This window comes from Accipiter gentilis, chromosome 34, assembly GCF_929443795.1.
Source record: "Accipiter gentilis chromosome 34, bAccGen1.1, whole genome shotgun sequence".
Lineage (NCBI taxonomy): Eukaryota > Metazoa > Chordata > Aves > Accipitriformes > Accipitridae > Astur > Astur gentilis.
Genome location: NC_064913.1, coordinates 5,040,427 through 5,183,977, shown reverse-complemented (window position 1 = coordinate 5,183,977; position 143,551 = coordinate 5,040,427). Strand labels below are relative to the sequence as shown.

The 143,551-nt window shown below is 44.1% G+C and overlaps 2 protein-coding genes and 1 long non-coding RNA gene across 7 annotated transcripts; all 3 read left to right on the top strand.

The window, feature by feature from the left end:
• Positions 1 to 27,824: 27,824 nt before the first annotated feature.
• Positions 27,825 to 66,069, top strand: NAP1L1 (nucleosome assembly protein 1 like 1). Of its 2 annotated transcripts, none has more exons than XM_049792069.1 (15): positions 27,825 to 27,973; positions 42,170 to 42,204; positions 42,898 to 42,986; positions 45,563 to 45,665; positions 48,896 to 49,037; positions 49,497 to 49,577; positions 49,839 to 49,964; positions 50,466 to 50,537; positions 51,198 to 51,337; positions 53,157 to 53,302; positions 53,392 to 53,411; positions 54,657 to 54,779; positions 56,423 to 56,455; positions 56,864 to 56,914; positions 59,845 to 66,069. In XM_049792069.1, the coding sequence occupies exons 2-15, from the start codon at positions 42,188 to 42,190 to the stop codon at positions 59,878 to 59,880; spliced, it is 1,179 nt and encodes a 392-aa protein (XP_049648026.1). In that variant the 5' UTR covers positions 27,825 to 27,973; positions 42,170 to 42,187; the 3' UTR covers positions 59,881 to 66,069. The 2 variants fall into 2 exon arrangements, with proteins under 2 accessions (XP_049648026.1, XP_049648025.1); XM_049792068.1 differs by having other exon boundaries at positions 27,826 to 27,973; positions 49,836 to 49,964.
• A 2,101-nt stretch (positions 66,070 to 68,170) lies between these two features.
• PHLDA1 (pleckstrin homology like domain family A member 1) lies at positions 68,171 to 91,883 on the top strand. Of its 4 annotated transcripts, XR_007504615.1 has the most exons (4): positions 68,415 to 68,981; positions 70,061 to 70,308; positions 74,192 to 74,300; positions 75,196 to 75,586. XR_007504615.1 is itself a non-coding variant. In XM_049792083.1 (2 exons), the coding sequence occupies exon 1, from the start codon at positions 68,533 to 68,535 to the stop codon at positions 68,974 to 68,976; it is 444 nt and encodes a 147-aa protein (XP_049648040.1). In that variant the 5' UTR covers positions 68,171 to 68,532; the 3' UTR covers positions 68,977 to 68,981; positions 70,061 to 73,769. The 4 variants fall into 4 exon arrangements, 1 of the variants encoding a protein (XP_049648040.1); XR_007504616.1 differs by lacking the exons at positions 74,192 to 74,300; positions 75,196 to 75,586 and adding an exon at positions 91,861 to 91,883; XR_007504614.1 differs by having other exon boundaries at positions 74,192 to 75,591.
• A 5,073-nt stretch (positions 91,884 to 96,956) lies between these two features.
• Positions 96,957 to 103,342, top strand: LOC126034413 (uncharacterized). The gene is made up of 3 exons (XR_007504618.1): positions 96,957 to 97,116; positions 100,139 to 100,258; positions 102,106 to 103,342. It is a non-coding gene; the product is annotated as an uncharacterized LOC126034413 (long non-coding RNA).
• The last annotated feature ends 40,209 nt before the right edge of the window (positions 103,343 to 143,551 follow it).

Below are 143,551 nucleotides of genomic sequence, written 5' to 3'. Positions count from 1 at the left end.
ATACCTGCTCCTTTTCCACTCTAGAGCCAGCCCGCGTGGCGGGCGCCGACGTCGGGGTCTGGATGATGCAAGGGTTGTCCTTGAAGGCAGGAGGGGCAGATCCCAGCCAGGACCGAGCTGGATCTCCAGATCCAATCCGCTGCAGTAGCAGGGAGCTGTGCCAGAAACTGGCCACACTCCACCCCAAAAGCAGGTGGGAGCTTTGCTCTGCCACTCCCTTTTATGTTCAATCTTGATGTACTGATAACCTGTAATATTGATCATATTAATAATTCATAGTACCAAACTATTATAGGACCTTAAGGTAGCCACTGTCTCATATTTCCCTGCCTCTGGAAATACCTCCCCTGGGACCATTTGGAGGCATCACGCTGCCAGCACATAGTCACTCTGAGGTTGGCCGCTGTCCCCAAGTGGTGTTGTTCCTCCTCCTCTGCAGTTTCCAGCTGATGAGCTCTGAGTTTATCCTCTTATTAATCCCCTGGTACCTGGTTCTCCACCTTGCGCTGCTGGATGCAGTTTGATTCCTGCTACTTCAGTCCTTTGGGTCATCCGATTACCACCACCCCCCCCCCCCCCCCCCAACATCTCCCCCCGGCCCAACAAAACCTCACGGGTTTGTGTCAACACCAAATTTAATTGACACCCTCATATACCGAGGTCATTATTGAAGGGCTGACCCCAGAACGGACGTTTTCTTTAGATCAGACATAATAAAAAAGATACCCAAGCTGTTGGATTCTTTTTCCCAAGCTGTAGCTTAAAAGTATTCTAGTGCTTAGATAGTCACTGGCAAATTATGCCTTGTCACACTGAAAGGATCAGTTTATGAATTGTTCTTTTTAAAAACCAAGTCTGTATAAAGGAGCTCAGGATTATGTAGAAGGATTATACTGGTAGAATTCTATATTTTGTTGCACATATTAATGCATCAGACAGGTATTTTCCTAAAGAAATCTTCCTGTATTGCAGTATGACAGAAAAGCATTGTAGCCCAGATTACCAATACCTCGCCAATCATCTCAATATATTGAGATCATCATTATTTACCATTCAGACTCCATGGCAACACTGAATGTAAATATATTTACTAATATTCTTACAAATGGAGATTAAGACTTTGCACATTCCAGCTGTGAACCTGCTGGGAGGTGAAGCAGGGACTCCATCTGCTCTTATGTTTAAGTTGGCTGAAAAAATCAAACACCAGTTTAAAGGAATATCGCATTAAAGAAAAGGCATTTTATTCTTCCAAAAAAAATCCAAGTTATTGGTCAGCTTCTTGTACTCTCCCAGTCCGTTTGGAGCCGCTGCTGCCGGCCAAGATAATAGCATCGATCTCCCTGGTTTTGCTGCAATTGCTTCTTTGTCCAAGCGTATTAATTGCCAATATCAGTTGCGTACCATCGGATTTCTGTCCTGCAATGCCACACCTTCCCTGCGGTGCCAGGCACTGTCAGGCTGTCGGCTGCTCACAGCAGCAAAGGCGGCCCCGCAGAAATGCTGAATTAGCACAGGGTGGCGGGATGCGCTGAGAGCACTGGGAACAAACACACATCCATCATCCTACAGGTCCAGCAAGGAGAGACGGGCTTGCAGTTTTCTGGTTTATGTATTCTGCCCGTGGTGCTTACTAACAGCAGCATCACATTAAGAGATTTTATAAAACCTTCCAGCCCACCAGCGTTATGTGGGTTTTGGGTCCTCGGCGGAGGTGACGGCAGGCTGTGCTTTTAATGAGTTTCCCTGCGACCTCTGTCAGGAGCCGGTAGTTTCTTGCACTAGGGAAACGTTAGAGGAATCCAGAAGAGAAATTAGCTGCTAGCAAGAAAAAATTGGCATAAGAAAATGAGGCTCAGCAAGGAAAGAGAACAAATGTACGCTACTCTTCGCCTTCCCAACAGCTCTGTGCCGTGTTAACCCTTGCAGTCTCAGATGAGTCACTCCCGATGCATAAGGGTATAAAGGCGCTCGCAACGAGGTTCTGGGTTCTGTCTCTTCCAATCTGAGTGTTTGCATTACAAAGCAAATGCTTGGTTCTGCAATTTGAGCTGTACCTGTGTACTTCCTAAAAGCAATTTAAGAACCAAATTTAAGAACCATCAAACGGGCCCTGCCAGTCCCCAGGAGGCAATGATATTTAAGCATGTAAAGGAAAGATAGTTGCTTCCTCATCAAATTGCAGGGACAGAATTAGAAGTTCCGGATATTTGTCTTGACTAACAAAATCAAGAATTAAGCCTAACGTATCCGGTCCTGACTTCAGGAAAACTGATTTGTCTTGCAGGCACTAGGAAGGTAATGAAGCATGAAGTTGTCACGCATCGGGCCATTCGCTTTTCTCATTCTCTTCTGTGAATATATGAGCCGGATTAGGAAGAATGAAAATTATTGCTCACAGATTTGCCCTGTCCTTTGGAAAGCTGCATCCGGCTGCTCCTTGCTTCTTCCCCTCTAAGCACTGTTAGCAGCGGTCTGTGTGATTCAGAAGCTGCAAGTGAGGAACAATCTGCAGCCAACGTATTTATGCTGCTGCAAAGAGGACACCTGGAAAGACTGACACAGATTCAGATATCAGTGGCTCCCATAATTCTTTCTTGGCAGGAAGGATGGACAAATGACCTAAGAGGTCTTTTTCATCTGGAATATCTATGAACCTGAAAAGGGTGCTGAATCGATTTCCTAAAATAGCACTTTCATCACCCGACTGTGTTTCTTAAACTGATGCATCAAGACCAGAGCATTTCTATGCTCACTCAACTTCATTATTTGTCCCCATGAACTCCTCTGGAGTTGCCAGCATTTGAAAAAAACCCCTGAAGGTGAATGATGACAGAGCTGGAGACCTGGGGCCCATTGATTGATCAATCTCCTCCACCTAATATGATTAAAATATTTGCTCGGATACATGCTGCGTATCACTGTCCTATATTACTGTTTCTATTATGAATATAAACAACTGACTGACGGATGGCAAAGCGAATTACTGCAGGCTTTTGATAAACATGAAGAAGGTACTCGTTTATGCAAATATAACTAGGGGCTGTAATTTTACCAGCCTTTGAGAAACAGCTTCCCGCACCCCTTCAAGCCTCTTTGCCTGTGCAGGGAAGTCTCCCTGTTATGGGTGGCAGGGAGGAACACCCATCCCTAATTTCAGAGACGGGATGCAGGGACCTTCCTTCCCTCCGTCTTCTCGGGGCGGAATATCACCATGTCCTCTTGGTACGGAGAAGAAATTCAGATCGTTTCTTATATTTCAGAGGGATGGAACCCCACAGAGGACAGTCTGGCTGGTTTCCTCCAGCATTTCTTGGGCTGGACCACAGAGGTTGGGGGCTTTACTGGGCACATCCACTGCAAGCAGCGGAGCAAGGCGCAGTCGTGGTGGGCTAGTGCCAGGCTGGGCTGCTGTGTCACCACGTGCAGTCTCACGTCTGGTGGCTTCCCGGGGAGGTGACTGGGCCAGCAAGTTGCCTGCAGCCTGCTCAGCATCGTGGCGGGCACGGCTGAGAAGTTCCCGGTTCTGGATCTCAGTGCTTTCTGAGCTTTCACTCGGCTGCACGCCGGGGTCGTGCCTCTTGTCTTGCCCCGCTCCACCGGCAACACCATGTTTCCGACCTCCCAGAGGTGCTACCTTGATGGGTCTTTGTGAAAAGCAGGAATTACAGCAGCAGGAGCATCAGAATAAATAGCAAGACAAGATAATTTCCAGGCCTTGTTGTGAGAAAGAAAAAAACAGTAGGAAAAGGGGCAGAAACACGCCGCTGCTGGGAGTGATAGGACAACAGGACCTCTTCAGCACAGCACCTTTCCAAAAATGGGACTAAGGCTGGGGTGAGGAAGACCAAGCTCTCCAGTCTTGGCCAGCCGTAATTGTCTCTGGACTCACAGTCCCGTTCAAGCAGAAGTATCTGTTGTCCTCGGGATTTATCTCCCAACCCACAGCCTCACACACCAGACCCAGCGCCCTGTGGGATCCGTGATGAGCTGCAGAGAGCGGAGCTCCATCCTCAAAGCAGCTCGGCGAGAAGGCTCCTTCCTTGTGCTGTGGCCTCTCTCGTGAACTTAATAATGACTTACACAGCAGGTCTGATGTGTTAAGATGAGCCCACGTGTTCATCGCATGGCCCGGCACAGTGTCGTCGCCGCGGGTGGAAAAGAAGACGGCGGCATGGCAGGGAAGCAGGAGATCAGGTCGGAGAGCCGGCTAACCAGTAAGCACAGCTGGGGCGACCACAGAAAGAGAAGAAGGGCAGCCACATCGCTGGAGTGAGGTTTAGATAATTTTGCTTGCCTAAAGTCTTTTCAGCATTGATGAGGAAATCCCACACAGTTCATCTATGGAGAAAAGGCCTTTTATCCAACTGTGTTTTTATACAAATTAATCAATAAATGGTGTTTGAATGGTAACGTTTCTAAATTCCTAAACTGGTAGCATGCCTGCAGTGTGATGTTAGCAGAGCCATTTAAGTGATTTGCAGCCTTGTACTCAGCCCAAAACCCATCTGTCATCCTGTCTGTAATTTAGTCTTGCTCGGAAGATGAAACATCTTTTCAAAATTCATCACGGTTAGTGAAATGGAAATAGCTACATTTCTATTCAGCCTCTTTTAATATTTTTCTTTGGCTTCCCCCCCCCCCCCCCCCCTATTCTGAGAGCATAATAACCAGTAGGAAAAGCTATTTCAACAAGGATCTCTTGATTCTTTGGTGCTTGGTTAGAACAGACCTCTGCTATTCCTTTCCCTTTACCCTCTTGTGACCAGATGAGGAATATGATTTTACAATGGTTTTCTAAAAATTTAGGGTTTCACTTCAGCACTTCCAGCCTTGCCCTGGAGACACTTAGGTGGAAATGATTTCTACTGAACAGTTCTTTGTAATTGAAGAGAAAAAAAAAGGTCGCTCTGCTTATTCAAGGAGGAAAATGACCTTCTATCTGCAATGGAGCACAGGATCCTTCCTTTGACCTTGCTCCTGGGAATGCTGCAAAATAATAATAGGATAATCCTATCCATATGCCCACGTGCTTGTTACCAGCCTGAGTGGGACTCTGCATATTCAGCAGGGCTTTGCAGCTAGAAGTGGGCACTGATTTTGCTAGGTTGGGGGAGAAAAGTACTCCTCCCCTCCTCCCACCTATCTGTCTTTACCTGCCATTTTCTAGCTAAGCTCTGCGAAGTTGTGTGCTTGATTCTCCTTCCCTGAAAGCCCTCTCTCCACCATCCATCACCCGGTCCCACACTAACACCATCCCTCTGTCTCCCTCCTCACGCAGTCGCCTCCTGCAAGCTCCATCCCTGCACTTTTTTTTTCTCTCTGATGCAGCATTGGAAAGTCTCGATGCCAAGTGTTTGTCAAGGTTGTCCAACCAGCCTGGAGTACAACTAGACACGGAACTTTGTTCTGCTGTCCTCAAGGTCCTGCTTTTTTTATCAGGCTTTTCTCCCTGTTTGGGTACAATGTTTGAAATCGAAATGTTAGCTCCACCTCAGCTTCACTATTACACGAACCAAGTGGAAATCTGCTGATCAAAACTCCCGTGTACTTCAACCAGGCTAGGATTTCAGCCGGCTGTCTCTTTGAAATACATCTTTCAGTACTGGATCCTTGCCTCACACACTGCTGGGGAAGTCAGTCCTTGGGTAAGGTCACCGGCAGCTTCCAACCCACCTATTTTATTGTGTTTCTGAAATCATATTCTGACAATGCACTGGTGTACGAAGACAACCTCGGGTCTTCAACCAGCATCCTGCAGCAAACCCTTGACGCAGAGCGTATCACTGGAGTGAGTGAGGACACCCTACACAGCGCAATCCCACATCAGAGTAATATATAAATGCAAGCCTATATATTAAAGAGTGTAGCATTTTTTTGAAGGTGTCTTTCACAGTCTGCCACTCTAAATATACAGAAACACACTGCCAGCAGTGGAAGAAGACGGATGCCCATCCATGCCTGCCAATGCTGGTGTAGGGTTCGTGCAGCACACAGCCACCTCCGCTAGCCCTCAGCTTTCACGTCGGTCGTGCAGCGAGCGGGAGATGCATTCTGTGTGCCAGGGCAAGCTGGCGGGACTTTGCTACATTCCACTTAGCTCTGTAGCCGAGATGGTTTGGAAAGATCTGGGTCAGGTTCAAAGGAAAAGCAATTTAGCAGGCAAAGCACCAGTTTTTTTCAGAATGCGCTTGTAAGGATGAGGCACGGTGTGCAGCCAGGAGAAGCTCTCACCCCGTCCGCAGCAGAGCACACGGACCCTGCAAAGGGCAAAGCTCCTTTTCGTCCTGCAGCCTGTCCTGCTGCGACACAGGGGCTCTGACCCACGGAGTGCTACGAAAGAACCGAAGAGAGCAAGAGAAGGGGATGTAGAGACCAAATGCTTTCTCCAGCACTACCAATACCTTACTGGGTAGCCCTGGGCCTGTTGCCGTACCTCTCTTGATTATTTTTTTTTTTCCTGTTGGTAAAAATGAGGCTGGTGGTACAAACTTCCTCGCCGGGTCCTTTGGTCAGTCGTGCAGCTGCATTAGTCGAGTATTCTCATCTTGGATGCCACGTTTGCATACCTGGTTCCTATGGCTCCTCTCTACTTCTGGCCTGCCCTCCTTGGTCCTATTTCCTTTGCATCCAGGAAAATCACAAGCATCTGCTACCCAGCGTCAGCAGCTTGCGCAGATTATGCAGCTTCTGAGAGCGTTGGCCTATTTTATTTTGTCAATATGAAGACAGAGGCTGTGTTTACCAGCTGAGCTGCTGCAATATCCTCTGAGATGCTTGGAGGAAAACCTGTATATCTCATGCTTTTGTACTCTGCCAGACACAAAGACAAAGAGGGAAGAGCAAATTCCAGGAAGAAAGGGTACATCGTGAGCTAAAACTTAGTTTGCCTGCTATAGGAGGTCTGCATCTTAACCTTGTAATGACACAAAGAAAGAAATAATGAGCTTGGGGTGCTTTGTATGATAAAGCTGTATTAGAACAGGGCACTTCAAAATAGCACAGGAAAAAGGGGGCCAAGACAGTGCTGCATGAGTCTGGTGGTCTGGGGGGGGATAATGAAAAAGTGAGGATATATGAATCGGGATCCTGATTTTGCAGGTGAGGTCCAACTCTTATTTTGCAGGTGAGGTCCAGCTCTTGGAAAGAAAGATGAGGGACCCTAGAGAGTGCTGTGACACCTGGCTGATTCATCTATGCATGGAATGAGTCAAAGATAAAACACCTATTTATCCAGAAGGCCAAACTATCTTTTTCCTTTTTTTCTCTTTTCCTGGGGGAAATACAGGGTAATTTTGTTGGTAACACCAGAATTATCTGCAGATTCACTGGTCTGAATGGGCTCAGCATCTTCCCCTGTGTAAGATGAGGGCTGCAGCACTGAACAGACTAGTCTGCAGTGTGGGAAAGGTAAGAGTTTGCTTGCCAGAAGATGATAATAGCAGCAAAAAGAAGATTTTCAGAATTCAGGTCCATGGGTGACTGGTTGCACATACAAAAATTTTCATAAAAAGGCTTTTAGTTCCCAAGTTGTACTCATTTCTGGACAGCGCAGATTATCACACTTTGCCTTTCATATTTGCTTGCTTGCCAGGTTATATTAGCTGTTAAAAAGACCTTGCCTCTAAGGCTTTCTGTGCCCACTATGCTGCTGCCCAAAATGGCAATACTCTTGCCTGTTCCTGAAAATGTCAAAATGTATTTTTCTCCTACGGGATAGAAGTAAGTTCTGAAAAACAGACATTTAAATACTCAGCTAAAATGAGCATTTTCATCATATTGACCAAACCAGACTTCAATCTTCTATTCCTACTTTTATCTTCGTTTTTGCATATTGTATTTTTGTATGTAGCATCCATAGGCACAGCCCCAAAATATTAAAAGGAGATAGTAGCTGAAGACAGCATTGTGACCATTACTTGCTCTTAACACCAGTTTACATTTGATTTTCATGGAAATTTATTAGTAGTGAGGCAATCATTTAGACCATCTTCTGAAGGATCATTCCTAATAATTTATGTTCTACTGTTCTGGCCAGCCAACCTTCGAAGTGCATCCAGCTTTTAAAAGTTGGATTAAGCAGTTAGGCAAGACAAACATGAAGGTGATTCATACCACCTCATTTTAGCCATCCCACCAAAAAAAGACACTCCCCCTAAACCCTGCAATCTCTTCTTCAGTGAAACAGTTTGGGGGATTGGACAAAACTCACTAAAAAACCCAGTCGCAGAATATCTGAAAATAATTTGCTGAGCTGCTGAGCATGGTGTTTATCCTCTCGTCTGTCTTGAATTTGTTTGCACTCACTGCCATGATTTATATCAGAAATTTGCTATCGGAACACGCATCTGAGCCGCATCACATGGGTTACACTGGCGACATCCTGCCAGCTGTGTCATTGTGTCTCACATCACAAACTGCAGATGTGTAACGGAGCAAGATGCATCTTTAACGCAGCAAGGATTACACTAAGCCACAACATAGATTCCATATGCAGTATGCTACGTTAAAAAGAAACAATAAAAAAAGAGGGACTATTTCTAAAAACTAAACTGGCTCTTTCTTTGCAGAAATGTTGGAACAGCATCAAATATTCCAGCCGAGTATGTGCAGGCTGATATTCCTGTGCCCCTCAGTGTGCTCCTCTACAAGTTGCAGACTGAGCATTTCATTTTTTTCATTCTCACCTACAGATGCCCTGGGCTCAATTCCTGTACACATGCAGAATAAGAAACGACAGCACTGGTTCGGACAGTTTCGTCCTTCGGAAAACCAAACTGCTGGGGAGAAAACAAAATTCCATCATTTTCATAGCTGCTCCGTAACGACATCAGGTGTCAGCCCCGCGGGCTGTGGGGCAGAGCAGAGGGGTTTGGTGAACTCCTGCTGCCCAAGCACGCGGGAAGCAGTCTAGCCACTGCAACATGGACCTTGGCACAGATTAATTTGTCCTGCTGAGAAGCATACATTATATATAATGCCAAGACATGGCGAAAATGAATGGCTCTGAATGCCTTCTCACTTTGGAAACCCATTGTCACATCTCAGGTTGCAAAATTCAGTCTCAGGGTGGAGCTTCAGGATGGATTAGTACTTTCTTGCCCTCCTCCCCAGTTTGCCTCTTTGGGACTGCTGCTCAGAGAGTTTGCAAGAGGAACTTTAGTTTGAGATGCACTACAGAAATGTCAGATTACGCGGCAACTCCCCTGCCAGAAGATATTCTTCTCCCCCCTGCCTGCAGGAATACTTCAAGCCCGGTAACTCGCTGTTGTTGGCAGTGTTGGTAGACCAAGAGAATAATGTTCAAAAGCAAGAGGTACCCTCTAACCTGTGACCTTTCCTATCAAGTTAACATACAGTAGCGGTGCAAAATGCAGCAGCCTGCAGATAAACGGAGACTCTGAGTTTCCAGTGCTGTCAGTCTGGCACTTTTTCTGAGCTCTGAATTCTCCTGAAAATGTAAATGGGGGTGGTGAGGAGGAGAGCTAAAGGCAAAAATGGTATCTTTGCTTCCCATCAAAATGCTAAAATTACATCCTTTTTGGTAAGAACTTCCATTCAAGAGTAATTTCAACTATGAGAGACAAGTACATTGTTGCTAATGGAATAATTTATCTTTTTTTTTTCTCTTTTATCAGGAAAGAAAATAAACCGGCAAAGAAATTCTAGGATAATATAAAACCATTTAATTAAAATATAGCATTCCATATAAGTTTGTTAGGTTTTTTTTCTCTTGTGCTTGAGATGCTTCTAGCCAAAACTCTGGCAAGTTATAAATAAACAGATCAAGGTATTGCAAACATTTTTTCTTCTCTTCGGGAGCGGATATAGAACCAACAATCTAAAAGGGAACAGTGACAGAATGATCTCTAGCTGCTGCAAGGACTGCCTGCTCAAAGTTGGAATTATGGGATTTTTATGCATCATCTGACCTTGGTCATTGAATGAATGAAATGAAGCAAAAAGGCAAGATACAGTTTTCTTGCTTAAAATAATTAATAATTTATAGCAACAGCATGCAATGTGTGATAGTGTAAAAGCACAAGAAGAGGCATATGATGCCTGCGGGTGGTGAGAGGAGATGGGTTCTTACCTGGTTGCCCTCATTCTGCTGGTGCTTCCACTGTGTCTGAGCCTTGTCTGGATAAGGACTGCAGAACCAGGCTTGCATCTGCTTTGGAGTCCTTGGCTGAGATGAAGCGATTCACCTTCCTTCTTCTCTCTGCCAGAGAGGGTTTTTCCTAACGTTCACACAGGACCAGACCTTTGCTAGGCCTGCTGAGAAACCTCAGCCATTACAACCTACGTGAAGAAAAGGTGGAAGAAAGGAAATGTCATTATTCCCTTTACAGGGAGGAGGAACAAAAGCCCAGAAGATGCAGAGCATGCAGAATTAAATCTCAACCTGTTGAGTCCCAGCCCATTGCTGAAATATCTGCCCAGTCTTTCTCTCTGCAAAAGCTCTGGCTGTTACTCTTAACTTTAAGACCCCACGACTAAACTCTGCCAAAACATTTATGGAGTGTCTGCGTGTGTGAGCATGTGTCTGCCATTGAGCAGGGAGAAGAGGAAGGGGAAAGAGGAAAGAGTATGAGACAGAGCAGGAATTCAGAATAAAATACTGATACCTGTCACTGCCATCAATAGTAGAGTTACAATATTAGCATTGTGCATTACCTTTTTTCTTGTGATAAGGCAACTGAAGGAGGATGTATAAACAAGTGGTATTGATCACTGAGCTCAAGGACCTTGGTTTCTTGTAGACTCCTTGCAGCTGTGAGCGCTCACTGAAGGCTATCTCAAAACTGGGCCATTGATAAGCTCTCTCTTCTACCTGGAGTGTTTTGTTACCTGATAAGAGAGAGGTGCTTCTTCCTGTGGTCTCGCTTATGTGCCCATGTGTCTGGTTTACAGGAGCTGTGTTCTCTGTTCTCCACTTCTCCCTCGACGTAGCTAAAATCCACCAGCGGCTTACGATGCCGAGTGGGAGGAATGGCACAGGCAAGAGACAGACTGGTAGGCAGGCAGACAAAAAAGCATGAGCTCATAATTACAACTTCCTTCAGAGAAGAAGGCAAGATTGTCTGGATTTTTCTCCCAGTGTTTGAGATCCTGCAAACGAAGATTTAAAATAATTCACATGAATTTTGCATCTAAGGAATGGCATAGCATATTTTCACATAGCCCCTTTCTTCTCTCCTTAGCATCTCTTACCTGAAAATAGTGGTGCTAAATGGCACTAAGGAGGGAAAACCTTACCCAGACAAGTTGCTTGACTGCTAAAAATCCATTCTACCCACACACCATCTCTGTGAAAAGTTCAGCATCATCTGAAACTCACATGAATCAGGGAAAAACACACTTTTCCTCCCTTCCTTCCTTGCCTCCTTCCTCTCTTTCTTTCTCTCTCTCGTTCTTCCTCTTTCTTTCTTTTTCTTTTCCTTCCTTCCTTCCATCTTTCTTTCTTTCTTTCTGACCAATGTATTAGAAACTATGAGGGCGAAATGAATTAAAAGCAAAAATCTTTATTGCTTAGGGCTATTTGTTGCTTCTCCAGAGAATTATTACTAAACCAACTCACATAAGTACAGGCCACTTGCAATGTGGATCCCAGCACTGGAAGTGCTTTCCCATGTGGATATGTAGAAAAAGGAGCACAAACAAAACCTGGAAGTCCAGGAAATTTCCCTGTTCTTAATGTTCAGAAAACATAGTTATGGCCAATCACGCAATAGAGCTTTATTTAATTCCATTGACTGGGAATAAAAGAGAATTGAAGAAACATGACTGAATAGCAAAAGCAGTGCCCTGTGAGAGTTAAAAGGAAGGACCTGCTCAGTGTGATGACATTCTGACTTTAAGGACTAAGCACCCATTTTATTTCAGCTGCTCCAGAGTTTTTCTTTCATAGCTCTATTGCAAGCAAATCCTTATTCTTGTTTGTTTTTTTTTTCTCTCCTGAGCTGCAGTAAGTTCAACAATATTCTTAGAGGGATTCTGAATCCCTTATTTTTCCCATGAAAGGATGCTCCTCTAAGCAGAAGTAGCTATCATGTTTTCTTCCCACCACCCTTGCTCCTGTCATCAGCTATTTAATTCAAATCTGAGTTATTTAAGGGATTTAGGAGGTTGGCTTTCTAAACCCTGCTTAAATCAAATTAAATTAAAAACACATTCTTAATAGTATCTAAATTCAAAATGAGGGCAGCTCATCTTCTCCTGCTCCAAAAAACCAAAAAGCAAGTTATCAAGTTCTGGTTTTGCCTGGAGCTCAAGCCTTTCACTGTGTCCCTGATGTGCCTGGGAGGGGATCCACTCCAGACTGACCCTCGAACATCTCTGTGGCTTTGGGTCGAGAGATTTTCAGCCCATAAACACCCCTTCCCATAAAGCCATGTTACTCTGGGGAGCAGAAGGAGAGTTTTGGCATGTGAGCATCCTCCCCTGAGTAGCTCTGCTGCTGAGTTGGGAGTGCAAATAAAAGATTTCCACGTTGATGATCCCTCCTGCATCAGGAAAAATAAACACCTTGGGGGGGGGGGTGGGGGGGTGGTGTGTGTCCCCTCCCTGCCAGTACCTGCTGCATCAAAGCCTAATGGCTCAAGGAACTTCATATACAATGTGTTTCTCTCCTAGAAAATTTGGACCTAATTTACCTTTGCTCGTCAGCAGATGACTGATGAGTTTTTTAGGGCCTCTGATCAGTAGCCATTTGTACTCTCTAAGCAGCCTGATTTTAAGCTAGTAGAGACAGGGTATGTACTTTATCTTATGACAATGTTTTGGCTAGTTGTATTTCAGGTTGACTGGCCCACCAAAACTATAAACCACAGGGCTCTTTTAGGGGGGTTATAATTACATGGAGGGGTTTAGTTAGCAAGAGGAAAGGGAGTGTGCCCTTCCTCCTCTTTATTTGGAATCTGTGGAAACTATTGATTTGGGGGGAGGTATAAAAAGCAGATAATTCTTTTTTGAAAAAGTCTCACATTTATTTGATCAGCTCTAGTTCACCTTCAATACAGATAACACCTGCCTCCAAGTCCCTGCAGAAACATTAATTTTCCCCTAATCTTTGAATAAAAAATGAGAGACACCTTATCCAACAATCAGAATGGATAACTGTTAAACAAAATTCCATACCTCCTTTAGAGCCTTTTGCAAGTTTTTATAGGATTTTTGTCCTAGCTCCTCACATTTTTGTTAGTACTATTATTGCTAAGGAAAAAGAAACAATAGCAATAATAGTAATAGCAATGTTAATAATAATAATAATGATAATGATAATAAAAATTATGATGTCTAGCACCTTTCAGTCTAGAAATCTAGATTTCAGTTTTCTCTTTTTATTTTCACTCATTTTCCATTCTGACTTTTCTTCTATTTTTTTCCTCTTTCATGAATCTACTATCCCATTCATCTTCCTTTCCTAGCTCTTTCTTGCCTCATTCCACTTTGGCCTTGTAGCTCACACACTGGCCATTTAGTTGCTGTTCCTGATCTTTGCTTCTCACGCTAGAAAGAACAGCTCTTTGGTTCCTCTGGAACCTACCAAAGATCACTGCTCATCTCACATGCAAAGATGAGTGAAACTTTGATGATAACAAAGCCTGAGTTAATATCTTCTTGGATCTGTTGACTTAGAGGATACATTACATTCCAGCAGACTTTGCCAACTGGATAACTGTGTACATTTCAATAAAACCATTAATCACATACTTCTAATTCTTTGTTGCACAGAACCATTGCCCTGTTGAATATGCAGAAAGAGCACTGACTTAGGCAGGAGTATGGAAAAAGAAAAGGAAAGGCAAAAATTCTTTAATATGCTAAAAATACTATAAAGCATTTCAATGCACACAGGAGAACGATGTATTGTTCCTAGGTGTACTAGAACTTGGTGGGACTTTGGGAAAAGGATGTTGAACCAGATGGCAAAGATATATTTTAAAGTATCTTGAAAAGAAGAATCTGTTGTTTTCAGAATACAACAGATTTGATTCAATATTTGGTTGAACTGACAGTGTCTGAAGATTAATCTCTGAAGTTTCCTTCTCATCCAGCTGTGACTCTTGCAAAATGTCTGAAACACTCATGAGAAAAATATGACTAAAGCTGATACCACTTCCCTGTTGTTTTATTAACGTTTGAGGTTATTGTCTTTATCTGCTACTCTTTTTTTGGCTCCCATTGCAGAAAAACAAGAAATGTCTTTCTTATGCCGTGAATTTTTAAATTCTCACAAAGATGGGATCTTTCAAAATAGAAGGCCCCATTGTATGAGGCCAGTGTAGGCAAAATTGGTCTTGAAGCTGGGTCAGCCCAGAATGCAGTCTGTGCTAGGTGTTCTTCAGTCTCCTCTCTTTCACTTTGTATGAATTACCAGGAAGAAAGAGGACCGATTTATCTAATATTCTCTGGGAAAACCCTCCTCATTAGTATTAGCTATAGGAAGGCCATGTCAGATCCCCAAAGACTTTCCCAACAGAAATCAATGAAATATGTACATTTCCAATAAAAGCAAAGATTTTTGAGAATTCACACTTTCCAGTGAACAGCTGTTTCATTGGAAAATTCCTGGCCAGCTGTAGCATTATGGAAAGACAAGGTCATCCTGACTTGGTGTTGTCATCTCCTGTTCCTTGGAGGATTAATATGGATCAGTAATAACTGCAGCAGTCAGAGCAATTAATAATTGAAAAGGTTCTAATGAGCACATTGATGATGTCAGCAGAGTCAGAAATTTCTTACTCAAAATATTTTTGCCTCTTTTTGATCCTTTTTACACCATGTGCTGAGCAAAAACATGAGTTTTTCTGCTTGTAAGCCCTGATCATCCTTTAATAAATGGAATTATGTTTGATAATACTATGACTGCAAGTAGGTGCCTGGCCATTAAAATCCTGCCTGAATTTCCCCAGTTTTCCTGCAACCTGTGCTTCTCCTTTGAAGTTCCATGAAGTTCATTAATTTAGGGACCTGAGACCATCCTTATTCTGTACATTAGTTTATCCATGAAATATGCTGGTCATGAAAGAGGGGTGACTACAGATTCCCTGGACATGGCTTTCTTCTTCCTTCAGCTTCAGGCTGAGCAATCCGACCTGGTTGGGCCCTTTACAATGCTTGCATGGCCTCTAGTGACATCCACCAGGAACCGAGAAAAATGTTACTCTCTAGGTTCATCTGCTATCTTAATCTTTGACCTAAAGTCAGCTTGAGCTGTAATCCAGGAAATCCTTGCTAGATGCTTAGGCTGATGCTCTTTATGGTCTTCCTCTGCTGTGGGCTCTGGGCTGGATGCTGTCTTAATGAAATGACTGTGCTGCGTAGGGGAGCTCCTACCTCTCACATCGACTCTGGGAACAGAAAAAAACTGCACTGAGAGTGGTCTGTGGTTGGTTAAGTGCAGGATAAGGAATGATAGGGCGAAAGAGGAACAAGAAAAAAAGTAGGTTGTCTCATTTTCCCAGCTGCCTCATCCTTTCCCTTTGGAAAACCCTTCCAGCACTAGAGATACCTTAAATCAGAGTTTGCCTTTTTTATTTTTCACCACTGTACTTTTCATTTATGGCTCCGGCAAAATGCCACCTGTGCTTGACAGGGATTATTCTGAATGCAAAGCACAGATTAAATGCAAGGTCGAGAGCCCTGAAAAGTGTTCTAAAAGCATGCCGTAATCATGAATTTAAGAAAGGGATACACAGCCTGCAAGCCTAAAATTTTCCCCTAAAATTACACAGTGGCCATTAATAGCGACCCATCTACTTGAGGAACTTCTGAAGCACACCAGGCTCCCGTGGAAAGGAGGAGGGAACTGAAAGAGAAGCAGTGTCAAGCTGCAGTTTGCAGGGCTGCAAGCAGAAATTTTTGTTTCCAACAGGAAGAAACCAATTTGTCAAGATAAGAAATAGTACAGAATAATACATAATGTCTCTTGGTGGAGAGGAATATTGGAGCAGAGTAGTAAGTGGTATTTCCTACCCATGAAGGCAAATGCATCAAAATAGCCAATGTGGGAGAGAACTGGGAAGGACGGTGAGTGTGTGGTTGATGGCATGCCATCCCTTAGTAGGGTGCAGTGCATTCCTGCTCCAAGTGACCCACTTAACGGTCATATACTCCCAGCAAACACGAGTAATGCAGACAAGGCAGACGCAATACACATGCTCATACTAAAGAAGAAAAGAACTTCAATTATACTGTTCCAGGGCAATAATCCCATTAAACAAAGGCTGCATACAGATGTGCCACTGACGGAGAAGCTGTACACTAACAGGATGAAAAATCAAAGCAGGGAGCAATTCTAGGTATCACTGAAAGATGCCGAGCTGTTCAGTTCAGGCTCTATACAGGAGTGCTTCCAAGGACCAGAGCAAAGGCGTGTAACTCTGTCCCTTGCCGATGCACGCTCTGCCTGCTGCGTGCCCTGACCTCTGATAAAGCAAATATAAAGCTCCCGTTTAAAATTATTGGTCTCTTACACCTGTGCCACATGTGTGTACCTGTGTCAGTGGCAGCACGTTGCCTAAGTGGGAGAGTGCAACCCTGAACTCCCAAACCCATGGAGGAGCCTAAACCCTGGAGGATTTTTTAATCCTTTTCCAATTGCTGTGCAGGACTTTCAATACCTGCTTTTTCCACAGATTCCCTGGAGTGTACAGACACATACTCCAACACTTCAGCCAGCCTTGACAGTATCCCTCCAAGCCCAAAGCAACAAGAGAACAACCTTTCACAGTCAACAAGCCAGCTTTGTTATTCTTGCTGAGTAATGCACAAAGACTAAGCCTACAATCACCTATCACTGCCCCTGCTTCAAAAATTTTTTCCAGAACACTCTGAAAGCAAAAAAAAAAAAAAGAAAAGATACACAGTGATAAGTAAGCTACAGGGAGCAAAGAATGTGTTTATACACATAGACGATGCAAGCAGTTAATTAGCTGCAGCCAGTGAATCAACAATCAGGATGCCAAGTACATTTTTATTTCCTGAGAAGCTGGTCTCCCATCTTAGTTATGTCTAAGGTGCCTTTTATTAAGGTGCCGAAGTTCAAACAAAGTAGTTATTGTTTTCGTGGTTTGTAAAACTTTACATCTTTCCTTACAGAACCCTCAGGTCCCGCAGATGCACTTCGTTGTACCTTCCCAGCCACCACTTAGCAGATGTTTTCAGTTCCTTGGTAGGAATATGGAAACAAACACGGGTAACGCTAGCGAGGCAGCCTGACCTGAAATACCAATTCTCAATCACAGCTACTGAGTGCAGGAACTGAAGGCTAAACGCTGCGTTTGGAGCCAGGCGTGGGGACTGCACTGAGCTGCCCACAGGGAAACGGCGCGGGAGCGAGACTCGAGCCGGATTCAGGCCAGGAACGCCACCGCGGGCGGTGACACTCGGAGCGAAGAGTTCGGAAGGGCAACAGGTCAGGATTGCCCGGTTTGGTCCTGGTCAAGGAGCCAGCAGGGCTGGGGTCAGAGGGGTTATTTAGGAGCAGGAACGTGGGCAGAAGGAACAGCAGTGTGGCTGGTATATTCAGCATCTAATGAGATCCTACGAGACTGAACAGCATCCAGGTGGCTGGCTACTGCCGCCTGCCTCGTGGGATTTGGGAGGAATAGCTGTAAATTTAGATATTTTTGGAGTAAGTAATAGCAGACTCAATTTAATGAAGCAGGATTCCTCCAGTTCATTGAATGTCATAAGCATATATTTGCAAAGCAGTATTTCATCAACTCATATTGTCATTTAAAAAAACCCTAGGGCTCTGAGCATGCTAGACGTTCATAAATATTTGGAGCAGTGCTCACCTATGAATTTAGATCCCATTTACAAATGACTTAATTATTGTATCACTATCCCTCTAATACAAATAATTCCGCTTTAATGTTATAAACTGTTCTGTAATGTGTGAGGTATTCTAAATACTATGATATTCTAATGCAGATAGTCACATGTGAATATCTAATAAGGAACAATGTAAAAAAAAAAAAAGCTTTACTGTTAGATTGCATGATAAAATGTAGCAGTTTATAGTAGTAAAGGTTTATATTAGTATTTTATAGTACCTAATATATTGATATATGAAATGCCACTACTTGGATAGTTACAGATAGTTTAAAAATAATGTTAGCCTAAATGTAACACTAGTTAGGTAGAGAAATCACAAGAGCTCCGAGGTACAATTTACTTCACAAACAGACAAAACTTCTCTAGAACTTTATGAATTCTGGAATTTACTGAAGAGTTGTCATAAAATTTATTTTTATAACCCTGAATTTACATAGGACATCTCACTTTTATAGAATGAATTTCATTATGCCTGTCCCTTCCTAAATTGAAGGTAGGAATCATTTTTAACTACATCTGTATTGTCAGTGATGGCTGGTGTTTATAAATTATTTATATTGAAATCATATTATTTTTTATTGTGCATTAGCAGTGAATTCATGACTGGCTGATCATCTATTAAGAAATAATGAGAGAATTGGTACTTGGGCCTTTGACACCAGGGGAAAATTTCTTTCAGAATCCCTTCAGGGATTTTGCAGAAAGCCACTTTTTACCACCTCTGAGCTCCTTGATATTTTATCTACTATTAATTATTTCTCTGGAGCTGAAGAAAAGCTATTCCAAGGTGATGTTTTTTTCAAGGATTTGTTTATGTAACACAAGCACATTTGGATTAACAAGTCTGCTTTCTGTCTTTTCTCTCTGCGTAGCTTCACTGTTGGATCAGATTACCTCTTCACCTGTGTGGCGTCCTTTTCGGATGAACCCCCCGTGCTTAAATGCTGCTTTATAACCGGTTATTTCTAGCTCACCACAGATTTGTTCACCCAAGGGGCACACACTCACTATAGCAGCGCTAGGCTATCATCTAGACCATTCAGGAATCTTGACCGTCTGTCTTGTTCTTCCAGCATTTGCAATAATGCTGAGAACTGTGGCTTCCTGGCACAGCAAATTAATGAGAAAAGGTATCCTGAGGACAAGGACCACATCTGCCCCAATACAGCAGAGCCGTGCTGATGGAAAGGAGCAACACAGCTGATAAGATTTGCACATCTGCTCACACCTGGAATTTTGCAGCCACCAGCAAGTCCCAGCAAGTAATTCCAGAGCATCTGAGGAAGAAGGGACCCAGGCGGGCACCGAGGACAGCCAGGTGACCTTGGGAGGAGATGTCACCCTTACAGCCCCAAACCCAGGCAAAACAACCAGATCTTAGGTATACTCTGCATTTCAGACCCAGACACCACTGTGGAAAACAGAAAGGAAAACCAGCACTAAACATGCAAAATGAATATACTGGGCAATTTGTGTTCCAGGTGCTCTGGGGCACCACCAGCTTTGGCAGGTACGAGCTGCCCCGACTACTTCTGCTGTTCGTCTTCCGTTTCTTCACTTCAGGTGTTCAAAATAGTGCTAGAGAATTGAGGTGGATTCAGTAAATGTGCACACTTACCTTTCAGCTCATCCTCTCGGTCTTGTATTGTCAGTAGACAGAAAGAGGTATTTCTAGGGCACAAGTCATCCCACCTTCAAGCAGACAATTAAAACAGCCCAGGTGAATTACACTGTACAAGAGTTTATCTTTCTCCACTCTTAAGACAACACAGGAAAGTTGAGATATTGAAGCTGAGAACATCTGAATAGGTGGAATTAATTCTACCCCTTATTTTTAAAGGCTTTGGTTACTTCACGTAGCAAATCCCACAGCTCTCACCAATCTTCCTCTCCTTTGCTCTTCTCCCATCCTTTGCAACTTCCCTTTATTTTTTCTGCCTAGTTTCTGCCCTTCATCCTTTTTTAGCTAATGTAGCAATACCACAGAGTTCTTAAGAATGGCAGGTCTGCTTATTGCAGTGGGAGACACAGAAAGATGAAAAGCAAAAGCATCAAAAAAAAAGCAACGAAACAAAATGACAAGCAGAAACTCCAAAGCAGTTTTATCAGTACCCTCAGCTTTTAAATACTGTTATATTTCATAAGAAAACTGCCTAAATTGGGCTACAGATATGATTTGAAATGCATAGAGTTTATAAGACTAAATGATGCAGAAGCAGTCTGCTCTTCTGCAGAACACTAAAATGCTGTATTTATAACCAGGAGCCAGCATGGCTTTATAGAAAGAGACCTAATAAACAGCAGAGAATATAGCCAACTTTCAGTTCCCCAAGTATGAAGGCTTTCTTTCCCCATGCAAACCTGTCATGCAAATCATGGAGAACAATTTTGATTTGCCTTCTACCTGAACATTTTGGAATTAATCAGACAGACATGTGAGTGTTGTGTATGTTAGACATGCTGTGCTACTGTTCCGGTGGTTTTAAATTGATAGTATTACATTGCATTTTTCATTATGAAAAATTTAGCTGAGGCTTCTTTCACAGCTTTTCAATCTTAAATCCTTGAACATCAAATGTCAACAAGGCTTTTATGTAAATATCACAGAATCACAGAATACTTGAGGCTGAAAGGCACCTCTGGTGATCATCTAGTCCAAACCCCTGCTCAAAGCAGGAACAGCTAGAGCAGGTTGCCGAGGGCCGTATCCAATTGGGGTTTGAATATCTCCAAGGATTCAAACTGGCAACATGTGCCACTGTTTAATCACTCCCAGAATGAAGAAGGTTTTTCATATGTTTAAATGGAATCTCCCATATTTCAGTTTGTGCCCTTTGCCCCATGTCTTTTCAATGGGCACTGCTGAGAAGAGTCTGGCTTCGTCTTCTTTCCTACCCCCGAGAATGTGTTCACAAACATTGACAAAAATTGCCCTGAGCCTTCTCTTCTTGCGACTAAACAGTCCTGGTTCTCTCAGCCTTTCCTCGTATGAGAGATGCCCCAGTCCCTTAATCAGCTCCATGGCTCTTTTCCAGACTCGATGTGTATGTCCATATCTCTTACTGGGGAGCCCAGGACTGGACCCAGCACTCCAGATACGTCTCACCAGGGTGGAGCAGAGGGGAAGGATCACCTCCCTAGACCTGATGCAACCCAGGCGGCTGTTGGCACATTGCTGGCTCGTGTTCCACTCGGTGTTCGCTGGGACCCCCAGGTCCTTTTCTGCAAAGCCGTTTTCTAGCCTATCGTTCCCCAGCGTGTCCTGGTGCCTGGAGTTGTTCTTCCTCAGAGGCAGGACTTTAAATCTCCCTTTGTTGAATTTCATGAGACTCCTGTCAGCCCATTTCTCCAGCCTCTCCAGGCAGTGCAACCATCTGGTATATCAGCCAGTCCTCCCAGTTTTGTATCAAGTTTTGCAAACTTGCTGAGGGTACATGCTGTCCTACCATCCAGGTCATTAATGAAGATGTTAAAGAGTACTGGCCCCAGTGTTGACCCTTGGTGTACACCGCCGGCGGCTGGCCTCCAGCTGGACTTTGTGCTGCTGATCACAACCCTGTGAGCCCAGCCATACGCTAGTTTTCAGTCCACCTCACTGCCCATCTATTTAGTCATCAGTTTGTCTATGAGGATGTTACGGGAGACAGTGTTGAAAGTGTGCTTTCAACATAAGTAAAAATAAACATCCTCCAAGCCAGCCATTTCATTGTAGAAGGCTCCTGGGAGGGTGAGGCACAATCTCCCCTTTGTAAATTCACGCTGACTACTTCCATTCACCTTCTTGTCTTGCACGTGCTTCTAAATGGTTCCCAGGATGATTTGCTCCATCACCTGCCTGGGGATCAAGGTGAGGCTGACCAGCCTATAGTTCCCTGCATCTTACTTCTTGCCCTTCCTGAAGATAAGAGTGATATTTGCTTTCTCCCAGTCCTCAGTAACCTCCCCTGATTGCCAAGACCCTTCAAAGACAATTGAGAGTGGCCTCACAATGACATCAGCTGCTCCCTCAGCACTCATGGCTGCATCCCATCAGGTCCCATGGACTTCTGTGCGTCTGGTTGGTTTAAATGTTCCCTAACTTGATGCTCCTCCACCAAGGATAAGTCTTCCTTGCTCCAAACTTCCCCCCTGTTTTCAGGGACCTGGAATTCCTGAAGGTAAATCTTACGCATGAAAACTGAGGTGAAGAAGGCATTGAGTATCTTGGCCATTTCTGTGGGGTTTTTGTTACAGTTTCCTGGTCCTATTCAGCACTGGGCCCTTCCTGCTAAGATACTTGCAGAAGCCTTTCTGGTGGCCCTTCACATCCCTTTACAAGTTCAGATCCTGGTAGGCTTTGGCTTTTCTAATGCTATTCCTGCATGCTCAGTGTCTCTGTATTCCTCACAGGTCACCTGTCTCTACTCCCATCTCCTCTTATGCTTCCTTTATATGTCAGAGTTTTGTCAGGAGCTCCTTGTCCATCCACACAGACCTCCTGCCACCTTTGTTTGACTTTCTGCAAATCAGGATGGATGGCTCTTGAGCTTGGAGGAGGTGGTCCTTGAAAAATTAGCAAACTTGCCTGGACTCCTCTTCTCTGCAAGTCCATCTCCATTGGGATTCCTCTAAGTAGGTCCCTGAGCAGGCCAAAGGCTGCTGCCCTGCCATTCAAGGTTATGAACCTGATTTTGCCTTGCTCTATCCCCTCAGTATCCTGAACTCCACCATTTTGCAGTCACTGCACCCAAGGTTGCTCCCAAAGGTTGTTTCACGCCCCTGACCAGTTCTTCCTTGGTTATAAGTACGAGGGCCAGCAGAGTGCCTCCCATCACCGGCTCCTTGATCATCTGTGCTGGAAAGGAACCATCAACGCACTCCAGAAGTGCGTTAGTGTGCAGGCATTTCAGAGGCACACGGTTGGGCTGATTTCCCAGGAAGTGTGAGAGCTTCCCTCATTTTTATTTTATCATGTGAAGTGACCAATAATACTAGAAACGAGGACTCTTCTGTACATAGTTTTACTGTCATGTTAGAGTTAGATACATTAGGAGCTACGGGAGGAGCGCAGGCACTACAAGAGATACAGCTTCTTCTGTTTAATGTCTTTTTTCTTATGACTTAACTGATTTATATGCATTATAAAAAGATTTGTTCTAATGTAGTAATTTAATAATTCATCAGTTTCCAGATACAGCTTCTTTAAAAAGTCTATTCTACAGTGATATTTCAGTTAGCACAGTTGCTTTTTTGCCGATAGAATTATTTCACAGTAAGTGCAGTATTTAAAAAAACCCACCAACCTGCAGTGAATTCTAGCCCCCAGCAATGACCTTAAAGAACATTAAGTGTGACAAACTTGAGATTTTAACTTCTGTACTACCTCTAAAGTACTTGTACGTCCATTTCTTCACTGACTTCAATACACCTGTATCGTTTACTTTTTTCCCCAGTTTATCACTCCAAACTGTATTCTTATTTTCTTCATCTCTCCCCTAGGTTGTTTCGGGTTTTGTTTTGTTTTGTTTTTTTCTGTTACTTTTGGTTTATACCTTCTGTATCTATGAGCAATCCCTATAATGTAAGAGTCATGATTTAGTCCCTGGAGAGTTAAAAATACTAAGAAATGAAAGATGTTGACGGTTTACTATGTCAAAAAGTGTATAATCACATTTCAGCATGTCACTTTTTCCAAACCATGTCATTTTTCTCTGTCTTTTATTACAGTATCTCAAAGGTTACACACACTGTATTTCTTTAGTTTGCTGTTAACCCTGTCTGCAAATGTGTTCCCTGAGGGAAAATTTGCTCTCCTTTCACAAAAGCAGAAGCAAGTGCAAACAGAAATCAGTGAGAGGTGTTCATTCAGCTCTACACGGGGATTTGCATGATTCGCCATGTGATAGTTCAGCAGAACTTTCTATGCTGTCTGTGGCACTCTTTATAAACTATGACTTGCTTTCTGGAATGATATACTCTCCTTTGGAAAACAAGTAGTTCCTCAAAAAGTAAACAGTATGTGGAAGAGCTAACAACAGCTCTTCACTATATCTTTCATTGGCTAGCCATGTAATTTGGAATAATCATTCAGTAAGAGTTGAAAGAATTGCTTTTTGCCACAAGAAAGCAATTCACTCTTTTAAAAAAGGAATACGCTGGATTCACTGTTTTCATTGTGTACTGGTAAACCTAGTACTTCCGCACAGGATTTCATCGCGGTATGAAACTGTGCTGAGTAAAAGGCATCTCTTTGTGGCACTTGGGGAACCTTGGGGTTTTTGCTCTGTAAATAGTTCAGTGAGGGTGTTCTCATTTTCGGTGACTGATGATAACTTCCATGGTGATTGTAACTCAGCCAGCTACCGCAGACAAGGAGCACTCATATCATCCCTCGCTGTAACTCAGTGCTCACATGAGGAGCACTGCCAACAGATTTCAGGAAAGGGTAACCTTGGGCAATCAGTACTTTGGAAAACAATTGGGGGTGAGCTGATCTGAATTCAGCTATGGTCAGAACATGTGGTCATAGCTTTTCATATGTTGCAGGTTTGCAGTGCTGAGCAGGTCCTGAGTCCTGCAAAACTGAGCCTTTGGTAGGTGCCAAGCGTGCCTAGTACTCTGAAGGAGTGTCTAGGAGTTCGTGTAATCAGATCCAGGTCCATACTAAGGAAGCTTTGCCTTTTTCTGTTAGTACAAAAGGGACTGAAAGCAGCTTAAATGTTCAATGAATTGCCTGCCACAGAGGAGTTCTTGATCTGAAGTAAGCATACCAAGCTCCATGACCAGCACATCTTCCTAAGCTAAAGCACTGCCGCTTTAGCTTAGCTCTAGCCTGCCTAAATGCAGCTCAAGCACACAGGATCCATGCGGTGCTTAGGAAGATTGAGCATGGAGGTGAGTGCCAAACTCACTTGTTGCAACAAGCTGTTACAGAAATGCTGGCTTAGCCTTCTGCAACAGCTTCAGTGCTTGACCTTCTTCAGGCTGGTGCTCCGTCCCTGAGTGTCCTCATGGCCTCTGTCTGGAGATAGCCCCTGCCTGAGCCTCCCTCTGCAGCCAACGTGCGAGTCAGCGATACAAGCTGTGGGGGGAAGGACTCAAAAGTGAGCACAGCTGATAAAGGCCTATGCACTCCAGGGAGAGGTCAGATTCCCTGGTATTGAATAGCTCCATGAGCAAGACACTCGGCTAGCACGCAAGGCACACAGTTCAAACTCTTCGTCCTCTGATTTGGAGCAGCAATTTGACCTCAAATCACTCTCCCCAGGAAACCTGTCCTAGCTTCTATGCTGCAGGGCAGTTCTCCTAGTGTCTCTTACCAAAGCTCTTCCAGCTTGGAGAAGCTGGAAGTTCTATGCATTCAGTAACCATACCTGCACGTTTCTTACACACGTTTTAAGGCTCTTAAAAAAGCTTCAGGATGTAGCATTTTGAAAATTAACACTCGTTTATGAGGAAAATATACCTGTGCCAGTATCTAGTCCATTCTCAGGTGATTTGATTCTCATTATTCAAAAAATGGTTTTAGTTTGACTTCCTGTGCGATGCCAAGGCAGTACTCCAACTATACAGCCATATTGAAAATACAAGTTGCAAAGCATGCTCTAAAGCATGGGAAACACACAGGAAGATGAAAATTCAAAGCAAGGAAAAATATACGGGCCATTAAAACTCAAGTACAGGTTTAATTTCAACTCAAGACTAACTTTATTCTTCAGTGTTGTTTTCACAACTGTAGAAATGTCAGGAGAAGTTGAACCGTTTTGACAGCAAAACAACCCAAACTAGAATGCTTGCATGTGTGTGCAATTCAGGTATTGTAAGAAATGGGCTTGTCTTTTCCTCTTTCCATACACATGTGATGGCAGGAGCCATGTGGAAGCAGAAGTGTGTCCGTATGTCCTCCTACTTAGCTGTTCACAGAAACTGCTTCTTATAGAAAAATTTTTCCGTAACCGTTGATCTTCAAAACCTGCTAATTAGCCGTAGTATAAGGACTTGGGTTTTATTTTGTCTCATGAGAAGGGGTTGACTTACCTGACTAATGCAAAACCCCTAAAAGACATCTGTGAATTTTGGATGAAAAGGCATTTCCCTCCAGTGTAGAGGTACGTTTCCAGCTTAGACCTGTCCCTACTCCTTGGCCCCTGCTGTTGACTAGCTTACTCTCCGCTCCACACTGCTGGCTTCCGCACATCTCATTTCTTCCCTACATCGCTCTTCTCCCTCGTAGAGGTCACTGGGTCTCACCTCAGGGTTCTGCATGTCATGAGGTGGCAGGTCTTGGAAAGACAAGCAAGGCTAGCTGCCGCCTGGCGAGTGACTTCTCTACTGGCGATTCCCACTTTAGCGGATTGAATAAAGAGAACGCCTGCAATAATAGCATATAATTGGTGTTGCAATAAATACCAACTGATTGCTCGTTTTTATCAAATGCCTGCTGTACACCTCTGCTCTCTTCATATTCCCAAGCACCGGACACCTTGGATAAATAAAAAATTAGCTTCTAGTACAACCTTAAAATCCGGGGGCTACAGGTACTATCATTTCAGAATCACGTAACATCTCCATCCCTGTTTCTCCCTAATTCTTATCACTTGGACTATGCTGTGCAACCTTTTGCCTGGATCTTCCCTTTGCCTCCTTACACTTTCAGTTTCTAGCTATTTTAAATTGCATGTTATAAAAAAGGCCACCTCCCAAAATTCAGTGTGCTGGGGAATAGGGCATCTGTAGGTTGCCTCCATAAACTTCTGTCTTGCAGATGGGATTTCTTTACCACAAAGACATCTGCTTTTGGGGGCTGAGATTTTACTGCCGTATGCTGGAACAAAACTGGTGTGGCACCGTACAGCGTAGAATAGGATCCTTTATTTTTCGCTCCTACTTAACGCAGATTGTGTTGCAGATGCTAGGCAGATCCACCACTTCTTTTGCTTTCTGTTGTCATTTCCATTATTTAAATACCTACATTTAGACTGCAGATTGCTTTAGACAAGTAGACGCAAGGATTTAGTAAAATGTAAAGAATACAGGTCAAATATACGGTGATATATATCCTCAGCAAACAGCTCTTATGCCACCACACCGTGTGTCTGTCCACCCCATCTGCCTAGAATTATATATGGGATCATCGGCTCATTTCAGCCAAGAGGAGCTCAAAGTCTCCAAGACATTTACGTTTCTGTGCGTTTAGCGCAGATCACAGATGTCTTCTCCCTGCCATCACTCGCTCCCTGCCATCGCTCAAGACCATGCACGTGGGAGAGAGACCCTCGCCAGGAGTCGGTTTTAGGAAAGGCTTCCCTTGGCGCTTGCGGCCAGGCGTGAGAGGCGTTTGTAGGAACCCGGGCTGCTCAGGTCTCTGGCAGGCAAAAAGCACGGCAAGTTAGAACGGGAGAGTTGAAGCTGTTGCTGCCTCTGGCCGCGCACCCCGGCCAAGGCATCGAAACTGATGAGACAGCGTTTGGGCCACCATGGTTTGGAAACCTGGTCTTTTCAGGTCAAGCTGGTGCCGGCTGCGGTTTTGTGGCGCCTGTAGCCTGCGTGGACGGGGTTTACCTGTTGGAGTGACTTCTACTTTGGCTCGGGTGCCCTCGGAAACCCCTCCCGGGTCAGATTCAAAGCCTCACTGAAGCGCTCGGGGGAGGGTGGGCAGCATCCCACCCGGCCTCCACGGCGGGTCCAACCCTCCCGCCGGGTCCTTTCCACGCCACGCTGGAATCGGCCCGCGGATACGTGAGAGGAAACACGGACACACGAACACGACACACGTCCCGGGCCTTCCCTCAGCGCCTACCCACCGCCGGGCCCAACGGCCGGCGCGTCCCTGAGGCGGTCGGTCGGTCTGTCCGTCGGTCTGTCAGTCAGTCAGTCAGTCAGTCAGTCGGTCGGTCGGCGGGAGGAGGCGGGAGGCCGCGCCCGCGCGTTGCCAGGAGACCCGCGGCGCGCGCGGGGGGGAGGGGGAGGGAGGAGGAGGAGGGTGAAAGGGGGGGGGGTGGGGGAGGTTTACGTGGTGACGTTAATTCTATATGAGCGCCAGCGGCGGGAGCTCGGGTCTTTTTACCGCCAGCCGCGCCGCGCCTCCTCCTCCTCCTCCTCCTCCTCCTCCTCGCTCCTGAGTCACCGCCAGCCCCGGCCCGCGCAGGTACCGGGCTGAGGGGGTGTGTGTGTGTGTGGAATGGGGGGGTACGGAAGCGGGTGGGGGGGGGCGCTCGGCCCCCCGCTCCCACGCAGGGGGAGGCCGCGGGTGCCGGCGTGGCCTAGCGCGGCCGCCGAGGGTGTGTGTGGGGGCCGGCGGCGCCCCGAGGCCCGTGAGGTGGAGGCGCCGGTTGCTCGGCCGGCCCGTCGGCGGGGAACGCTCCCTTTTCGCTTCTTCCCTTCTCCCGCGCGTCTCTCTCTCTCTCTCTCTCTCTCTCTCTCCGCCGCCCCCCGCGGAAGGGCCGGGCCGGGTTTAGGCTAGGCCAGGCCGGGGAGGGCCGCGGGGCTCGGTCCGGCGCTGAGGGGAGGCGGGTCTGGCCGGCAACACGTGGGGACGGAGCGGGGCCGGAGGGCGGCGAGGCCGGGAAGCGGTACGGGGAGGAGCGGCTGGCGGGCGGGCTGTGTCTGTCTGTCTTGTCCGCCCGTCCGTGAGGGAGGCGGGAGGGGGCCGGGTGGCGGGGAGGCCGGGGGGGGGGTGGATGGGCACATGGCGGAGGGGTGGGCGGTGAGGGGGGGGTGGTATGGCAGCGCGCTGTGGCCTTGTGCTGGCTCCCGCGCCTTGTTCTGGCTGCGGCGAGGCTGTGCTGCTGGCTGCTGGCAGGGGGACCCAGAGCTCCAGCCAGGGGACGGGCAGCTCTTGCTTCCTGCCTCAGGAAAGAGCGCTTTGAGGGGGGGTTGGTGGGGTTTTTTGGTTGGTTTTTTTTTGGTTTTTTTTTGTTTTTTTTTTTGGAGTTCAACATGTCGCTTCTCTGGGTGCCTGAACGACGCCTTCGCTCTCCGCCTGACTGGAGGTGCCTTCATCGCCCACAGTAGTGGGTACAAGAGGTGCATGGGTCTGTCAGCAAGGAAGGTTAAGAAACTACCTGAAAGATCTAGTAACTACAGCTGGGAGTATTGGCTCGTGTTTAGCGTTCCTATAGACCTAGCTACATATAAAACAGATTCCATCTACTCCATATTGGATGTTCAGGAGACTCACACACTGCCAGTACCTGTGAGGCTTTGAATATCTAATACAAAACCTTCCCTGTTTGCTTGCAGAAGGGAACACAAGCCTTTTTTCAAGTGGCTGTGGCATAGTAATAATACATCAGCATCTTCCACAGTTTATTTCTGAGCACATTGCAGTTGTGTGTGTGTCCGTTTGTGTTTGAAGCCCTACAGTGACAAACTGACATTTCATGTTCTGACCCCTTTGAGGGAGGCAAGAGAAGTGGGCAGTGGGGGTGCAAGGTATGACAAATGCATTCCTCGGCTCACCGTCTCTTTCAGGGTTTTAATGTTGTGCTGCTGGATATTATATTAATCAGGCAGGAGACAGTGCCTGATTATTTTCATTGAAATAAAACTTGAGAACAGAGCTAAGGCTGTGTACAGCTCTAGGTGGTGTAGCTTGTTAGTAGCTTGTTAGTAGCTTGTTAGTAGCTTGTTAGTAGCTTGTTAGTAGCTTGTTAGTAGCTTGTTAGTAGCTTGTTAGTAGCTTGTTAGTAGCTTGTTAGTAGCTTTCCTGTTGTGACCATTTTATAATGGTATACTCTTTAGAGAATGAGAAAAGCACTGTACTTGGATTGAAGCAAGCTGAATAGCTTCCAGTCTCTTGTAGATCCAGAAATTACCTTAGTTGTTAGGGCAGAATAGAATTTGAAATCTACATACATTAAAATTTGAGTGATTTGGATGCCTCTGTACCAGCCAAAAGTTTAGGCCACTCAGGCTTCAGGTAGGTATCTGAAACGTTGATATAAGTGCTTAGAATAGGCCATTGATACATGAACTTCTGTTTTTTGTGGCCCACTTACTCCTGTGAGAGTGGTATGTATTAGCAATCTCCCTTCCCTTCACTTTTTCTGTGTTTTGTGACAGGTCTTGCATATCATGTTTTGTGGTTTCTGAGGACGGAAGATTGTAGAATGAGGGTCTTGTGCACAGGTGGTAGATTTGTCTTTTTTCAGAGTCCCTGGTCCTTCTCTGACATTCACAGGACTGGGAAGTGAGTGTTGGGGCTGCTGGAAGTGCGCAGAAGTAGTGTGCTGCATCTGTGCAGCCAGCCTTGTGTCACAGGAAGCACCAAAAGCGCTGGATCTGCTGTAGTGCTGTGTGTGTACAGCACAGTAATGCTCTTGCCACCCTTGTGCTTCATTTAGCCCCTACCTCACTCAAAACCTGTTCGTGGGAGCAGGCAGGGGACTCATAGTGAACCGCTTCCTGAGCACCCTGGAAATGGGTGGTCTGGGTTTGAGCTTCTTGTATAACTGACAATGAACATGCGTGCACAAGTAAAACTGAAAGCAAGGCATTGTGGCATGTATGTTATGAAGCTTAGTAAACAGGGTTTTCACAGCCCTGAGTGAGACCCGAGTTTTCCAGGCTGAGACTGTGTCCTTTAGTACAGAACTCCAGATCATCAAGGAAACTTTGGCTTACTGTACTGTTAGTCACATTGTATAAATCTGTTTATTCACTTAGCTCCTAAAAATTGAAGTAGTTGTAACATGGAGAACTTAACTCATTGTGGCAGAGATTGTATTCATTGGGGGGAAAAAAATAGCTTGAGGATTTGAATTTCAGTAGTAAAAAAATCTCAGGGGAAATAAGACAAGCGTCTTCTATTTTGGATTTTTCATTGAATCCTTTGGTGAAAGACAGTTTATTCCAGTAGACCAATGGGTGTAATCAATGAATGTGTCTATAGTATCTACACCTTTTTGTTAATATGGTTGTAACCCAGTTCATCCTCAGGTTCTTGTGACACAGCTGCAAGCATGCTGTATCTCAGACTAAAGGTCTGAGTCTTATTTCTTTGTGAAACTTCACGAATCGGACACATTGCAGAAAATGGAGATGCAGGTGTTTTTTAAATGCCTATTCGTGTTTCTGCATTTGTGTGTACATTCAGTGGAACTTCAGTGGAACTTCAGCTCTGGGTTTTTCCATGAAATGATAGTGCCTTGGTATTTGTGTGGTACTAGTAGGCAGAAGACAGTACTTTGCAGACAGAAACAAGACTTTTTAATGCCGCTTGTATGTTACTAGAGCTGAGGAGTCTTCTGAGTTAGCTTCTGGTCTGGGCAAGTGCATTCCATCTAACTTGTCATTAGGAAGGCAGCTAGTAAATAGTAGAGCAGAACAGTACAAGTGGTGTTTAATCCAAGGAACGGTTGTGATGATGGGTTTAATGCTTTTAGGTCAGTTTTCATTTGTAAATTAATGTGAGCTCAAAAGTGATTATAATTACAGTTAATTCAGTCTAGCTGATCCTCACTCAGCTCAGAGGTTACTGCAGTTCCTCATCACCTAATGTTGTTAATCTGGAGAGTAGGCCTGGTGTCATAATGTTTTTGTCTAGAAAACCAGACATGCCTGGAAGGCATCGCAGAAGTTGCTTGGGGATTCATTTGATGGCCCTCTGAAAAATTAAGCTATTTAGAAACAATACATGAGGTTTTTGAGGACCTCCTACACTCAACAAAGTTAATGCAAAGGGAAAAATCTTAATTATTAATATGGCCTCGTGTTTAGTGATAACTTTGACCTTAGGTTTTCAGGAAGACTACATGTGTTGCAGACTAAAACTTCAGTTGCATTAAAAAAAAGACGACTTTGCTAATTTACTTTTCATATTTTGTATTTAGTTTTAAAATATAAATAATTTAAGATTTGATGTAATTTATGTTCTCCCTTAAAGATTAATCTTTTAAATGAACTTATGTATTACCAAAACACAATCTGCATCTTAACTACTGTCAAAGGTTAGACTGGAGATCTTTTCTAGATGGAAAGCTGTTTAGATTTTAGTATTGGAAAATACAGATGCATTTGGGGGCTGGATGTGTGCTTAAATGTACTTCTGCATAGACATAATTTACAATGGTGATGTTTCAGTTCAAAGCTTAACTTGTGGTAATGACTAGGCAGCTGCACATCAGCTGTTTCACCCAGTCTTTGTAGACTTTAGAACAAAATACTACCAGTTTGTCCTTGGTAGCTCATGATGATCAAAAGGTGATAGCAACTTTTTAGATATGAAAACTTCAGTTTCTGGACATAGCTGTAGCCATGGAGTGTTCAGTTGCTGATTTGACATTTATCCTTTAAATACCACCACCACCCCCCAAATCACAACCAAACCAAACAGCAAAGAAACCCTCACCCAGAACCTGAAACATACTAGAATTATTCTCATTTTTGAGTGTTAGACATTCTGATTAAGAGATTTGACTAAGCAGATGCCTGGAATCTGGAATGGGAAAAACACCTAGGCTTCTAAGACCCAGGTTAGAATCATAAATGCTTGTTGTCTTTTCTGACTATCTGCAGTAAGATTGGTTCAGTCTACTACTTTAGATGTTGTTTAATATGCGGTGTTTCAAAGGAAGGAGGGACAGTTCTTTCACATTTTGTGTGGGATGACTTGCCTGTCAGGGAAAGTTTTCCTTTTAGTTCTGGCTGTAGTTGAAAACCTGGCTTAAGTATTGAAAGGTTAAGTTGGAGGAACACAGGAGGAGTCATGAAATAAAACAATTGTTTACATCCAAACCAATTTTTAATCAGTTCTTTTTGAACTTGCTTTTAGGTATTTTTCTGTCACTTCTCATTGTTCACATCTCAAATACCATTAATCTCAGATTTTAACTGCTTCTGTTCCTCAGGTATTCATGTTGCTAGGCCCTGAACTGGTTTATTTCCTCTCTTCCCCAATGTTCAGCAATGAATACAGTATTTTTATTAAAGATACATTACTGAAGTATATAGTGATCATATTTTGCGTTGTGTGTTTTGGCCATCATGTGTTCGTTTCAGATCTTGACTACTTCTGCATGTTGAGTAGAAGTCTTCAGTGGGTTGCATGCAATTATATCTGTGTCTTTGAACAGCAGTTTTTAGACCTTTTGAAATCTAAATTAGTTTGCTTCTTTCAATATATGTTACTTTAGATTTTAGTACTATTTATTCTGCCCTGCTTGGATCACCCTTCTAAGGAGTTCTTAATTCTGTGATACTTCAGTTTTGGAAATTACTCATCTTGACCTGGGATGGTTAAGTATGAGCTGGTATAAGTGCTTTATTGTGTTCCTTGTATGTGCAAGGTAGCATCATCAGAAACATGCTTGCTATTTTTGTGAGATCTTCATGACATGGCTTCTTGATTCTTTTATCACCTTCTTCACTCTTATGGAGGTATCAGGTACTTCTACTGGTGCCAAAAGCATGATTGAGTGAAATTCACAAGAAAATGTTTGTGAAGATCACTTTGTAAATAAGGCTCAAGTTCCTTGGCTCAAGTTTTTCTCAATAGGTGTAGTATATGTTTACAAGTGCTTTTTAATCTCTGCACCTGTAGTCATTTGAAAGTGACATACTGAAACCATAACCATGTGTATACTTCTGTTGGGTCTTACTACCACTTGTAATGTCTCACCCCAACAGCCTCCAAAATGTGTCAAAGTTAGATTGTTGTTTTGTTCTTTTTTAGTGAATGCTAGCTTGTTAGTTGCAAACTGGATGTTCTAAGGTTTGCAGTTTAGTAATCGCTTTGTTTCCATGGAAAAAATATTGAACTAAAGCTAACAAAAAAGTTGCTAAATATATTTTAGGAATTTCAGTGGCTTCTTGGGGAGTGAATGAATTTACATTGTTACATTTATCAGATGTTCCAGCAAAAAACATGCTTTTGAAACCTGTACTCGTTTTTCAGTGTTCTTTAATTTTTCTTTTCAGATAAGTATGTTTAGATGATTTTTAAGTCACATTGGATAAAAACTTTTAATGCTGCAGTGTGAGTCTTGCAGATAGCAGTGTAACTGGCAGTATGGTTGTGTTTGATTATGTGACAATCTCAGCAGTCAACTGACGCTCTCCCTTCCTTTGTTTGATGTTGTGGAATGCAAAAGTTGGTCTTTTAAACTGCTAAAATGCAGCCTGCTACCTGACACGGTTTTTATATTACTTTGACACTTTTTAAAAAACCTGAATACTTGTACCAACATGAACTGTGTAGACAAATACTCTCCTAAGAAGTTTTGAATATCTTTTTGTATATGAAGATTTTGATTTCAGCCCTTCAGGATGGCTGCTGTTTTCCCATTATCAGTGATGGAAAGGAGAAACTGCAACAAACTATACTGATTAGTTTGTTTAAAAAGAAAATAAAAAAATCCTTGTTTAGGTTTTTCCAATTGAATTTAAACTTCTATATTACTTCTCTGATAATGAAAGATTGTTTTAAATAGAAATTGGTAGGTTTTCTGCTACAGAATCTTGGCATCCAGAACAAAGGCCACATTGTGTGTTAATTACCCTATTTTTAGAACATGATCAGGGAGCTCAGATCAGTAGCAGTGACAAACATGCAGATATAATTCAGTCCTGATTATAAATTGTAATTCTGTAGTTCATTTCCTTCTCCGTATGGAGACTGTCTTTTTTTGCTGCAAGAGTAAACAGGGACTACCTAAAATTCAATAAAAGTGCTACAAAAATAGAGGAGTTCAGTATTGACTAAATCTTCATTTCCTGATTTAAAAATCAGTTAAGGGGAAAGCTCTAAAAAGTGTTTCCACGTGAATGAAAGCAAACCCTGCAGTTACTAGTAACTGAGTTCTATATATGATCACTCTGTTTTGTTTTGAAGAATTTAAATTTTTCCCATCATGTAACTGGTGTTCTTATGCAAGTTGTAGACCACTTTAAAGTTGAAATGTGGAAAATCTGGGTTTTCATGCCATAACATGTATTGTACAGAGGCCTGCAAGCACTAGTGAAATAGTTGCATTGGCAAATGGCTGAAGTTGGTGTTTATACCTCAGGAATTACTGGGAAAAGCAAAATATACCACTTGAAGGGGAGAGAGCAGACAGTTTCAATTAGTTGTGTTGTGTTGTTTCAGCATTATTGTGATTTAGTGTTTTTATTCTCTACAGCCAGATTCTGAATTTTGCCATGTTATCACAAGGTAAGATGTTGTAGCATACAGTTGCACAGTAACTTCAAACTTGCCTAACCCTACTCATGAGTTGCTAGAAAAGGTACTTGCCTGTGGCAGCCTTCATCTCTTGACCCTGTTGTTACTCATGCAACTGCAGGTCTAGCCCTGTCCAAAGGAATACCTAGCACTTTTTTTTTAACTTTACAGCTGTTCAGACATTGCTGATGAAAAGAAGGGGGTATGCATAGCTAAGAAAGAACCACGATAAGCTTTTCCAGCAGCATTTGCCCGTTGCATTGGCTTTAGCTGACTGGAAGATTGTTCAGCAGCAAAGCCTGGTGTTCCCTTTATGAAGGGGACGTATTTCCCTTGTGGTGATGTGAGCGCTTCCTGTCTTGGTCAATTTAGCACTTGCGTGTAGCTAGAAGTTCTGAGTATGTTTTGTGAAACACCACTACTCATCTGAATTTTTTAATATTTCTCTGCTTGGTCCAGAAGACCTTACTCAAGCTTCTGCTAAAGATTCCCATATATCGCCATGCCAGTTAGTATTTCCGCTGTTGACTGTGCCTGTCTTTTGGACATAGTGGATGAGTTGATGCTTGCACAATAAATTGCAACAAAACAGAAGGATTTGAGTTACTGCAAGGGTCCAATGGCACCTTCTTGTTAGTGTACTGAGGAATGTGGATTCCTTGCTTCCATTGACCATTAGCTCCTTAGTCTCTTTATCAGACCTTGATAGCCTTTATATTAGTACTATCTCATACACTTGCTTTCTGTGCTTGTATTTGGGCAGACAGTCTTAATTATCTACTCGAGATTCAAAAATTTAAATTAGTCCATTTTTTGCTCTTCTACATTAACATTCAGAAATCTTTTGTTAACAGAAGGACTTTGAGGCACTAATAAAAGGAAATTCTCTCTGGAGAGTTCAGTGTCTGATAATGTCTTTCATCGAATAGATGTGGTATCTTGATGTTCTGGCATAGGACTACCCTGCTCACTTAATTGAGATTGGTTTGGGGTTTTTTTTGACCTTCAGCTTTCCTAAGAAGGCATATTTTTCCATAATATGAATGATACAATCTGTTTGTAACATTGCTTATCTGCCATGTTAATGATAGGCGCAATATCCCCTTGTTTCAGGACTAATTTCCATGCTAATGATAGTAGATGTTTCATGAATTTGATCACACAAGTAAAAAGGAAACACTTGGTCTTCTCCTTGATTCCCTTTTGAAATGGCATTTTTTAATCTGATACATGATTCAATTACTTTTTTTTGAAGAGGAGCTACATGCTCTTGTAGTTACTACTGAACTGTGTGATCCTTTCTCATGTAACAATTTTCCTACCTGGTGGTTGGTACTATAGCTTCTACTAACAGTTGTGAAATGATTGATATGTTTTTTTAGGTCTTAGTACCAAAAAATTTGAAGTGTGTAACTCTGTGCCATGTACGGTGCACTTTTTAAACAATTAACCCAGTTCTGACATGTAAATGAAACTGCACACGCAGAGCATGTGAGTTCTTTAAAGTTACAAACCTCTCCTAGTGGTTTTGAGCAAACAATCCCAAACAATTATTTTGAACAGCTACAGTCAAAGAGCATCTTTTGATGGACCTACACTACTACTTGAATTTGTGTTTTCTTTTTTGGTGCTGATTATGTAAAGAAAAATGTTACAAGTTGCCCCTCCTGGAATGCTAGGCAAGAACATCAGTTTGAAGTAACTTTCAGTGAATATATTGCTCTCGAGTTTCCCAGTCTGTAGTGAGAGCTGAACTTGGCTGGTATGATGTCATTTGTCTGGCACCTTTGGTTTCTGCATGCATTGCAAATAGTTTACAGGACTTAATCCTGATATTTTTTTTATACAACTAGCTGTCCTCCAGCTGGATCTCTCTTTTCTTCACTGACATCTGACTTAGTCCACTTAGTTTATTACCTTACATTGCAGCTTCTTAATCCCACCTAGAGCTCATTTGGTTTAGGTATTTTCTGTTAATGTATTGCTCTCAGTTGCCCAAGGCTTGCCAGAGACCTAAAGAGGCTGATATGCTATTCTATGGACAGGATGACTTATTTGCAGTGCTCTGAATTATTGACTACTAAGGAAATTAGTTTGGGCAAAAGGGTAGACTTCTTTTAAAGATGTGAGTAAATAAGGCTTGGCTGTAGCTTGGGTTGAATATCCTCAAAAAGCCCATTTGTGTCCCTTGAACTACTTGAGAAATTTCTTTTACTTGCTATTGCAAGCTAATTGTGTGAGCAATTTCCCTAGAGGAGGGGAAATGGTGTTTCCTGAAAGGGAGGGAGTGGGTACCCTCTTTGGTACGGTATCCACAGAGATGCTGAACAGCTGAGATCTGTTGGTGGCCTGCCAGCCTTAGGGCTTGTGCGAAAAAAAAAAAAACTGTTTTGCTGGAGGAACTGTGTCTCAGGAATGTCTTGCCTTCTTGGCTGACTCCTAATTCACCTCGCTGTGACCTGTCTTCCTGAGGCTGAGTGGATGTCAGGGTAATCTAATACTGTCATGCTTACTTGGGACGTGTAAAGCTGACCTTCAAAAAAGAAAGGCTTCTCACCAGAGCGTTTGTGTCCTAGCTGTAACATGGCTGGTGCTGCTGTGCAAACTCAGATTGGTTTCTGTGTGGATAAAGGCAGACTGGGGAAGAAAGGAAAGTCTGGGTAGGGCTGAATATTTACAGTTTGTGTTTCTGTCTTCACTTGAGCAAAATTACTTAGTGAAGAGACAATAACCCCTGAAAATTGAAAGCTTACTAATGGGTAACTTGAGGATGAACACATGACAGTATCATTATTAGTTTCTGCATGTATCAAGCTACATTTCTTAAAAACCATGATGGATTAAAGAGGTGAAGTGTCCTTTAAACATCATGAAAATAGCAAATTTTCATACTGTTTTGAGTAGATTGAAGTTTTTAAGGGAGTTCTGCTAATTTTTAGTAGTTCTGCAGGATGCATTCAAAACTGTGCCTAAGCTTGTCCTGGATTACCAGTCTCCTAACCTTTCCATTTCGAAAAAGAACATGATTCTTGTGATGGCAGCAGGCTTGTGGTCAAGCTTCAGCTACCTGTATAAAAGAGGTTTTAAACTTCAGCCTCTAGAAAACTTTCACTGTAGCTTGCTTTTCTGTGCTTTTGCTTCCTTTTTGTAGTATGAACTTCCTATACGTTCTCTTTAAAGCCCTGCAAAGATAAGAGAACTATTTCTTTTCCTCTGCATATTTTTACAGTGAGCAGCAAAACATTTTAAGTGAAGCCTCTGGGCACCTCTGTATTTGACCATAATGCAATGCTACTGGCTGTAGCTGTTCGTAAGTAACAGGGAAATAAAATATTTTGTGAATAAGGAGGTTATTTGCCTGCTGGCTTTTGAACAGGGGAGGAGGCTATCCTTTATTTGTACTCATAAGCCTTTTCTTGCAGTCAGGAGGCCTAGATTTTCAGTAGTATCTCAGTCCAAAGCAATCACCTAGACACTGAGGCTTGAAGTAACACACCAGCTGTAGCCAGGTTTGTTATAATGCCGCACTGACAACTGGTATCTCCCAGGGACTACTTTGGGTGATAGAAGTGAATGCTTCTTGCTGCCCATGTGCCAAGGAGCAGCAGCTGTTCACAATCCTAAACGCATCTATGAAACAAACTGGGAAGGGTGGCTGAATCTTTCTTGTGGAAAGCTGAGTGGTGTGAGTACTACATACAAAGATTTAGTTTTGGGGATATACTGCAAAATAAATACTGCAATGATGTATTTTAGTGTTACTGATTGTGGTACATACTGTATCTGAAGCTCTGGATATGAGACTGGGACCTTCTATTAGGCATTGTGTAAAAATAGCGGAGGCTGTTTGCTCTTAAGGAATGCATTTTCTCAGTGCTTTTCTGCCTCTACCTTTTTTTTTTTACCAGTAGAACTGTGTTGCAGAGAAGCTTATGGTTAAGTAAATGACAATAAACTGAATGTGATGCAACTATATATTCATGCTAGTGGATTGCACAGATTAGTCTAAATGTCTGCCAATGTAGTTCTGTTGGCATAGTGCCTTGTAGCCTCCTCATACAAGAACTGTTGTCTAGAGCTGGCAGATGACAGTGTCATGACAAACAGTAGTATCTCCTCAGTTTGCAGAAGAACTCTTCCAACTGCAAATGTTCTGATACTGAGTTGTATAAAAAGTGGAGGGAAGATCAAAGGATGAGACATGAAAAAGACTGATGCAAGGAGAATAGGAAAAATGGGATGAGGCAAATAGGAACACACTGGAGGGAGGCTCTGAAGTTGACAGCTGCTTGATACAGTCTATTTTAATTTAAAAAAAAATCTTTAAAGAGTGTTATTCAAAGTCTTTGAGTAAACTGGGCCATAGTTGGAAAACATACAGTGCTTGCATGGACTCTTTAAAAGCCAGGAAGCAGAGAGTGAGTAACTGTCCCTTGCAATGAGGAGAGAGGCAGGCAGATGCTGGACTTCCACAGGGGGCTGTAATGAGATAAATACCTTCAGCAGAGTCGTATGTGATCTTGGAAAGAGGGGTGAACAGTGAAAGGTTGAAGATTGCTGATGACAAATAGTCGTTCAGAATGGTGAAAACAAGGGTCTGCTGAGGAATTCAAGAACAGAGATTGCTGGTGAAACATTCTCTGCCACACTGTTGCCCAGTGTAGAAAAATCTGACTTAGTTATGATCTCTGATCTGAATGCTGCAACTCACAAACAGGAATTTAGCACTTTGCTGCTTGAGTGATAACATCAGCTTACCTGCATGGTTTCAGGGAAGATGAGGGCTAGTTTATGAAATAAAAATTTATTATGACATTGTCAAATACCTGTACTTCCTGAGCCAGCTTTTTTTCTGAATATGATTGAAAGCTAGAAGAGTTTGTGGGGGAATTCTTGCCATGTCATTGCTTTTTTTTCTTTTTTTTTTTAAGCATCTACTAATGGCCAGTGTTGGAGGTGGGATGGATACTTAAAGTTTTTAGGCATGACTTGGTCATAGCCAATCTCATGTCCTCATTTAGAAAAAAAAATATTTAAATGAACTGTAGACGTTGGTCTCTTCCAGCAAACCTGTATCTGAGCTGTTCCAGGTACTGTTTCATCTAGCTCACTGGTTTGGTGAGACCACAGCATTTGTGTTGTCACTGGTCACACCTTTGTTGAAAGAACTGCCTCTAGTTTTATGGAAAGTGAAGCTGTGTATTTGATGGGGAGAATAGAGAGAGGAAATGTTGATCTCTGCAAGGAGCAGTAATAGTTTGTGAATGTGATTGTCACACTTGCATAAAAATGTGTGAAAGGCAGGTGAACTGTGCATCTCGTGTTCTTTTGCACAGTGATTCTGCCAGTCTCCCTGAAAAGCTCCTACATGAAGAACGAAGACATGCGTAAGGAAAAAGTTGTATATTTTGCATGGATAAAATCTTTTGCAAATCAGAAATATATTATGTCGCTCAAGAAACACCTCACATTTAGATGTCTCTGTATAATTGTAGTATGTTCTCAGTTTCTGTAGGTCTTCAGTCCGTGCTATCTTTTGAGAATGGTATCCAAAGGAGATTGTTTGGAATTGTTATAAAGGCAGCTTGCATCCATGTGTAAACCTGAAGTCACAAGACAAACAAATGTGTCTGAATTTCAAGAAACTTAAAATTAGTCAAAAATGTTACTGGAACTCCTTGATTTCTTACTGAATTGTTAGATGTCCTTTGGTTTACAGTAGTGCTACCGTTCTATTTGATAGCAAATACCATACTATTTTTCTGAAATAGATGGACAAGTAGTTGGTTCTCTAGTTTTTCAGCATACTAGGGAATTGAACATTTTTGATAACATGCAGTCCCCTAAATACTTCATTAGCACTGTAAAGCTGTGGTCCTAAATAGATACATCAGCTATTTCCTTCCATGTAATTCTTGGGAACTAGTTAATGACACCAGAAAATGTTTTGATCATATTTACGTAGAATGGAGGTGTTAAATTCTGAGGTTTAGATTCTAACATGTTTCTTCATATTGACTGTTAATGTTCTGATCTTACTGGCATTGTGCTTTTGTGTTACACACTTTGGACAGATTAAATGCAATTTTCATATTTTTTTTCTGGAACACACACCTCCAAAACTTTGACTAAAATTCTCATTGGAATTCATTATAAGGAGTTGAACTTCTTGAAGAAAACTTGAATTTGTTTAGCTTACTGGACAGTAGCTAAAATGGGGACTCTAAAGCAGTGGTTTCCATGCTTCCTGGGCCATTGAATTATTCTTTGTAGTTGGTGTCTCCCGAACCATTGGACCTAAGATGACAGTAATGGGACAGTGTTTTCTTGTGTGTGGTGTTGTCTCTGACTTCAGGCTACCTGAAACATCTTTTTGAGACTAGATGCCCAAGTACTGTTTTGCTGGTGGAAAATATTATTCATCTTGTAATACATTTGAGAACATAGGTGCTTCATGGTATGTAAGATTTGTAATAGTCTCAACGTATAATGTTTGTAGTTGCTGCCTGGAATGTGTTTTTGATGATACTGAGATACTTAAGAAAATTCTGATCATTCAGGACATGGAAATTAGTTATATTAAGTACCTTGGCACCTGGCATCAATTTTCTTTTTGTTTTTTTTTTTTAAATGTTGCGATTCTGTGGGTATTCTGAGGAACTACTTGGATTGGATTTTAAAGTTGGGATTAAAAGTAAATCCACAAAAAGGTGTCTTTAGTATTAAAACAAACTGATTTAGCTATAAGTATCCTCTGTCTGCAATTACATGCTGGAAATGAGTAAACAGTTACCAAAAGGGTTCTAGCACCCTTTTTTGCTTCAGTTTTTCTCAGGTTGTATTTCGCTTTTAAACTTAGACAGGACTAGTTTTCAATCTGTGATATTAATACTATGATACAAAAGGCAACATGGCATTTTGCTGCTATTTAAATTTATGTGAGTAGATCTAGTCGTTCTAAACCAGGACAAAACTTTTCAGTATTTCTGTATACTTTAGAATGAGATCTCAAAAAGCGCATGGGAGATATGCCAGTCCTCAGACTATAATATGTATTTATCCTATGTCTTAAAGCTAACATGGTTTGTGTTTCTTTCCTTTTTAGTATTATGTCACTTGCCTGTAGACCTTGTAAGTGAAGTCTAGTGCTGCTGTTCTTACATTTTTGTTTTTTTTCTCTAGGGTTTGAAATCTAGGAGAATGGCAGACATAGACAAGTAAGTAAAATCTGTAGGTTACTGAGGCTCTGACTGTGTCCTATGCTGTACTTCAGATGGCTGTGATCTCCAGACACTTGATAGACAGGGTCTGGGTAGTGATCTTGGCTCTGTGGCAGGATGTGATGTTTATAGGATGCGGGAGAAAAGCTTGAGTTGCTCATGCCAGATGGGCTTGGGATACTAATTGTAAGTAAATCTAAAACTGGGACAAGGCAGCAGTCAACTTACTATGTTAGTTGGAATTCTGGAGGGGAAAAACTGATAGTACTGCCCATTAGTATTGTTTCACTGTATGTAGTGCGTTTTTTCTATGCTTTGAATGCTCATATTTTGCAGCATTCAAAGTATAGTTCAGGTAAACCTACCCTCAGTTCTCAAGGCCTACACATCTTAACAAAGAGGATGTGTAGAGAAGAAGGAGGCTGAAAGAATCCTTCTGTAAAAAGGAATTTTCAAAATTCTGGAAAGCTGCTAGTTCTTCAAACTGTTCTGAGATTGTCAAATGTGAAACTTGAATCCATGAAGACAAATTTGGCTTTGTTTGGCTATTCAGACTTACAGTTTGTCATAGATCAAAACTGATGCAATAGTTTGCTTCTACCCAGATGATCTCCAATTTGAGCTCTTTAAGCTCATTATAGTATTGTATAAAATTAACTTCTTGATGCTGTTATTGAATATTCCTAATAGCAAAGAACAGTCTGAACTTGATCAACAAGATATGGAAGATGTTGAAGAGGTAGAAGAAGAAGAAACTGGTGAAGATGCCAACAGCAAAGGTAATATTGTAAACAAGTTTCTAAGCAGCTGCATATGTGCTTTCTAATGTGTTAAAAAAGGGGTTTACTGCTTAAAATAGGAGATGGCAAAGCATAACTGCTGATGCACGACTGTATTTAAATTCTGAAGCAAGGACTTTTTTTTTCCAGTTGTGTGGTGCTTTTTTTAAATAGTTTTCTGCAGTCACTCATTTTAGTCATGGTTAGTACTAGTTCAGGCAGCACTGGCCCCATGTAAGGATGTGTAATTGGAAAAGAAAGGATTGTTGTGGGTATGTGACTAGATTGTTTCAAAACTAACAACAGCTAAAAGCTTTTAAAATGTGAAGCTTTGGGTAGAAAAAAAATCAGATACATATGTGTGTGTATCTCTTATTTTTTTGAACAGTTGCTTAGTAATTTGGTGCTGAGTTGTTTGTGAACAGAACAAAAATCATGCTTAGTGTTACCACTCTTAAAACCAATAAATCCTTCTCTTTTTTTTCCCCTCAACAAAAAAACCTGAATATATATCAGAATACTTGTTTTCTCTGCGCTGAACAGTCTTACTTATGTTTTGTAGTTAAAGGCTGGGGGCACAGATAGAATCTGAAGAGCCAAAAGAGAAATAACTGATAATCTCTGCAATAAAATGATTTGGACTGCTGATAGTGCCACATTATGTGATTACTTGAACAGAATAATAACACTAAAGAAAAGTAGGATAACTTTGCTCAGGATGATGTTAGAGGCTTTGCTATATATATTGGAAAAAGTATTTTCAAAACTGGAATGCAAAATTCTGTGGAACACACTGGTCAGCTGAAGAATAGCTTACAATAATTAAATGGTAAGCGTTCAGGTGTCCCAAAGGAACCTTGAGATTAATAATGTGTATTTTTAGTGATTAATCCCAGCTATTGTAGATGAGGATCTGAGGGGAAATTATACTAAAGGAATCTTGGAGGAAAATTGGATTTTATAAATCAGAAACATGCTTTAGTAGTAGGGAAAATTGACACAGTGTTAAGCAGTTCTTTTACATATATAATTCTTGCTTGTCTAGTTTTCTAATATTTTTTCATGCACAATTTTTCCTTAGGTTTTGCTGATTTACTTTTTTTTATCTAGATAATTCAATTTTTAAATGTCAGAGGTCCTTCTGTGGACACCAAGTAAAGCACTCATGCTTTTAGAAGAAAGCTCTTTGAAGAAGTAGTGTTCATGGATCCAAGAATTTGCAAAACAGAATATGTGGTTGGATTTCAGTTTGAGGAGATGTGGCTGTTGGTATCAGCGTACCATGCGTGTGATGTGTATACTGATTTGGTATTAAAAAGGAACTGGCAACATACTCAAATGGCAAAATTGAGTAGGTTTTCAAGTGTATAGGAAAGACTAATGAATAGTAGGAGCAGAGAAAACTAGATACCTTGACAAGAGGAGTAGTGTTGACTAATGTGAGGTAGTACCTTTAAGAAGTAATTGCAGCTTCTACTGCTAAAATATAAACTGGTTGCAATGATTATGGAGAAACAAGACTTTTTTGGATGTTGCTTGGAACATAACTTTTCAGCATGTAATTTCAGTGCTAGGACATAAAAGTGGAAGAGAATATTCACATGTGGTTACTGCAATGAAGGGCATGGAAACGAAAAATGGTATGCCATTTCCAAAAGCTTTGTATATCAAGAAGGATTCAAAAAGCTTCACACTAATTTGAAGGTGTCAGAAAAATGCTATATAAACCTAGTATGTCATAAGGAATGCAAAGTACTTGTTTGCCTATCTGCATATATTTAGGATAGGGGGAGGAAAGCAAAACAGCATGATAAAAACTGATCATAAATTCTTACTAAAAATATGAAGTTGTGAAATTAATTTCTGCAGGTTGAGGCACAGATTTTGAGGAGGGGTAAAAAGGTTGATGTTAATATGGATAATAAGAACACTTAGGCTAGGAATTGGCATGTTTTTTAAATGTACTTCTACATTGTAGCTTAAAACAGGTTTCCCATTTGGACAAAGTGTAGATGATAGACTTCAAGGACCTAGTACTGATACTCTGTAGTCAATAATGCCAGACTATTCTGATGAATAATTTATTCTTTTGCAGGAAAAATGAGGTAAATGTAGATTTGTAAAGCAGTTTTAAATTCAAGTCTGAAACTGTCTTGTTTCTTTCCATTTACCTAAAATGGAATGAAAATCCCATTTCCAATTTTTATTCCCCTCTTAAAGTAAAAGCGCAAATTCTTCTACATTGCTTTTCTGTAATGACTTCAAAATAAAAGCAGTCAAGGCAAAACTGTTGCTTTTAGGGGCGTCATATAAAACCTTCCCTTTTGACAGAAGAGCTCAGCTTGCTCAATAGTGGTCATTTTAATCCAGGTGCTGTTTCCATGTTCAGAATAGGATGGCTTTGATCCATGCTTCCAAAATGGAGAGGTGTTTGAAATACTTCTTTGCCTATATTTCTATTTACAAGTGTATATAAAATAAACATACTGCTCCTTCATAGTATTTAAGTAACTTATTTTTCAAGATTAGTCCAAAAGATGCACTTTGCACTTACGTAATTTTCTTCTTTAATTTAGCTCGGCAGCTGACTGTGCAGATGATGCAGAATCCTCAGATTCTTGCAGCCCTTCAGGAGAGACTTGATGGTCTGGTAGGAACATCTACAGGATATATAGAAAGGTATGGTATTTGTTCAGTATGAGCAGAGTAGTATAAATGGTTCTTTTGCTTTCTGAACAGTATTGTCTGTAGCATTAATAGTCATAAACCACTGTGCTGCCCAGATAGCAGGAAGGCTAATATAGTCTGTAGTGCATCTCAGAATTGAAGAGTTTTTATTTGGGCTTTTATGAAAAGAATGCTCAAATATTGTCAGTGGCTGACCCTGTCCCCTGTAGTTACAATATGGCACACTTTCGGAAGATACTTTCCTGCTACTTGGAATGTTTTTTGTAGGTTTGCCTTGATCATGAAACATCAGTTATCTTAAGCATGGACAAATACTTAGAGACCTAGTGTCTCTAATATAGTAATTTTTTGGTTAGAGTGTAGTAACCAGTAGCTAATAAAATTAGGAATGTTGTATCTGTACTTCATGTGATCGTCTTATGTATCAAAACTTGCAACAATGTATTGCTAAAATTTTCTTTATCTACATTAACAGATAGAATTTTCTGGCTCTCTTATGTAATTTCTGGTTGTGTATGAACACTTCACCACATCCATGAGAATTGTAAAGCATACAAATGTCTTGCTGTGATAGGGTCCTACATTGCTATTGATGTGAACTGGGGCAGCTACTGAGTAACAGGCATTGCTGCTGCTCCTACTCATACTACTTTCCTGTTACAGATGATAGCATGGAAGAAAAGCCCATTTAACTAACAGCCTTCCCTAATAAATATAGGCCCAAGAAAGAGCATGGAGGCAAAGGGTACCCAGGTTCTTTCTCTCCTAGATACTGTACACTACAGGCATTCTATACCCAATATTTTTCTTCTGGTTTTCAACAGATATTAATTAACCTCTACTAATCTTTCAGGTCCTTGATCTAAGAAGTGAACAAAAGTGGTAACATTGCATTCTTCTAGTCAGCTGCTGTCTAAGATACTGTACCATTTCTTCATCAATTCCAAGTACAGTAGTGCATTCTTGATTACAAAAGCATTGCAACTTTGCCATTGTATCAAACCCTTGCCTAACTTGCAGTATGAAAATAACTGGAAAATGTATGTAACTTGAGTGTGCACTTTCTCAACATATGCATGCTGACTTAACCATACTTCACAGGTGCCTCTTACACACCTTCCCAAGTGTTATTCTGAGCTTATTTGTCTACAGAGTCTAGACACTGAGATGGCACAGAAGTCAGTAGGAATCTGGGATTATGTGGGCCTGTTATGTGGGCTGTTAAGGAACTAGGTGCATAACGTGGTAGGAAAGTAAAGAGGTTCCAGGAAAGCATCTGTCTGCTCAGGCTTAGAATATGCTAATTGCTTGCCAGCCATCCAAAAACTTACCTCTTCACCTATGTCTGGCCACAATAATTTTAATAAAACTTACTTTCATAGAGTAGAATTTCCCTCAGCTGCTTGCAGGAGGTTGTATTCTTGTGTAATCATAGCTTTTGCTAATGGCGTGTATTCTGAGCAACAGGTTTTACTTGCCATTGCTGTACTTGTGCAGTCCAGTTCAGGTTTCTTGGTCTGCTTCTCCATTTTGGATTTACTTTGTAAGAGCTGTCTCTTTCATGAAACTACCTTTCTTTTTTTAAAACATACAGAGTTTATAAAGGTAGTAGATGTACAAACTGTGAAATTTGGACTAGTTGGCATGGACTGTAATGAAGTGTAGCTCTGACACATGCAAAAGATTCTAGATTCTCTAATAAAGGGGTTAAAGTCTTTACTCTGACATAAGAGTTGGACATGCTGCATGTATGGCACTACCTCTTAGAAATTTCATAGTGCTTTATGTGCCATTGCTAGGACCAGTACTCAAGTCTAGATGTATGCATGTGGCATTAAGTGGGCAATTGTTGTATGATTTATTTGTGCAGTCATACTAATTTTCTTCCTTAATGCTTTTTTCTTGAACTAACTGAACTTGCCACTTAAGTTGCTGCTAGTTCTGATATTGTACTTGAAGATAAAATTACAGCAAATGATTAACTTGACTAACTCCTGGAAAAATGTCAGAGTAACAAGAATGTTATCAACCCTTTATGAGCATACATGACTAAATTCAAGCGGTTTTGATAGTTTGTGTAGTAGATGTACTTTTGCCCAAATTGGAAGGTTAAGGGAATTGTTGATTTAATGGTGATATGCATGTTATCTTAGTAACCAGAAGTAGTATACTCATGCTGAGCATAAAGCTGTCAGGGAGAAGGGTTCTGTCTGCATTTTAAAATGAACAAGGATGTTGGAACATGTACTTATTCTACCTAATAGAAGTAAGATAGCTTTAGTAATTAATATGAACCTTCAGTGTTCAACTAAGCTAATGCATTCTTGGCTACTTCCTCTAACCTGAAGCTGGTCCTAACAATTAAAAGCAGTTGTGTACTACTGCATTCTAAATAATGTGGCACAACTGCTTAAATAAAATAAATATGGGAAGTTAACATAGTAATCTTCTGTGGCCATATGCTGGGGTTTGGGCCACCTCACAGGCAATGGAGGCTGTCAGCAATCTGCCCCATGAATCTCACCAGTAGCCTTGATGTAGGTGACTTTCTGTCCCAACAGTAAGTCTGTGTTAGTGTAGTTTACTAAAGTGAAACTGGTATTAAAGAGTTGTAGCTGACAAGTATTTATAATGAAGATTGCATTATTTGCTTTCCTTTTGCACATGTGTAATACAGTGGCTCATTTAGCAAAACAGTTCTGGCTCACTTTGAGAGTGACAGTTAATACGTTAGAAGACAGTAGTACCAGCTGCTTTCCTCAGTGAAACAAAAATGTGAATTTTGAAGATTAACTTCCTTAGCGAAGAATAACTCAATTGTCTTGAACTTCCTTTCATAAAACCAAGCCAATTAATGATAAGACCGTAACTTCTTAATTATGCTCAATTGTATGAATTTACTATGCTGCTCGTTAGTAATGTAAAACTTGGTTTTAGTATGAAGTTTTATTGTGCAGGTTTGTCTCATGATTGACCCAGGTGTTTGGAATACTCTGGTTCTGACCGAGCTAAACCTTGGTTTAAGAGCCTGTGCTAACAGTTTCAACCCACATGGTGCAGTGGGTCATAGTTTTGATTTTTACAGCTTTCTAAAGCTTCAAATAGAGTATAAAATCTGTTTTGATGCAAGTTGGTTAACTTGCAAGGGGACTGGTTAAGGTAGGGGTCAGTATGTGCTTAGAATGCAGTGTTAGTAACAGTTCTGTCACTGAATTTTTCAGCTTGCCTAAAGTTGTTAAAAGACGTGTGAATGCTCTCAAGAACCTTCAAGTTCAATGTGCACAGATAGAAGCGAAGTTCTATGAGGAGGTTCATGAGCTGGAAAGAAAGTATGCCGCTCTCTATCAGCCCTTATTTGACAAGGTATTTTAATGCTAATCTGATTTGTACTTACAAGCTTTAGCTAAAACACAAGGGAATATAAACTGAAAGTTTGTGCATGTTCTGAAGTACTTTGGTCTCGTATGTGCCCATTCAGTTGATAATTTTACTATCCATGTGAATATCAACTAAGATTATGGGGGACAAAAGTTCAGTCTGTTCCACGGTTACCAAAATCACTTCAATAATACCAGCCCTCATCTTGTTAGTTGAGCAGATGTCAGATGATATGGTAACCTTTCTGGTTACCTTTGGTGCTTATTTTAGTGTGTTGAAAAGGTTGTAACTGTTTAGTTGCCTTGTAGGGCTAGAAGAAAAAGTTTTGATAAATAGTTAATGAATTACTAATTGTGTAACTTTAGGATTAGGAAATTAGTGGTTAGGGCATTGCTGGTTGCTATGACTAGGAAATGTGAAAATATTCTTGGTTTAATCTTCCAGCGAAGTGAAATCATCAATGCAATTTATGAACCTACAGAGGAAGAATGTGAATGGAAAGCAGATGCTGAAGAAGAAATTTCAGTGAGTATCTTAATCAGCTCTCATCAATATCTCAAGCTTTAGCATGAAACAAGATTCAATACAGTAACCAAAGTTTAAAAAAAAAAATAATTGGGTACCTAATGATTACTTGCTTAAAACAACAATAATAATTCTTAATGATTGCTTTAAGGCATGCACGTGAACCTTAATCTGTACTGGTGTCAATTTAAAACTGTTGACAAACCTTGTGGGCACTCTTTCAAAATGAAGAAAAACTAACATATATATTCTATCAAGGAGGAAATGAAAGAGAAAGCCAAGCTTGAAGAGGAAAAAAAAGATGAAGAAAAAGAAGACCCTAAGGGAATTCCTGAGTTTTGGCTGACAGTATTCAAGAATGTGGACTTGCTCAGTGATATGGTTCAGGTAGGTGGTAGTCCAGGCTTGTTTAAAGTTGTGTTAGTACTTAATCCAAGTGTCTTTAAGAAAGGGGTAGAAACAGTACATTACTTGATGTGTCTGGAGAACGAAAATGGAACAAGTACTTGGATGTCATCTGTGGTACTTTATTCAACTGAGAGCACAGAGCACTCTGAAATACCTTCTTACTGTGTTTTTTGTTGAACTTATTTTATCTTACTAATACACTTTATGTGCTTACAGCAGCGTGTGTATGAGATGTGTACTAGATACTGCTAAAAATTGTACTTGGTGTTTGCACGGATTTAGATTGCATAGTGCAGTGGAAACCCTGTACAGCCATTGTTGCCATCTGCTGGTCACGTTCATGAAAATGCTTCAGTGCTGTAACAAGGTTCTTGTCCTATGTAAAACTCATTCTAAATATGGCATCTTATCTCTGCAGGGTCTTAAATCTGTGTACAATTTAACGTTATGAAAATGGAATAAACTGTGTTTTCTTTACAGGAACATGATGAACCTATCCTGAAACACTTAAAAGATATAAAAGTGAAATTTTCAGAAGTTGGACAGCCTATGGTTAGTTTAACCTATTAAACAAGATTACTTCTGTGTTATCTTCAGACTTATTTGTATATTAATAGCATGGTCTGTGATAGCCAACTGTCTTACGGCAATCATGAGAAATACACAGCTGTTTCTAGTCTTCTGAAAAACAGTACAAGGACTAGTACTAGTCTTGCAGTACCATGTGAATGAATTTATACTTAATTTAACCTTCAAATTCTGATGAGTTAATAACTTGGGCTTAATATCTGATGACTCAGTTTCACCTTTACATTTTGATACCTTCAGGTACTTTTTGTATAACTGTTATAATAGGATATAATTTCCTTGCCAGGAATCAGATAACTTGCTAAGTTTTTTAAAATCTTAAATTTAGTTCTCTCTATATGTTAGCACCAGGACAGCTGTACACTGGGAGATCTTGTGTCATTACTGCAAGCGGTATATTAACTAAAAAGCACAAGATCAACATGGTAAATGAAGACATTTGAAGGTTTAATGTACAATTTGGGCAGCAAATTCTAGAATAAGTTGTGTATGTGCACCTCAGTATAGGAGGAGATGGATATATTCCACTGCATGTGTATTTTTGGGTTTGGATTTTAGGTATGTAGAAATTAAAGGTATGCTTTGCTAAATTGCTAAAGTTGTTGCTCTGCAATTCTTTTTAAGAGTTTCACATTAGAATTTCATTTTGAACCAAATGACTACTTCACAAATGAAGTGTTGACAAAGACGTATAGAATGAGGTCAGAGCCAGATGATTCTGATCCCTTCTCCTTTGATGGACCAGAAATCATGGGTTGTACAGGGTAAGTGCCAATAAATAACTTTAAGGCAACGTAACAGTTTCTTCCTTAGCACTATCCAACTGTAGACTTAGAGCGTCTTGGGAAGGTACTGGAAAAGATACTGCTACCTAATAAACCACTGGGTTCAACTTGAGTTTTTTAGTGTTTTTCAGTAACTTCAATACAATATATAAAACTATATATATTTTATATTATATAACTTACACGCATATATTATATATGCACATAAAAAAATGTAATCAGTATTTATCTAGAAATACTGTTCTGCCACTGCCATCACTAAGGCTGAATTGGAAGGTGGATCATGTTATCTTTTTGTAGGCCTTAACAGCTTTTTTCAAAATTTGTTTGATCACTTCTTTTAATCTTTTTATTGTTCTGACATGCAGCATTTTGGGAAGTCTGTTCCAGTTTTACTTCATATATTGCAGTTTGTCCAGTTTGTTTTATAAGTGTTGAATGTTTGCCTCTTAAGTGTCTTTCAGTTGATCTAGTTGAGAAATGGAGAACAGTCATCTCCTATTAACTCCAGGTTTCTCATGGTTTTAAAGAGCTGTCACACTCCTTTCTCAGTGATGTCTTTTGTTTTAAATTAGCTGTTATTCCTCACACTAAATAATCTCTTTATTCTGTATGTGTCTCTCTTCTTGTAAACAGAAGGACGAGAGAAACCAGAGTTGTGTGTAATTAACCTTATGGGTAGACCAGGGCTCTATGCATCATGGCCTGTTCAGCTGCTTTTGTGTTAATGTCTCTTTCATGTTCTGACTGCTCTTTTGAGTGATAGAAACTAATTTACAGCCTATCACTGCATAGTCAGGGTTGGTTTTACCCATATATTAATCTGCAGTTACTGATACTGACTTTTATTTACCACTTCATTTCCCAGTCACTTAATATATTATATTTCTGCAGATGTCCTATAAAGTTTAATCTTAAATGCTTGAGTAGCTTTGATCAAACTGTTTGTCTTTCTCAGTTTGGGCTGTTTTTGAAAAGCATAAATCCTTGCAGAGATCACTGTAACATGGCACTCTGCTTCTGTGAAAGTGATGTATTCCTAGCCCTTGTTTTGTGTTTTAACTAAGAGTCTCTTCTTATCCCAAAGCAACTCACCCCCTTCTTTTGAGTCTTTAAAGGAATCTAATCAGAAACTTCTGCAAATGCAAACAGTCTTATTGATACCACTTCTTCATTTAATGTCCCCAGAATTCTTTGTGTGAGACAAGCCTGTGGGAATGACTTTGCTCTGTAAACAGGACAGAGTTTAGAAAAAACCCAACCCAAACCAAACAAAAAACCCCCAGCAAACCCCCACCAAACAAAAAAGCAAAACAAGGAAAACAAAAGAAGGCAAAAAGCCTGCAAACAACTGAAGAACAACCAAAATCTACACACCTGCTTGATGTATTATTTTAAAGACTTGCTGATTACAATATGTGGTAAACTATGGCATACTACTAATGTGACTAAATATGACATTACTTTATCATGGATAAGTAGCTCTAAAAATGGTGTGATGCTATTATTTGATAGGAAAGTAGGTAGAACTTGGTAGCTATTGAATATTGGTAATTATTTCAGAGATTGAGTGGGGAAGGAGAAAGTTTTGGATGAAAACACTTCAATCTTAAAATGAACCTGTTACTCTTGTTCTCAATGTATAAACTAATGAAAAGATAGCACTGAATAAAAACTATATAAAAACTATTTTATATTCTCTGTATTCATTGCAGTTGTGGTAGTCTCAGTAGATACCTGTAACGAGTGGAATAGTATTAAGCTGCAGCTGGTTGTTTTTTTGTTTCTTCTTCTTCAGTTGCCAAATAGACTGGAAAAAAGGAAAGAATGTTACTTTGAAAACCATTAAGAAGAAGCAGAAGCATAAGGGTCGTGGAACAGTTAGAACAGTGACAAAAACTGTTTCCAATGACTCATTCTTCAACTTCTTTAGTCCTCCTGAAGGTAAACTGAACATTAGTTTATCTGCATTAACTTTAAATGTAGTATGTACTTCACTTACTTGTTTCTTCTCTTTTTTTTTTTTTCTACAGTTCCTGAAAGTGGAGACCTGGTAAGTTGGCTTATTTAAAATATGGATGTGGAGGGGAAACACCAGTAGAATTCATGCTTTTGTATACAAAGTGTTTGCTGAAATTGTTTAGGAATTTGTTAGACAGCTTCAGCTTTAATTGTTTCTGTATTTAACTGAGAATACTTGTGATGAATAGTATCTATTTGAGTTTTCTTTATTAGAAGGAGTATTTGTTGTTGGATGGTAGAATTCAGGTTAGTAAACTTCAGCAGCTTATCCTTCCTGAAAGCTACCATGTGAATTGTTAAGTTGTATAAATGTAGTGATCTTTGTTATTAGCCTTTGGTCTAATGGGTGGTGTTTAAGTCTCTCCCTTTGGGCATTGTTTGGGTGATCTTCTCTAGTGGCTGTATGTATCTGGTTTGTATTTTATGCTGTTAAAAATTTCCCAAGCTATCAACTCTTGGAGAAAGTAATAAAACAAGAATAGAAAACTGCAAGAGCCTATTCTTCTGTGTGCTCACTAGTAGAAAACTCTGTGGCAATAAGCCATGTTTTTGTAAAGGAAAAAAAATACCAAAAACACTTAAGTGCTGAATACATTACGTAGCTTGAGTGGGAAATCTGATTAAAGCCTCCAGAAGCATGCTGTTAGAACTCCAGTTGGCATGGACGGCAAAAGCTGTATGTTCATAATTGAAAAAAAACCAACCAAACCAAAACAGCAGCCTTTTGGATTGAAGGTAACTTCTGAGACGGCAGACAGCAGAACACTTGGTGTAAACAAAAGGAATGAAAACTTGTGGTTGCATCAGAGAGCATTTTCCAGGTGCTTCCCAATAGCTTGTTTAATGGGAATCATGGAGGAAATACACTGCAGGAATCAGAAGTAGCTTGTAAAATCTTTAATTAGATAGCCTCACCTGGCTGGTGTTTAGTTCTTAAGGGTATTGTGCATACAAATTGAAAGTCTATGGGAGTTATTAAACAATTTTTCTACTTAGAACAAAAGCAAGTCGGGGCTGGGGGAAGACTAAAACTTAAAACTGCAGAATTTTGTGTAATTAAGCTTACTGAAGAAGCAACATGCCACTGCATAATGCAGGTAGGCTGTTTAAAGTGTAAAACTTGGCTCCACGGTTTCAATGCTATCAAGCAAGTCCTGAACCAAAAAAGTCATCACATGGCATTTGTATAAATCTGGCCACATCATCTGTGCAACATGTTTTTGTGTCAAAAGTAGTTACCAGCTTATGGTTTAGGAAATAATGTTGTTTTATGCAGGACGATGATGCTGAGGCAATCCTTGCTGCAGATTTTGAAATAGGTCACTTCTTGCGTGAACGTATAGTCCCCCGATCAGTATTGTACTTTACAGGAGAAGCTATTGAAGATGATGATGATGACGTAAGTATAATGTTCTTCCAAGTTGCTCAAAAACTTTGAAATAACGCTGCTTTAAAGACTTTGGGTAATTTCTGACTTACAATGTTGATATCCTTAGAATGGGATAGATCAATGTTGGTTTCAGCTGAGCTTCCTAGAGTGTTCAGTGAAGAGCAGTGTGAAAGTAATTAATTTTTGAAGTAGTGACTTCAGAGTTTTGTGGCAAAAGTAGTGGTAGTGACGTGCGGAAAATGGACTCCACAGTCAGTGAGATTGTAAAGTAGGTATGTTCATTCAGCGCTGGGCAGCACGGGGGTAGTCCCACCAAAGTCGTGCACGCCTGATTTGGGAGTTCACTTTAAATTTATACAGTCAAGTGTTACATATACATAGAGTTTCGCAGTACGCCTATACATAGGCATTACCTATCCCCGCTTCATATTAAAATTAGCTCTAGGAAGTCATTTCCATAGCCTTCTCTCAACTGCGCTTACGCAGTGCCTCCTTATGGTGGTCGTCTGGTGGTCGTGAAGATGAAGGCTGTATGTCTTCTTCACGGTGAACTCTTAACCTTCTGTCCCTGCGCGGACTCAGTTGTCCCTTGGCATTTGTCCAAATCACAAAGTCGGTCTTAGCTGGTTCTTGGAGCCACTGCTGCTTCTTATCAGGGACTATCTCCTGTCCCAGCCAGCCTCAACAATGCAAGCGTTAAACATCACTTCTCATCCCCTTGGGCCATGTCTACCTCTTATTGAAACTTCTTTAACGTCATTATAAGCTAGATAATTATTAAACAATTCCTATCTACATTTATATATCTACTATATCTACTAAGGTTTCTTTGGTTTCCTGTCTCAGTAGAAGCTCAACATTTAGAGGATGTCCGAGTAGCATTTTGTGTATAAGGCATTCCTAGGATGGCATACCCAATACTTTGATAGAACTGTAATGAGCTGCTAGAGAACAAATTAGTCTATTTTTCTAGCTGCTCACCCTGTTCTTTGTGCTTACAGTGATGCTGGGCTACCAAGTTCCTTGAGATTCAAGCTTGATCCTTTCAGGAGCACACTGTTATTAGAAAATGATAGATAAGCACATTCAAAGCATGCCAAAATATTCAAAGCAAGCTCTGCAAAAGCTTGAATTAAGTGCTTTAAAGTAGCTAAGCTTGAAAAACAAACCACAAAACCCCAGAACTTTATAAGGGTAACATATTTTTTTATCCCCTGCCTCTGCACAAACAAGGACAGTTTGACAGTTGAGATAGATAAGTCCTGCCTTAAAATTAATTTTTAGAATGTAAAATGGTAGCCTTAGCCCAAAGCCTTGGCTGGGAAAGATGGAAGAGGGAAGTGACCGACTGTACATACTGCCTTAGGCTTTGAGACACCCTACTGGCCAGAAGTCTTATCACAGTCTAATAAGCTCTTCCAGTGTTGCATGTGAGGAACTTGAGGTAGACAGTTTTCTCTGCCAGAGCATAGCTTAAAAAATTGAACATTGCTCATGCTGGTGCAAAAAGCATTTTTAAATGTCAGATATAGGAAGTTCTCCTAGAACACAATACAGTGTGGCCTCTGGCATCTACTTGAGTTATCTGGCTGTACTTGAGCCATAAATGGCTGTGTTTATGACTGTCAAAACCATTTATTTTTCTCTCCTAGTATGATGAAGAAGGTGAAGAGGCAGATGATGAGGTAAGTTGACAGATGGCCTTGATTTAAGTAGTTTCCCTTTTGTAGTTTGTTCTCTGGAATAAGATTTCCTTTAGTTTTTGAATGCTTTGGACGCTTTTAAGTTTAGTACTTGCAAATGTAAGATACAACACATCATTTTGTGGATCTAGGGTGAATATTCTAAATGAAAGCAACAAACAACAAAAAAACCAAACCAAATGAAGACAACCCTAAGGTATCGTACAGATGAAGTTGCAACTGATGTCAAAAGATGATGTGCTTAGTGGAGGGCAAGCTAATACAATATGCATAACTTAAAGTGGTAATGAATGTATTTAAGAGTATAATTCAATCTTAATTTTCTTGAAAATGGCTTAGGAAGCTGAATGTGGATAAGCTAGAGAAATATAAACAAGTGCTTTCTTTCAGGAGGGGGAAGAAGAAGCAGATGAAGAAAATGATCCTGATTATGACCCAAAAGTAAGGAATTAAAAAGAATGTTTGAAGTTTGTGTACACATACATGCTTGAAATTTTATGTAGGTTAAATCTTGATTTTTTTTTTCAAGTACTTAATCAATAGTTCCTATGGTGATTGTTTTGGCTGAGGCTGTGTCAGTCCCAGTTCTGACAGACTAATATTGATAGAGCAACTTCTTAAAAAGTTCTTTTTCCAATAATTGTTTTGTAAAAGTAGCTTTTGGCTTTGAGCACTGAAATTAGTCAGGCTTGGTTTTCTCTAAACTTGTCTTGCAGCAAGTTGCTGCTAATGATGAAAATGTTCTCTAATGGTTGTAAGGACATGTGGAGAACTGCCTAATCCAGGTTCAGGTTTTGGGAACTTGTCACAAGCTGACTGTCATGGTTTAACCCCAGCCAGCAACTAAGCACCACACAGCTGCTCTATCACTCCCCCCTCTTCAGCTAGACAGGGGAAAGAAAATACAACAAAAGGCTTGTGGGTTGAGATAAGGACAGGGAGAGATCACTCAACCAATTACTGTCACAGGCAAAACAGACTTGACTTGGGGAAAATTACTTTATTGCCAATCAGACCAGAGGGTAATGAGAAATAAAACCAAATCTTAAAACAACCCCCGCCCCCAACCTCTTCTTCCCAGGTACAGCTTCACTCCTGAATTCTCTCTCTGCTCCCCTCCAGCAGTGCAGGGGGATGGAGGTTACGGTCAGTTCATCACATGTTGTCTCTGCTGCTTCATCCTCCTTAGAGAGAGGACTCCTCGCTCTTCCCCAGCTCCAGCATGGGGTCCCTCCCACGGGAGACAGTCCTCCACAAACTTCTCCAATGTGAGTCCTTCCCGTGGGCTGCAGTTCTTCACGAACTGCCCCAGCGTGGGTCCCTTCCCTGGACTGCAGTCCTTCAGGCACAGACTACTCCAGTGTGGGGGATCACAAGTCCTGCCAGCAAACCTGCTCCAGCGTGGGCTCCTCTCTCCATGGGACCACAGGTCCTGCCATGAGCCTGCTCCAGGACAGGCTCTCCATGAGGTTACAGCTTCCTTTAGGCACCCACCTGCTCCGGTGTGGTGTCCTCCCTGGGCTGCAGGTGGAGATCTGCTCCCCCATGGACCTCCCTGGGCTGCAGGGGGACAGCCTGCCTCACCATGGTCTTCCCCATGGGCTGCAGGGGAATCTCTGCTCCGGCACCTGGAGCATCTCCTCCCCCTCCTTCACTGACCTGGGGGTCTGCAGGGCTGTTTCTCTTACGTGTTCTCACTCCTCCCTCTGGCTGCAGTTTCTGTGCTTGCTGCAGCAACTTTTTTTTCCCCCTTCTTAAATACATTATCCCAGAGGCACTACCACCATCGCTGATGGGCTCAGCCTTGGCCAGCAGCAGGTCAATCTTAGAGCCGGCTGGCATTGGCTGTATTGGAGATAGGGGAAGCTTCTAGCAGCTTCTCACAGAAACCACCCCTGTAGCCCTCCCCCCCCCTCCGCTAGCAAAATGTTGCCATGCAAACCCAATACACTGACTCTGGCACAGATTTTCCCAGAAGAGTACAAAACTGAGGCTTTTTCAGGGTAAATAATAGCAAGTCTTTTATTGCTTGAGGTAGCAGAAGTCGATGTTCAGGAATGCATCTACAGCCAAGTACTAAAATGTGAAAGGCGAAGAGCAACTGGCAGCTTTCTTATTCCATGGGAAGGGCAAATCACTAGTCAGGCTCAGTTTGCTGGAAAAGTGATTGTGAGCCACTCAATTTGTAGTCTCTTCCTATCTGAGTGAAAGGCACATTTGGCCACCTGAAAGCATCTGGTGGTGGTAGGTGAAAGTTGCAGTCATGAAAATGAAGTCTGTGTGAACTAAAAATGTCTGCTGTGAAATGTGCTTGCAATTTCAAATAAGGAAGCAGCATATTTTTCAGAAGGGATGGTTTGAGCTACAATCAAAGTACTGTTGAAAGAATTACACAATTTTAGCATTGTACCTAGAAAGTTGTAGGATATAGAACTGTTAATCAAAATGTATAGCCTGTTGATGATGTTTCATCTGCTATCGTGTATTCAAATTGCTTACTATTAAAGACAGTTTTGAAATCAAAATGAAAGAGCTACAAGATGGGCTTCTTATTTCTACCATTTCACATTGCTTTTCTAGGCTAAACAGAACTGAGAAAGGGCAAGACTGCTCAGTTTCAGAGAGAACTGCCAAAGAGCTAGAGGCAGTAGTGGTTCTATAGTGTATTGACATAAGAATAAATAGTTGTAAGCTGATCACAGGCTGAAAGCCAGCTGAATTTATTAAAGCACTGTGGTCCTAGAATAGCTATCCAGACCCCAGACCAAGGTAGTGGAGTAAAACTTGCAGCTAAACTCTGCCCCCAAAAAGCCTTTTCCTTGAATTCCTGTATTACTGTGAGATATTGTTGGTTGTCTGTTTCAATAGAACAGAAGACGTTTTCCATGTTAGAATTTTCTGACAACTGGATTTTATTGCAAAAGAACATACTATGATTTGGTGTTTCATGCATTGCTCTACAGTGGATTTTGGAGTTAAGGCTGCGCCCTTGTTACTGGCCACAGGAAGTTTCTTTTGCCTCAAACTGTGTAGAAGGCCTGGATGCTATTTCTGAGCTGGGTTATTTGTTACTATGCATAACTCTCCTCCTTTTTCCAGTTTTAGTGTCTTTCAGAGTATCCCACCACACTTAGCTCTGAACTTTTTTTTTGTTCTGGAGCATACCTATACACTAACAAAGCCAAAATAAATGCATTGTGGGTGTTGCCACATCCAAAGACAGCAGTACTACTAATACTAGGCAATTACTTTAAGGGAGAAGATGAAGGAAGAATTTGAATACTGCAACTTGAGAAAGTATGCTTAGCAATATTAATAATTCTTTTAAAATACTGATATCTGTAAACTGATGCTTCCTTTTTTCTCAACAGAAGGATCAAAACCCAGCAGAATGCAAGCAGCAGTGAAGCAGTGTGTATGTGGCCTTGAGGATTACCTGCACTGTAATAGCCTAAACACAACTATTAGTTACTTACAGCCTTATGTTTTGTATCTCGGTAGAATTAAGTAACCAATTTGTTAAAAAAAGAAATCAAACACATAAGAACCAGTTTAAAATGTAGGTTCAATCTACCTAGCATTTTAACAGTATAATTTTCTGCCAATATGTAGAATGCAGTAAATCCCCTAAAGCATGAATGTTAATTCATTGCTACATAGTTTGGTTCTTGTGAAGTCTTTGTCATGTAGCTATTAGATTGCAGCTGTGAAGATTATCAGAACTGTTAACTGAGACCAATATTTGCTTAGAGGAAACTCTCCTGAAGAACCAACCAAAGTATTTTTCAGCCCAGTAGTTTGAACGGGTTTAAAGTCTGCTTGCACTAGCTGTGCCTTCATTACTTTGTTATAGAAATGGCAGTGACTTGTACTAACTAGGAGATGATGATGCATTCTGAATTTGACTACTTGAGAAGACTAGTATAACTTGTTTAATTTCCAATGAGACCACATTAAACATTCATAACTGTCAGCTTGTTTATGCTATGGGTTTTGTATTTTATGTGACATAGTGATCTACAAAAGAAACCTAGTCATCATATTAAGGTTATTGTTTACCACTGGGGTGTGAATAAAACCTAGTATTTTCAGAAGCTAGTCTTGTTTTATTACGATGTTTGTATCTGCATGTGTAAACTGCTAAGGCATATCTTTCATGCTGCAGTTCACTTTTTACTAGACACAAGTTGAGAGTTAATGAAAAGTAAATCATATAGCATTTTAAAAACAAACACAATAGTTGGAAAGTTTGATCCATACTTTCCATTTGCAGTGTGATGCTTGTGAATCTGAGCTAGGTGTTTCAGTGATTGGTCAACCCTGCCATATTGAGAAGACAATTTTTAGAAGTGGGTCTAGATCTGATAAAGGACTTTGGTATTGCTGTGTGTGACTAAGGCATTAGTTATTAGTATGAAATCTGGAGCCAAAAAAGGTGCCTTGGATTTCCAGTTTGTGTAGGCAGAGCTAGGTGGTCCTGAACAAAATCTGTCTTGAAGCCTAAGGGAGTGCTAGAACACTTAGCTGTATTCTAGTTTGTACTCACTGTATCAAGCATCTACAGAGGAAACAAACCCCAAGGAATTCCTCTCTCCTCACCTAATGTACTGTTCGCTACGCTTATGTTTGCATGTTCTGGTTCATGCTTTTTCCATGTTGGATGTTCATTGTCAGTTGAAACATGGGCTAGAAGATCTTTCTCATACTAACCTTGCCTCTACCCTATCAGTGGAGGTGCTCTTGAGATGTGGATTTGAATGCACTCAGCTTGAAGAGACTATGAACTGATGTCTTCCATTTTAATTTTCGCAGTCAGTAAGATACCACTGTACTCTGTGCAGTTTTGTCCTTCACATAACTGTAGAAGTTCTGATCTTCTAAGCAAATACCCAGATAACTTTTTGAGGGACAAGGAAGGTTCTCACAGGGTTAGAAAGAAGTGTCCAGCCTAGTCATGGATCTATTTCTGCCGTAGCTACTTTTTTTTTTTGACTCCTCTCACCACTGATATAGTGACTTAGTCATAAACATTTAAAGGTTTGAAAAGAGCAGGGCAAGCAGGAGCCAACAGCCACGTGAGGATGGGGCTGGTGGAAGAGTTTCTCTAGTATGTCTCTTGCTTGGAGAGTAGGTAAGTAATACAGAATGAAGCTTATCCCAAATGCCCTTCTGAATCCTCAGCCCCCCTGTGAGGAAGGTGGTCGAGTGTGCTCTGACTAAACTGATTCTTTTTAATTTATTTTTTTAGTCCTTGAAGACTTAAATACCACACTGCTTAATTCCAGAATCCCTGTCAGACTTCATCTTTCTCTTCTCCAGATATTAATGGGTCTGGGAGAAGGAGCTGTTGTTATCTGTAGCTGTATATAAAACAGTACTGTTGAAGCTGTGCTCTTAAGTGTTCTTCAGGTAACCCATAGTGTAGAAAAACACAATATGAAAGGTTAACATCACATTCTCTGTTAGCTGTGTGTTAAAGTAGATGAGGCTGTGTTCTTGTGATGACATAAATCCTGACAGAATATGCTTATCCTTTGAGACACTGACCCTGCCAGGTGTTTGGGTATCACTTAGTCTTTTCTCTGCTTGTCTGCCAGGATTAAGTCTAAACTCAAGCATCAGGGCGTGTGGAGACTAAACTGATGGTAAGTTATGAGCTTGAACAGTCATTAATACTTCTGGGCATGAAAAGTATCTGAAGTCCTTACTTAGATCTAGCCCATTTTTACTAATGGCATCTGGCAACTGTATTTTAAAAAGAGAAAGCACCGTTAAAAGATGCCCAATGAATTTCAGAAGTCACTGTTCTTAAGAAATTTGGCTTGTTTTGATTGCTTTCTCATTAATATCTTCATATCATATAATGGGATACTATATTTGAAAAGGGGAGTTGGTAGATGTCAAAAGCTAACCTGCAGCCTGCAAGATCCAGAGCCATGAATCCATCTCTGTTGACAGATTTTTTTTTTTTTTTTGGTAAGCTTCTTTCTAGATTGACTTGCTAGTTCTAAATCAGCAGTTCTTGTGCTCTCCAAACTGCAGCAAAAGGAAGGATATAATCATACAAATTGAGGTGCCAGTTCTTATGGCATCAGTTAAATAAATACTGTTTTGGTGCTTAATGTAGTTTTGTGATCAATGACATTCTTGTTTAGCAATTCTGAAAGGCACTATGTAGCAGGAACATTGAAGTTTCAACATTGATTGGAGTATTAATTCATTCTTTTCACTTGTCATGGATTTATACCAGCTGTAGAGAAAACTGTTCATTTAGTATTTGAGGAAGATAAGTTACCTTGTTGTTAACAAGTTCAGGCTAGGCAAATGTGTCACTGAAATATGATTTCTTGGTCAGTTGTTGAAGTACGCACCAAAATTTAAGATCCGTGTAAATGATGTCTTCTGTCCAGTTTTGGTTACTGCATTGAAGGGAGAATTATCTTAGGGAAAAATGTGAGGAAAGAGGTAGGAAAATTTAACTGAGACTTAACTGAGACTTTGGATGAGAGGGAAGGGTACTCAGAGCTTATGTTTGATGGAGAGGGATGCTTCTTGGTAATTCTACACTTTCAGCAAATGCAGATTAGATTACAGTGGCACTAAAGAGTTTTCCTTCTGGTATAACTTTGTTAATGGTTAAAAAAATAATACTCGGTATCCTAAAATAAAGTAGTAAACCAGATTTAAGCTTAGCATTTGTAAGTTGGGTTTTTTTTTTATATTCTGGAGAAGGGCAATGTCAGGTGCAGTTAGAAGTGTTACCTTGGGTTATTTAAACACTAGACATAGCAACGCTTATTACCAATGTCTTCTACAGCTAACTAGCTTCATAAGCTGAGATTCTTAGCTGGATTCTTGAAACTGATGTTTCCCAAGCTATGTAGCAGATATTCTAACTTTGATGTGTTTTTACTTGTTAAATAAAAAAAAAACCCCCCAGCAAAATATAGAAAACTGCAGGAGTTGAATGTGTTCATCTTTGTCTTCAAGCTGGCACTGTTTTAAGGCCTGTTGTTGAAGATCTGATTCAGAAATTAATAGGGAACCGAAGCTAATCATCTCTTTGCATATGTCTGCTAGACATTTTCTATTTCCAAAGGTGTCTGTGCAGCAGTTGCCTCTCAGATGCCTTGTGTTGGGGAGGAGGATTGTCCTGACATACTCAGTGGCTTAAGGAAATAAAATGCTGAACCCCTCAGTACAAAGGGGTCAGTCTGATAAGGAAGTCATTTCTGTATGTAGTGGCCTTAATGGCCTGCTAGGTTGGGGCTAGAGCCGCACCACTGTTGGAGTAGGTAGACTTGGCTCTACAGTGCTTCCTCCTTCATTCTGTAGATGTAGTCTCCTCCAATCCAAGACTTTATTGTATGGGTCAGAGAAGTCATTGCTACCACACTGGGTTTCATTCCTTAACTGCTTAGTTCTGTTTGAGATGCACTGGCTTCCTGCAAGTTTTCAAGAGGTTGTTGACTTTTAATTGGTAATGCTTACCTAAAGGGAACATAAATCCATCTACTGGAAATAGTAAATCTTCTGTACGCTATCAAGAGGAGTTGGAAGTTTGTCCACAGGGCACGTCGGACAAGATTTCTAATCGCTCATCAAATCCTCCTGTTAGACCTCTGGTCAGACCTAGTGGTCTTCCATGTGGCCTGTGTCTCAGCTTTTGTAGGAAAATTAGAGCAAGTAAAGCAGGCAAGGCAGAGCACACCAAGCAAAAGATAAGCTTATTCCACATTTGGGTCTGCTTGGTGTGTACCAGCAGTGGGTGCACAAGAAGTGTGGGGATGTGGCAGAAGGGCTCTTCTTGTTTTCACATGTATCTAGCTGAAGTGTGCTGAGTTGACAAGAAGAGCTGTCTCTGCAGCTGCAGAGGGCTTAGCTCCTGTACTTTGCTGTTGTGAGCTTTGCTTGTACATGCTCCAAGTTTTGCAAATATCCACCCAAACTTATGTTTACCCTGCAGTTGGTGAGAAGCAGTCAGTATATTCAGAACTCGCAGCATGGTTTACTCTGGTGGTCAAAGCTGAGAAACTTTTAAACCCTCTTAGAGGCTGGCTTTGCCCTACAATGTGTGCTTAAGTGCTTTTAAATGTTTTTGGAAGACAGCTATTTCTGAAGTGCAAAGGATGTTGAAAAAACCAGGCTGGAGCAGCTGCAAAGCCAGTAGTCTGTGCATTCCACACAGTTCCTTTGTTTGGTACTGCAATGGGTTGGTTATAGGGAGTGCTAAGGCCCAGGGCAACGTGGTTGATAGTTACAGTAAATCTTTCATCTATTTATGCCTGGTTTACTGTGGGGTATATACAGGTAACTGTGAGATGGAGTTTATAAAAGGAAACATCTGCCCCCCAGATCACAGGTTCAGTGAGTGCTTCAGTGTTCGGTCAGCAGCAAGTTCCAGTGAAATTACTGGGAGATGGTAAAGGTCAAGAAAATACTTGAAGAAGTAACCACTTATTGTCTAATTGCTTTAATCACGTATTGCAGCACATCTATTTGTCATGTATTTCTCAACCCTTGGCTACTTTTTTTTCCTAATTTTCCTTCTGTCTAGCAATGACTAGCTCATCTTTGCCTTAGGTTTCCCTCTTAGACCTTTTCCTGTTTTAGCTATTTCTCAGTAATGGAGGAAATGTTGATGCTTACAGATTGTCACTCCGGATGGGTTTAGGACCCTTTGAAACTAGTAGTCGATAGCTGGTGTCAAGCTGCTGTCTGCAGATGCATTACCCAGGAGAACACTGGTAAAATTATGGGCTTTTTGGTCTTTCACGGTGGCTTCCCCAAACAGTGTTTAGCTTGCCTCAGGGTTTAAAAAGAACACTTTAATTACTCTTAGGTTGATTATTCTTTAATTAAGGTTACACATACAAAATTTCAACTACTTGAGTCTAAGTTAGGGAGGTTATGATACAGGAGACCAGTGCATTTAACAGCCAAACATTTCTGTTACCACCAGTATCAACTTTGAACATGGAAAAGGAAAAATTCAGTAAGGGATAAACATCTTTGGTGTAGAGACTTTCAGGGATGAGATTCCGATTTTTCAGGTTGTAGTATTTCAGATTTGACAGTAGGAGGCATCTGTACATCAAATATTTCAGGAGGAAGGGATGCAGAACATGCTAGTGAAACTTCAGTAAAGGTAGCAGGCATGGAACATTTAATATAATTGCAGTGGTTTAAATATATATTTAAAGAAAAGTAAGGTAAAATCTCAGTGGGATAATGTAGTGTGCTTAACTGTGTTGAATGTGGTTTTACAGAACACTAATGTAAGAAACATTTCCAGAAGTTCAGTTTTGACTTCCATGTAGGAAAATGAAGTTTGTTATCCTTTACTTCCAAATTCTGCACAATTAAATTGGGTTAACTTGTTCTTTTGCCGTGAAACTGTCAGTATTTCATCTTACCCTAGTCTCCTAGCTTTTGGCTAATCGGGTGGTTTTGGTCAAATGTAGTGTATTTTAAATGGCTGTTAATATTTGTTGGCTTACAGAGTACAAGTTTTAAATGGATGTTTTGCATGTTTACTTCTGATCACATGCTTAGGTGAATTTCACCAGGAATAAACAGTTGTTGTTGTGAGTCTATACATTAGCAGAGTATGTCCATCAGTGTTTAGAGTTGGGTTAAAAATCTGACATTCAACACTTGGGAGAACTTTAGGCCATGGGGCCAAAGTAGAATGAATATAGTCCCTTTTTCCTGTATATTTGATGAAAATCTTTGGCCTTCCACACTAGTCTCACTTTTTTCCTTTGATTAATTACTGTTGGCACTGAGAACCAGCAAAAAAGCTCACATTAAAACATACAGATTACGTGTTAATGTCCTTAAGTGTTACAGTGCAGTGTTCTGGGGGGGGGAGGGGGGGAATTCTTGAATGCTTGTTGCAGAATAACATGTGGGACTCCTAAGTGTAATGCAAGTTCCCATACTACTGGCTAGTGCGTTTACTCGGAAGCAAACAGCTATTCTCTTACAGCAGCGGAGCAGGAACCAAAACTGAACAGGTGAATTATTAGAAATTGGTCTTCTCTAGGTTTAGTTCAATGTCCTATGCCTTACATAAACTCAGTATTTTAATTAAGTTGTTTGGTATAGACGAATACATTTTAACCAGTTTATGTTTTAGTTTGACAACTTCAAAATTAAATCTCTGCTCATGTGACGCACTTAATCAGCAGTGAATTGGATGTAAAACATGTCAGGTGAAAAGGCAGATTCTCTTACCTCGCTGGAGCCCTGTGTGAGGCTCCTTGTACGTGCAGCGGCAGTTGAAGATGCAAATATTTGCTCTGGGGAATTTAGGTTCAAATGGCGATGAACTGCAGATTGAGATAATAGTGAATGGTGTTCAGATCTCTTGAAAATTAGCATGTGCCCCTGTTAAAATAGGCGTGAGATGGTTGTGAGAATGACCTATATCTTCTAGGGTATATATTAAGTTCTAAGGAGAAGGGACTATTCTTTAGATAAATGGGTGTTAATCTCCTTTTTTTTTTTTTTGTTCAGTTTGTGGCTAGCAAGTTGCCTTTGTTACTGATTTGAGTGTCTTCCAGTTACCTCAGGAAAGGTAAAACAGCTAAATAATTCTAACTGCTGTTATTACCTTAATTGTTTACCTTTCAGTGATTTATCAAAATCAACTTTGAACTTCAAGAGGAAAAGATTATGGGAGGAAATCCTTTTTAAAATGTTATCAGAGAGAAACTCCTTTAAAGCTATCATTAATATTGATATTTTTTTTCTAACGTCCTCCCACTGACCTATGCTATAGCACATGACTTGCTTCCTAGCTGCCAAGATTACTGTGAGGAGGGTTTGGGGTTTTTTTTATGGCCATGTTAAATACATGTTCAAAAAACCAGTGCTCTCAAACATAGTATGCAACTTCCAGCATTCGGTTTACATTGGCATTGTCAGCCAAATTCAGTTCTGCAGGCTTTTGATTTATACCTAATACATGAAAGGACTTAAATAGTTTCATGTTAACTAACCTTAGGTCACTTTTTCTACTCAAATAAATGAATTCAAAAGCTAACCTCAGGGCAGAATCTGAACAATAGGCAAATGTGTGGCAACAAAGCAGAATAACGAGAAAAATGGTCTTAGCTGTTTGCCAGTTTGTTTGGGTTTGGGTTTTTTTTCTCTAGTCTACTTTTAAAATTTCCAGGTACTGAGGTTCTAGGGTTTCCTTGGGGAAGTGATAAGGCTTGTTGCTTCCTTAGCCCTCACTCAGGCCGCTGCTGCGGGTGCAGAAGATGTATTTGATAATATAGGGTGAGAAACTGCTTCTCCCCGGCACAGTCGCGACAGCGTGGGGCCAGGGCTGTCGCCCCGGGCCGTGTCAGGCTCTCCCCTTTGTTCAAAGGAGCGGCGATCGCTCCAATACCGGCGTGTTGCCGAAAAACCGACACCGCTTTCGTTGGGCTTGAGTCACGACCGGGCGGCGTGTCCTTCCCCACGGGGGGAGGAAGGCTGAGGGCGTTTGTTCCCAACAACGACGGCTGGAACGCCCCGGGGGGAAGCCAAAGGCAGGCTACCGCGGAAAATAGGCAAATAGAACAGCGGGGGGAAGATATCAAGAAAATATAAAGCCTTCCCCCAGCGCCTTCCTCCTCCCATCGCTCTTAAAGAGGAGGAGGAGGAGGAGGAGGGGGCCGGGCAGCCGCTCCGCTCCGCGGCCGCGCCGTCGGCAGCGCCGGGCATCCCCGCTGCTCGGCGGGAGGAGCCGCTTTTTCCGCTGGGTGTCACTCCGGGGTGGGAAAGGGGAAAAAGAAGCAGAAGGGAAAAAAAAAAAAAAAGCCTTCAAAAGGCGAGGGGACGGAGAAAAAAAAAAAAAAAAGCCCGCAGCCCCAGCCGCGCCGCACCGCCCCGCCACGCCGCGGTCCGGGCGGCAGCCGCTCCGCTTCTTGCGGGCCGGGGCGGTCCCGGCCCTCCGGTTGGGAGCCGGAGCGGGGCGGCGAGTGATCGGGTGGTGCCGGCTGCCCCCCGACCCCAGCCCCTGCGGCGGGGGAAGGTTCCCTGCCCCGCCGGCCCATGCGAGAAGGATGCTGGAGAGCGGCTGCAAGGCGGTGAAGGAGGGCGTGCTGGAGAAGAGGAGCGACGGGCTCCTGCAGCTCTGGAAGAAGAAGCGCTGCATCCTCACCGAGGAGGGGCTGCTCCTCGTCCCCCCCAAGCAGCCGCCGCCGCAGCAGCCGCTGCCGGCCGAGCCGGCGGCCAAGATGAAGGAGCTTCACTTCTCCAACATGAAGACGGTGGACTGCGTGGAGCGGAAAGGCAAGTACGTCTACTTCACGGTGGTGATGGCCGAGGGGAAGGAGATCGACTTTCGGTGCGCTCAGGAGCAGGGCTGGAACGCGGCGATCACGCTGCAGATGGTGCAGTACAAGAACCGCCAGGCCATCCTCGCCGTCCGCTCCACCCGGCAGAAGCAGCAGCACCTGGCGCAGCCCCACGGCCCCCGCCTCCGCAGCGCCTCCAACTCCGCCTAGGGCAGGTACGGACCCCGGCACCCCGCTCCGGGACCCCTTCGTCCCGCCGGCACCCCGCTCCGGGACTCGCCTTCCCTCTGGCATCCCGCTCCGCAACCCTCCGGGACGCCCTCTTCCCTCCGCGACCCCCCTCCCTCCCTCCGGTACCCCGCTCCGGGACGCCCTCCCTGCAGCACCCCAATTTGCATCCCTCCGGGACCCCCTCTTTCCTCTGCTACCCTGCTCCGGGACGTCCCCTCCCTCCAGCATCCCGCCCCGGGGCCCTCAGGGATGCCCTCTTCCCTCCGGCACCCCGGTCCGGGACCCCCTCCCTGCAGCATCTTGCTCCGCAACCCTCCGGGATCCCCTCCCTCTGGCACCCCGCACCCCACTCTGCAGCCTTCTGGGATCCTCACTCCCTCCGGGACCCCCTCTTCCCACCGGCATCCTGCTCTGCGACTCCCCTTCCTCCGGCACCCCGCTCTGGGGCCCTCTGGGACCCCCTCTTCCCTCCGGCACCCCGGTCCGGGACCCCCTTCCTGCAGTACCGCACTTTGCAGTCCCCCGGGACACCCCGCTCTCTCCGGCATCTTGCTCCGCAACCCTCTGGGACCCCCTCCCTCTGGCACCCCGCACCCCACTTTGCAACACTCCAGGATCCTCACTCCCTCCGGCACCTCGCTCCACAACCCTCCGGGACCTCCCCATCCCTCTGGCACTTCACTCCAGGCCCCTCTCCCTCCAGCACCTGGCACTCCATAGCCCTCCGGGACCCCCTTCCCTCCGGCACCTTGTTCCACAACCCTCCGGGATCCCCTTTCCCTCCGGGACCCCCTCCCTCCAGCACCCCACTCCGCAACCCTCCAGGATCCCCCTTCCCTCCAGCATCCGGCACTCCGCAGCCCTCCGGGAACCCCTTTCCTCCGGCACCTTGTTCAGCAACCCTCCCGGATTCCCCCTTTGCTCCGGCACCCCGCTCCGGGACTGGGTGCCCCCAGGACCGGAGCCGACCTCGTGGGTGCCAGGGAAGGGGGGGAGAACCTTCTGCGGGCATCGCTTCTTCCACTCACCGCCTGCCCCTCGTGCTGTGCCCTCTTAATTGCAGGTGAAGCTAAGGATGCGCTTCGGGGAAGCGGGACTGAGCGCGTTCGTCGCGGACGTACTTGAGTTGGTCAAAAACTGGGCAAACGCCGGAGATGGGGGTAGGCTGGAGAGAAGCGGCTCGACAACCTGAACCCCAGCTAGCTGCTGCTGCTGCTTTGCTGCCCTCGGTGCCGACAAGCATTTCAAATCGATTATTTATGAACCTTGGAAAGGATCCTTTGGTGTGATGGGACTTCTAGGAGACATGATGTACCGTAACTTTATTTTAATGTATTTTATTTTATTTATTAGGGTTGGTTGGTTGGTTTCATTTTGGTTTTTTTAAAAGGCTTATTTTGCAAGACATTTCTGAATGTAGGCCATATCCAAAAAGCAGAGGGGAAAACCCAGCATGGATGTTAGCTTCCTAAAGGAACTAAAAAGTTCTGGGTAGTTCAGCTGGGCGCAATTTGACAAAAGAGTTTTTCATTTTTTACCCGAAACACACTGTATTACACTAACATGGAAAATGTGATGTGAGGTTTGGAATTTGGCTGAAACCCATACTGCGTATTGAAAACTATTCTCTCTAGTGAGAATAACAATTTTAGTCTGGGTTTTAAATGTTTTTTCTTTTAAAATGCCACACGTGGTGGAAGATGATAAAATTTATTCACGCTTGGTTATTTGAAAAAGTAACGTTGATTGTCATTCTGAGATTAAAACCCATCTGTTTTAACGTACGAGCGGAGGGGAACCCGACCAACTTCTTTTGCGATACAGAATCGCAGTTGGATTCCCCTTACCCATTGGATGTACTTGCTCCTAGGCTGGAGGGCCGGAGAAGCGTTTGTGAACATTTCTTAGCGTCCGAGTTCAGGGCTCCCTCTGCACGGTCGGTTTGTAAGCGATCTGGGCTCTCGACCTGCGTCGAATTTTCACGGCGGTTTTTAAATGTCTTGCATTAAAGTAGCCCCTAGTTTAAAATCCATTTTACGTATGTCTTAGTGTGCAAATGGGTTATTTTGGTCACAGTTTTCATAAGCTGAAAGTTGCTCTCTAGCTGAGATAAACTAGATGAATTTTGGTGTTTAGCACTGTCAGATGGCGAGAGGCGCCTGCGATCTCGCCTCTAAAAACGTTGACGAAGCCGTGAAGTTGGAAAACAAAGGGCTAATTGCACAGCTGGTGTGTCTTCCTCTGCCTCTTAAAAGTCAGTGGGAGTTTGTGTCGATGCCGGCGAGCGTGGCTGGGAGCTCTTCGCCCCAGAGCAGAGGAGGGAGCCAGGCGCGGGCCCATGGGTTTTTGGGGACCGGGCTCTTCGGGCGACGGGGGATTTCACCTTGTGTGCCGCTGCGACCCGGCTCCGCCGGCTTCAATGAAGCGGGGAGGTCGTGAGCCGGACGGAGCGATGCACCCCGTTATCTCTGGTTAAAGGTAAAAAGTTGCAGCCGCGGAGCTATTTATTTTAGCTAGCGTAGTGGCAAAAACTGCTTTTGGCCCCTTTACAAGCTCCAGGAAAGTAAACAAAATCATTTAAAGCTACACATCCAGGACTCTCTTGTTTGTGTAACCGAGGTGTAGCTTGACTGTAAAAGCCCCGTGTTCTCAGTTCAAGCTGTTTCTCGAAGCGTTAAAAGCAAAAAAAACCTGAAGTGACGCTCGAAGGAAGATCTCGGAATTGGTTGCCGCACACGACTGTCCCTTCCCTTGCACCCTAAGCTTAAGCTCAGGCCTGTAAGGAATAAGTCGAGATCTCTTTTAGTCCTCCTCTTTTGTTCCTTGTCCCCGGGGGTTGGGGTCACGTACCCAGAGGTGCAAAACACGTCGTGGTGCAGAATTAAAGCCCGGACCTCGGCGGTCCTCTGCGGTTACTGCCAAGCGCTTCTTTCCGATCTGGCCCTTGACGAGGTTGCGTGACGAGCTTGGGGTGGTAGACTGCAGCTGTCCTAACAAAGTTATTACTTTGAGACTAATTGAAATCGAAGGTGCCCTGCATCTTCTAGGATTAGATTCGCTGTCTTGGCAATCATAATAGCCAATTTCCACATCTCTGTACATCTGCCATTATCATTCTGCTAACGCTTGGATGTTAGAGCTGCAAGGGGATTCTCTAATGAGCTAGTCAAAGACTCACAAAATAGACTGTAATTTGTAATTTGGCTCCTCTCTTTAGAGTCATTAATTACAGTTTACTGAGTAACTAATACACCTTTTCAGATGTACAGACGTATCGCTGATATCTCACCTACTAAAATACGTTTTAGCCTACTGAAGGATAAATGTAATTGATGAAAATTAATTCCTATGTGATCGGAGACACACGTATTTCTCTAGGAGAGGCAGATATTCCTCTCCTCAGTGGATGCAAGCCCCTGAATGCCACACAAGTCTATGGATCTAGTCCAAAGCTGAAATTTTACTGCTCTTCTGGAAGAATTTGTACTTTGAAAATGAAAGATGATAATTTTAGTGATATAATTGACATTAAGGTTTGAGAAAACAGCTTTCGTTTTGAATTTGCTGGTCCTTTTCACCGGTTCAAGGTCAATGTCCCACTTGCACCTTACGTTTCTTGTTTTAAGTTGGTCTGAAGGATGCTCTCAAAACCATTTGGTCTGACATAGCTCACCAGCAAACCCTTGCCAGTTGTCGTTGCCTGGTGTGTCACCTCTTTAAAAACGTTAGTGTCGGGCAAATTCATAGCGTGGGAGATGGTTGTGTCACAAAATCCACCTTGAGCTGTTCCTGGGCCTGCAGCCTGAGTTGGTGGGATGGGGGTAAGGATCAAACCTCCCCCTCGTACTGCTGGACTGTCTCCTGGAAACTGAATGGGAACAAATTGGCTGGGGTCCCCTGGGGACAGTCGGACCGTGTGGCTCATGCCATGTCAGTATAAATAAGGCTAAATTGTCTTGACGTGGACAATCCGACAACTTTCTCACGCTCTAAATTCCATGGTGGTTTTGGTTTGGTTGGGGTTTTTTTTGTTGTTTTTTTTGATTGATAGTAATTTTAGGCCAAGAAATTCTTTGATGTTATAAATGAGGTAGTTCTGGGCTTTTTTTGGCTTGCCCCTCTGCTACTGCATAGTCTTCATTGGAGCTACTTGGTTAAATACTGTCATCACTGCCTTGTAAGGGATGGCTATGAAAGTAGGTCCAGCAGATTATGCTCCATCTTACTGGAACTTTGCAAGTAAAGAAACCAGGTCGTCCTTCCTCTTACCAAAAAAGAAAAAGCCAACAGCATGTGGCTGGAGTAAATTCATTAGAGAATAAACAAAAATGCCAGCAAAACACACAGAGGCAAATTCTTGGTATAGGTAGCAAAAGTGTGGACAGTCTGTTCATAAAGAGGTCAAAATTACATGTCTTTAAAAAAAAAAAAAGTGATTAAGGGGCAGATTCAGCAAGAATATTCAAGCTGTGGTGACCAAGAAAATTTAGAAATTGGGGGAAAAGGAAGATCAAGTGGATATTGTCTCTGTGACATCCTGAAGTAATTCCTCTTTTTTAAGGTTCATGATATGCAAATGCCAGCTTCTGAATTATAGCTGCAGTGATGTACCAAATGTTTTCTAGCATATCCTATTGTGAGCAGAAATATTGGTGTCGTCAAAAAAAATATTGTGTGTAAATATGACTCATAAATGATTTCTGAGAGATGTGATTTATTTTTCATATTTTTCAAGATGCATTCCATTTCAAATAAAGAGGTATCTATCGAAAGAGCTCTCTATGTTGAAGGAATGGTTGGTTGGTGGGTTATCTGTTATGATTAAAGCCTGCTCTAAGGTTTTCCAATGTTTTAAGGTCAGTCTAAGGGCCTAAGAGGAACACCTTGAACCTGTGTAGGTACCTTCTGAAGGAAAGACCCACTTAGATGCTCCAATTAATCTTTATACATTGTACAATTACAAGGCTCAGAGTCCTCAGTTTTGCTCCTTGCTGGGTGCGATGTGTGAGCACCCACAGAGTCCTACTAATTCCAGGAATACTCTGCTTGGCGTCCCAGTCCACATGCGACAGATCTTTGGGACACAGACTTCAGGCTCATAATCTTTACCTGTGAATGCCTCGCTCTGTGTGACATTAGGAATATAAAATGCAGCATTAAATGTGCCCTGTTGCTCTTTTTTATGTATCTGAAGCACTGCGATTGAATTTCAAGTAACCTGAAAGTAGTCCAGAAAGAACACTTCCACCATTCGGAGTATCCTCCGACCCGTTCTCTTCTAGCTCCGTGGGAAAAGAAATGAGGTATGATGAGAAAAAAGTGCGATGACTTCTGCTGCTCTGGGGTCTCCGCAGAACTGCAGCCCTTCGGATGCCTCGAACTCCCCTGAGGTGTATTTGTATTGCAGCAGGTCCTCATTTTTAAGCATCTTCTGAAAGCGTATTGACTTTCGTGGCACAGTGTGCGTTGACCTAGACTTACCGGTGCCATTTGCCTTCACCGGAGAGCCGCCAGTAACCCCTTCCATGAGAAGGCTATTGCTGTAACAAGTACAGGTTCTTTTTTCAATAGTAACCATCCAGAATGTAGGCATTTGAACTTAATATTTGATAGGCAAACGATGGCTTAAAGAGCTGACCTCTCACAAGCTCTGGTGCTCGGCAGCTTTGAAAAGCCAATGAAGCATTTGTGGATTTACTGTCTATTCAAGGGCCCACTGTTGCTTATAGCTTTTAGAAATGTCCCTTATGAACTTTTAATAACAGTGATAAATAAGTAGCTCTGTAAGGGCATAAATGCCGTAGAACAAGAATTTAATAGTTTGTCATTGTTTCTGCTCCTGCATCAATGGTGTTATCTTTGTAAAGGGGCATCAAAAAATGTGTTTCTCTGCTTTAAGTTTTGACTAAGAGGGTATAAAATAAGGCTGCTCGTCTATTTGTGGTACATATGAAGTAGTCCTAGAAACTGGGCCGTTATTTTCCTAGTGGGGAATATTGTCTTAATAGGGCTTTCTCAAAAGTTTTCTCTGATCCAAAGTAGGATAGGAAGAGTGCTGAAACTCGGGGATCAGTGCGAGGTACAGAGATAAAATCTGGGCCTGATTCAAAATCCACTGAAATCAACAGGAATTCTTCCAGACTAAGACAGATTTTGACCTTTTGCAAAACTGGTGGCTGCTTCTCTTTTTCTGTTTAGAAAACCTAGGAATGAAACCCCGTAATCTATGCCAGCAGTGATGGGACGTGATCAGGATAACACTGACATTCTGGTGTTTCATCTTTTCCAATGAAACGAGGGCGAGAGGAGTAAGAACAGGGAATAACACCTATGTTTTCTGAGCAAAATAAAATATGAAAGAAGACCAATCTAAATGTTTTCTTTCCCTCTGAAATGAAATCTAGACTAGAACGGCTTCTTGGAATTTCACTGAATTCACAGCACAGCTGAAATAGAACAGTTTTCTTTGTAACTGAACCCAAATCAGAACCAAACCAAAGCCTTTACTTCTTTGACAGCCAGTTTCTAAGCAGGAACATCTCAGTCCTTCCTAGAAAGTGCCTAAATGATTTTCCTCACCTACCCATGTGGTTTTCTGCTTGTTTTTTTTTATTGTTGTTGTTTGTTTTGTTTGTTTTTTTTTTTTAAAGCAACTGTTGTGAAGACTGTCAACTTAAGTCATTTTAAAAAAGCTTACGTGATAGTGTTTTTTCTGTCTTTCCACTGGGGGATTTGTGATGTGTGAGGTAAGGACCCTGGAAACACGGCACAGCTGTTACACCCTGCTCACAGCGTTGCTTCGTGCCTTCCCTGCTGAAGCTGGGCAGAGCAAAAGAGGGTGACTTTGGTCCTGCTAAGAACTGCCCCCCCCCCCCCCCCCCAAGGTCTCCTGACACCCAAAGGACTTGGGAGCTGCTTGGGACCTCACGATGGGGCTCAGCTACTTGTGGGGTCTTGGCCCAATGCTACACACTGAATTTACAAGGAAAGGGGCATCAGCTCCTGGGTGAGGTGCTGGGGGATGAGGTGGTATTGCTAGCTGGCACCCACGTGAAGCTCGCGCTCCGCGTCAAGAGCCTGGTTTGGCTGCAGCACCTACAGGTTTTCCTTAGGAGACTTGTAGGGAAAGCCAAAGGTGAGGCCTCTGTGCCGAAGTGCTCAGGATTTTTTTTATTTTGTTTAGGTTTTTAGAAAAACATCAAAGCAGAGGCATTTTCCCCAGTATAGACTTATCACAGAAACATTAAATTGGCCAATTTTCCAGCCCTTCCCAGTCATTCTGCTAGATGTCTCTAGCGATGCCAGCCGCCAGTGCAGGGGAAGTGCTTGTTTGGATAGGGGTTTGATTTACCTTTTGTGTAAAATGGTGCTATGACAACGGTAGGTTTCGCATAAACAAAATTTTTATTGACCCTGCTTCATAATCTTTGTCTTGGAGTAGTTTGTAACCGGCCCCAGCAGATGAACAGAACCCGTAAATACGTATAGAATGACTAAGCATTACGCTGAAGCATACAGCTCTCTGTGGTCAGCAGAATATTTTAAACGAGACAATCTACCCCACTTTTTGTAAGGCTTCCAGCGAGATGAGGAAATCGCTGCTTTTGTTTTTAAGATCTTGTCAGTGTTTTGTAAATATTTCTCATATTTATGACTGTACATATGGCTTTGATTATAACCAGCAGGATGCTCAAGGATTGGGTCATATACTGTTTAGGAGGGGATTATTTCATGAACTGTAATTTTTGTTGGGTTTTGCCGCTCAGCCTTTGGGATCTTTTGCACCTACTGCCATTTATAAAGGTAAAAGTACGGCACGTAGTAACAGCAGTGAACCTGCGACTCGGAGAACAAATCCAGCCTGTTCTTGGAGTGGGTGCCAGAGCCAGGGTCTTTTGAGGGAACGGCTCTCCTTCGTGTTGCTCTGTGCTTTGGACCTGGGCCTGGGGGCGATAACTCCCTGTACCGGCAATAACACCTCTCTGCAAGGCTCTCAGCCCACTTGTATATCATATCTCTGGTTTAGAGAAGAGGAAACTCGGGACCGGAGAGCCCGTGCCGCCTGCCCAAGGTCGTGCCTGGGGAGATGGAGAGCAGCGTTCCCCCTGTAGGCAGGGTCCCCGTCCCTGCCTGAGAAACGCTGCTTCTCTCAGCAGAGGCTACTTCATTTTCTGTGCGTGGCAAGGAACTTCCAAGCCCCCCACCAGGTCCTTGGGTGGGCACCCAAATGAGTGACTGCCCTGGCAGGTAAGTTCCAGCCTTAAAAAAACCCCACAAAACCATCATGATGCAGCTACTTGCCTGGTGGAGATAAGAGCAAGACAAAACACTTAGGTTTCACATGGGATTTAGCAGAGTCTTTGGATGATTTTGGATTATTAAATCAGCTTCTGGTTATTCCCAGCACTAGGCGTTGTGCAAACAGCGTAAGAGGAGCAAAGGGATCTGCGAGTTGTTCCCCGTTTCCGGAGCGATTAAGCTCCTCTATTTACTGCGGATTACAAGGACAAAGGGAGGTTATCAGCTCCATAATAACTTGAAAGGACTGTATAGATATGAATCCGGTGTTAATGCAGCTTTTCCAGCCTGCTAACTGCCTTAACTAAAGCACACATAGAAGAAAAAAAAAAAAGAAAAGGGAAATAACTTTCTTCTCTCTACAATTCCAATATCACTTGACCATTTCACTCAGAAATAAGGAGTTTTGAGAGAAAATTTTAAGCCAGAAACATCCCAATCACGTGTTTATCTACTAGAAAAAAAGGTAAAAATTGATTGATGTGTACAAAGGTGTAGTAGCTCATAGACAACCGGCTTATCCAAACCCGCTGCTGGAGGGTGATGGAGCTGTGTGAGTCTCTCTTTGTGGGCTTTTGCAACAGCCCCTTACACTGTCTGTGGCGCTGGAAACTCCTCCGTGCCCTTTCCTGTGCCAGCAGTTACTGCAATATGCAGATGACCTTGCTTAAAGGCTTTTCTTGCGCACAGATGAACATGAGAAAAATTACCCCATTCTTTTAAAAGTCAGCCTTGAAGTGGAAAAGCTCTTTCTTTATTGGCTTTTTGGGGGGCTGTCACTACTCTTAGCCTGTCATAGAGTGCTGCCTCCAGCCGAGTTAGACGTGTGCTGGCCCCTTTTTTCATTTTTATCACCGATTGTTAATATTTCCTGTTCCACTAAGCCACATTTCCCTGGTACTCGTTCCTAGTGCTTGGCTCCTAAACAAAGTCACAGCTCTTGTCACAAGGCAGCGGGCTGCATACTTATCCTTGGCGCAAGTGACGACTGAGGGCTCAGCGGTCGGGAAATAACGCTGACAGCTCCGCTCCCGGACGGCAGATTGTCAGCATTCCTCACCAGGGCACCCAGCCGGCCTGGGAAAAGACTGCTGGGTTGGTTTTTTTGGGGGACACACACATACACGCGCTCTAAAATAGACCGACTGTCTTTCCAGAGCTGAGGAAGATGAAGGATGGTCGGCCGATCTCTTTCTGAGCAGAGGTGGAGTCAGACGAACGAAGCTGCAGAGCCCAAAGTGACTGATATGATTCTGCAGGCACAAGCTGAGCGGTCGGGTGCGAAGGGAGAGGGGTGTCTGATGGCCGAGAGGGCGGCAAGACGTTATAAAATGGTGATAATTATCAACAATAAGCCATTTTTCCCCCCCATTCTCATTGTTAGAGAAAAGACAGTAGCTTGCGTAAAAGGGAGGGTGACGGCTCGCTGGGTGGGTATGTCTGGGATGAAACCCAGATCGTTTCTAATCCGTGGGCCCGCTCCCGTGTTTAAGAATTAGCCCGGAGAGAGCCGAGAGCAGCAGCTGCAAAGGAGCCCTTCGCTGCCGCCCCAGGGAAGCCGCTCCAATCACTCCCAAACAATTTGGAAATTGTCCCTCCGTGTTTTCCCGAGGGCTTAAGGAGCTCGTGGTGGCGGCCCGCAGACGTCTGGCGGTTGTGAAACTGCAGCCATGGGGCGGTGAGCTCCCTGCCATCCTCCTCATCGCCCTTAGTCATCGGGGAGAGAGGGCGAGGAAGGCTCCGCCGGGCAGAGGTGACTCAGGGCAGGCAGCCGGGGCGGCTCGGGGCTTGTCTCTGTCCTGCTGGTGCTGGTTATCTCCGATGGGAGAAGCCTTCCCGGGCCGTGCCCCAAGCTCTGAAGGCTTCTGTGCAGGCGAAAGAGGAACGGGCTTTGTCGTAAATGACGTCGAAGGCGCTCGCCAGCCTTCCCAGGGGTGTGCTGTGGCATCGCCTTGCCGGCGAATTCGGCGGAGGTGCCGCTCCTCGTGGCGGTTGTGCGCGAGTGCTGGCGCCGAGGATGAGGAGCTGAACGGGGGCTTCTCCGGAAAGTGGAAGGGGGATCTCCAGAGCACCTTCAACCCTGCGCTTCTGCCGCTAGTAACCTCAGGAACGGCCCCGCTGGCCTGTCTTGAACTGGGGCTGGGGGGGGAAGGTCCTCTGAGCTGAACGTGCGAGATAAACGTACCCCGAGAACAGAAATCCTCTCGCCCGGTGAGCAGGGTGCTGGCCATCCCAGATGGCCATCCATGCTCGGCACCTTCGTTTGCGTGGTTGGGGTCGTCTTGTCTTCCTAGGTTTTCCCTAATTCTGCGTGTTTCAGCCACAAAGCCACCTGCCAAAAGGTATTTTCTTTTCCCAAAGGTAATTCTAAAGGATTCGGTCGTTTTCCTGTAAGCTGAAAGTCTGCAGCAACCTCTTTTGCTGCTGAAGCAAGTGTAAGTGCTTACGTAGGTAGCCTTAATGTAGTATTTAATTGTTGTTCTGGGCAATGGCAGGGCTCTAACACAATGCAAAGCTTGCATAAAAGGAAAGATTTTATATATATATATATAACTGCAAAGCTGGCATGGGCGCAAAGATCATTTTGCTGGCTTAGATTTCCTAATGTTTTAATTTAACTGAATCTGAGCAGATTTAACGGTTAATTTTCAGAGCATTCACTTAAGGATTTTTTTCAAAGCATTCACTCAACGTGAAGTCAAAACCTTAAATCAAGCTGAATTCGGGAGAAGTAATTTGGTTTTGCTGAGCTCTGGATATGCTTAGTCCTTCTCCAGCCCTCTTTCCCCTGCCTCGTCTCCGAGCGGAGCACGCAGCGTTCAGCGGGAGAGGTTTGCAAACCACGATGCCAGCAGCTGCTCTGCCATCCATTTTGTGTGCCTCGCTGGTGAGGCTAGTGCCTTGCAAAGATACGGTAGCCCTTGAGCGGCCACAGGTATGTCCTCTGCTCAGTCCGTACGCGACCATCATCTATTAGGTTTGCCCTTGTAAAATGAGACTCCGGCAGAGCTGGGGCTCGCTCTTAATTCGGCTGTCACAGCCCAGGGGTACTGGGTAGGCAAAGTCCCACAACGGCGATCCTGCACCGATGCCCTTCAGGGGTGTCTTTTTTTATTGCCATACCTTTGCTGCAGTCATTGAAAAAAAGCACTCGCAGACGTTAAGGTGATGGGATTGTGCTTCCCCTCTCGCAGCTGCTAACGCTGCTTCCCGCATGTTGGTTGATTAAGGTAAAATCTGGTTTGCCTTTGCCACCGTCGTTGCTGTCTTTCTGTGGCAGGCAAGAGTTAAGGTGTGCTGAAAGCAAGGATGGATCTAAAAGCATGGTTTATTTATGTGATGCTCTTGACAGGTCTTCCAATCCTGTGCTTTGTGGCCTTTCTTTAACCTTGACTTTACACAGCTGCTGTAAAATCCAGCAGCTCCCTGAGCCACCACCTGGGAGAGGCAGGCTTGGGGTGGCAAGGTTTGTATGTACCTCTGGGAAAAGAAAATGCTTTTATAACCTAAAGAATTCCCAGATTATGGAGAAATGCATGTCAGAGGGCCAGGACCTCGTTCAGCGTGATTCTTATGCAAGTGCCTAACTCCTAATAGCGTGGCTTTCTCTGGAGCTGGCAGGGTTAGCCTGGATTTAGGGGCCCTTGTGAGTCGCACCCCTGTTCCTGTGCACTGGGATACAGCTGTTTTCAGGTCCCAGATGTTGACTACATGACACCAGAACGCTATATCTGCAATTTACTGCTGTTGGTCTATTTAACAGCGTTGCTATAGATGCTATAATGTCAGTAGGCTAAATAGCTCAGAACTGCAGTCAGCTCTTTTAATTGCTGCCTGCTCCCAGCCCATAAAAATCCTCAGCTTTTACGAACCCTGTCGCTGTTCTCCCTTCACATCCTTTAATGGCTTTTTGACGAGGAAAGCTCAATTGTTGTGTACTTCCCCTCCCTCCTCCAAGAAACCTCGCTCTTAAATTTGTCAGTAGCTTCAAAGAGATCTCCAGCCCCCAGGTTTGCACGCCACCTACTCAGCGTGTTCAAACCCTGCATGTTCACAGACGTGTGCCAGGAATGATGAAAAATTAGTCTGTGGAGCAGCCAGAGATGTTCAATAACTGCCCACCCTGGAGAAGCTGTCACGCTCCCACATCTTCTTGCAGCTCAGGATGGTGGGGAGCGTTTCTTACTGCAATTTTTTATATTTGAGGATTGTAAAGCTCTGGGGTCTGCTCAGCTTGTGAAGTTAAAGCCTGTAGGTCTGTGTGCACGGAGGCGTGCACACAAGTGGAAAGATGCCCACCCCCGGGGGGGTCACGGGAGTCAGGGGGGCACTAGGGGCTCCCTGGCAGGTACCAGAGCCCAGGTGCCCACAAAGGAGACAAGTCCCTGATGGAGACATTGAGAAATAGCTCAGATTCCTCCTCTGTGGTCCCCTGGCACCCTCCAAGGCTTTTCTGCAGAAGATGGATTTGCTGCTGACAGTCGTTATGCACGTCAGTGGAAAGCGAACGGTGGAGGAGCCTGCATAATTCACGCTCCTTCCTCTGATTAACTGCGTGGCCTCCTTGGCAATACGATCTCCTAATCGTGCGGGCTGCCCCGGAGGGAAGGGCACGCCATCCCTTAACGTTTGCCCTTCAGCCTGAGCATTGCCCAGGGGCGTAGGGAGACCCTCGGTCCTTCAGTGGGAGCGACGCATTGGTGAAATGGCTTAAGAAGCACGGTGACTTCTAAAAGCAGCAGCTCCGCGTAAGGGTCTTGAGGATACGGGATGCCAGGGCCTCTCCCTGCCCCTTCCTGGCCTTGTAATTGGATCCTGCGCCCATATCCAAGGGAGTCTTTCTACTAGACTTCAAAACATGCTGGTGGAAGATTTAGCAAGGACCAGACCTGGCTTTCCTTGGCTGAATGCCACCTAAACTCGCCAAGACCCCTTCCACTGGGAGCGAACGCGCCCCTGGGGCTTCTGGTGCAGCCACCTTTGCTGCCGTAACAGCACTGATGAAACCTTTTCAAAAATTCAGAAGGAATGGCTAAAGTGAATGGGGCATTCAGGAAAATAAAGAGGAAAGCTCTGCAGGTGAAATTATGGAACCCCTGAAACCTATGACAAAATTTTATTGACTTCAGTGAAGGATTTGTCCCTTTAGAAAGTCTGGGATCAAAATAGGAAGTTTGCAGATCCTGTTCAATTGCCAATATGAAAGAGACATTTAAAAATAATTCAGTTGCATTTGTCATAATTTGTTTTAGCTGCTCGGTTATCGGGAGAAGGAGAGGCAGGCACAAAATAAGAAAAGCATCAGATATTTGGGTATTCACCTTCTGATAGGGTGGTTTCTGACAGTCGAGTCTTGCAGGTCCTGGAAGGAGTTCCAGTGCTTGTTTAGATGTTGAAGAAAGAGCTTGTTTGACACACAGATCCCACTTGAGCACACTTGAAGGGACATCTGGCCTGGGCCCGAGTCTGTAGGAGCCATTTCAACACTTTGGTTGCACTTTCCTGATTATCTTTGGGAACTCGAAATCGGTCAGTGGTAACAAAATAGGTGTTGCTCAGTAATGATTAAATTCTGCCATCTTTCTCATTACTTACATTCCCCTGCAGGCAGAATAGCTATTGGCCTCTTCTCAACAACAATCTAGAAATGACAGAGTTTTATGAGTTGTTTCTCATAATACCTATAATAAAAATGTGAGGAAAACCAAGCGTGGCATCATTAGATAGCATCCTACGAGAGGGCACGTCCCAAAGGGATCGGGCAGTCTGCAACAACAGGCCCAGGCTGCTCCTGCTCACGCGAAACCTGCGCAAACCCTGATGTGCCAACACTTGCTCAAAATTTGTCCCAAGGGTGGGAATCGGCTCCCCACCCCCAATTGCGCCGTACCTTCGTCCCTGCTCCAGCCCGTTTGCTTTCGCGTCGCAAAGCTGCCACGCGGGCGTGAAGCCTCGTCAGCGCTCGTGGCTGCTCCGAGCACCGTGTCCGAAGGGGCACGTTTGTCCCAGCCTGAGTTTCCCCGGCAGCCGGTAGCCCAGCTCCAGCCCCGCAGGCCTCCCTCACCCAAGCAGCGGGATGCTGCAGTTGAGAACGTGCTTCTCGAGGGCAGCGGAGGGGAAGGTAAACCTCTGTCGTGCTGGCAGAGCCGGGTGCCGTATGGCACCAAGTGGCCGAAACGCTGCTCTTGGTTGCTGGATCCCCGGAGCCGCTCTTAAAGCACAAAGCCTGGCTCATCTTGGTACCTCTGCCTGCTTGCTAACAGCTGCCTAATAAGTCTTTTCTCTATGCGGTCTAAATAATTACCAAGCTGTTGCTTACCCCGCCTCTGAGCCAGGGTCACATTTAGGCTGTTTACTCCTGAGGCTGCCCACAAGCCCCGTCCCGCACAGCACATTTAGGGTGGTTTCACAGCCACCTCCTCCTTTGCAAAGACATTGCCAGCGCTGGGGGAAACGAGCGACGATCCAAATTCATCGTGGGCTGCTGGGAGCAGGAGCGGGCGCTTAATCCACCTTCGTACGGGGTGAGGTTTCCCCATGGTCCTACTCTCCCTGCAAGTCTCCGTCCCCACACCGGTGGCTGCGGGGCTGGTTGGTCGGGGAGCCGGCTGCCTGGGGGTGTGCCAGGGCGATGCGGTGTGGGGGGCTGCCCTCCCAAACCCCGGCTACCCACCCCGCCACAGGCTAGCCACAGCTTTGTGCTGGAGCTGGGTCCGGCCCTAAAGTTTTGGCTTGAAGAAAATTCCCACCTCTAAAGATGGATGCTTTCCCTGCGAGCGCATGTTGGCTGTTCTACGCTCCATCCACCATCGCCGTGTCCAAAGGTGGAGGGTCCGCTCTGTCTGGTACGTGAAGAGTGACCCGTACCCAGACGCCTAGTCGTTCGAGGCAACGCTCGCTAAAGGAGAGTGAAAGGTTTGACATTACTGTCTTCCTCTCTGGCGGCTCCTCATAGGAGTACGGACTTAAAAGTAAGGAACAAGTCTCCTTTGCCAGGTCCTGGTGACGTTCCTGCCTGTTTAATTATCTGTTTCTGGTTATAGCTGTATGAGGGATGCTGCAAGCCCTGGGAACACCACTCTGCTGGGCAGGGGTCAAGCCCAACAGAGTGTGGTAAAGAAATGGAAATCTTGGTTCATTTTGGTTGTCTTTGTCTTCAGACTGAAAGCAATTCTTGGATGTTTAAACTGGGAAGTTTCGATGAGAGGTCTGCCTGGAAGCGGTAGGGACCTCCTAGGTTGTGAGGGTGGTTCACAAGGGACACAGAGAGGAATCTGTCCTTCCCCTCGCCTTTGCCTCCCATCTGCTGCACCCACCCCTGGAGGCAGGAGCACTGGCTGAGAGCACTTTGGGTCACAACCCCTCATCACCTTGTGTTTGGGCAGCACGTCGACGGCAGGCTGGTCACCCAGGACTGGGCTTCCTATGTCCTGGGGATGTTGGAAATAATAACAAAGCAGTATTATTCTTTAATGGCTGCTGATCTGCCACTGTGAATCCCACAGACCGAGTGTGGCATGAAGGATATTGGTTTTATTAACTCTAAGCTTGTCTATTTTTCTATGAGATGTTGGCTTCGTAGTATTTGCAAAGAGAAGACCAAGGGATTTCATCCCGCTCTGACACTTCCCTCTCAGCCTCCCCTGATCTGACTCACCTTCTCCTTGCCTAATTGTTCTCTTTTGCCCCAAATCTCTTCTTCTGTGACTGTGTCTGGCTCACAGCAAACATCTCCACCATTAGCACAGGCAGGGAAGCGGTTGCGTGATGTTGTTGTCAGCGGATGGTTTATCTAGTTGTAATTCCCATGGCTCCAGCTCCGTGAATGCTTATACACAGACCTCATTTTGCAGGGGTGGCAAGGGGAAAGGTCAATATTTATGAATCATTTCCTCCTGGCTGTGGCAACAAAGTTGGTTTGCAGAGTGAGTCATGGAAGAGCAGCCCAGAGAGGCAATGATCTCCAAGCAAAAGACCTTGAGGTCCTAGGTGACCCTTGGACATTGCAGCCGAGTGACCATCTTCATTTCACACCCCTGGTTACAAATATCTTTGTTTACCTAAAATTGTAGGTTCTGTAGGTATCGTATACCATGTATGTGAGAAACCCTGCTTCTCCTGGAAGTATTGCAAGGACTCACATGTATGACTGCCTGGATGGCAAATCAAGTATTGCATAGAGAAAAGGTGGAGGGAAGCCTAGGATGTCTTCCTCTGTTAGGAAGACGGGTTTGTGTCTGAAATGCCTGTTTGTTATGGAAGGGGAAAGATTTCTCAAAGAGGGAGTAACCCAATAAAACAGAGTGGTTGAGGCTGGACTGATTACCCCTTGGAACGAAATTTTCATGTTAGTGGAGAAGTGATGCTGCCGCAGGGTCTTGTCTATGCTTTAACATCAAGGAGCCAGTATGGTACCGCTGTGTTATGAGCTGCAAAAACTTGGAGTAAGCCCATCCCCACAGTGCAGAGCATAAAAACCGAAAGGACTGAGAGGCTAAGAGAGGTTGTACGTGACCCACCTCAACACTTTTGAAATAGCATCAGCAAATTACCGCCTGAAGGATGCATCCTCTCCCTCAAGAGATCCAGTTTTAGTGCAGGCTTTCAGGGAAAACATTTAATTCCCTGTATTAAAATGTTTTCCAGAAGAGCTGCCCAGCTGCAAGCTCTAAAACGTTCAAAACTTCCTCCAGAGCAGAGCTATTTATTTTCGCTGCCCTGTTTCCCCCGTGCTCTCAGTTGCTGCCATTAGGAGCTGCGGTGGTGAGTCGGGCTCTTTGTTTGCCAGACCCCTCCGAGATTTCCAGCACATCCCTTCATCCTGGTGCGTGTGTGGCTGGCAGCTCCGGGACAAGTGGAACGAGCCGGGCTGGGGCTTTCTCGGGCGCTCGGCAGGATCCGGCCACGTTTGGCGGAGCAGAGCCTGGCCAGCCCCGGCATTGCCCGTGCCGTGGATGCCTGGTCCCTCTCGGCTGTCGGACATCTGTGAGGGAAACACGTCCATCCCATCCCCACCCCGGCGTGGGAGTGCTCCCGCAGAAGCTGGAGTCGTATCTCCCCGCGTGTCGAAACGAAGGGCGGAGGTGCTAAAAGTAGAACGGGACCGTGTCGGCTGACGGTGGTTCCTGGGTGAGCCGCTTCCAAATAACGTTCCCAGCTGTTTCTCTGACGGGGCGTCCATCTGAGCATCGTCCCAGAGCTGCGCGGGGCTTTCTGCTCGGCCTTTTGCGCCGCTGCCACGAGGCCACGGCCCTACAGCGGTAATTGTCAGCGTAAGACGGGAAATCTAATTAAAAGGGGGGTGAGCTAGAAGGGGATAGCATATGGCGCGTTTGTTTTCCGCAGGCGAGGGGGTTGCGAGGGGTTAGTGGGGAGAGGAGGTTTTATTTAAAAGCGGCAAGCACGAAATGAAGTAGCCATGAAGTAGCGGGCGACGCGAGAGCGGTTCCCCCAGCCGAGGGGGTCTCGCTGCCGCCCTGCTGATGGTGACTGACGCCTCCTTGTTTTTAAAATAACCGGCAGCACGAAGTCTCGGCATTTCACGCATCTGAAGGCCGGATCGTTTCCTCTGAAAGCAATCCGTAGCCACCTCCAATCGCCGCAGAAAGACAAAGGTTGTCTTAACAACGTAACGTCCTGTGCTGGATGCTTTTAGTGCCGATGGCTGCGTTGTGATTAGCAAAGAGGCACCCCAAATCACAACGGCAATTGTCACATATGCGGGAAGGTATTGCTCATCCTCAGGGATTTAGAGCTTTCTGGCACGGTATTAACAAATATAATCCCTCCATTCAGTTTAGGACTTTAAGACTTTCTCATATATCTTCAGTATACTCAGAACAGCTAACTGTAATTCACAGGAAAAGCTTGAATGTGAAACACATGTTTCAGCAGAGTTTTAAATCCTCACAGTCAACATTTGGCTGGAGACTCTGCTTTTTATTTCCCTCAGGAGTTTACCGATACTGTTGTTCAGGTGCGCAGTAACTCTTAGAGGTTTTGTTTCCTTTGTGCCTACTGAAAGGCAGCGGGCTTATCTTACTGAGCCGACCAGCAATAATTGAGAAAGGGATATAAGATAATTTTGAAGTTGTGCAATGCTTTTCCAGGTTGGACCATGCCCGGTTTCCTAACAACTCTCCCGTGTTCTGCTGGGTACCCACAAGTCAGTAACATGGAGTGATAGTACTTCAAAAATCCTTGCACATTTTAATTTTTTTCCCTAGTCACCACTATTTGGCACATTTTTCTTTACATGATAGTGAATCGTCTGATTTGAATCATAGAATCATAGAATCACTTAGGTTGGAAAAGACCTTCAAGAATATAGAGTCCAAGCACTAAACCATGTCGTGAAGTACCCCATCTACTTGCTTTTTGAATACCTCCAGGGATGGTGACTCAACCGCTTCCCTGGGCAGCCTCTTCCAATGTCTGACATTTGGATACAATGTTCAAGACTTTGTACTTTAAATATGTTAATAAAATCATTAAGGACACATGTATGTATGGTCACGGTCAGCACTGGTTCATCTTTTCTGTATGTTCTTCATTTGGATCAACCATCTTGTGTGTAAGCCAACAATGATTTTTTTTCAGCTTTCCTTTTTGGTTTGTCTCCTTCCTTTGCTTGAAATCTCTTGTCATAAGTCTCTTTGGAGAAGGCAGGGTGAAACACTCTACCTGTCTTTAAAGTTGCACAGCTCTTGGGAGAGCGTGGTCCTACTCCCGAGTGTGAATTAAGGCAATTCAAGCACTTGGCATTGGCCGTGGGGAGAGGCAGGAGATGGGAAGATGTGCCCAGGGTGGAAATCCTCTTTGCGAAGGGTTTTGAGCCTTCAAATCTGGCTTTCTTTTAAGTGTGAAGAGCAGGACCCCGCTCCCACAATTTGGGTGCCATTTTCTGTATTGTGCATTTCCCCCACGAAATGGCTGTTTTTCTTGCTGTCCCCACTTTCTGCCTCCCAACACATTGTCAGAAGAAAGCATGCAGATAAGTGCTAAGCATTTCCTGAGCTCGTAACTCTGCCTCCTGTGGGACCGTTAATCTGATCCAGTCGAAAGCTTGAGTACCAAGTGTCAATGTGTCTCTTATATACATACCGTATGCAATTTTGAATGCTTCTTTCCTGCACTGAATGAAACACTTAAAGTGTTCCTCTTGCTGCAACCGCTTGGCAGCAGGGTCACTTTTGGTATAATATTATGTATCATGTGTCTAAATATAATAACATTCTATGTGATATATAGACTCTGTGTATATGCGTATACTGTATACACACAGTGTATATTTTAAAACTACTAGTAGCTGTTTTCAGCTTTTGGGGGATGTGAGGAGCGATGAGGCTTGTTTGGCTGGAGCGATGGTTTTAAACTTGTGGTCTGTGGGTAACAGAAGGATCTTCAAAAAGGGACTAAAAAAACCCCCAAAACCCAGTAGGCTTAAAAATCTCTACCCAGGGCTCTGCACATCATGGCCTAGAAAAATCTTACAGGACTGAAAGTTGCGCGAGGTTGAAACGCATTAGTCTGTGGCCTCGTTTCTGCTGCTTTGTAAGTGTCCCTGGACTATTCAGTGAAGTGGCATCAGGACAACTGATATGCATATATTTTAAAAGAAGATTCTTCCCAATTATCCTCCTTCTACTAAGCCTTGTCCCAGGGTTGGCACTCCTTTACGTATATTCTGCCCGACCAATTTCACCCATCCACTTCTATGGAAGCTATTTAGGTTTCCTCTAAGAGAAAAATAAAGACTCCGCTCTCAAGCTGAATTTGCGCCAAGTCTAATCTCCAGCCAGCAAATGTTTTCTTCTTCTTTTAATTTGATTTATTTTTTATCCCAGCCCAGTATATTGTTTCATTGCATGGAGAAAATGTTAGCGCAGTGGGTTGGTAGAACACCTGTTGCGTAAATCTCGGTGATTTTTATAATGTGAACTCCTGCTGGCAGAGACAGCTGTGTCTCACATTTAAACACAGAGTATAAGGTATCCGAGGAGGAAGGAGAAAAAAAAAAAGGCTTAGCATAAGAAAACAATACATCAATGGCCAGAATCTGTTGTTAAGATTTATAGGCTAAATGCGTTACAGTTGAAGTGGATATTAAAAGAAAACCATTCTGTTCCTAGAAGACAAAGTGTGTTTTCTCATAGGGATTCCCAGAGGACTTCGCATTTCTGACAACGGACAGAGTAGACAGCTGGTCCACATAAAAATGTACGTGCTAATTAACCTATCCCTCGCATTACACCCAGAGAATATTTAACAAGCAGGGACGTTGCTGAGGAATACTGGCAAAATTTGGGGGGCTTCCTTGCACAGCGACAAATTCTTCTAACTTGCTGTGCAAGGTCTTCAGTCTTGTTGGTTCAGCGAGATCCTTGGCGCAAGGAAGGAAAGCAAGGACTGCTGCCTTCGTCAGCAGAACTTTACAAAACTTGGGGTATTTTTTTCCCATTGCAGTTCAGCCGCCTCCTCCTTCTCTCCGCCACAAGTGCCAGTGCCTGGTGGCAGGAGCAGAGCCACCAAGCCAGATGTCTGCTGGCTCTCCAGACAGCCCTGTTCTGCAAGAATTAACCCCCTGATGAGGGTCCTCGCGGTGGCAGGACCTCACCCCCGGCAGTGGTGGTTTGGGGATGCTGGTGTTGGGCATGTGTTGGTCCTCTCTGGCAGAAGTGGGATGTAAAGGTTCTCTTCACCCCAGTGTTGGTTCATACCTTGCAAGGCCACGGGGCTGCCACTTTGCCTGGACTCTGGGTTGGAGATAAGGATAAGACTGTTCAGCCCTGCTGCGGAGTAGGTATTTTCGGCATATTTCGTCCACAGCAGTACGGTGTGAATCCCACGGGGCGTCTAAAACTGAGGTACCAAAATTAAGTTGAAAGAGTTAACCTAGTACAGTGAGCTGCTGTTGGGACAAACACGTTAAAGTAAAAACCAACTCTCTAAGCCCGCAGTGGAAATTTTGTCTACGTACAAAGGGGAATTGGGCCTTCAGGGAACAGCCTTACAAGCAAATTAGAATAACACTGTAGGAAGGGTGATGTAGGAGAGAGGTCAACATTTGCAACCAGATCAGTGTGGACTTTTTCCTTCCGTGTTTGATTATTTGTGCTATTGCTTAGATCATGTCAAGTTTACTCAAACATAGTCATATAGTGTTCTCCAAAAGCTTATCCCAAATACTTTAATTCACTTATTTCTCTCATCCGCTTCCCTTTCCTCTTCCATTTCACTATTACAGATGTCAGTTCAACAAATAAAGTATGTGGGCAGAACAATGAAACTATTCTCTTGTAAAAAAGAAGAGATTATTTCATTCTCCTGCTATTAACTTTAAAAGAAAAGGCCTTTTGTACCTTTTATACAAGCATGTGCAATGATATGATTGTGTACCTCATCTCCTTAACTTCAGAGGAAATGATTCATGAAGGAGGGTATCTGCTTGGAACGACTGTTGGTATACCCTGAAATTCCTTTTTCCTAGTAACTCCTTTCAAGTAAGAAAAAAGTAATTCCAAAGCATAATGTGGCACAGGTAACCTGCACTGAGCTGATTCCCTCCCCCTTCACTACTCCAAAATCCTGGCTGGGCTGTGAAAGGGTCTGAAGAGTTCTCTGTCTATTTAGATACAGAATCTGATTTTCCTTATTTTTTCAAATTACATTTTTTTATTGTGAGGGTAGGGAAAAGAGGGGGAAATGGGGGAAGAAAAGGCTACGATTGAGTGAAGAAAAAGTGTATTGGGGGGGGAAATTCTATAATTCTGAGGTTTTGCCTGACTTGTACTATCTATCCAGAGAATGAATAAGAATGAATATCCAGAGAAATGAATAGGAAAAGAAATAACTTTTTTGATGTAAACTATTATTTTTGTGTGACAAAACCATTTCTATTGCTACTGTAAACATTGACTATAAGAACATGTATACCATGGCACTGAAAACATGGGTCGTGTCTTTCTAATCAGAAGACACCGTGATTTTTTTCATGCCTTGAATTATTTTCTTTCCACTCGTGGTGTTGGATGTGGGCTGCTATGAGTATTTCAGCATCACTCCGTCTTCCACGAAGATGCATTTCACACAAGACCAGCTGGGTTTAGTGCCAGAGCTTTCAGGCAGCTTATCAGGACAAGGAGAACAAAATCCTGTTGGATATGGCTTTCACCCCTCCGGTTGTGCTCCCCTTCTCCATATGCCTCTTGTCTCTGTCTTCCTTCCCTGCAACAATTCCTACCATGTGCTTGGCCATCCTGGCAACGTGGAAGAGCTGACATGTCTCCAGAGTAAGAAAATTTTAATTTAGCACAGAAATGCCCTCCTGGATTCTGTGCTGGTGCCAGCAATAGCTGTGCCGTGAGGATACAGCCCTGTGGAGGGGGGGACACAGGTCTGGTGCCAGGGGAGCCATGAAGGGCCACCAGTGCCACTCTGGCCCCGTGACTGGGCTGGTGGGACCCCGGGAAGATGTTTGCACCCCAAAACCCTCTTGCCCAGGGCGCTTTGTTCAGGGAGAGCTGTGAAAACAAGGCGAACAATTTTTTTTTATTCCTCATTTAGGTTTACACCCGTTAATGACGGCTGCTCCTCGTAACAGGGCGGGCACAGCGGCTTTGGCTGGCATTTGGACCCTGCTAACGGCTGCGCGGCTCCTGGGCATGAATCACACGGCGCTTTGATAAGGACGGACATTACTCATCAGAATACCACGGACCCGATGCAGCAAAAGTGTCACGGTCTATTTTGAAAACGTTATCTCACGCTCGTTTCCTTGTCCATCAGGCATTAGTCTCCACAATAATCCACTGAAATAGGACGTTGCTTGTTTCTAGGAAAGATCTGCTACTTGCTGTCTTTCAGCCGGGTTTTATTTCTGCACGACCACCCATAACAGGGGTTGAATTCAATTCAGGGATGCAGCAGGGACTCAATGAAGCCGGTAGGTAGCCAGCCGCTGACCGCAGAGCTGCTCACCCGCATCTGGTGGCAAGAGCTTAGCCTGCCCTGCCAACGCTCCTGCGAGCCCTCTCCTGCACCCAGCCTCCACAGGGGTTTAACATTTCTGCCCAGGTTTTATTCGGAGGATGACCTAACTCGCCACAGTTCATTTCTCCTCTGATTTCAGATCTTGGTGCCATCCAGGTCACGACCGGTATTCTTATTAGCACATTACTTGGGTTTTAATTAAAAACTGGCCCCTGTGACTGATCCTAGCTTTGCAAATAATATCATGAGATGAATAAAGGGAAGGAACAGAACCTACTTTCTTTGAGACCAGATTTTGACATCCTTCTGGTGAACAATAATGAAGCCTTTGAATAGTCCTGCTACTTCCATTTTATTTATTTCTGTGGATCTACTTCCAGGGCGTGACTCAGGGCAGCATAATCTGGGCTTTGATGTTTTAATACCTTTTGCTGACAAGGAAGCTTTACTGCTCCAACCCTCCAAGTATTCTGAACATTTCATAGCTTGTCTCTGTCCTGATCTCTCCATCTTCCCTTAAAATGCGGCTAGAATTTGGCTGCTAGGTTGCGAAGCTGCATCTATCATTTTGAAAGCTTTTTCCTGAGTTCTTGAAGAGGTCACTGATTATGGATGATGCATCTTCCAGAGACAGCCGGTTTTCTGCCATTTTAGACCAATATTTAAGCACATAATCACATCTGTGTTGTAGCCTGATAACCAGTTGCTGTTTAGCTTACAGTTACGTTCATATCTGAATTTATTCTGGCCTTTTTGCAATCAGAAAAATGCTATCAACCAACTAAACGTCTCTATCCCTTAGGAAATACTGTATGGTTCCCATTGTGTCGAGTAATTGTGAGCCTCATTTAAAAGGGAATCTGGTATGCCTGAGAATATCAGAGTATTTGACACGGTCTGTGGGAGAATCTCTGTGTTCACTCCTCCTTTCTGTGTGTGTGCAGCCGATGGTGAGTGGGAATGGGGCTCCTGCCTCAGCACCGTCCCGAAGGCCAGTGACTGGGCTTTCTGCACAGAGCAAGCGGGCTGGCGGCACTTCCAAATGCTTCAACTTTTAATTTTGGTTTTTTGATTATTGTGCATATCTTTACCTGCACACATGCGTATGTGAGTTTCTGAGCTGCTTGTTCACTCCTCAGACAACACGGTAAGTCCCGAGACAGCTGGAGGAAGCAAGTGCTGAAGGAAGGGTGGAAGAAGCAAGCCCATCCGTATTATGCAGTCAGGCTAGAAAGACTCAAAGCATACCAGCATTTTGTAATATCAGCTACTTTGATATATTTAGGGCATCACCATCGTTATGTTCATCCATGTATACATTTAAATTTGCCTTGTTTCCAAAGTGTGTTGGTGAAAGCCCATATCCAAAGGAGAAAAGCCCACAACCTTCAAGGAATGCCCGCAGAGCAAACTCAAGCCGTCTCACAGCAGAGGTGCAAACGTGGCCCCTCCAGCCCCGTGTATCCTACATGTCTTTGGGATGGCACCGTGGGACAAAACCTTTCCTGAAAGGCTCTGGCAACACTGATATGATGGTACAGGGGAGTTACAAGTGCCTGAGATCAGACTGCCAGCCAAAGAGGAGAAAGCAGAGGCACACCTGAGTGGGCTGGTGGGATGTGGACAAGGCAAATGGCAGATATCCAGAAGGAAGACTATGAATGCAAGGAGCTGGATCAGAAGACAGTGAGCTTAGACTCCCTGCATACAAACACAGACATATACAGGGACCCACCACTACTTACATGAACATACTCTGCTCAACATATGAACATTATCCCAGACCTTATGAAGAAGGCTTTCCTCAGCTTTTCAAATTCAGATTCTTTGAGAATGACAGAAAATGCTGAAGTCTTGCAATAAAACGCATTACCATAAAAAATGCTCTTGGCCAAACCACACAGGAAACGTAATTCTACATTAGCATCCGAAACAGCTGAAAAGCTGTAGTCTTAAGAGCTGACCTCAGAAATCATGTGTGCATGTTTGAGGATAAGTGCCAATTCAGTCCTTGGCAGCAGAGACTTTGCAGGAGAAACTCTCAGCTGTACTCCGGACTGCTCTGTGTGTTTGGGAACTCACCTCATCAGCTGTCTTTAAGTGAATTCCCCCTTCCCTTCCTTATAGGAAGGGGACAAAGCCAAGGAACAGCCTGTTCAAAGTCCTGGCTAAGGGAGGCCCTTCTGTTTCTATTAATCTGTGGAAATACTATGAATTCAGGTTGAAATATAATCGATTTAATCAACAGTTTTCATCTTTACCCTTCAGATTTCATTTTCAGTCTTTTACTTGAACTTTCTTCCTTATTAACTTCCATGACAAGGTGGAGGTGGGAGGGAGTTATCTGTATAAACAAGTCGAGGGAAGTATTTTTTCACCCATATTTATAAACAGTAAGTTTGCTGTTTTAAATCCACTTCACCTCAAACAATGCCATTCTGACCATATTCTTCTGAGGCAGAGGGCTCAGCCTTGCAAGGCTGGATTTTGTTCAAAATAGGCATATGAAGGAAACTTGTTCTTTGTTTTTCCCAGCTGAAGACAATTGGTCATTTTTAGTCATTCCTTGTCATCTTTTCACCCCTGTTCTCTCAGATACACCCTGCTTCTTTTCCTCTCCTCCTCTGCTTTCACATTCACGCCCGTAGCAGAAGCACTCGGCAGGCTGCAGAGTATTCCGAAAACGTGGGCAGACTTGATGCTTTCTTAGCCCAAAGAGACGTATTCACCCTTGGCTGAATCCCATTAGCTTAATGCGTTATGCGCATTAACTTTTGCTATGCTGTCCTGGGTACTTGACGCAGTCCATGACATTAAATCCTATTTCTAGAGCTGTAAATGTAAATTGGTGTTCCTGGGGGTCACGTTCCAGTGATATTTGTATAGATGGATGCTACAGTATGATTTGTATACCTGCTGTTGTAAGCCTTTAAGTCTTCCAATGCAGTAGCTTGCAGGGCCTGAAAAGGAGATTTACTGGGAATTTAAGAAAACAAGAAAAAATCAGAATGGGCTTATGAAGGAATTAATGTAGTTCATTTTATTCTGTAAGGCAATATATTTGTATAGCTGTGTCTATATATTTTTCTGCTAATGTATGCAATACAAAAGCTACGTACCGATTACATTTGCTGTGACTCGGCAGCAGCCGTTTTGATCATCACAGGGAGATGATATCGACCTGCCAGCTTGCAGCCTGCTTTCGCTTACAGGGAGAAACCGGTATTTCAGAATTTTTTTACCAGTGTAAAAATTAAGGCAGGCTTATGTGAATTGATAAACCATGCCATCGGTTGGTTCTGGTGACAGGGCAAAGCTGAGGTGCAAAGCAGCGGCTGCTGTGTGCTCTCAGGTGGAAATCCAGCCTCGTTTCTTTGCCCTTTTTCCCGAGTTCGGGAGCCCTTCCCTGCTGTGTCCCAAAGCCAGTGGCCACTGCCGCTCCTTTTCTCTCTAGCCTCCCTCTTCTGCTGGATTCTCCTATCCCTACCACTCCTCTCTTTTTTCAAAGCAAAATAACATTTTTCAAAAATATTAAGCTGCCAGCATTGCCGATGAGCCGCCTGTGGAAAGCTGAAGTGTGTTCTCTGCTCTGGATTTCGAGAACCAGTTGCGAGTTTCTGAGTGTTGCCCCGATTCTGCAGCGGGAATTTCCCAGGGTTTGGCACTTTCCTCGGTGGAAGCAATGGAGCCTGCAGCGGAGCGCTCACCTTCCCCAAAAACTGTGCTTTTGTGCTAGGTGCCAGGAGGGTCAGGACTTCAGCTCCATCCAGGGAATTGATCCCAAAAGCACAGCACAGATTGCAGCCCCTATTGTAAATTCCTCGGAGTTTAAAAAGGTTCCTAATTTGGGGACTTGGTACTATTCTTCATCTCAGCTCAAAAGTAATTTTTATGAGGAAATGGAGTCAAATCCTTTCTGTTTTTTACTAAATAAGCAATATGAAAGAAGTGAAAGCATGTACCACGTTGCGTGGCAGGCTGTGTATCAGACAAGATACACTTGTATGACGACGCTGTCTCTCTCTCTCGCACACACACACACTCTCTCAACAACAGAGTCATTCCTAACCTATTACAGAATGTGTTTGTATGTCAGCTCTCGTATTTTTAGCATTTATGTTTGCCATACTGATTTTGTGTCCTGCTGTGCGGAGGAGATGTTATTAGAGTGGCAGCCTTTTGGGATTGCAGAAGTATTTCCCTGCCTTCCTTTTCATGTGATACTCTGTTTTGAAAATAATAACAAACAGATATGTCTTACCTCTCAAGCCTACTGTTTGGGTTTTACTGCAAATAGGTAACTTACAGTGAACAAAGCTAGGACTCTATATACTCCTCCAGACTGCAATTATTTCTTTATAATTAAAAAATCACTCCCTTGCTGTTTCTTTCCTTCAGGATAATTATTTAATGTAAATGAGTCCTTCTTGCACAGACACTGCCTCTCTTTCTCAGGCTTTTCATCTTTGCCAGGGCTGATTAAAAAGCCTGTCTATGACTGAGAGCTCGGCTCATGTTTGGGAATAAAACTGAAATCTAATGTTGCAATTGCAGCGGCATAAAGGGCTTCTTTGTGCTCCTCCGCACATGTTTGAATGCCGAAACCTGGCTGCCCTGGAGGCTCAGCCCCTCGCGGGTCAGGAGGCCAGGACGTGCCCTTCTCCTGCGGCGGACACGCTGCCGCGGCCGGGCACAATCCCGACCCCACAGAACGGAGAGGAAAAACCCGGTCCAGCCTGGAGCATCCGCCTGGGCCGGCCGACACGTCTCTTCTCTAGTTTTCCCACTTGACCAACAAGCTGGAGGAGCTGTTACCTCCTTAACTGCAAGGTTTGGGTTATTTTGGTTTCCTTGTCTCGGTATCAGATGGGTGTTGCAAGGGAAACCGGAGAGCTCCCCTCAGGCAGCCTTCAGCAGGCAGAGCTTACAGTTTAAGGACATTTAAAACACAGGCTGTGTAGCGGTGGTGGTGGTTACACAGCAGAGCATCCCCACAGCCTCACCTCTGTCGGATAACAGCGAGTACGAGCACGCCTTCACAAAACCCCCCCGTATCCTCCCACCACGTTCCCTCCTGCACGTTACCCCCACTCCCACGGTGCGTCCCGGTTGCCCAACTTGTAGGCAAGGAGCTTTCTCATTCCCACCCTCCTTCCACCTGGTCCATTAAGACTTCTGCAGATTACACCAGTATGGCCGGGAGCTCGTGAGAGCTCTGTTTTGAACCTCTCCGTGCGGGACTGTGCCCGTGGGGACTCAGATCCCCATGACCATGGGCAAGGAAGAGACGAAGGGAAGATGGAGGAATGAGGATTCCTTTGATGCAAGATCCCTCAGATTTGGAGACTAACCCTCCATGCCGTTGTACTTCAGGTAGCTCATCGCAGGGTAGTCAGACGCTGAACGAGCGTATCAAGAAAGAGCTTTGTCCTACTCCCACGAGGAGAGGGTCCTGCTGATGCCGGCAGGAGAAGGCTGGACCTTACTGATGTCGGGAGACCCAGAGCGACAGAAATGCAGAGGCAGAAAGAGGTAAAGGGACTTTGCCGTCGACGCAACTGGAATTAAGCCTAGGTTCGTATTTTGGGATTTTTTTTTTTTTTTTTTAAAGCAGGATTGTAGTGTTAGTAGGTGACTTGTCTCATTCACCCTGATGTCCTCATCACGTACCAAGTTTCCTGCGGACGTGGTGAACGGTTATCTGTTTAGACACATGTAACAGCATACAGCAAGCTCATGTGGGAAAGTATCCCTATAAAAAAGAGGGACAAAAGAACACTATTTCTGTTCCTCGATGCTCAGACAACAGTTACTATGTAGTGAGTTCCACTACTACATTTTGCAGGCAAAAAAATGAATGAATATAAGAGCTTTTCCTTTTTTTCCAGATTTCCTTGTCTCAAAACCTTCTCACTAGGAAATGGAGAGATTTTAACTGTCCTGTGCTGGAGGAGGGTTTAGAGGGAGGCTGTAATTGGAGAGCTCTTCTGTGAGCAAATGGATGCATTTGGGAAACCTGAACTATCCTTATGTCAGGACACTTTTACCACGGAGATGAAATTTCTGAAATTATTGAATTTATTACAGAGCATACATGTGTAATTCAGTAAGCATTTGAACAAAAATTAATTATGCAGGGATCATTTGTAACCCAGTTAATCTTTGGAAGTCTCTCACATTTTATGTAGCCTGTACTCAGGATAAACTCTAATTCAAGTAAGTGAAGGTGAAACTACTGTAATTACTCTAAATTGGGCCATAGATATTAACTAATGGGTTGGTATGAAGGTTCAAATTCCAAGGCCTTTAAGGATTATGGAGTTTGGAAGGGACTTTAGCAAAATTTAGCCATGTGTGAAGTGCACAAAGAATAAAGCTCACTCCTCGTAATTTTGCTAGAAACGTTTTCTCAAATAAATGGGATTTAGGCAGTCAAATGAACAGGAACCACCGTAGGATCATCAGCTGAGAAATGCAATCCTCAAAGCCCTTGCTAATTGATCTTAGAGGTGCCGAAAATTGCAAGGTCCTCAATGGAGTGCCTGCAGGGATGCGTGCCAGCATGGCGTGTCCCCAGCCAGCTGGACCCAAGCCAGCTCCGACCCACGTCCTGCCCAGCCATACCAGTATGATCCTGCGCTGGAGCCCCTGAGGCTTGCTGGGGGGGTTGAACCTGTACTGTCCTCAGCTGGCTTTACCGATGTTCGTCCTAGGAACTTCTCCACCTACGTATTCATTAGAGAACCTGCTTGCTGATTAGGCTTTTGACGTTGCCTGCTTAAACGGACATCTTCAAATTATGGAATGTATAGGTCTTTCTGTAATACGTACTGTGCCCATTTACATTGTTGATGTTTCTCTTTATCCCTGGGCTTCTCAGCTGTGTTCTGCTTCATCAGCGAGTGTGCACGACATGCAGTTGACTCCCGACTGGCAAGCTGTAGGCTGCATAATTCAATCATTGATGGTGACATATTTGAGATCTGCTTTTTATAAATATTCTTTAAGAGCTTCATAAAACATGAATGTCTCGTGAACAGCTCTGCCAGAAAGCAAATTCACCAAATGTTTGGGGAAGAGAAGATGAAGAGGACGTAGCAGCAAAAATTATTTCAGCTGCTAGCCTGAGTGAAACATTTTGTGTTTTAAAACATTTTGTGTTTTAATTATCTGCCTGCCTTTTAATCTCTTTTCAGGAAATGACTAGAATTGTAGGCACACCAGCAGATGGGGATTAACTAGTTCTGTACGCAGAAGACAGCATCACCTTCTTGCAACTTAGGCTGTCATGCTGTGAACAGTCAGGGTCCAATTTCTCAAGCTGGTAGACAAGTCAATATGCACATATGCTATTGAGTGAGTTTCCAAAGCACCTTGGTAGGCTCACTATCTTGGATTCAGTACAACAAAAATCATATATTCATAAAAGGACTGGCGTATCTGTGACTGTTTTCACAAGGGGACTCTCTTCTTTATGGTCTATACACAGTGGTTTTCCACTTTACATAATCCAGTCATTTTCTTGCTTAGTTTCTGCCTTGTCTCGTCACCTTCCCAGCCCCATCTGCCCAGTGCTCTTGCTTCACAGAAAGTGATGGGAGGGAGTATTTTCCCCAGGGTCTCTCTGTGAGTATTCTAGCTCCGAGGCCGAAAGCTAGGGGTTACCGCACCTTTTGATGTTGCTTTCTGAGGCAGCATTTTTTATTAGCTGTTTGATCATACATTTCATTTCATTGGATATTCGTTTATTAACAGACAAAATGTGTTGCAGAAACTCTTTGTTAGAAACATTGCTGAAAAATTGCTGATTTTATGAAGTTACCCTCCCCTTTGTCTTTCTAACATCCTTCAGATCACCCTGGGTTCAACAGGACTGCTGATGTTGCTCTCTGTTTACAGAGAAAATGGAGATGTAGCCCTCCATGCCCCATGGGACAACATGTTCGTCCTCAGAAGGGGCTTGTCGCTGTGGGTAAGTGGCTCATGGGCTGCTACACCCGAGAAAGCAGCAGAGGCCATCCCTTGCCTTCTAGCATCTTCTTGGGTAGCTACACGCTGTCTGCTTAGGATCCCATTTTGAGGTGCTAAACTCTTCTCCTGGGTTATGTGTGAGCATTTGCTCTTAACCTTAGTCTGTGGACTCCCCTTGTAGAGCTGGACATTTCCTTGCTAGGCACAGGAATACGACAGTAAGGTCTTTGAGAGTCTGGCAGGACTAACAATGAAACTTCATGGAAAATCCCACAAGGCTCTTCCATAGCTTCGGGTCCTTAATTACCTGGCTATAGCTATTCCTCAGGTACAAGGACAGCTTTGTGTATCTTCTCCAAGGTCAGTGACACAGGTGCTTAATACAATGTAGCTTCCTAAGTCTTAAGAAGACTTACTTAAAGTATTTCATGCTGATTTTTTATCTGTGGAGGATGGCACTTGGCAAACAGGATAGCTGGTGTATGTATACATAGGTAGGGTGTCCTGTGGCGGTCCTCCTCATCCATCATCTTTCCTTGATACTTGGAAATGAGATATTTACACGTTTTTTTTTTAAATTTCTGACTGATATTAGTTAGACCCGTGAAAAAAACCCATGTGCACTCTTTACTGAGATTTCTTAAAGCGCTGCTCTTGCCTTTCCATTGCAGTAACTTTTTCTGTTTAGTTGACTGTTTCTATAAAAATAGATCTGAAGCACAATTGATCAAATGAAAGCTGTTGGAAATGAGCCAGTTTGATTAATTAGTTAGCCATTTCCTAGCCGTGTTTTTAATCTAGCAAACACTAGTCAGTCAGTGGCAGAACAGATTGTGGTGTAACTTAATACATGTAATTATACTCTGCATAGATTGTGTTTCTTCAAACAGGCTCCTATTCAAAAATGAAGGCATGTCATAATTGATCAGGTTTTAATCCTTCTACACTGTGGCCTCGTAGATAGACTGTTAGTATACATTTATTACAACATCTGAGAACGCTTCACAAAATCAATTTTAATATTAATTATTTAGGTGGCTCGCTAGAAGGAAATCTTCAGGGGGTGATGAATAATATTAATGTAGTCATCAGTTCTGATTGATTCCTTCTGGGCTGACAAAAATGAGCTTTAATTGCTAGTAGCCCCAGGCAAAGTCAGGACACTGCAAGTGTTCCCAAAACAGTTAATTTGAGCTCAGTCCTCAGTGATGGATGTTTAGCGGAGGTACCGATGTGGTCTCGTTTTGTGCTGGTGTAGCTCGGGAGAGTGAAAGGGAAGGTTTTTATGGATGTTGTTGTATGTCCCAAAGAAGTGGCGGCTCTACTCGGTTGAAGTGATCTTTCACTTACGCACGGTCTTCCGTTTCCCTTGCAAAACCCGAGCTGTGTAAATGCTTTCGTACCAGTACGTGCCTCTGCCGCTTTCTGGTTCTCCGTTACTACCCAGTGCAACCCCTGGGCAGAGACAAGACCTTGTGTTTCTGCAGCCTTCCTGAACCCCGCGCTGGCACCTCAAATAACGAGGAAGCTATAGAAAAGTCTCCGTTCGGTCTTTCCGTCCTAAAGGCTCCCTTCAGACAAACTGCAGGGAATTACATAGGCAAGCAAGTTATCTTTATGAAGGCTGGGTGATGGGGAAGGAGGAGCACGCTACCCTTTTCTCTGGGGCAAGGTTAGCATTTACAGTGGAGGATGCCATTTACTCGTGAAGAGAGCGCAGAGCAGATCAACCTTTAATAAAGACCGATGTGTAGGAGGGAGCTCTGAGCAGGGCAGGTCTAGCTGAAAATAGCTTTGTGTCCTTTGCTATCTTCAGGTGCAAAAAGCCAATCTGCTGTTTTTCTGCAGGTACCGTCTGTTGAATATGGACCCTCCCCAGCTGGATCCCAGCCCATGCAAAGGATGCACCTTTCTGGGCTTTGGATCTGGCTCAACAATCCCAAATTCAGACTTTCCTCTGCTTTCTCACCTTTGGTTTCATAGCCCTACAGACAGGATTCCCCAAAGTACACTACCTACCGAGAAGGGAGACATCCCCTCATTCAGATATTGTCCTTACTGCAAAGTTCATGATACTTCTTCCAGTCCTGAAGAGGCTTTAAAGCAGGGGAGGGAGTTAAAAGGCTACAGCTGCTCCTCCCCACCCCTGTTAGCGACCCCAGTGCTAACTTGCATCCAACTCTGCCGGTAAGCGATAGTCACCTGGCTGTGCACCCCAAGAACAGAAGCATCTGCTTCGCTTCCAGGCAACAGGCTCTGCTGAGAGTCAGTCGCAGCACAGCAGAATGTGGTAATAATTCATGTGCATATAAATCAACTGATGCATTTAAAAATCCAGCAGAATAAGTAGATATTTTTTTCCTCCCCCCAAATACATTGTAGATCAAAGCTTAATTAATTTGGGAAATGTTGTGGCTTGCATATGTAGACAAATTTAGAAGATCGTATTATTCCCTTCTGGCAATATAATCTATGAGTGAGGTTTTCTGCAATACACGACCCTTTCTTGATTATGCAGCTTCTTCAGAAAAGTCCTATTATTTTTTTCATGTAAATACAACCAGAGGAAGATGGCTTTTGATTTATACACAAATCAATACTCCCTTCTGATTGAACTCGCACTGCGCTGCTGTAATTATATTCATGGATTTTGTGTAGGTGTAAGACAGGAAGCAATTATCAGCCTCAGCCATGAGCGAATATAAAAGAAATCTCACTTTTCTTTGGAACCATAACATTAACGACATTCTCTATCTAACGTCAGCCCCTTTCACATGACTTCTGCTAACTGCACTGTTGTTTAGCTGAGGAAAAAGTAATAGCAGATAGCTGTGATTAAATAACATCTGCATGAATTTAGGGTGCTGCAGTGTTTGGAGCTTTGCCTTGCTGAAAAAAAGCCGATGTTTTTAATTTGTATCAAAACAGGTGATGGGTTTAACTCAAGCATTTTCTTTTCTATTGAGCTGAAAGTTAATCATGGCTGTAATTCATTCCTTAGTGATTCTCTGCAATGGCGGGTGTTGCAGGAGCGTTTAAGGAAAGTGTCATCAAGGCAGTTTCACTGGGAAAAGGCATGGTAAAATAAATGCGTAAATAGTCTGCTTAAGGATGGTCTGAATCATTTTAATTACCAGCACTCAGTCACCGGTGGGCTCTGGAGGGGTAGCATTGTAACACCGGCATTGTTACTGTAAAAAACATATCTGTCACCTGAACAGTAGTATGCCACGTCTGACACTGAAATGCGTCAGAGTCACCAGGAGGCGGTTGCGAGTGCCCAGCTGAAGTCTTAACTTTGTCCCCAAGGTGTATCCACCAACAAGCGCTGTCCCTACCTCTGCTCAGGGGAGAAAATACCTTAGGCATCAGCGAGAGACCCAGTTGGGTTTAGGGGCTCTCAGAGTTCATTGAACTGATTTGCCCCGTCTCTTGTTTTGAAAGGTGCTTTTACAGTGCAATTTTATCACAGACTTCGTATCACATCACACTTGTTGTATCATAGACTGAAGAGCTTCTATTTATGGCTGTCTGCTGCTTCCACCTCTTAGACGGCCACTTCCAGCTAGCTTTAAAGCTGATGTGCCTGAAGTGGGATTTTTTTCTTAATGATAGTAATTAACCTCTGAATAGCCAGCTTCACCCTTGCTTATTCTTTTCTGCCAATGCATTTTTGTGTGTATAGACATGCCGAACTGTAGAAAATGGGGACCTGCTATTCCATGTATTGGCACTTACTGCGTAGCTCATTTCCTAAATGAGTGTAAGGCTAGTGTAAGGCTAGGTATATACTTACCCTAAGGATGCATTAACTTTTTTTTTCCCACTTGAGCGGAGATTTTCACATTATAATCCAAATTCCACATTTAGGTGTCAAAGCAGATTGTCAAAATCTTTATTACAATAATAACAATAATGTTCACAGATTTCACTAAAAGAATACTGTTTAAAAGCCGAGAATTTATTTAGGGCTTAAATAAAGATTAACTTCTCCCCCTTTTATAAAGTAATAGCTGGGAAGGTGGAGCTGGTCTCTGTAGCAGGTACTTTAATGTCTCCTGCAGAGACCCTACATGCGTCTCCGCACCTAAGGGATGGATCTATCTTGCCCTAAAGTCAATGAGTGGCAGCCTGAACCCCAGAGGTCACCAGTACGGCAGCTGCTCACTGGAGTGCCCCGATGTACGAGCACGTTCAGCTCAGATATGTGCACGTGTGTGTGCTGACACTGCTGTTAAATTTTACAGAACACGCGATATGGAGCATATGGGGAGGATGCGGCTTGATGCTGGCAAAGGGGACTAGAGCTGATACCTGAGCTAACATAAAGCTCCTTCAAACAAAGGTAACAAGCTGAATTGTTTTGAGGACAGACAAATGAAAATGGTGAGTTTGTGCTGACTTGGTGTTTGGCATCCCGCAAGCAGACCGGGAATGCTGTCAGTGTGCCATGAGGCCAAGACCAGAGTGACTGTGACCTGCAGCTTTCCTAAGCCCCAGAAGAGCTGAGCTGGCCTTGGGGACATTGAGCCACGACCAGTCATCGGGATGTACCCCTGGGTCTTCCAGCAGATTCTCAGTGGCTGGGCTGGTTGGCACTGCCGAGATAAATAAAATGCTGCTGAATCCAGATTAGTCAGGCTGTCATTGTAATAAAACACCTTGGGTCTGTGCTGCTTTCACTTGGTTTGAGTGCAGCAGCAGCCCTGGCTGGGAACCACTGGGAGCAGATGCTGATGGACACTTTGCATAGCTGTGGAGTCCAAAATAATCAGCAACTTTTTTTTTTTTTTTTTTTTTTTTCTACAGAGCAGGCAGCAACATTAAAAAAAATAAAATACACAAGATGAGAGGATGCCTTTCTGTGAGAGCTAATCCCCTCTTGGCCCCTCCTTCAGATAGCTGGGCTGTTTACCTTTTTATATTTTGGATTTACACTGCTGGTGGGAATGTACATTCCTCGTGATTTCAAACAGCTGGATTCTGTACTTGAGAGCTCGGGCTCCCAAAGTTCAATCCAGATTTATGCAAAATTTACATAAACATGAACACAAATAAATAAATAAGTACGAAGGCTTTGAAGCACACCCCACGGCTTCCATCCCTTCTCATTGGAGGGGGTTGCGTTGCTCTTGGGTTTCTGGGTATCCCCAGATTAACTACTGAAAGGCCAGAAAGGCTTGAATGCTGCAGTGTTTGATTTCTGGGAAGGATCCCAACAGCTGGACTCTTCTCCGTGGGATATCATGCCTGGCTTTGGAAAAAGTCCCCGTCATTAGGATCCAAACGGGGCTGGGCAGGAATGTGTGGGTGTGAGATGCACATGCACAAACACAGAGGGTTATATCAGCTCATGAGTGCACAGCCTAATAACCGGGGGGTTGCTGGTGGGGTTTTTCCTTCTCTCTTTTGGGAAGAGGGAGGGGGAAGGACATTTTTCTCCCCCTCACCCTTAGTTCTTGCCTTTCGTCATTCATTGCAATCTTGAGCTTCCTGTATTTGGGTAAATAATGTTATCATCTGTTTCCAAAAATGGTTTGGGACAAATTCTTCTTGGAAGTCCTTCCCACGCAGTTATATTTCGGTGTCCTTTATTTCCCAGGCAGGCGGCGAGACCTCATGGTTAGGCTATATCAGTTTCCCCTCCCCAGCCGTCAGCTGTCTACCGCATTGAGATAGGACCACCTAACGTGATGTGTTGTAACTGCGGAATAATCGTCAGCAGTGTTTTCTGTGCTACAGTGAGGAGGACATGGGTTTTCACTGACAAAGCAGGCTTTGGAAATTGAAAACAACAGCTAAAATAAAGATTTCTGAACTAACGGCAGCAAAAGCAGAGCTTTATTAGCATAAAAGCCCTCAGAATCCGTTTGTAAGTTGTCCCCCTGAGATATAAGAATGGTTGCTCACATGGCAAGAGCCTGACAATTTTTCATGCCACCGCATGAGAAACCATAACTCACTCGAGACGTTTTGCCGCCGGGAGAGGCCAAGCCTCCTCCCATCCATCTAAACACAAGCGTCTCGCAAAGGGCTGGCTTGCCATCTGGAAGGCCTGGCTGACCAGAAGAAGAGCCCAAACCCCAGCCTGAAGGGCATAAGTGGAGTAAGGAGGGCGGCTGTGAGTCGAGCAGATGATTCACCTGGACTCAACCCGCGGTTGCCTCCCCCGGGGAAGAACGTGGCACCAGGCTCGGGGCCACCTCGCCCGCTCTTCCAGTAGGGCAGATAGACATCGGCCTTGGCCAGGGCGAGCGTGAAACCGGCCCACGGCAGAGGCCAAAGAGCAGCTTCTCCTCACGGTTGTTGGAAGGAGCCAACCCTTCCACCGGCCATTCGCACCTCTCCCACCTCCCATCATTTTCACCAGCTGCTCTCCACACAGCCGGTCTCGTAACGGTGCCTAGAAGGCTGTTTGGGCTGCTCCGGTGGTAGTAATTTTCCCTTGAGGAGCTGTGAAATGAGTCACTGGAGGGAGAGCGAGCGAGCGAGCGTGCTGCTGTGTGTCTGAGCCGGTCGTGTCAGGTTCCTTGAAACCGGGGGCTGCGAGCGGTCATCTTGCAAGGCAAAACACAAGCCACGCTGCTGCGATGTTCTCCCGTTTGTTCAAAGCAGAAAACCTCTGCAATGCAAGCGTGAGGGTGCTTAAATAGTTTAGCTTAACTAGTTTAGCTAGGCTGCGGGGGACATCCAACAACAAGCAAAGATTTAAAAATATTTTTTCTCCCATTTTGCCGGCTGGGTGTTGCCTTCTTATCATAGCCACGGGAAGGAGACCTGCTAAAGGCCTTGGCTTCGTCATGGTGAGTAACAGACATGGGCCGTGGGTGAGCAAAGCTCCCTGGCTGAGAGTGCAGGGCAGGGCGGCGAGATCACAGGCTTCACACTCCTCCTCCTCCTTCGGGAGCCATGAAGAGCTGTGTGCGGAGGGCTGGCCTCGGCTGTTTTGGCTGCAAGCGTGTATGGAAGCTCCTCTTAGCAGAGAACTCTATAATACATCCTTAATGACCGTAATTATCGTAATTAACAAGATTACAGGTGATCTTAGGCTCTGTGTCTGCACAAATTGCAGGTACGTTGGGGGTAGCTAAAATTCTTAGGCTGTGTGAGCACAGGACATCTTGGAAGGTCAGAGTGTGGGGCGGCACCGCAGAGAGAGGGAGAAGAGCCTTTGAAAGACTAGCAATAGTACTGAAAAAAGTTTTTTTTTTTGTTAGTTGTTATTAAAAAATAAACTAAAAGTGCAGCGGAGAAATCGGGGAGCTGATTCTGTGAGTGTGGCTTAGGAAGGACCCTCATGGTTCATTTGTGGCAAGATGTTTTACCATGGAAAGGAACAGCTTCTCTGCTGTACAGGGTCAGGTTTCTTAGCCAGCAAGTCAGAAGAGAAGGAGGAAGGATTGGAGAAGGGACACCTCCACCCGCTTGAATCTCTGCTTTTGATGAGGATCGTACCTCAGCTGACCATGTTTCAGATCTCCAGTAAAAGTGTCACGCTGGTATCATCCGAATGGCAGGCTCAGGTTCTCCAGCTACGCCCTCCCAAGGTGTTTCAGCCGCAGGCTGTGTAAGATGTGTGGGAATAAGTGCGAATGAAAGTAACTTGTTCTCATTTTCTCTCTTTCCTGCCTGTTTGCAATTTTGATTGGACGGCAGTGCTTAGCGAAAACTCAGCCTCTGTGAGGGATGGTAAGCTTCAGAATAGGGCATAAAACCAGCTGATATTTTAAGACAGATGATTAAAATAGACATCTGCAGGGCTCGAAGAGTACAGCTGCTTAATGCAGCTTTGAGAGTTGAATCAGCAGATTCAGGTACAGGCGCTGTCCTAATGCATTTCAACTCTCCATGTTATTTTGATGCACGCATGGTAATGTACGTTGAGATGGTGTACCGGGGCTCACATAAATTACACTGTCGATCACAGGATACTTGGTGCTTCTTTCAGATATCGTGCGTGGGGTCAGGAGGCTGGTGTTGTGTGCTAGGGGTCTGTCATGCTTTATTTTCACATGTCAGAGGAGCTAAGACATGTAGCGCATCCCAGTGCACCCTTCCTCTGTCCCTCCAGCCCTCTGCAAAGGAGACACGTAGCCTGCTGGGGTGGAAGAGTTTGAATCCTACTAAACTATATTTTCCAAGAGAGGAGGAATCTAAAGATTTGAAACCAGATGGGAAATGTTAAGTGGCAGCAGCATATGAAGGTGCGTTCTTAGCCAGGAGGGCTCCTTTCATATTTGGAAATTTTTGCACCATGAATGAAGAGCAGACTCCTCAGTAGTGTTCAGGACTAACCTCAGCATCCACAAACGCATCCGCAGAGCGCCAGATCCCATGGATTGTCTTGTGTCTCTTGACAGAAGAGAGGATAATTATTTCTTATTTCTTCAGAGAAGTTTTATACTGGGGGGTTCCCCAGGAGCTCTCGTGTTGGGGATGCAGTGTTACACTGTGCAGAAGCGCTGTGCCTCCAGCCCTTTGAAACCGGCTCTTTGTTCTGCCCTGGCTGGTTGCGGTGGCAGGTGAAAGGGGGACTTAATACACTGTAATGTGAATTCCTAACTCTCTGCTTTGCATCCTTATCAAAATCAGCAAGAAGACTGCCTGCCCAGTCTGTCATCCAGGAGGAAGTCTCTCCATTGAGAGCCTCATGCTTTGACCCGCATTGTGAAAAGGTAAATTACGTTCCCATAAAGAACCATCTTGATAAGCTGGCTCAAAGAAGCCATGTGTGTGCTTTGTAAACCACGCTGATTAGCTTTCCTTTTCAAGTGGAGCTGAGTCCCCGGGGTTGGTCCTGACTAAAATAGGTGGTTATTCAATACACTGGAAAGTGATTGTCCCATAATTAAAGTAATTTCAGGGTTTACGGTTACTGACCTCTGCCTGGACACTGGAGGGTGGAACTGCCTGCCTGTGGGCTGGCTGAATAACTTGGAGCTGCCTCTCCATGCTGGAGCGTGCAAACCCATCTGCTGCATGAATTTAAGCTGTCCCACCATATTATGTCTGCGCTGGGCAAACCTTCCTGACGGGATCCTGCCAAGCAGGGCTGTTTCTGCATCATCCCCTACCCCTTTTGCTTCAGCTAGCTCCAGAGGTTGGCTAAATAGCAACGTATTTCTTTAATAAAGAAAGAAAAGCGGTGCGAGCGGCTGTTGGTGAGAGTGCAGCAGCTCCAGGATCATTCACCAAGGAGCTAGAGGCGGCTGCAACTCCTATGGATGCAGCTGAACTGATTTTTAACCATCCACCATGGGTGCTGCTCACAGCGTGGCCACAGCAGCAGGGATCGGGAAACCTTCCTGGGAGAAGGAGAAAAAGCCATGAGGCTGCGGCCACCGGGAATTCCCTGGGCTAGGTAGTTGGAAGCTAAGCCCGGCGTGCCTGTTGTCAAAAGGTGCCTTTTGTTTCCTTGAGGGCACCACGGTTCCTTGCTGGCATTTTGGGTTGTATTCTGGCCTCCCTTTAATCTTCAGGCCTGCTAAAGATTTGTGGGAATTGGGAGTTTCCTCCTAAAAAAAGTCTGGACTTCACAACCGGACTGTCTGCCGTCAACAGCCGTATTTGCTCTGGTTTGGAGACCTCTGTCCCGCAGGGTGACTGCTCTCAGGGTTTGCTGGCTCCCTCGGATATAAACATTTCGGGCAGGGGCATTGGCCCCTTGTGGGTAGGGGAAAGACCGGAGGGCACAAGCGGGTGCTGGGGGTGCAGCAGAAGGGGCAGTGGTGGGTGGGCAGCCCGGGGACCTGGGCTCAGCAGAAGAACTTCCCTGGGCACAAGGGATCCTCTCCCTGGGAGATAAGCCCCTACAGACATTTTCCACGTACGACCCGATTTTTTGTGCCATGTGCGAGGGGCAACCTCCTCCCGTCTAGCTGTCACCTTTTGAAGGTTAGCATTTGAGATTCTGTCTTGGGCTTTCATTTGCACTGCCTTGTTTTTGAACTCTTTCCGTCTTCTGTTTAGAAACGGGTTTTCTGCTAGAGCTTCAGCTACGAGGGCTTCAAGGCACGGTTGAACTTTGCTGTAAAAAATTTCCTGCGTTTCTCCCCACCCCTTTTTTACTTAGAATCTCTTGTCTTTACCCCAGTGAGTATTAACTAGGAATCTTAATATAATTGTGCCTATTTCTGTAAACAATTTTGAACAAAAGGGAATGGTATCCACCATTGCAGTTTTATAAGAACGTGTATTTCTAAATATTTACTAAATTAGCAAACAAGCCAAAAAAGAAAAAAAGTCCCCAAGAGAGACAGACTGGCAGTGATATCAGCTAATGCTAAGTGTTTTGCTGGAGCAAATGTACTCACGTAGCCTTGGGGATAATTAGTATCTATAACAGGATCTGACAAATGCAATGCTGACGGCAGAGGTACCCCGGGTTATATCACTTACTGCCAGAAACACCAACTCAGGGGCAGAGCTAGGATCACGCTCCTGCAGAAACGCCTGGTAAGGCCTTGTTGCAGAGTAGCTGAACACTCTACAAGTGCTAACTAACTTAGTTCAGGCCTCCAAAAAGCGTTGCTCGATTCACCCTACTTTGCAGAGGGTGGGCTGGTAGCTGCTTGGCGTTGTTGAGCCAGAAAGGCGAAGGAAGCCGCAGGGCAGCGGTGGGAGATCTCCCAGCCCTGGCTGATAGCGCCCTGCAGTAACCATCAGATCAGGGTTTCCTTTCTCCAAAATCCTTACGTTTTCCTAACTTATTACCTTATACACATGAGATTTTGTATAAAATTGAAAAGGGACCGAGCTCGCAATAACTGAAATCAAGGTAGCAAAAGGAAAGCCCGGGAGAAGTGAAAAATGAAACAATGATAAATCAAGCCTGGAACAAAAGCCAGTTTTATAGAGGTCCAAAGGGAGACACAGTTACACGATTTGGTGCGGTGTAATTAATCAGCAGCGTGGATGGAAACTCCCCTGAAAAGCTAATGCTACCCACACATGGCCTACCCACTCCCTCCTTTCCCCATGATTCCCCAAAGGGAAAGTCCAGCCTGCCCTCATCCCAGGGTTGCAGAGTGGAAGCTGAGGGCAGGGGGCCATGGCTCGTGGTGGGAATTAGCTGCTCCTGGATGTTTCTTGGTTTCCGTTGTATTGTTGCGTTGTCGCAGGGGAGGAAGGAGCTCACTCCTTCCTTCTGACTGACTCAGACCAGTCCTGGTCTTGGGGTTTATTGCTTGAGGAATTAAAAATTCAGTGGAAACTTTTGGACCCTGACGTGAACTCTGTGCTGCATGGTCCCTGCAGTGGGTGATGACATCTGTTTCATAATAACAATACTACATGGCATTGCCATGTACCGGGAAAAATGTGACTATGATGTGCCACTTACAGAGCATCCAACGTTAGCAGTTGTTCTGCCCCCATTGCCTCTATTTAGTTGCAGTTATCGCTATTAAAAAACCCCCAAACCAACAAACCAGGAGCAAAATGCTGTTTTGCAAAAGTCCTGAGAGCTGTAGGAGTAACTGCCATGTTTCCTGAAATTCTGTGGCCATCTGGGGGGAAGCTGGTTCATGTCAGGATCTTGGGATAGATTGAACTGTGAAATCTTGCAGGGTGACTCCACCTTGGATCCTCGGATCTGTCTTGTACCCCGGCTCCTGCCCCTTTCTGGTGCTAGGCTGCCTGGGGGTTACGAGACCTAGTTCTTGACTTCGTGGGTAAGGGCTGATGGTTTTGTAGGTCGCTTGGACAGTGACCTTGGTGAAGCGTTGTTTTAGTAGCAAAGCTGGAAGGACGTGTTCACAGCACAGTCGTTAGCCACACAACTCAAGGTCTGCAATGACCATCGGTACAGGGAGGGGATATCTAATTTCCTCGCTCACCATCTTTTTCCACCTCGTCAGGTGTCTGAGGTTTTGACCACAGTTATGCTTGGAATATATAGGAAAATATGGCTATGTGGTTCATCTGGATTAATATAGTCCCTTGAGAAATCACCTCTGAAAAGGCAGCCGCGGTGATGGTGGCTGCCTTCTCAGTCCAGGCTAGGTTAGTCATTCCTCACCCACACCCAGCACATCCCAAACCCACAAAGACAACCCCTGTATCTCTCTTTCTGAGACTCATTTTGCTTCTGAACAGTCATTCCTATGTCAGCGGTTAATCCTAAACCCTCTTGGTATTCCCCTCTTGGCTTTATTACTTCTTTCTTTTCCAGTTGAGTTTAATCAGTGGCCTAAAATGAACTGTACCTACGGTATTATCTCACTTCCTAATCCACAGTATCCAGCGCTGCCACATCCTGACAGACAGACTTTCCTGCTGGGGACAGCCCCAGCTCTCGCACGGGCTGTGTTGCAGCTCTTTTCTTCAGAGAGAAAATGCGAGGCTGCCAGCAGAACCCAGTTTTAAAGCAGAGCTGCCAAAAGATAGGGTGCTATGGGGAGGAAAATGAAATATTGCTTGCCTCTGCCTTTGCGCAGCTGCTGTTTTCTAGGATGTGTTGACTTAGGAAAGTCTTTCTTTGTGTAGTCCTCTTTCAGATGTTGCTTAAGTGCAAATATGGGCTGTTAGTTCAAATTTAGTAACAATCAGGATTGATGGAAAATCTCATACTAGGATGCGACAAAGAAATTCAATTACATACATACACTTGATTTCTATGCTAATAAGACTTACAGTATTGCTAAAGGAACTGCATTCTTGACTACAGTGGCAGCTGGGTTTTGTCACTGAATACTGTGTTGGCAGCATACTAATGACTCATTTCTGACTGCCGACAGCTTCTCGAGTGACTTTGTAGAGTGATTTAAAGCCTGGTGCCAAGCCCGCGGGAGTCATTGCACCAGACCTGGGACTCATTTGAAGTTAGCGGGAATTACAATGGGGAGTGCAACAGGGTCAGGCTTTGGGCTAACGAGCACTGTAATCGACTTCAGCAAGGCTGAGATCAGGCAGATAACCTGAATTTGCTTTCTCACCTGAGAAACAGGTGATGTTACAAATAGCCTGCATTCATATTTGCAGCTGGGTTGAAAATGGTGCTTTTTTCCTTTTTCTTTTTCTTTTTTTTTTTTTTTTTTTTTTTTTGCGAAGGCAGGAAACAGGAAATTGAAAGAGGTTATTGTATTTAAGTTACAAACAGTGAAATAGTGCAATTCTCCAAACCCCTCTTTTTCTTTTAAGAAGACATAAAGATGATGACATGGCTGGCCATAGAGTCCTCCCCATCCTGGACTTGCCATTTTATCCAATGTACCATGTGCAAGAGCGGTAAGGTGGAGGTGAGGTGGTAACAGTCTCTTAAACATTACTTTACTTGTGCTCACAAGGAGTCAGTACACGTCCAGGGGCTGAGGGGAAGGCATGTCAGCAACTGCTACTTGGTTGGATTTTGCCTCCTGGCGCCTTCCTGGGGCAGAATTCTGGCAATGTCTCTGTCCTCTCAATATTCACAGTCCATAACTGCACCTTCTCAGTCACTAAAGGACAAAATGGTGCCCTGGTATGAGTAGATGCAATTCCCTGGCAGCCAGCTTACACCTCAGAGGGACCCAAACATGAGATTGCAGCAAGATGTTCCAGTCAAATGTGAGTGTGCTTTTTATTTAAATGGTAATTAATGCACCAACCTAACTCTGCATCCAGCTGCCTTGGTGGTACAAAGAAGCGATAACAACAAAATGAGGCCAGCACCACCTGCAATTCTGAGAGTAGCGTGTAGTTTGGAGAGATGTCTCTGTATATTCCTTTTCTTGGTATATTCTTATGCATCTCTTTTAAGGGGGAGAAAAGTCTGCGCATAAATGCCTGTGAGACAGTGGGCAGCTCGAGTTCTCTTGCGCTTTCAAAAAGAATTGGATTTTGGGTCCCAAAAATTTATAGTTTGGTAATAACGGGATTTGTGGCGGCGGTGTTTTTTTGTACCATAACGTGGATATTCATTCTCTTTCCTGAGGAGTGTAGAAAAAACCTCCAAAGCGGATTTATTTCCCACCTGTATAAATGCTGAGAAGTAATTTATTCAAGACCTGGACTCGGATAACTTTTTTTTTTCATGGTACATGGGAGGCTTACTGCTAATTATTGCATCTGATTCTCACCTGGTGTAAATACAGCAGCCTGGTGACTCCTAGAGCTGAACTGATGCAAACCAGTGGGCACCCTGGCCCACTGGAGTCTGTCCCTGAGATATGTCCTGTCTCTTTAGCATGGTTCGTGTTGCATTAGTTAGCTGTCCTGGGGCTGGATCTTACTTGTATCTTGCATGGCTAAGGTAAACCATGCGTTGACGCAGAAGATAAATGCGTGGCAGCACCCAGGATTTGCGAGGTGCCTATGAAATAACTCCTCTCTCTGGAAAGCTCTCACCCTGGCAGCACATCCCCACCGCCGCTTCGGTCTGCTCGTCTCCAGTGGGACCTGAGAATATCCTCACACGACGCAGAAGCGAAGGTCTCCGGTGCGAGACGATTTTGGAGGGAGCGGCGGGCGCGGATCAAAGCGGTGCCGGCGAGCTCCGGCTGCCATCTGCTTCTGCCGGGGCTGCGGCACCAGCTGCCCGGGAGACAGCGTCGGCACTCGTGTTCAAGGCGAGCACAGGCTTTTGTTTCCGAAAGCAAACAACCTTATCTTGAGGAAACTCTGGTTCGCACAGTTATTTGAACCAAGTAGGAAGTCTGTGGGGTTTTTCCATCGGTGTTAAAATGAGAATTTTGGCTGTTTTTCCAGATGCTCAATGCATTAGTGAAATCTACATGCTTACCATTTTTTAAAAAAATATATTTTCCACTAGGATCACGCTGTTCCATTATATTTACATACTTGTAATTATGTGTACTTATATTGTTCTCTCTATATATACACACTTATAATTATACTGGTGTATATATATATATATATTTATACACCTGTACTTATTCATACTAATAGACAGACCTGCAGTATTTACTCCATTACATTAAAGCTAGTCACATAGGAAATCCGTAGGCACAGAACATCTCTGCAGGTTCATAACTCACACCGATAAAAGGAAACAAAGAGGAAGGGAGAAGGCAAAAGGAAGGCAAAAAAAACCCAGAACAAAATCCCAGACATTTCTGCACGAAATTTGTTGCCTTCAACAAAAGGCGCCAGTGCTGCGAGGGTGACTCAGAGGAAAGCCGCGGTAGACAAGGCTTTGGCTCAAACCAGGCTGAGACAGGCGGGAGTGGACTGGAAATGTCCGGAGGCAAGATGAGCTATGGCAAGAATTGGCTCCCCTGGAGCCATGGGGGACCATGGGGGTGTCTCCTCAGGGGGGGCCTGGGGGTGCAGGAAATAAATCTTACATGTTGGAGAGGGGGAATTTCCAAAGAATGGTTTTCCTCCTAGTGCAGAAAGGTGGCTTTGCACCTTCCCCAGCTGGGGCCATAGGCTAAAAGCTACTGCTGAAGGCACAGAAGACAGAATTAGGTATGACAGGGGTGTCAGTGGTTTGTATAGCTTGAAAAGTGCAGTGCAGAGCTTCAAGGAGTAAAACTAAACACAGAAAAGAACAGCAGAAACTTCTTTTTTTTTTTTTTTTTTTTTAATTCCTGGCAATTTTCCAGTGGATCCTTTTGCATTTTGGCTTCATTAGCTGTTAAAGCTAATTTTCCATTAATCTGAGTCAAAATTGTTGCAGGATAACTACAGGCTCGGAAAGTCAGTTCTGCTGGTCTGTGTTTGTGGTATTCTTATATCTCAGTAGATCACAAAAATGCGTTCTTTTCTGGTGTTTCTCTGCAGAAAGGTTTGGGAGTCGTTGCAATCCAACAGCAATTGCTCTTCCTTCTCCAACACATCTGGAGATCAGTCATGCCCTCTAAGCACCTGTATTCCACAAAAAAACCAGTAAAATCATGGCTTCTCAGTCTCAACATTAGTATTTTAGGGCAGGGCTGGTAATGTGTTTGCTCAACGCTTCTGTTACAAACCTCTGTTGTAAACTGCTGATGGCGGTGCCAGATATACCCATCAGACATGAAATTTTTCATGTTGAGTGTCTGTCTGAAGCTGATTTTTCATTTTTAAATTGCTGCCAAAGTAGTTCCGCTGTTTTCAAGAATGGAGCCAGAGAGGAACGGATAATTTCGTCTGTGTTAAAACATCCTGGCAGAATTGTACACTTGTACAGGTGAGGCACGTGGAGACCCACCACCGACCTCACCAACACACCCAAGGAGCCGCACCAGTGTCTGGCACTGGAGGGTCCTTTTACTGCTGGCAAACGCCAGAGGAACCCAGATACGTGCCAGCACAAAGCGTCTCGCCCCGGCTCTGCGTACGAGCGAGAGGATGTCAAACACGCTGCTGCCAGCTCTCCCGTCAGCTTAAGTGGCAGAGCTCCCTTCATCTGAGCCCTCGACTCCCCCCTGGAAGGTGTCCCTGGAACCACGCGTGGCACAATTTGTGGCCTGGGGAGAGGCTGGATTCCTGTTTTTTGACCCCAGAAAATGACAAGCGGTTGCATTTTAAGAGTGCCAGCTTTGCAAAGCCTGGGTAGCCTTGCTGCAGCCCCCTGGGACACTCTGATAGAGCCCTTAATTACACGGTCACGCAGCGTTTTCCCCTCACAGGACTCCTGTGTCTTTCAGGGCTCAGGATGGCCGGTGCTTTTCTAATGAACAGCTGTTCAATATTTGGTTTTCTCCTCCTTTCGCAGCGTGTGGTTCTAGGGACATTATTCAAGCCCTGCTATGAATACAGAATTATTCATTTCTTTGTAAGCTTGGTTTTTTCGCAGTGCTCCTTGCTTAATACCTCTGTGCTTCACAAATCTAATTTTGCAAGACTCAGGTGAAGGCAGGGGAGAGGAGAAACAAAGAATAAGGAAAAAAATCCCATTCCACTAATGTGAGGGGACCGGATTTCGGATGTGTGCCTTGCAAAGTAAATATACAAATAAATCTAAACAGTTAGCTGTTTATCTAATTGTAAATCTGCGGGGGGACAGCATGCACCAGGGTGCACGTGCTGGCAGCAGGAGGGCTGCATGGGACCGAGGCGTTGATGGGTGAGCGGGGCTATGCAGCCCCTTCCCTTCCCCTCGGGTGGGATGCCTGCCGCTCTGCGAGGTGATGATGGGGGGTTTCCAACTCCGTTTACCTGCTCTTTTCCTGCTGGTAAACCTGGCACTTCTTGGCCAATTCCAGATTTTCACAAGGGTGAGAAGGAAGGAGGTGACAACCATAATACGTTCAGTAATTTATGGCTGCACTTGCGGTGCAGGCTAATAAAGTCAATGGTATCTGAAGTTGTGTGCTGGGAACGCTTGGATTAGGCTGTTCAAAACAGGCTGTTTAACTTAATCTACTCATTGTCATCGAGCTTTAAAATTAACAAGTCCTCACAGTTCGCAAAACCGATTTGGAAGTGTTTTAATTTTGTTTTGGCCGAGGTCCAATAACTATTTGAAGGGTGGAGTTGCAGAGAGCGATACTGAGTGACTCCAGGTGACTGCTGTGCAAATTAAGCTCCTGAAGGTAGATCAGGTCACCGGCAGTAGCTGGCAATCGCTTAACATGAGTATGACTTAGATCTGGTTTTCAGAGTTTCTTCAACCAAAGCAAACACATGCCAATTCAACCAAGTTTGCCGTATGAGGCTGCAGACACTCACAGGTCTTCATGCGCTCACTCACTTGGTCTTCACAGATAAGATTTGCCTTCAGGAATTCCGGGTCCCTGAAACCAGGGGAAAAGTTTGGAGCAAGAAAGGCTTATCCTTGGTGCAGGAGGAGGATCAGGTTAGAGAACATTTAAACCAACTGGACACACAGAAGTCTATGGGACCTGACAGAGGCAGCCGTAAGTGCTGAGAGAGCTCCCAATGTCACTGTGAGGCCACTCTCAATCATCGTTGAAGGGTCACAGCAACTGGGCGAAGTTACTGAGGACTGGAAGAAAGCAAAAGTCCTCCTGCCTTCTTCAAGAAGGGCAAGAAGGAAGATGCAGGGAATTACAGGCCAGTCGGCCTTGTCTTGATCCCTGGGAAGGTGATGGAGCAAATCCTTCTGGAAATCATTTCCAAATGTATGGAGGACAAGAAGGTAACTGGGAGTAGTGAGCATGGATTTACGAAGGAAAGATCATACCTGACCATCCCAGTAGCCGTCTACAGTGAATTGACTGGCTCGGTGGATGAGCAGAGAGCAATGTGTTGTTTATCTTGACTTTAGTAAGGCTTTCAACACTGTGTCCCACAATATCCTCACAGACAAATCGATGAAGTAGAGGCTACATAAAAGGACAGTGATGAGGGCATGGGACTAGACAGCCTCCAGCGGCCAGTTCCAGCCTCAACTATTCCATGGGTCTGGAACAGTTGCAGTCTTTGGTCACCCAACTTAATACAAGTGACCATACTTGCTTTTCAACAGGCACGTTCTAAAATTTCAAATAACCTTTCTGAGTGCATCCAGGGTAGTTAGATGAGGTGCCTCATGTGCCACCAAATTTTGCTTTGAGGAGAGACCTGTGCCCTTGATAGAAACGATGACAAAACCTTAAGCCAAAGATAACGGTGGATAACACTATCGGTCATTGGCAGAGCAGCCTTCTCCCGCATCCAAGCCTAGCAGCTGCCTTCCAGGCTGCAGCACCCTGGGCTGTTATCCCCTCTGAAAATCCAGGGTGATGTCTGCATGAGAGCACCCTCCAGCCAGCTCCCACAGGGATGGGCGCAGCACAAAGCTGTTCATAGCCCGGTGCTTCTCCAGGAATGCTGGCTGACGGACTGCAGGCAGGTTGGGAACTGGGTCACCCCCGATGTCTCTTCTCGTGCCATGCAACAGTCTAGGTGAGTTTAAGGGGGATGGAGGTGTTTGCCTGGCCTGGGGGAGGCTGAGGGGCTTCCCGCTGCTGGTGGTGGGGAAAAGCCACCAGCGCTCATCCACCCACGACATGGGCTGCAGCAGCTGGGAAGCCGCTCGCTCGAGGGATCTTCCCCTGGGACTGAATTTTATTTACGATCCATAAAGCGTAGACAAGCAAGGTGAGCTTAGAAAATGGCTGGAGAGGGATGGAAACCCCAGCTGGAGCTGAGAGGCGAAGGTCTGAGCGGATCTCTGCACCCCGGCAGCGAGCTGTTGGCTTTTCTCCCCAGCTGTGATAGAAAGAGAGATGTGAGCAGGAGCTTCACGGGATGATGGTTACTATGGCTACCCCCACACCGTCCATCCAGGCATCCATCTGCTTGGCTCACAGGGCTGGAAAAGATACACTGCTGCTTTTGAAAGCTGATGGTAATCTATCCTCTCCGGCTGGACAGGGATGATATCGTCCTCTGAGATCAATTTTGCCCAGCATTTTTTAAGCTATGAAAACCGTTCTAACAGCAAAGCTGTGTTGACAAAGAGGGTGTTGTTTCCTTTCAATAGTTGTCTTATTGTTACTGAAGAAGGGGTACAATGATAATGGAGAGGTACCAGTAGGTCCCCAGCACACTGAAACACCCACCATCTTTGGTGGGAATTTAACCCTACAGATTTACGTGGGAGATTGCATTACTCCTGCCAGCATGCCGGTTTGACACATTCACAGAGAACGGGGAATGGAAGTTGGAAATGCAGAAGCTACTGTCTGTGATATTGTTTGTTCATGAGCCTTTTGGATGGCCACATACAGAAACTGTAGGATAAGCATATAGGTACTGAGGAATAGACTGGGTTTCTTCCTGCCGTAAAATACTCGCTGCTCTGCATAGGGGTTTTTTTTGCTGGCAAGTGAGACGCATGGAAAAATTGCCACATATTGTGAATGACGTTATCAAGCACCAATCTTGCAGTAGATGTTTTAGAAAAGCTGAGCTAGGAAAACTTTTTTGAATAGTGTTTGTTTAAATTTAAAAAAAGAAAAAAAAAAAATCTCTTTGCCGGAGAGGTGATCAGATACAGAGTTTACATATTCTTCCACTCCAGTGTCCTCTGTGTGAAGATCGTCTTTCATTTAGCGACTGATGTGGGATGAAAAAGCTTCTGCCAAATGTTAATTCTTTTGCTCCTGGGCAATTTCTTAGTCCTCATTATTCAGTACTACTGTGATTGTCCCATTAGCTGTTTTATACGGCTATTCCTCTTTGGAAAAGTCTTGCAAAAGCAGAATGCCTGATGGACAAACAGTTGACATCCGTGAGCTATATGTGGACTATACTGTGCTATGCAGGTAAATATGAAAAGCACAAATACATACTATACAGTGCAGGCTTTTGAGTTGTGTGCCTTGAATGGAGAGTGCAGTTTTGTTTACCTGGGAGCATCACTGGTGTTAAACACAGCGGTGGATTCCTCCTCCTGTTGTCGCTGTGCGTTGGGATGACTGGGGGCTCCGGGAAGCTGAAATCAGGTTCTCTGTTTCCTCTGTTAGCTGTGTCACACGGAAGAAGCAATCATTTGACAAGTCAGTAATTTGTCTTATCATTCTCCTTCCTGCCAGCTTTATCTAAGCCCTCTGTCTTCCAGGAAACTGGAGTCTGTTACACTAGCAAGACAGGCTCTCCAGCCCTGGCTGATAAAGGTGTAGACTTTGGGACTTACGAATGTTTTTAGCTAGAAAGGCTTTGTTACCAAGGCAAGTAGGATGTAATGTGGTGATAGCAAACAACGATCCACATCCTGGGCATAGAAGTGTGCGCATGCATGTGTATATTTAAGCATACATGTTCATTTCTGCCTGTCAGCATAAATCCATTAAAAAAACCCAGAACAAAACAGTTCCCTTGCCTGATCTTTGGTGTAGCAGATGCTGGGCTGCAGGCAATATTGCCTTTCTAGGGGAGGGTGGATTTGAGTTCCGAATCTTACAGCCTTCAGCTGATTGTTTGAGGATGCTGAAGGGCAAGATGAATGGTGTGCCCTTCCTAGAGTCCGTTCTCCATATTCCAACTTGCCTGTTGACTTGTTCAGTATATATAAAGGGGTTAGAATACATTAACATTATTTTCAGATGTCTGATTTTTGACTTGGAAAATTGTTGGTTTCAGCTTCTCTGCCAGATGGCTGAGGAAAGAGCAGTCTGTGCTTTGTGCTAAATGTTTGTGTGAGAATCTGAGGAAGCGGAGTCCAATTAGCATAAAAAGCCATTGTGGTCTTCCAAAATCTGGGAATGGGAAGTCAGTGAAAGAGAATGAGCAATCACCTGCCTAAAATAAAATTAACTGCAGCTGTAAATCAGAACAGCCCAGAGAATGGTACCTAGCTGTGTCCAGGAGCCTCAGAAGTGATTAGCCATCGCGGGTGACAGAAATGAAGCACCGTTCTGGCTCTGATGTTAGGCATCTTGACTCCATCATCTATATGGGAAAGATTATAGTGTGCCTTCAGGGAACCCACCATCTATTGCACGTATCTAACTTCTTCCCTGGAAACTTGGGAAAAATTAACAGGAAAAAGCATCCTGCACTGCAGATCCATGTCCACTTGAATGCTAATCTCATCTACTCAGGATATAAGTGCATGCTTTTGATCTGAAAATGTGATGCCCTTGACCAAAGTTTGTTCCACTCTTTGTGACCTCCCACAAAATTAATTTGTGATAACCAGGAGTGGACTTGCTGGAGGGAGAATGGGGGTTGCGCCCCATACTCCCCATATACTGCATGCAATCTGGGCTCGGGTGGGGAGGCACGGGCTGTGTAAAGGGCTGCTGGAGAAGGACTCTGCACTTTGGCCTTTCCGCTCCCCAAGACACCCAAAGAAGGACCTTCATCACTACTCTGCCTCCTGAAGGCAAGCGGAGGCTGCGGGGGTTGAGCTTTTGGAGAGATCCAGCCCGGAGAGAGGCACTGGGCAGGGGCTGCTTCCAAGGGGAGTGTGATGTTGCTGAGGGGTGGTTGTAGAGGTGTAGCCCCTTTGTGCTAAGGTTGTTGTCGTCTCTCTACAGCTATCAGAACAGCACACCATGCCTATGTCCAGGCTTACAGCTACATCCAGCTGTGCAATAACGTTTGGGTTTTTAGAGGTGAGCAAAATTTGTGTGCAGTGTCCCCCAAGACTCCTCTTACTCTTTCAGCTGAGAGGATACAAAATCTGTTCCTTGCTACCTGTTTGAGATTTGCTTTCAACAGTCCCAGCACTGCTTTATCCCTTTCCTCCTCCCAAAACGTGATGGCTCTTGCCAGCCTTCCTCTGAACACTCACGTACACACCAGAGCCCAAAGCTTCACCACAAACATTTCAATGGAGAAACTGTTCTAGGGATATCCATGGGGAATATATTTCTGTTGACCTTTAGCATATCTCACAAGCTTTCCTGGGTTTTGCAAAACTATGAAGGGAATGTGCTATGCACAGAGCAATTTGAAACAATACAGTTGTCTCCCTTTTAAAGGCAGGAAGTGAAAATGCAATATTAACTCCCCTGCAATTGCCAGTGAAGGTAGGGATCGTGTAACAGCATTAGCTGGAATTTGACTACAGTTAATGAAAACATGTCCCTGCACTTGAAAAAATGCCATTAGATTTCCAATGGCATGAGTAAATAACGTTGGGAGTGCCAGACCAGCTGAAACGCAAATGCATTGGTGCAATCGTTGCATAGGTGCAGAGGGAAATAAGGGAGAGTTAACCAGGAGAAGGGAATGGGCAATCCTCCGCGGGGGAGCGTGCTGCCCAGTATGGTAGAGAAGAGCCGCACAGGCATTCTGCTCCCCGTTTGGATCATGGCTGGAATAAGCCCTAGTTAGAGAAAGTCCCTGGCCTGAGGGACGTTTAGAAAAGCCAGGAGAAACACAGATGCTGAGAAGGATTACCACCGCTTTGCTTTTAGGTTGGACCCCCAGGACACAGGTTAAATAACTTGCCCAAAGTAACAAATAAGCCTGAAGGAAAGCCCAGCAACCCAAATCCCGAGCCCAACTCAACGCCGTAGCTCTTCCCGTTCTTCTAGGACGTGCGTGCCACGGTGCCTCGGCCGGTGCTGCTCCCCGCGCGTCGCCCTGCGTGGTCAATGAGCACAGGCAGTTCTGCTGCTGGAGAGGGAGCCAGGTTTGTTTATTGTATGTATTTAGCACTCATTTAACTCAAGAAATTACTCTTGAGATTAACAGTATCCAGCAAATGTGAGTTATTGAGGAAATGGGCAGTAAACTTAGCTGTAATGCTCAATACAAACAGAGTAAGCAGCTTCCCCGTGGCATTGCAGTATGTTGGGGTATGGCCATCTCCTACAGCCATCAACCAGACAAATTGCTCCGTTGTTTCTCTTTGCTTGGGCCAGGCTCTTAGCTGGGGTAAGTTGGTGTAATGTATACAGGCCTGGAATGCTTCTTTAGAGCCACAGCTGGCAGGAAAACTGGAAAAGAGGAAGGGCTGCCGTTCCTATAGAGGAGGAACAATTCGGCTGTATCTTTAGATGCATAATTTGTTGGAGCATCGTTCCTCTCTCTGCGGGACCCACATTTCACCACCCTTCAGCTCTAGCCACGTCAGATGAAGGTTTGGGTCCCTCCTCGGCTCTGGTTACCTTTGTGAATGAGGGTTGGAAACTTCTGAAACTCAGATCAGGTGTGTCGGTGCTTGTATAAAAATCAGACCTAACTTTGCATCTCCAAAATAACTCCATAAATGTCTGTGATCTTTATTCTGCTAACCCGTGTCATTTTGGGGGAAAGCAAGCAAGAAAATTAATATCCTTTTTAAGTATTCCTTTGCTTTTTTTTCATTTACTACCTGAAATAGAAAATCAATAAGGGAAACATGAGGCAAAGCCTTTGGGAAAAATATTAAATAATTTGCATCATTTCTTAGGCCGCTGGAAAGCCCTGGATGCCCAAAAGCTGCTGTCTGTAGGAGGAGTCCAAGACGGCACATTTTATCAAGCACATATTCTTCTGGGTTTGAATTAACCACTTAACTCCCTGATATTCCCCTTCTGACATGTGATTTATGCCCTCGTACATCACTCTGAAATTTGGCACGGTGCTTCTTTTCATCCTGTGCAAGATTTAGTCTCTTCTTTTATAAACACCATCTTCTGATTTATAAAGATCAGCTTTAAAATAGACTTTGGGCTCTGTTTTTAGGCATTTCAAGGTCAGATGTTTAATCCCCTTGGAAGCAGAGGGGATTACACATGAGCAGAGACATCTGTTCATGTGTGAGCAGCCACACCTGGCGTCTTCAGGCTGCCTCATGCCCCGGCCTCCATGGGGTTCTCAGATCATCTCCACCATGGCCTCTCTCATGTTCCAGGCCTGATTTTTTTCTAATTTTTTTTTTTTTTTTTAAAAAGGCGTATCTGCCAGGTCAGGGCTCACACAGAAGACAGCTAGGAATGAGACTGGCTGTGTCTTCCCACTTTGCCCATTATATCAGTTAAAGCAGTGTACTGGGACACGTAAAGCCAAGGTATTCTGCCCCGTTTAAAGCAGAGGTCATCGTTCGGTTGGCGGTCTGCCCTGCACCAGGCTTCGGTGTAATTTTGAGGTGTGTCATCCTGAACATTGCTGATCAGATCTCTTTTACTTTGAACGATTCACTGCATTGTGGGCTTGGTGCTGCCTTTCTCCTTCAGGTCCCAGCTGAGATCCCCTGCATCCCTGTGGTGAGGGATGCTGCTCGGGACTTTCACCGCACAGCACCGATGGAGCTTAATCACGAATTTCCAGAAGTGTGAGCTCTCCCCATAGCCTCTGGCTGGCTTGGCTGTCTTCTTCTGCAGATCTCACTTATAGGTATTTCAGTCTTGCTGCATGTTGTTGAGGAACACCTCACTTCTCAGGGCTTTGAGGATGCCTGCCGTGCAGTGGAGTGCCTTGAAATTAGGAAATGCAGTACTGTAAGCGGCAACACTTGAAAATCCCCTGTGAGACCCATCTCCGGAATTTTTTTGCCTTTGAAAAATGTTCCCGTTGATGGGTATGGTATCGGCTCCTTCTTTTTTGACGTCACACTGGAAGCGTCATCTTGTCTCCAAAGGCCCACACCGTACCTGACCTGTACAATCAGTAACGTGAGGAAACTCTGAATCAGCCTGCTCAAGTGATGAGCTTACACCCTGGAGTACGACGAACATGGAGCGCTGTTTGCTTGAATAACTGTTAAAGTTATTAATAGTCTTAAAAAACATCCTGGAAATTCTTTTCAGTCCATTCTTAGTACTCGTTGACCTCAAACTGGCAACCACATGAAAAAATGTTGGGAGGGGAAGCACGGATTAATACAAGAAAATAGAAACCACATGGTGGAGGGAGGGAAGATCAACAAGGCAGTATTACAGAAACAGAGGGCTGCTTTGCATTTCTCATCCCACCTCTTCTCCTCCTCAGCATTTTTGATCAGGGATTACTCTCTTCTAACTGTTGTTCTTTCTTATTCCTGTAAAAGGGTGGGTCTGTCCTGTTGGCCTGTCTTTCTCCAAGCCACAACCCAGCAGAGATGATATTTTTGATTATTATTAATTATTGCCACTGTTAATTAGAAGGAAGGCCTGTCTGATCCTTTGTGCTGTTCTTAGATGTCTCATCCCCTCCATTTTGCCTTGTTAGTAGCTTTCAGGGGGATTCTGGAGCATGTGGGTATCTTGAAGAACTGGGCCTGAATAGAGAAAGGCACATTGCATCTAGTCCTGTCGAAAGACTTTGAAATGGTGTTTTACATTATGAAAGCTGCACTATAATTGAATAGTAATAATGATAGCTTAACTAATAAAAATGGGATTTCAAAACACATTTTTCTTTTGCAGCTCAGCCTATAATTCTTAAATGGCTCCCTGCCAAAGCTTTGAAAGCCAAAGATTATTATTTGTCAGCTATTAGAATTTGTGCGTTAAAAGTCTAATCTCCTGTGTTTTGTGCTGTGTGTACTACAGAGCTAACAGCGCTGCGGAAATATTGCTACAGAAATATTGCTTTGCCGGCTTTGCACGTATTGTATAACTGCTGGGAATTTGTTGGCCCTGGCCATAAAGAGGCTGGAAATGGTTATTTTAGCATGCATTTAGTATATGGTCTTCTGGTTGGGCAGCAGAGAGGCAGATATAGCCTTTATCTAGTGCAAGGATGGACAGCTGAGCTGGTACCACCACATTATATGACATTAAGATATAGCCCATACTGGGAAATGGTAAAAGTCCCCCGTCCCCTGTGCAATCCTCACTTCCTCTCAATACCGCTGTCTTTTATTAGTGAATGGATCAAGCTAGTGTTAGTAATTTCCTCGTACTACTTTGTAGGTGCATCTTTAATCAAATGATGGAGCTCTGGTATTGACCTCAGCTTCTCGCAACAGTTTCCTTGCTTGTTTTTCGATTTACAGGTCTGCTGATACAGCGGGCTGGTAATGGCCATTTTGATACTGCGCTTTGTTCCTCACGTATTTCAATAATTAGATGTTTGACAGCGTTGCTTAACAGAAGTGTGACTCTTATAGTCTGAGGATCCTTGTCCTGTGTTATCTTCATTTGACATCTCCGGAGAAGCACAACAAACCCGCCCTGCCACATTTTCCGCCTTGTTTTCAGCATTCGGTAGTGATGCATGTGTCACCTCTACGCCTGGTTTGGTTACACGCCATAGCAGCATGGGGCCAGTGTACTTTTAGACGTTCTTGACTCACAGGGGAGCTTTATCATAATGATGTCATTTGTTTTATCTTGTGACCAAAAGAGGAACCTTCTGGGGTGTTAACTGATCAGTATTGGCAGACTGGTCTTTCTGGAAAGAGTCCTGCTCTGAGTTCACTAGCTTAATAACAAGTGAACAGGTGAGGGAAAGGTACTCTTTCAGATTTGTTTCGTGATTTTTTCCCACAATCCAACTTAACGTTTGCACTATCTTAAAAATGTGAAAATGAACCATCTTTTTGTCTTCCAGTGACTTCACATTTTCGCAGGAAGTATGGTCTTTATAAGGGATTCTTGATCTTTTCCATGGTTTTGTAATGAATCAAACAGAAAAACAAAAAAGAAAAGAATAAAATAAAGATATCAGTTCCGACCTCAGGTGACCACAAGACCACAAAGTTCGAACCACGGGTTGAATATGAAGAGGATAGTGAGGTCTTGTTCATGTAGCTCCTTTCCCTGAGTTTAGAGCAAAGGAATTTGTACCCAGTTAACTCTGTGGTCTGTTTGGTTCCCCAGCTGAAAACCGAACACAAGGGAAACAAGGAACCATCCAGCACTATACAGGTATTGGGACATACCCAGTCAGCACTTGCTTCTCTTCTGAATTGTGCACATTTCTGGAGCAAGCGCAAGTAGCAAGGAGACAGGACGTGAAGCTGGCAGATGCAGAAGAACATACAGATCCTTTTCTGAGGATTGGCTTTATTTTCACAGAAACTCACTTTACTGGCTCTGATACCTGAGCTTGTGCTAGCATCTCCAGCCAGATGATTAGAGGATGCATTTTTCTCTTTTTTCCAACTTTGCTGGGTAAACCAAACAGCTCTACTCAGGATCAGTTTTCTTTGCTAAAGAGAATTATATATTATTTTCTGCTGGCTGTTCAGTGCCACCAGCATAGCTGAACTTTTGCCAACATCACGGGCAGAGGGCTGAAGAAGTCACCCCAAAAGTTGTCATCAGAGAAAAGTGGTGATGAAAGGGAAATGTCTGACTTTATGTTGGCTTTGCACTTCTGTAGATGGTCTGACTTCATTTGATCTGATCTTCCCCTGAATGATGGTGATAGATGTTGCATTTGGAATCACCAGGCACTTTAGTGCAAAAATTTCGATGTCGTAAACAGTTGGAAGGATGCATCAGATCCCATCCATTTAATGAAACATTTGCAAAACCTCCAAATGTCTAAATTATCAGTTGCTTCATTTATTTAGACTGCTTGCTTCTACTTCTACAAATAAACTGTTACTCTCATTCCATTACTCTTCTTGCTACACATGTAAAACTTTCATGTATCTGGCAACTCATTTTTGTTGAATCTTGGCTCCTGAGAGACAGATCTGGAACACATTTGCAGTGGGGAAATCCAGCAGGGAGAAATTTGCTGGCTTCACTGGAGCAACAGAGATCAGAAACATCTTCAAGGAGACTCCTTTGCATGTAAATGCAGTTTGAACAAAGCCACATATGGGGAAATGAGTAGAGAAAGAGTTGTCCTAGCAGTGACGCACATTTCACCTTCTAGGAGTTTTGAAAATAGAAAATACTTTAAACAAATGGACCCTTTTCAATTGGCTTTTGTTACAAAAACGTCACTTGTATATTTTAAGTAAGCATGAAGACTGAGATGCAACAGGACTCCTAAGGCTGGCACTGACCACAGGTGTGACCAGCACCACTGCATCTGAGGGGTTTATTTCACGTCTTTAAGCCCACTATTCTTTGGGCAAGGAGCTTCTACCTAGGGCAGGAGTTCTGTACGTGCCAGGCGTGTGAGATTTGGCTCTGTGTTGTTATATGGTCTGCACAGGCAACCAGTATGCACTTATCCAGCTGCACACCTTTAGAAAATGTTTTAATTAATTGCATTGATCACAAGGGACAACGTGGGGCAGCATGTGTGGATTTTGTTGTCTATAATGTTCTGCTAACTCACGATGGAATTGGAAGAATCAACTTCTTTTTTGAAGTCCACTCTGAAAATTCAGTCTCTGGTTTTGGGGTTTTTTCTCCTTTTCTCACTTGTGCTTACCACTAAGGATTTTGGAGGCCAAATTATGCTCACATGTACATCCCTGTGACTGCATTGCCATTGAGGACACTAAAACTTAAGTGAGATGAACCGCTGAATCAGGGAATTCTCGAAAAGTACGTGCCCATCTGAGCAATGTGAGGGGTGTCTAAAATTAGCATAAATATTTGAGACATCAGACCCAATTCAATCGTGATAGCAATCTGTCAGATGACCTTGACCTTCAGGTGGAGGCCCGATTTCGTTGTGTGGCTCTTCGTGGCCTTGTATGAAGCCTGGAGTGCCAAAAATCATGAGCAGGTTTACGGTTGTATAGTATATTTGAAATTATATTTTCTTGCTTCTCTTGCTAATTACAAATATTCTTCAAGTGTGGAGTTTAAACTGCTGGTGGCTGTGAACCTGCCTCGTTTTGAGTGGATTGGGTTAGGAGCCCTTCCACCGGTAACACCGAAGGAACGGTGACCTTGGGCAAGAGGGCAGCAGTGGGAAAGGCACAGTTGGATCTGGGAAAGGACATCTGCCCAGTAACTGAACTAGCACTTCTGCTGCACACTAATGAGCTAGAGGTAATTAGGGTGCCGTCATGAAAGACCTCTTAATCTGAGAGGGGAGCCAGATTGTTTGTGAAACAGATGAGGTCAGCGTGGCTTTGACCTGAAACATCTCGCTCTTCACTGTGTGGTGTACCAAGACCCAGAGGTCATGTCCAGGGTACGCTGAAATCCCCCGTAGCTGCTTTTACTTTGCTTTGGTTACTCTGATTGCATATTTGCAGAGCATTTAAGCCTGGTTTCATGCAATGATTGCTCACAGTTTATGCATAATACTAACTCACTTTTTCTTCTGGAATTTTTTAATTGTGCAATCAAAATACTCTTCTCCCTGTAAAATCCATATGAAGGCTTGTGGGGAGAATTGGTATTCACTCTGCAAATGCTGGTGTTCAATTTAAACAGGTGTCAGGCAAACTCATCTAAAGAAATTATAAAGCTTAATGGTGTCTTCACTCGTCATTTGTCATTTATGTCATCCCATACAATGAAAAGGCATTGCTGACTCTTAACTGTCCTCAGGAACATTCTCCATTTGAAATTGCTTCAGAGATGACTGAATATTATTTAACCAGAAACTTAAGAGCAATAAATAGTGCATTTTAGAGACTGCTGGGAAGATTGATGGGAAAAGATCTTATTCTCTTTCAGACTGTAACCAAGAAGTAATAAATTAGCTGGACTGATCTCAGCAGTAGGAGATAGATTGCACTCTATCAATCGGAATAAGTCTTGCTCTTATACGTGACTGCTCTTTGAAAGAATGGGCATGTTTTAAAAAAAAAAGGGAAAAAGGCCTGACGCCCATGGAAGAGGCTATGTACTTCCACTTAAAATACGCACAGACAATTGGTAAAGGCAGGAAATATGCAAGGCAAAAGATCTGAGGTGAAATAAATGGTGACAGAGAGGATCTCAGATTAATTAACACCTTTAAAAACCACTCATTTCTGACCACACCAATAATGATATACCAAATAAAAAGCTTGAATTAAAAAATATACAAAGACAGACAAGTTGTTACCAGTAAAAGTAATGGCCCAAAGAAATGAGTTATAGGAGCCTAGCCAAACAGGCAGTATAATGCGCCTTTATTATTCCTTATTCTCCTTATGAAAAATGCAGAAGAAATTACCAAGTAATTGGTAGATAGTAAACAAGGTTCTCTGAACAGAGAACTGCCAATAAAATAATACACGTCTATTTTTGCTCATCTGAAGCATTGAAAAATGATGAGTTGGGTGATTCAAGCCCATGAGATGATCTTATAATAAGAACTTTAATTGCTTTCTGGTATCTGTGGTCTTTTGTATAGTCCATGTTTTTGTAAAAGGCCTGAAGCTTACTTTAGAGAGGGAAAGAAGAAAAAAAAGGAAAAGGAAAAGGAAAAGGAAAAAAAGGAGAAAGCAAAGTTTCTCTTGTAAACCCTGGTGTCCAGAGCTGAGGCTTCAGGAAAGTCATCAAAAAATGTGAAGCTTCTGATTAAAAACCACAAGTGCTAGCAACGTGTCCAGAGGTTGAGCCAGCTGAGGGGAGCAGTTATGGTGGCAACCCAGCTTACATGAAGGACGTGTAAGATGTCCAAACAGGTAGGCAGCACAAAAGTCTGTGTCCTTGCCCCCTCTACAGATATGCACGCATATAGCTGTGTTCTATATATAGATGTATAAATAGCATATATAGATGTGCACACTTATAGCTGTGCATGCATGGGATAAAATAGCCTGAAGAACAGCCTAGTCATGCTGTGAGGCAGCGAGGACAAGGGCTTCAACAGAAGGGGAAGAAGCAACTGAGAAGACGGCTCACAGGAGAGAAAGGGAACCACCATTTCTTTTAAGCACGGAGCTGAAAGATCAATTTTATATTTCTAGTGACAATCATATTCACAACCCCCATCTTCACAAGTTTTGAATGTTCTCCAATGCTTCGCGTGACATTTTTGCTGGCTGTAAAATTACGGTCAAAAAGAAAACCAGTTTAAGTGAAATCCGCTGGCTCATTTGTATGTTACGCACAGTTGCGTGTCTGCTTCTTTGGCTGCCCTCTGGAAGAGCCCAGGTCTTCCCCATGTTAACTCTCTCACCGTCAGGTACCTCGCTTGCCCCCCCCAACCTGGCAGCCCCCCTGGAGAAGCCCACGTCCCACGACGTCCACACCACCGCAGCCTGCTCTCGCGCACGAAGCCGTCTAGAGCGAGCCCCGGCACTTCGGCACTTCTCAGACTGGAGGAGAGCAGAAGAGAGACTTGGGGAAATCTGTTTTATCCTGTGGGACACACAGGCCCTTCCAGTCTCCTCTTTTTTCTTCCGTAAAAAGCCAGCTCTTACGTTAGTCACTGCAGGAATGTCACCGGACCCTCGGAGGACAGCCATCCCCCGGCCGGGACTGCAGCGTCTGGGCTCCGTTAAAAGCTGTAAACATAAAACCCAAGTCTTGGGTTGTGCCAAGCGTCAGTGCAGATCCGTGACCCACCACGGTCACAAACCTGTGGCACCGCAGCTCCCCGTGGCAGCAGCACGGGGCTTTCTGCACCCCGAAGGCAGCACCGAGCGGCGGGGGAAAGAGGCAAAGGTGCGATGGGTGCCGGTGACTTACACGGGAGGTGACACCAGCACGGCTCAGGAGGTGACACCAGCCGTCCATAAGGCTCCCTCCCCGCACCCCCTCAGAGAATGGACATGGGGGAGGTTGTATTTGACTCCTCTTGCGTGACTCAACGTGTCCCACCTCTGCGGGAGCTCTGGAGCAGGTTTCCACTGCTGGATGCACCTCCTTGGCTGGGTGCACGTCTTCACGGGACACATATCGTTTCATGGCACTGCCAGTCACGGCAGGTAACGGTGGATGTTTTACTGCTGCCAACGCTGGGTCACCTGGCAAGGTGCCTCCTTCCCTCACCTTCCTTCTCTCTGGCCAAACAGATGCAAGCCAATAGGCAGAATACGATTTTTTTCTTTTTTTTCTTTCTCCAGGTGCTTTGCACTCGGATGGCTGTTGCCCTCAGCAGCCCCTCCTCTCCCAAATCTGAATGCATGCCTACGTGCAGCTATTCCAGCCCGGCCGCAGCAAGGTCAGCAGCGACCCACAGATGCAATACAGGCAATTGCCCCATTTATTCAGAGTGGGTGGAGGAAGGATTGGGTGATTAAAGCTGGCACAGGTGTAATGGTGCCAAACACCAGCGGAGCATAGTTTTCCTATTCCCCCACTCACACACGCTTAAATCATCTGCCAAACTTGAATGGTTTTTCACAGCTTTCACCCTGAAAACCCAAGGTTGTCGCCTCCCCCCTCTATCGCCAGTCGCATTTCAAGTCGCTGCGGCACAGCAGGGAGATGCTGCAGCTGTTCAAACAAACCATTTCTGGAAATGCTAACACAAGCAGGCAAGAGGAGAGCGTGCCGATTCTAATGCTGCTCTTTGGAAATGGCTGAACCATTTGGCTGCAATTTCCCCCTGAATTTCAGCTGGAGGTAGTACCACCCCTTTCTCTTCCAGAATGAAAGATTTCTACCCTTACTGTTACCAACTGGTAAGGATTTGTTGGGGTTTTTTTATTTTAAGTCTGTATAATAGGATACAGAAGTCTGCCATCAGCCCTACCTAAAGTGATGAAGTACAAGATCCTCCCTAAACTCATTTACTTCTCATACAGCACGCACAATTCCTGCCCTGCAGAGTTTACAGTCTCAGCTATGTTCTGTACGTGTCCCAGTGAAGTGCTTGGGACTTCTTAGCATGTAAGTGATATCCAAAAATGGAGTTCATCAGCAATCCCAATATGTAAGAAATAATAACCAATTCAGGAATGCCACTATACAAAGATCTCTGTAATGAGCCCTTGTAAATTTTAAGATGGGACCCTGAAAATCCTAAGTTATATTGACTGTATCAATTTTCAAAAGTTCATTGTAACCAGAACTACAGGCTTATGTTATGCAAATTTTACAGCGTTGATGAAGTTGGGTTGCCGTGTGTTTGTTGTGGTTGTGTCACTTGTACAAAGTGGCTGTAAAATGTTATTTTCCCAATATAATAAAAATTAGCGTCCTTTTAAGCCAAGGTGAAATGTTCGCCTTGAAGCTCGTTGCTAGAAAGTTTGGCCTGTAATTTATGTGGCCAGTTCAGACAGTATTAAGAGATATCAGTAGCTCTGTATTGATTCAAGCTTGTTCAGAGACTTCGGGAAGTGAATTTAAAATTATTTCTCCCTCACTTGCAAAATGGTTTTAGACTTTTGTCTGAAAAAAGACCCAGATGCACAGCTCACTGGTTCAGGGGTAAGGCTCATATCTCTTCAGAAGGTTTTGAATGATCCAATAAGTTCTAAATGCTGTACAGGGAAGGAAATAGGCAGGCTTTATGTTGTTAGCAGGCTGCTTCCCACTTCTTAAGGGTTTTTGTTGCTTCTGCATCCAGTTTTCCCCCACCGGACGAGAGTGGCTGTGACTCTGATGACAGGTTGTGACACGCAAGAAGATCAGCAGAGCCCTCAGGGTTAGCAAGCATGTTTAATCACTAAAGCAGATGAAAATCAGAATGAAAACATGTTGCTGGGAGTAAAAAAAATATTTGGTTTATGAAGAATACTAGAGAGGAAGGAAAGGATGTCTTAATATTTTTGGCTGTTGGTTGAAGTGTTCGATAGCTCGCTCTCTTTTTCCAGATGAGTTGAGCTATGAAGGTCAGCTTTCTGTGCTGGCTGCGTAGAAGAGGTACTTACAGCAAGGCAATTCTAAGTTTTCTAAGTCATTCAATATTTCTTGATGCTTTACTTAATAATTGCTTCAGATGACCCAAGGGTGAAGTCGCCACCAGCATTGCTACAACGGCTATAACGGTACACTACTGTCACCTTAATGACTTTATGTACTGCTAAGTTTAATGAAAAATGTGCCACTTCAGTGAGGCCAAAGACACCAGAAAATCGGGTTTGGGAAATAACAGTGTTACTGTGGAAATGTCATCTCCTTGGTGGGTGAAGAAATTCATTCAATAAAGTTATAAAAATTCTCATAAATGTTCGACAGCTTTATGTAAATGCAATAAACCAAAGGCATAGGGAGAAGAAGTGAAACTCATTTTGCATTTATGATGCGCAACAAAATTATAATGCAGATGAGGACAAAATGACCTATAAATGTTAAACACGTGGTTTAATATATAATACAGCAGCAGTAGCCCTGCTGAGTGGGCACGTGCAGTACTGCCACGTTACGGGCGGCATGGCATCATCCGTGCTGGAGCGGGTGGTGAAAGAGCAACGCACAGCTCTCCTTCCTCCAAAGTAACTGTTGGACTTTGTGAGCTCGGTCCAAAAAACCCTGAGAAAACGAGGCATATTTGTGAGTCTAACTCTTGGAAACTTAACACCAGCAAGAGTGGATTTACCTCTATTGAAAGTTTTTCTTTCCTAAAGGGTTGAAGTCCACCCTGGGCTGAAAGCCAGCACAAGGTCTTTTTGGACTGTAGATGCCTTCAGGGTGAAAGCTGCAGCCGTCTTGTATGTGGCCTAACTTGAGTTCAAGTTGCTGTGCCGCTGAAATCTCACTGTCAGGGCTCTTCCCATCCTTTTAAGAGAGGAAGGAGAGAAAGCTGTGAGGTGTCCCACCGAGGACCCCTCGGCAACAGCCGGACAGGCGGGTGGGTGCTGTCCCCCTCCTTGGCTGGCTGTCCCTCCCCGTCCCCTCACTCCCGTTGCCCGTGGACCTGGGCACACGCAGGACCTGCCGTGTCCAGACCACGTTCGGCTAAATCCGCAGATTGCTGCAAGCTCCAATATGCTTGTACGTTGCACAAGCACATTGGGGGGAAAAAAGGTCTCCTCTTTAAAAGATGACGATGGTAAAGCAGATCACTGATGCTGTTCTTGAACATATGTCAATGCCAGCATCTTCTCTCTTGATAATGAGTTTTCTCATCCTGTTCACCCTTGAGCACAGGTATATTTTGACTTATGCGTGACATGTGTGCCCGGGTCTCCTCTTTCAGTACAGAGCATGGCCATTGCTGCTCAAGACGATGTTGCTGGAGGTCAATTTACAGCAGGTTTTATCTCCGCCTGTAGTAGACACCTACGTGCAGAGAAGCTTATGGTGATGATCCGGCTCTCCTACTACCGATTTCCACGGCAAACTGGGACCTTTGGCTTGCTACCCTGCCGTGCTGGCAGGCTGAACCGAGCCGAAGGCTGCTCTGGGTAACACACCACAGGCGTACAGACCATGACACGGGAGCTCGTGAGGTATAACTGACTGCGAAGTGCCGCTTTCTAAGCCGTGGAAATCGGGCAGCTGCCGGGCGAGCAGCTCGGGCGGCCGTGCTGGGGCTGGCATCGGCAGCCTTGCAGTAGTAGCCACCCATGGGTCACAGCCCTCGCAAACCTCCTCCCTGTATTAAAGCTGATTAGTCAGCACAGGGTGGGTTTGGACTTTTCCATTTGTTTTTCTTCCTTGCCCTCCTACTACAATCCTTTTGTCTCATTTCCACTACTGCAAATCATTTATGAGCAATAATTTCTGAGTGTAAATCAGAGCAAAATCAGGCCCTGGCAACACGGGCGAAAGGAAGCCACAGAAAGATAGCAGAAACTGATTTGATGCTGTAACATCAGCAAGCCTGCCAAATTTCCAGGCAAAGAGCTGGAGACTACGTTAGACTGACTCATCACTATGTTTGCGACTCTGGGGAGGTTTGCAGCTGGTTGGGTAAGTATGTTGAGCAGAGAAAAAATTGTTGAGCAAAGAAGGAAAGGAATCCATGCCAAAGGCGTACTGGCTTTGATACCTCATTCCCGTGCTGAAATTTAGACAAAGGGCTGTTACAGAGTTGTGTTTTCTTAATATCTAGAGCCTGTTTCAGACCACGTTCAATTAGATCTGCAGATTGCTGCAAGCTCCAATATGCTTAATAATGAGTTTCCTCATCCTGTTGACCTCTGAGCACAGGTTTATTGTGACATATGTGTGAGATTTCTCCAAAATCCACCCGTGGCCTGACAATTGGGAAGGCAGAGGTGTGAGACCGCACACCCTTCAGCTAGGCTGACCCTTAGCTCCCAAGCCTCTCTGACTGTGACATCGCTGCAAACACAGCTGCCAGCCCATTTGGAAGCACACATCCCATCAGGAGCCTGAGCCACGAGTTGGACCTCAGGCGCTTTGAGGTGTCCAGAGAGCGCTGGGTGTTCAGGCAGAGCACCATCTTCACCGACCCTGGCCTCAGGGACATCTTTGTAGGGGACTTTTTAGGCATGGAAGCATCCATACGGTGAGTGGCGAGCCCAGGGCTGGGTCAGGATGGCTTTCCAGCAAACTTTAGTTTTCTACAATTTAACGTTCTTTTTACTTGAGTGTTGTACTATTTAATGCGAGGCAAACAACTTCCTCTGTACTGCATAGGTGGTGGGGTTACGAATTTGGGCGCGCATCTGGTCTAAGTCCTCTGCCATCGGTCTCATAGTCAAAAGGCTGAAGCAGATAGGATGGCTCCCGTTGGTGTGGGTGTGCACAACTCCGTACACACGTCCCTACCCCAGCCTGTCAGGTGGATGCTCGGAGCTCTGGTCATGGATTCCAGTCTCACCTGCTATGTAGAAATACTCACCTCCATTTCCTTGGATCGCTCTCCTCTGACTAGGCACTCAATCTTCTGCATTGCAAAACTGATGCTGGAGGACACCGCATGCGTTCTTGGCATCTCCCCTCTTCTTCTTTTTTATACGTATCTTATTTAAACCTGAAAATATGAAATAAGCTGCAGCTAGTAGTTTTCTCAGTCTGTGGAAGACTATGTTACAAGGAAGCAGTTATATATGAATTGCTTTCCTTTCAGGGAGCTCTACTGGTAGAGATTTTTTCCTTCAATTTTCTTCTTTTATTTTTTCTTCAATTTTTTTGTTCGATGCTTGGATTTTATCTGACTGTCGATTGACCAGGAAACTGAATGTAAACAGACCAGATTTTCAGATGATGAAATGATCATGATTATTTATTACATTTCCTTACAGTTTGATTCAGCTTCATCTCTGACCTAAAGCAGAAATCACAAGCGGAATTGCTTGAAGTGAATATGGGTTTCTAGGTCAAACAGACCTTAGGGGCTGAAATTACATGTAGGCATCTTATTTGTCCCAGCAATAGCTGAGGTCTATGTTTGTTTTGTAATGACTGTTTGTGTTCTGGTAGTTCCCATTAGGCAAGAAGATACTGAAGAATAAGAAGTCCTGATGAATTTATAGTCTACTTGTGGCTGAGGTGCAGTGAAGCTAATGACACAAGCAATAGGAAGGAAGGTGGGAGGAATGGCAGGGATAACAAAAACAGGATTGCGTGGTTATATAGATGATGTATGTGGGTAGACTGTGGTTCTGAATCACATGCAGAACGGACACTGCTGAAATCCAAAGAGCTGACACAGCGTTGCTCACCCTTGTACACTGAGGCTTTTGTGGACAGCAGGGTCGGACGCTGAGGGCACGGACCTGGTCACACAGCTCAGGAGAGCTGCCGAAAGCTGGCAATGGTTCCCTTGCTTATAACGATGCTTTGAGAGACCTGGGAAGAAGGGAACGCTTCCAAATCAAATGGTAGCTTTCCATGAAGTCTTTTGGGAGGGCCACTGCTGATGGGAGAGGGAAAGGACGCAGGCTACCAAATGACCTTAGTTTTTGACTTATGAGACTTCTTTTCCTGTTCCTGTGTTTACCAGCTAATGGTATAAAGTCAACGTTGCCTTTGATGTGTGCCAAGACGTTATCAATGGTGTACATAGTAATTCATTCGGGTGGGAGTAGGTAATAGTCTAGGAACAATTTTATCTCTCCATGCTATAGTCTATAAAATGCCTGCTGCTGCTTCATACTGCTGTTGTTTGCCTTTTAGCGTTTTGCCAACATTTGCCTATCTAATGCTTGCCTAAAGGTGGACTCATCTTGATGTTTGAAGCCATATGAAACCCTAATCGGGAAGTTTTATATCCTCATGTAATCATCTCTGATGTCCATGGCAATCTTTGTTATTGAAACTCCTGCATGTAAGAGCCATAGCTAGTCACGGTCCGTTAGGAGGAGCATAAAGGCACAGCATCAGTCCAGAAGAGTTTTGTCGGATTAATTTTGACATGAAATGATGCACAGAGACAAGGAAGAAGCAGAGGTAGGTCTTTATACAAACCAGTAAGTTTTTGCCTTCCTTTTGCCTACCTTTGTTTTTAGAAAGCACACATCACATTTGCTTGTGAAATCCCTGAAGCAACTGTTGCAAGTTTGGGCAGAACTGCTCCAGCTGACGACCCAGTGGGAAGGGGCTGGTACTGATGGTCCTGAGTGCTCTTTCTCTTTGGTGACATAGCCTTTTGTTTCTTTCTCTTTATTTATCTATCCGGTGGGAACAGTGTTTGTGTAATAGCAGCTTCTTGCTAAATTCTAAAGCCCACGTATTGCCTTTTCCTCTCTCTGGGCAAAGAGAGAAGTGTGAGGATAGGAGTACAGTACAGACTGTTCAGATTTAGCCTTATCTGGAGAGTATTTCCCTTCTGTGCTCGAGGGTGGGGAGAAGCTGCCGGTCTTTTTTCTCGCAGGTGTATGGACCATGTTCGAAAGGTACTTGCATGCTTGACAGATGCTTTCCTTTTCTCGTTTGCTTTCATTATTAAAAATAAATAGCAGGGAAACACCAAGGGCCAGAGTGCCTGTTTACATTTCAAAATTCAAACATACAAATGTGATTTCTTCCCACCTTGATGGGAGTAAAAAGAAATTATGAGAAATTCACTCCTTTTGCATCTTTTCAAAATATTTAAGACGTGAATTCGGTTGTTATTTTCCCCCACTAATTTTTGCGAAGCCTTAAAGTGAACCCGTCAGAATACCCAGTGCAGCAGAGTCGAATAAATACATCAGGGAAGGGAGTCCCATGCCTTCCCGTCAATGCTGTGCCACCCTGGCAGGTTGAACTGCGGCTCCAGCTGCAGGCTGAGCCCCATCCCATTACCGTCAAGCATTGCTTCCTGGGCCCAGATTTGATTTCCATGCCTGAGTAAACCCACCCACACGCCAGACTAAGTCCCGCTGCGCCTGACATTTTTGTTCTGAGCAGGCTCCAGGATTCAGGAGCTGCCTGGGAAAATACACAAATATGATTCAGCCGTGCAGGTCCGCTTCCTCGCCATTTGTGTTAGCAGAAGGGAAAGCCAGAGGGGAACTCAAAGGCAACCCCACTGTGCTGAAAACACACTTGGAGACATCAAGAGTCACAGCCTTATAGCTGGACACAGTCAGTCCAAAGCATTTTATTTTCAGGGAATCACACCAGACACTAGAATGGCTCATTAACAATAAAAATACACTAGAGGAGAAGTGCTAATCGCTGCTCAGATTTCCAAGCTGCAAAGAGCATGACAGTAGTTTCTCAGGGGCTGCTCCCAGCGCGGCTTTGGCCCCTGTCTGAGATGACACCACTTTTTTCCAGACTTCTGCCGAGTTCTCAGGAACGGCTGGTAATTGACTGTGGCATCTTTTGGCCACGTCCAGCACCTGCAAGATAAAGCCAGAGCTAAAGACCCAAGTGTCTGGAGAACGGCACAGAAATCCCGCCGGTGCTGCCTGCCTCTGGCAGACAGGTATTTAGGAGCTGATACGTTGTGGCTGGGGTCTTAGAGATATGGTTGCTTCAGGGCGTTATTACTTATAAAGGCTAAAATCTCTAGTATAATGGGCAGTCAGACCAAAGTGTTCTCATATGAGGGGAACTGCAGGCCATTTCAAAGTCTCTCATCAGCCTCAGAAGGATTTCATTTTAGGATCGCCTGAAGTTAAACCACCAGCTGAAAGAGGAGGGGAGATGTTGGCTGTTTTCTTATTTAAAAATCCAGACTGTCGCACATATTGTGAGGCTAAATTGCAAATGCCGCTTCATTTTCTTGGTTCCTTTTTCATAAGGGGAAAAGAAATCTGGTGCAGTTGCTCTCTCTTTCCTATCATACCATTCATGTACCAGATCAGGAGACCAGCAATTAATTCCTATCCCTTGTTCCACAACCGCAGTCCGTGTCTCTGAGCAAGTCAGATCACCCCTCCAGCCCTTTATGTGTTTAGTCTGCGATTTGCAAGAGAACAGTTGGTGCGAGGCGAGTGTTTAGGTCTTTGAAATCCTTCCCTGGGGAAAAGGACTGCAAATGCCCTGGGCAGGGACTGCGTACCCATGTGTTTGCAAGGCTGTGGCACAAAGGGGCTCTGGTTTTCGCTGGGTCTTAAGGTGTTAGTGCAAGGCTACAGAGCCATCATGATAATCCTCCTTTTCCAAGCTCAAATGGAAAGAATAACAGGGATTGACCATGAAAACGGCAAGAGCAGGGCGGTAAAAAAGGGAGAGGTATGCTGAAAGGAGGGAGAGCTTATGAAAGAATGACCCGGGACAAGAACAGCAAAAAGAAAAAAAAGGGCTTTGCATGCAGGAAGGAGAGAAAATGAAGCGACAGCACAGTGTGGCAAATAAATATAAAGAAATAGAAAGATGGCTATTAACAGGTGGACTAGAGCAGATGAAGCAAAAGGACAATGGAATGGTTCATGAGGGAACGGGGAAAAGAGAGAGCGAAGGGAACAGTGTGTACTGATAGCTGAGCACTCAGGAAAATGCAAATGAAGGTGTTTAAGAAATCTTCCTGTGTTCCTTGGAATTAGGATGCTTCTGGCTCTGCTGCAGGATTGAGAGTGAAAGCCAATCTTCTTTGATCTGCTCCAGTGGTGCAGAATGACTCTAAGGGAATGTATCAATTAAGAAAATATTGAAATTGCTAGTACAGCATTTTACATATCTTAGGTTCCACTGAAAGCAGGGTGCATTGGAAAACAAATGAACCATGATACTGGCACTACGACAATCCACTGAGCTCTTTGTGGAAAAGGCTAGCAAAAGGTACAATTGTGCATTTTCTGTGGATCTTAATGATGACCGCTGTGTTATAAAATTGCTGTGCTTTGGTTGCCAGGGCTTGCCTCCCACAGTAGCAGTGTAAAACAGTGCTTCATGAATTTGGTAACCTTTTTGCCCATGAAAATGTATGCCAAACTCCTACCAGTTAATTTCCTGAAGGCATGAGCAAAAAGCCAGAACCCCTGGTGTGAAATGTTAAATATCAGACAAGACTGGTCATAGGAGGAAAACTGCAATGTTCACAGGCTGGTGATGACACAGACTTTAAAGACAACGGGGAGATGTAGGAAAGGAGCTTACCCTCTCACTTGTTGGCCTAAATTTTACAAGCACTTTCAGGTGTGTGAGGCCCCACAACACCTAGTGCAGCACCAGATCTTCTTAATTATTGCACAAGGCATCTTGGCACCCGGGCTGTGAGTTAAAAGTCTTGTATTCCTGCTGTATGAATGGGAAAAACAAGAGCTGAAAACACAGATGCCTAATGGTAGGCTCTTTCCCTCATGTTCCTGCACCTACCGAAGTGCTTTCCACTCCGTGCTGTTATTAACTTAAATGGAGACACTTCAAAAGGACTTTAAACAAGAAGTGCAAAACCAGAAACTTCACTTTCTTTGCCTAAGGCCACGTAAGTCATGACTGGAGATCATTCACCAGATTCATCGGGTCCATGGCTCCTCCATTATCTGGCTTCACCAAACAAGAAATCATTTAATCTTCCTGCGTCTTTGTCCTCTCATGAGGCTGCTGATCCCAACTTCTGTCATTCATGTGGGATGTAACGAGCACTATGTATAATGCAGAGCATTAGGTCAGCTGGGAGCAGAGAGGAGTGTTAACGTTGTGAGTCTTGTGCTATGACTGCAGCCTGTCAAAATTGTGCTGCTGTTTCTAGCCATATATGCACTCACTTGCATTTTCCTGGCACTGTATAGAGTGGGAAGATCTTGTCAAATAGCTTAATATTTCTTTCATCTTTGAGGGAGATGATAAGAAAAGGAGATGGGGATCTGGGCGTTCTTTCCTTTTTTTTTACCATAGCCAAGTAACAATTGTCGATACATCTTTTATTATGTGATTTTTGCTTGATTCAAAAGCGAATAGAAAAAACATCAAGTGCTGCAATATGCGGTAGCATATCCAGATTTATTCTGCTGTGGATATAAAATAGGGAAATAACACTCTCAGGGCAGTGTGCTATCAGCTTTCAAAATTCCCATGAGGAAATTATGTAAATCTCTATTCAGTCAAAGTCAACAGACTTGTAGGAGAGTCAAACAAGGCTAATTCCAGATGAATCAAACAAGGGTAATATATGAGTACCATGGCTGGAGAAACAGTCTGTCTGCCTTCCTAGTTGCATGCATTGTTCACTGGACTTGCAGAGGCAGTTTAGAGCGAGGGGAGGAAGAGCTGCACAGATAACCGGTACAGCTGGGAAACAGTTCCAGAAAGCTGGAAAAGAACTGCGGTTAATTTTGGGTTCGGGCTATCATTTCTGTATTTTTAACTGTATGTTTGCTAATGAAATGTCATTTTAATCCAAAGATGAAAACAATTTTTTTTTTTTTTTTCCAAAAAATGTAAAAATAAAAGGAGTTGAGGAGCATTTAATGGGACAACTGTGTTACAGTTTTACTTTTCTAAACCAATAGGATTTGATAAAATCAAAATCATTAAGTGTATGTGTGTACCCAAACGGGTGGGTTTTGTACAGAGAAAAAGTTTCAGTCAAAACTTCTCTCCAGCCCAGCAGATGGTTTATTAATAGAAGGAGTGTTTGCATGCCTGGCTGGAAGTTATGAAAGGGACTCATAGGGCGCGGGACAGAGACTGCGGAGGGAGGTTTCTCAACAGCCCATTGAGAGCAGTGACCCAACACGGGCTGGAGAAAGATGCAAACAAGCACCAACAATAGAGCTGAGGATTAGGATCTTTTGGCCCGGCCGTTTCCCGTAGGTGAATGCAAGAGCTGAGCAGTTCTGCTCAGAGTTAGCCACTTGTTTACTCAGCATTGCAGAGGGCAGCCAGCTTTTCAGCATTGATTAGATAACCAGAAATGCGGCCAACACCTAACCGCACGCTAACGTCGCGCTGCCAGGGTGCGGTGTGACACTCCTCTCAAAACAGGGTCACTGCCATCAGCGGTGCCCCGCATCCCTGTATGAAATGTTCCTCCATCCCAACCTGTAGTGTCCCAGCTCCAGGCCACGGGTCCCTCCACGTATGTG

Coding starts and splice junctions, on each gene's coding strand:
- NAP1L1 (XM_049792068.1), top strand. Junction 42,987..45,562: donor TGAAGATGCCAACAGCAAAG/GTAATATTGTAA, acceptor TCTTTAATTTAG/CTCGGCAGCTGACTGTGCAG. Junction 45,666..48,895: donor TCTACAGGATATATAGAAAG/GTATGGTATTTG, acceptor TGAATTTTTCAG/CTTGCCTAAAGTTGTTAAAA.
- PHLDA1 (XM_049792083.1), top strand. CDS start 68,533: ATGCTGGAGAGCGGCTGCAAGGCGGTGAAGGAGGGCGTGCTGGAGAAG.